Below are 115,821 nucleotides of genomic sequence, written 5' to 3'. Positions count from 1 at the left end.
ATCGATTTAGATTGACTAACATTATGTTTAGGAATTTTCATGATGCGACTTCGATAATTCAGTCTTGAACCAATAGCATGAAACCACATGTGTATTAAGTTGAAAAGAGGAGCTATCCGAGGCATGTACATTGTGTACATGTACATATTGTTCAACATTATCAGAGTATTCCCTTCCGACAAGCTAACAGAAAAGGTTTGCAAAGCATATACACATTTCCTTTTTATTAGTATTATTATATTCTTTATTCACCGTAAAACAGGTAAAGATACTCATAAGTGTCGACAATCACCGTAATATCTAGTGCACCACGACATTAATCAATTATGAATTGCCACCAATGCAAGTAGAGCGGTTACAGCTCAAAACGAGTTATTCTATGACTATATAAAGTAGCACACAACATTTTGGATCATCGTTTTTTTACTGCCGGATTGTCAGGGTTCTGAACGGACATGCATGACACATTGTTTTGACTGTAATTAGTGACTTTTTAGGCGAGATTTCGCACTCACCTCTTTTTAACAGAGATGTTCAAAGAAGTCAAGAAAGCTACCCAAGTACACTGTAAAAAAAACACCTCGATTTACCGCGAAATGTTTGGAAGCACGGTAGCCAGACATTTCGTGGTAATCTAACATTATCGTTAGTCAATGTAAATTTAACTTACACTCGTTCGGTAATCTCACTTTACACGCCAGACTGTAATGTTACAGTCACCTCCAGTATATCCAATCTACATTTTATCCTGTATATTTGCCACTCAGACTGTAATTTTACCGCCTACGTACATACATACTGCCTGTGTAAATCAGGATTACGTAGCCGCTTGTAAATTCACGTAAATCCCATACCTATCGCAAAGCAACCCGATGCTAAAATATCGCAAAAGCTTCTTAACACCCTCAAAACGACATTGGAACCAACTGTATAGGGGAAATGTGGTACCAGAGATGGAAGTCGGGCCGGGCTTTTCGGGTTCTGCTAATATTAATGACGAAATTCATTCGTGAAACTGAATAAATTTACGTGCGCAACCATAACCACTACCAGTACCGGTAGTACTATTCATTAACTGAGTAGGGGAGATGTGGTACCCATGGATCAAAAATTGCAAAATGATCTCTGGCCCTCAAATCTTCAGCCGAGAATAGCGGATCTTTTGCTAACTCAACACTTCGATACAAGCTCTACCTATCGCGGACATTTACATGAATATCCGCCTTTTCAAAAAATATTTATAAACGTTTAAAATTTGTTGCTCGAACGTGTCATCGGTCCCCACCCGGTGGGTCCAAAGGCACATGATCCTGGGACCTATGGGACATACGCTCAAAAACTCAAATTTGTTAACTTGTTTTGTTGTGTACTATAAGCTAAGCTACAGCAAGCCAATGAAGAATGTTTCGTCGCGACCTTCAAGAATAAAATAGATTACATCAATTCAAATGTTGGCATAAAATCATGTTTTGATTTTGCCTAAACTTACAAAATTAATGCCGGTTACATATTACCCGCAAATCGAAATTTTGACTTTCAAATACCTCGTAATAGCAATAAAACACCACATGTAACTATGATTTACAGCCTATATATATGTAGGCTAGTTTCTGTTATTAAGTGATTCGTTGGTCCATCTATTTTGCTTGATTTGGCTATGGTACCATAGGTCCCCCACCCCTTAATATTGTATTTGACTTGAATATATAGTCCACTCGAGGTTAGTATTGATTCAAAAAATATGTGTCATTATATACCCTGATGCAAGCCCTATACTTCACATCCAAAATTATTGCGGGTTTTTTAGTCTGAAATGTGATATAGAAAAATGAAAATGTCGATCCAAATTTACTTTACACCCCCTAAAACGTAAATCATTCGTCAGAGACCCAATAACTCACGCAGGTTCAGTTTTTTTGCATGCGAGGAAAGATTCTGTCAGCATGTAATTGTAGACAAATTCACGGAGTGCAATCATGGAATTTTTCAAGTATTTCCGGTCCCAGTGATCCATCGGTACCACATCTCCCCTATTCATTCATGATTCACGATGAGAAGATTATTGATGGAAAAGTATTGCTGCTGGAGGTCTAATTCTTCTTTAGGAGACATGCAGTAACACGAGTGGTCTCCCATCATCGGCCAAACTTCCAATTGTTTCTTCTTCTCGTCCTCATTCCTTCTCTGTAGCTATAGTATCTTGCAGTTCCACTAAAAAGAATTCAAGCATTATAAATACTACTAAAACAAATAGGGTAACAAAAATATAACAATTTTTGAAGTACCGGCACTGGTACATTGTGTGGTGACGGCTCCGCCTTTTACATGATATAGCAGAGATTCATGACTAACTTTATCAAATGCAGCGGGCAAGTTATAAATGATATTGCATCTTCGTGTGGGTCAATTATCATTAGTCATGCACTTTATTGCATGCTGTTATTTCTTGACCCCCGATCAGGATTGCCCGTCGTATCGGTAGTGGAAACATATTGAAATCGCTCAAATGTACCATAAAAAAATTTCCGTCGTGAGGAGCACACGATTCTGATTCCTGCTCAGATTTAGAAGGGCGCTACTATATTAGAATCGAAAAATTAGGTTATGTTGAATTGCGTGGAGCGCGAAGAAAATTTCAAGAATAATTAAAATCTCTAAAAAAATTGGGCGTGAATTAGTAATTTCAATTTGCATGTCGACGGATGCTAACACATACTAATTGAATTAGGTGTTGACGGCCGCACAAATTCCCAGCTACGGCAGCAGGTTGCCCATTCGTGATCTAATAGTATACATGTGGTATATCTTACGCCAAGTTTAAATACGTATTCCAGTCTTTAATATTTTTGACAAATTTTCCCAAACTTGTTTGAAAATAGCAAAAAAACATTGGACAGGACATCAATTTGTTTCAAGGTAGGTTCCACTGAGACTAATCCTAATGCTGGTAGTGACTACAGAGAACAAGGCGTCGTTCTGTGCTGCCATGCCCAATTTGATCAGTTTTGGAATCGAATTAAATTAAATTGTGTTGATATAGGGTAGCTTAATTGAGTGCGAAACCGAGCAACCTATATTGCATCTAAGTTTGTCTTACACAGTGCAGTTTGCCAGCTATTAACAACAGCTACCCAGCGCAACGAGCTTTAGGCTACTGCCAAAGCTATGAAGTAATGAATGACTTACACGTGGGAATTCCTCTAAATCAGTGGTTCTCAACCTTTTTTGACACGCGCCCCCCCTGGAGATGGTCAAAAAAATCGCGCTCCCCCCTGACCCCCCTTGCATTTATCGTCATGTAAAAAAGAGCACATCATCTAATACAGAGGTGGGCAACGTTTTTGATAATCATGGCCGCATGTCGATTGCTTAAGTAGCGAAAGGCCGCATTCCAGGGCATAGCCGCAATGAACGATCTGGACGCAAAATTCCTATGGTAAACTGTCCATATCCATTCCCGGTGAACTCCGGACTATTCTTCTTTTCACAATGGCCTATTGTGCGCACCGAAATAGCGAGTGGCAATGTTATGAATAGTTGCCGGGAGGTGCATATTGTCGCGCGGAGCGCGAAAATTTTTCAGGGCCGTGATCGAATTGTTATTTGTTGCCAATTCCCATTCCGGCTCAGATTAAGAAGGGCGCTACTGCATTAAAATCGAAAAATGAATTCTTGTTGAATTGCGCGGAGGGCGAAGAAAATTCAAGATTAATTAAAATCTCTCGAAAATGCGGGAGTGAATTCGTAATTGCAATTTGCATGTCTACGGCCGCCAACACATACTAATTGAATTAGGCGTCGACGGCCGCTCAAATTCCCTTCTACGGCCGCAGGCTGCCCACCCCTAATCTAATAGTATACATAAGGTATATCTTACGCCAATTTTGAATCTGCATTCAAGTTGTTGAGTCTTTTACATTGCTGACAAATTTCTCCAAACTTGTTTGAAAATAACAAAAAAAACATTGAACAAGACATCCATTAATTAATTTCAAGGTAGGTCGCCCTGAGACTAATCCTGATCCTGGTAGTGAGTACAGAGAGCAAGGCGTCGTTCTGTCCTGCCAGGCTAAATTTGATCAGTTTTGGAAATTAATTAAATTGTGTTGATTTATAGCCTATTTGAGGGCGAAACCGGGCAACCTATGTTGCATCTAAGTCTGTCTTAGGCAGTGCAGTTCGCAAGCTACTAACAACAGCTGCCCAGCGCGACAAGCTTTAGGCTACTGTCAAAGCTATGAAGCAATGAATGACTGGCACGTGGGAATTGCTCTCTATATCTCCAAAGAATTTCAAAAATTTGCTCAAATGAAGTTGAAATCAGACTATACTCCGTTGAGCGCGGTTGCTAGAGTTGCAAGCTTTCTTGAATATGGAATAAATTTCATCTTCAATAATCGTCTTCTCATAATGGATGTGAAACACATGTTTAGACACGTACAATTCATACTGATTTTGTCAATTTCTCGCGCCCCCCCTATATTGACTTCGTCAATTTATCGCGCTCCCCCCTAAGAGCCTCCCGCGCCCCCCAGGGGGGGCGCGCCCCCCAGGTTGAGAACCCCTGTTGCGTCCCCATGCCAATCTCCATAACAATGAAAAATTCGAGGCTGATTGTGGGAGTTCCAGGGCCACGAGCAGAATAAAATTTATATTTTCGTAATCAGTACAGAGTCAGCTTTCGATTGATACCCGTTTTACCAAATTTAATGCTCGGCAAGCCGGTCAAAAATGACTGTCAAATTGCCTGTAGCCAAATGGAAATTGTGACGTGATGCAATTTCACTGAGGCGTGAGGTTTGCCTGTGTCGACTCGACACTAGGGCTGGGCACAATGATTCGAGTACTCGAATCTGAATCGAGTATTGATTTTAATGATTCGAGTCGAGTAGTAAAAGTCGATTTTTTCGAGTACTGAAATTATACGTTTCTCGCCACTGAAAGTTAATTTATCAACGAGAATTATAGTTTCGATACTAATTTTTACTGTTGAAGCCTTGAAACTTTGATTGCCCGTATCGTACCATACGCAACATGTAGTACAAAGCTACCAACGTTACTGGGAATAGCATGTTTCCGAAGTCATGATCATCCCACAACATTGTCACCAAATGCAATGAAATCGGTACGGTCGAAAAATGCCAAAGTATCTTTAATGTGATGGATAACAGGCATTATATTCTTTGAGATCGCATAAAAGGTACATATTAGAGCTTTGACATATTACATCCTATTATGACGTCATAACGAGTGATACTCGATTACTCGACTCGACTCGAAGCATATTACGTGATTCAGAATCGAATCACTCAGGTACTCGATTTTGCCCAGCCCTACTCGACACCCTATAGGACACTATGCTCCAACGATTTCGAAATAAGTGGTATTCATCCAATGACATGTGACCAATAATTTTTACTGGCCACTGCGTTATAATGTTTGATTTATGTCGTTTTTTTCATACAGACACATTTATCATTACATTTAGTCCCTTTTTTCATCTAATTGCGTATAAATTGATATTTATTCCATGTGTTGTCACTACTTACCGTACATACTTAACCAGACGCTGCTTGTGATGTCACAGTTGTGCGATGGTTGTTTACTACGAATCTCAGAAAAAGCAGTAACGCGTATCGCGTAACGGTAACCTAATGTAACCTATTACAGCTCGCCTTGTTCGCCAATAAAAAAAGGTCAACTTAGCATGCGGTGCTGAACGATAGTATACATCCAAACTGATATTCTAACTCATCAGTCCTATCCGTGACAACGAATGTAACCAGCGAGACCGGCCGTATAGCCATAGCCTTATAGTATAATATAGAGGCTATCTACGATTGTCAGTTGTTTCTTTTACCCTACTATGTACTATACTGAAATTGCTACTAGGGCCAACAATTTCCGTATGACAGACCCCATCAGTCTCGCGAACGAGGTTGAATCAGGTCAAATCACCGCGAGAATGATATCAGTAACATTCAGTTCCACGTATACATTGGCTGCAGGGATTTTCAAGCTAATCAATTTTGCCAATAGCCTGGTAAACTTCAGTAACGAGTAACTGTCAGTAATTTTGCGAAGAAATTCTGGTAACTTGACTTTCGAGCTAAATTGAGGTAATATTACATATCAAAATGTAAAATTATAAGCTACGCACGGTTATTGGCAGCTACCGGTAATTCGTTGCAAAATTTACAGAGATTTCCCAGTAAATCTACCAGATTTTTTACAGTGTAGAAGTAAAAGTAGCGACGCGGAAACTCACTCAAGTATGAGTAGAATTACTTCTTCAAAAGCAACCAAAACTACTTCAAGTAGATATAGAATTAAATGGCTGGAAATCTACTTAGGTATGTAAGTAGTTATGAAAAGCATTCCTGAATACACTCCCGCGAACTATCAAAAGCTGGATGTGGAGCTATGCGGAACTGGCAGAGAGCTGGGTTTGTGCTGCTACGTTCTAGAAAGTATCAATTTTTCACTGCATTAGAATTAGACCGCATCATGCGATGCAAATATCGATGATTTCTCTATGGAACATTTTAAAATTTGTCAAATATAGCATCTGAGATTTTCTGTTTGTTTCTTAGTTAATTCTTGTGTTTTACATAATATCCCGGCGGGATCCCTTGCGGCTGTGTCACTCAATTTGACGGGCTTCGTAGAATGCAGTGAATTTCGCACATGGGCCTTCAATTCAGTCTTTCCTCGGAAGGGAGGATAGATACGTTCCAGTAGAAAACCACATTTTCAATATCTAAGGCCTGTACAATCTGTTTACAATTGCTCATCCCCGTTAATATCTACGTGCAATAGAGATATCTGTACTGATACATATCCACATCTTCACATTTCATATTTGCTGGATTTTCCTTATATGTATTACGTACTGATTTTAGCATATAAATACTAAGCTAAGATGACACTGAAAATTGGTAAAATACAATTCGGCTAAAATCTGCAGTTTCAAATTCACTTCCATGTCGAAATAGATATTTCATTCACATGACGACAATGTTTTCCTTACATTTCACAACATTCTACACTATATGGTTTAACGTTTGAAAGACGTAGCCTGCTTCATATTGGTCGGATGTCATCACTATTCAGTATATTGTTGTTGATGTCGGGTGCATTGAATCTTTGTCTGTATTTATATTGGGATAGTAGAAATGTTCGTATGCGGCACATTTGCTTTATGCCTTGGTGAAGTTATATGTAGTCGACTCCATCCTATAAAATCAAGCTGACACCACGATTTGTAACAGACGGTATACTTAATAGGTTTAAGGCAGGGAACCTATGACTCGCGAGACATATACGGCTCTTTGCGTATATGGTATGGCTCTTTGACAAGTTTTTAATTCTGTACCTAATTTATCAATATTGCAGAAACTTGTTAGTAAATTTTCATGACGGCCCGAATAATTATTTTCGTGGCAGCACAGATATATGTTTGAGAGGTCAAGACAGTGGGTAACCAGGATTATGGGTTCGTACGACACTTTTTAAAATCCCCATATCTAAGTTGCAGTCACGCCTGCGACTAACACCATTCTTGAATTCGATCTATCCGCCATCGCGCACCTCGAAATCTTGGATTGCGCGATACCTTGATTGATAACTCGACATAGCGACAATTGTAGGATAATGCAGTTTTCAAATACACATTGTACTTCTGAGCTACTGAAGTGTCATTAGAAATTACAAATTCAGAATAAAAATGACGCCATAGCTATCCAAGTTCTTGATTGGGAACGTAAGTAGCTTTCTATAGGTGTGTATAGCGCAGCTTGATGTTACGCCGAATACTTTAGAAGTCGATCAATATTTGGATTTAGATTTGGAATCATACACGACAATTTCAAGTGAATAATGTCAGTGATGATAAATTCTGAGGTATTTACGATGAGTTGCGCTATCCTAGGTGAGGTTTGGGCCGTCTGTGCCTCATCTGGGCCTTAAGTCTTCTTTTGCGCTATATTTTCGAACAATAAATATGAAAAGTCCGTGATTTCGGGAATAGGAATGTTTAAAATCTAATCATTCATGAACATCGATAGAAAATATGGCTCTTCAGTCGAGAAAGGTTCCCAACCCCTGGGTTAGGCCTGATGTTGGGATATTACACATTTTTATGAACGACTTCGACATAATCTTTGCAACGATGATTACTTGTTATTTTATTGAAATTAATTCATATTTTCCTATGCAAAATATCTCCTCGCTCCCACGCGACCATAAGGTATATAAATAGTGAAAAATTGATTGCTGGTAGTCTAACAGTCATTTTATGATGTGGGGACAGTATGTATCTGATTTGTATATTGTATAAGGTAGAGTCTCTATTCTCCAGCTAGGCTTGCCATATGTCCTCTTTAGGAGGATTTGTTCTCTATTATCAAGAAAAATGAATAGTCCTCCGGGGACGCTAAAAATGCTTCAATGTTCTTTTATCTTCGCATTTCGAGCTAGTTGCTTATACTTTCAACAAGAACTTTATGCGAGACGTTGTATCAATTTCAAAAAAAAATATGTGGCCATGAAGCATGCTGAATTTCTGGCTTGAAAAAAGGTTTTCCAGCAAATTGCAAATTTTGTTCGATGTTCTCTGTAACATCTGGACCTTTTTACATGCGAGGAATTTTCCTTGATATTTTTGCGGAAGTTTAAACTTCACATATGTACGGGCGTGATTAGTTTCGCGAATCTTCACGGTTGTATATAATTTCAATGATGTTTCCTGTGAACAATTTCACGAATGATGAATCCTTATTCGCAAAAGTCAAGCTGAATCTGGAAAATAAATTTGTTGTGTTGTTTTTTGTATCTGTTCGTGTAATGTTTGCTTACAACTACCAAGAAAGTGAAGACCAACATTATACTGAAACGTAAAAATTCTACTTCCATATTATTCGCCTGCTGAAATTATGTTACGCCTATTATTCTCAATGAAATATGTTTTAACAATCTAATCCCCTTTGATGCGCCAACTTCCGATCAGTGTAATGGTATGATCCATTACTACAACACCAATGGGTTACGGGTGTGAATCGATCGACTGGATAATCTATTTTTAGATATTGGAGGTTCATCTCTAGGCTAATATTTTGAGATAGCGGTACAGTGGTACGTTTCACAGCTGAACTACAGACGATTTGCAGGTACGAAGTCGATTTCAGAATTCCTAACTCTGATCCACCTCAGCTGTGTCCTCGTAAAAACCGTGGGCCTTGCTTAAGAGGTAGTTCAGGAATAATTATATGGATCACCGGCCTACTTGGCTTCACTCTGTCAAGTGTGTACTGTCCCCGAGCCAGTAGGCCATGCACTGTCGCATTGTAAAAAAATATGACTTGCACCGGACATTTTCTACCAATGCATGTATCACGCACAATACACCTCTTACTTTTACTAACCTACTGACTCAGCCGCAATTATTTACCACGGTCGCCAAGTTTATTGTTTCCTGTGACATGCATTTATAGGTAGAAATTTAATCATGTCCCATAGCATAGTGGTTCTCAAGCTTTTCAACCTCGCGACACCTTCTTAAAGGGAAAATGCTTCGCGGCACTATGGCATTTCGAGTACTCTGAGTAGTGTTTAGTGTATTGGTAAGTCGCACCATTGCGACACAAGTGGGTTGCGGGTACTCGTCCGACCAGGGTTTATTCTATATCTTCCTTTAAGCGTTTGATGTTCATCAAGGCTCAATGTGATCTGTGTAAGTGGTGTCTTACAAAAACTCTCGAGTCAAAGTGGGACATGCAATAAGCTGTCATCTCACAAATCGTAAAAAAGCAATATCACTCTGGTGTAAAATGAACATGTCGAAATACCATGAACACTAAAAATAATGAGTAGACTAGTTGGGGTGCAAGATTTTGCTGGGATGACTGAAGAAATCCCAAAAACATAAATCTCGATCACTGTTCCATCGTTTATTAGGCTGAGGGGATGGGTGCAAGATTGAGAGACCGTATTTGGTCGTTGATATATCATTCTATCTGATAATTACAGCGCTTTGCACATTGCAAGCTGGTAAAAAATGGTAGAATCACGAATAATGCCATAGTTATAATTTGAACTCCTTTACAGTTTGGGATTGACCTCTGTTATACGTCGACCTTGTTTACCACATTCTCTCGCGACACCCCTGAGCATTCAAATTGGTACATTAGTGTGCCGCGGTAGACCGGTTGAGCACCACTGCTGCAGCATAACAATCCGATTCTAGAAAAAGCATTATTGTCCTTGTCCGGAAGAGGCGACAGGTGCCACTTATAATTCCGGATTAATGATATTGCTAATGGTAATATTCAGCGGCTTGCTTTAAAATGACCAAAGTAGTCAAACACCACGAATGCTTATACAACAACTATAGACTGAACATTGCAATCCGATCCGCATAGGTCAGTGGTTCTCGAACTATGGTACTCGTACCACTAGTAAGTAATACGCGTAAAAAGTTAGAGGCACACTGTTGTGTAGTAATGCAGTCAATAAATAAAAATAGACTAACGGTACATTTAAGCAGAATAAGTCATTCAAAAACCTTGTGGTACCCAGTGCATTATAATAACAAATCAGTGGTACGTGAACGGAAAAAGTTTGAGAACACTAGCATTGGTTATAAGCGCTATAACCAAAATGGATGGTCCAGCAAGTCGCTATAGCTCAGGAATAGCAATATCTCCATGATGACGAAATCGACTATAGCCTAGACGTCGAAATAAGTGTTGGGATGACTCGATTCACAATGTGCAACGACTCGAGATGACTTTTAACATTATTCCCAACACTAATCGAAATAGAACGAATGCCAACCAACACCTGAGACTCGATGCTAACTGATCTATTGCTGAATCTTGCTGCAAAAAATATATAGGCGACTATATACATTTCATGCGATTATGAACCGGTCACGTTGCCTTGACCGCCCGAATAGTCATTGTTAATGTAATTTGTGATTCAACTTTGTTACAAATATACGACTTCCGTGTCATGATTATTTACAGATGCACCTATAGCGACATAAGCACTAATACTCTGTTCTGTCATACAAATGGAGGCTTATTACAGCAATGAACACATATATGTTGGTGACGATGAAATATCTTCCCGACGAGACGATGTACATCCAGAGAGGCAACGATCGAATTTCAAGAAAGTGTCGAATACAACTTCAACTCAGAATAGTGAAGGTAGTATGTTTATCTCTTTTTGAAATTTTCCTGAAAAAATGATCATCTGGTACTGCTATTAATGTCCGTGATTATCCAAGCCAGGGGTTCTCAACATTTTTTAGACACGCCTCCTTAATGATAGTAAAAAATTTCGCGCCCCCCTTATCGCCATATCACAAAATCCAACTGGGATGCTAGTAATCCCAACAGATTGTTTGATGGCATGGAAGGTTATGACTGTTGATGAGAGAATTCAAAAATATGAAATTCGGTCTATATAGAGAGAAACACGCGTGAATTGAAGGCAAAACGCGCAGAGCGCGATTTTTTTTCAGTTGACCACTTCTTCGCGCCCCCTTCAGATGCTTTCAGGCCCCCTAGATTGAGAACCACTGTGCTAAGCCGAGTCGTTGGAATATTATTGTTTTCGGATGTCATAATTACCACTCTAATACATTAATTTAATCCAGTGGTTCCCAGAGCTGGATCAATTGTAATTTGTAATGAGCTGAATGAAATTAATTACATTTTTTAATGTATTTGTAATTGTAATTGTAATTGTAATTGGAGCATTTCTATTTTGTGTAATTGTAATTGTAATTTTAATTTGATCAAAATTTTGCTCAATTACAATCTCAATTACATTTTCATGGAAACCTGACAATCACAACATAAATAATAATCTGATCAATCTTTTATTCGTCGCACCAGTGAAAATCCGGTACGAACCAGGATGACGACGAGGGGCCTTATAAGGCCTTAGTAAACAGTCACCAAATGTAATAATTAGCCTATTTACATCGGTGATCTATGCGTGCTGCGTTATAACTAGATAATTCAGTCACGCTAACCTGTTTCACATACTTTAGTAGCAACAGAAAACTTTGTGAATTACAATATAGGCTAAACCAGTGATTCTCACACTGGGGGCGTGCCCCCTCCCGTTTGGCGGCGTGAAAGCATCTGAACGAGACGCGACGCCCCAGTGAACTGAAATCTTTTCCGCGCTTCGCCCGATTCACCTACGTTATATGGTTATTGCTCGGTGTATATAGTCTGAATTTCGCACTGGAGAATTCTCTCATCAACAGGCATAACCTTCCATACCAGGGACGGGCAACTTCTCCAGTCGGCGGGCCGGATATAGGAAAATTAGGTACTTGGCGGGCCGGATTGCTGAATTCATTATCCACATATACAAGGAATAAATCGTATTTAATGTATGTATTTAAACGACAGCAATGTCACTTCAAAGCCTTTTCTCGTCGATAATGACGAAGACAATGTGGATTTGAGAACAGCATTGGCAAACAGGCGCCTCCATGTCTGCTTCTCTCTGATCAATTAACACAAGGTGCAATCCTTGATTAGGATTTCAAGATGTTCGATAAGCCCGCTACCTCAAATTTACCAAGATATCAATTCATTAGGGTTGAGTGCTCGCAAATGCCGATAATGCAAGTCTTATCGCTTCGACGATCTTACGTGTAAGCTCCACTCTCGTACGCCGCGCGCACACACATATATAATAGCATACAGTCGGGAACGTAACAGCACTTCGTCATCCCTTCCCCCCAAAACATTGATATTGCCACCCCCCCCAAACGCCAAACGAGCGAGGCACGCAAAAATTTTTATAATTCATGATATAATCGGTCAATATGATCGAGGATTGCATATATATTGCTATCATTTTTTATCCTCTCTCTGTTCACGTAACCATATTTACCGGTAATAGAGCTGAGTGAGGTGTCTTGGAAAATGTAGGGCCGCTAAATAATAATTAAAAATCTTCGGGCAAGCCCGTTGGTATAATGACTTCGTTACATGATGCTATTTCGTGGCCTCCTATCTGCTATGTAAAAAGATATTGAAATTTACTTTGGCCAGAAACTTTTCGCACACTAATGTTCATCGAATGCAATCTAACAGTTTCCGAGCAAGTGAAAATATAAATGCGAACCAAAATATTGTAATTCTTAGTTATCAGGAGGTTATCTCCTTTTGCATTTATTTTAATTTTACGCACCTTATCGGTATCAACCTTATCGCTGACGCCTTACCAGTTACATTTCATCATCCTTTCTCAGCTCTGAGTAGCCTAATCGTTTGATTACATTTCATTGACTGTCCTGTAGCCTATTCCTTGGGCTTACCATATTTTGGAAATGTAAAAAGAGGACACTTTTTCAGACATGCAAAACTGTAGAAGAATTCTCAAAAACCGGTAAATTTTCCCCACTCCGCGATCGGTTGACTGAAAGAAAAAAAAGGTCATCACTTCCGCTCAGAGCTCAAAATAACGTTTTTCTCTCCACATTGCCGGGTGGATGACTAAAAAAAAAAAAAAAAAAAGGTCTTCTTCTCGCTCAGAGCTAAAATCACCGCTTTTTCCTCCGAAATACCCGCCGGAGCTTCACTTCTGCGCTGGTTTGCGGCATATCACTCGCAATTTCCTCTAAATCTGACCTAAATTTTCAAAAAAGAGGACAAAATCTCAAAAAAGAGGACAAAAGGGCGTCCTCCGAGGACACTTTCAAAAAAGAGGACAAATCCTCTTAAAAGAGGACGTATGGTAAGCCTACTATTCCCTGTTAGTCGCTCAAACCTTTGGTTCTTAACAGTCGCTTGAAACATTTTTCTGTGCTTGTAGTTTTCAGTATTCATGATTAGGAATAGTTCGAATAAGTTCGAGTTATTTTCAATTAAAGGGTATTCTACATATCAGGAATGAAACATGAATAGCTTGAGATCGTTGCTAATTACGTCGCTACGGTTGTCAAAGAACACCTCTGTACTGAATCAATTACCTGTTTAAAAGTAATTGTAATTGTAATTATAATTGTAATCAATTACATATTTAACCGTAATTGTAATTGTAATTGTAATTTGATATTTTTAGAATTGAATAATTGTAATTGTAATTGTAATTGAATTAAAATATTGTAATTGATCCCACCACTGGTTCCAAACCAGGGTGGACGTCGATCCAAGACAAGCTACATATTTTAGAATCACAATGATGGTAATATAAAATAGATATTGTGTGATGATCAGGTGATCAACCTACCAAAAGGCAGAAAATTATTTCCAAGTTCAACAAATTGATATAAATATTCACGTAACTTTTAAATTCTCAGAATCTACGATTTTAAAACTCCCTCAGTAGTTTACGGAGTAGAAGTTACGATAAGCGAAATGCCAGTTGTAACGCCTTAGCGGTTAAATATCGTTCGTGTTTATGATCTTTAGATTTGATTTGATTTGATTTGAATATTCATTAATAAGATTATTTTTCTTCATATGCTGCGCGTAGCTCTACTTCGTTTTCTGCAAATATATGTCGATCATGGTGGGTGAGTGATAAATCGCAATTTGATACATGAACAATTGAACATATACAGTGAGCGATTTTCTGAGGTACGCAATCAATTTGTCAAATCGAAAGTAGGGTCATTGTCATGATTCCGGCAAAACTGCCAACGTATAGAAAAAGTATGGAAGTATGGAAAGAATATTCCATGCAATACTTGCAAATTTTCCATACCTTACCATACTTGCACTCTTCCTTATTCCATACCGAAAGTTCGTTCCATACTATACCATACTTCCATACCATTCCAAACCATACCATGCCCTGCTATTTTGTCTCCATATTGTATTCTTGCGGCCCGTGGACTGTACGAAATTCGAAATTGGCCCGTGACCCCTTTTGAGTAGGCGACCCATGCTTTTTTCAGTTTTATTGATATCGATCTAAGTTAAAATTTGTACGAATGTTACGCATAACTAAGTATAATTACGATTATATTGACGTGGGTTATGAACTTTACGTGCTGTTCATGGTAATTTTATACTATTCATTGAAGTGCTGAAAATAGATATAGGGTGACGCAAAATAACAAAAAATTGATGACCATTGATTTAATCAATAGCAACGATCTTTGCAGTCTAGCATTTTTTGCCTAATTTGAACTTTGGAGGATTTTCATAGCAAATCTGATGCATAAGGAATTCTTTACTTTCCAGCTTCCATCACAAAGATGGACGGCAAACTGCGAATTGTTTTCTCAGTAATGGTAGTTATTTTCATTGTAACATTGGCAGTATTCGGTGTACTAGCCTACTGGATATCAAGACTAAACATTCAGGATATTGGTAAGTGGGCAGTATTATGCTACTCGTGCACGCAGAATTATGGAATTTTCAATACACTCTGTTTAATTTCACGCTTTAAATATGCCAAAGAAATCAGCATGATTTTATTCGATACATATAAATAAATATTACTAATTTTTGAAGTGAAAATCGAGCTATCGATATTCTGGTTTGACCTCTCGTCTCAATCCTGGAAGGCGAACCGAAGATGAATACAAAGGGGCCACGCAAAACAGAGTATTAACAGTCATCATTCTGAAATCGGTTCATTATCTAAGAACATATGTAGGCCAACTTAAGTCAAATGTAGCTGTGCCATGAGAATTCCGCTCTGTGTATAGCAATGAATCAAATTTGTCATGACTTGAAAATGAGGAAGGAATTTTCCAGTCTTGAAAATTGGCAGAACCATCTCAAGCTCACCCATGTCACATCCATAACCACGCCCTACGACAATAGAAATTAGCTCACCGGCGCAATTTTATTGTATGACGTGATGACAAGCATAAAGGGCACACTGCAAGGTCAGGATAAACTCAGGTTGAGGGACAGAAAGTAAACACCGTTATCGCCGTATCCACGCGATACGACTACACTTGTGTTCTGGTTGTTAGGCAACTATGGTCTAAAATGTACGTATCTCGCGTCGTTACTTAGGAATACATTGCATGTTCCTTGATAATACGAATATATTTCTGGCAATTTATATTGTTTCGAAAAGAGCAAAATGATCAGCAGTCGACGAACTTGAAGCTTATAGAAGAATTGAAAAAGGAGACAAGAGTGTCGGAGGGGAAGCTTATAAACATTGTGGACGGTACGCATAGTGCATATATCATTGCTACATACTTTTACAAACTATTGGAATTTCAAAACTCGAAATCGGAACTAGAACTAACTACCTTTGAAAATCCATGACTAACTAACTGAAACACAACGAACTAAATTCATTTCCAAAGCAACTCAATAATTTCTGTTTTATCTGATCGGATTTCCGCATGATCATCAGTAGACCTTTTACTAAATTACTGAGAAATCAGAAGGACAGAATTACCAGAATGTTACACGAAAATCCGACGAATAAAGATAATCTCATGTTGATAGAGAAAAAGTGAAACACCGATGTAGCAAGATACACGCCAAACGACGACACTTGTTACCGAGGCTGTGGAGTCGGTCAATTTTTCAAACTACTACGACTTCGGACATATTAAATAGACCCACTGCATTCCCGACTCCAGAGTAAATAAACGTACCGACTGCGACTCCGGTTCCGACTCCGACTATTTTACTTACAGAACTTCGACTCCGACTCCAACTCCATCCGCACTACAAATTTATTTCGAAAATTATATGCCACAATGGCATGATTAAATGACTTTCACATAACCATAAAGCATATGCAAACATATTGTTGACGATGGCATGCAAAATTGTTTCATTGTGGCTCATCTTGAAATATTCACTGTGCAATTATCATGGAAGTATTCATTTAGAAATATTCTTCCTGTTTTCATATGTTATAGTTTTTATAACACAGACAAGCGACGGATACTCTAATGCAGGGCCGGCCAACCTTTTTGGCCAAAGGGCCACATTCGATTGACGAACTATTACGCGGGCCACTATCCGCGCAAAGCGCGAAAATGTTTCGAAGTTCATAGGTCAATAATATTGTCACTTGACTATATTGCGGGCCTGCTGTATATCGCTGGGCGTGGTTTGCAAGGACTGGACTATTCGTCGCCTGGTCATATCGATATCGCAAGCTTCGACCAACATGCATCAATCATTTTGTGCCTATATAGGTTTCATCGTCGACGGTCTTTCTGCTAGCGCAAACCCAAGGTCGTATATGTTGAACGACACTTTGTCTCGTAATCGCAAATGAAATTAGACTCAATCTGATACATTAGACGTTCTTTCATTTACACACAGGGGTTACAATAATTAAAGCAAGAAATCCAGTGACAACATGTTGCGCGAAACGTGATGAAAATCTTTACTTTTGATAAATCTATCTCAAATTATTTTGCATTATTGTAGTGTACGAAGATCTACCAAATTGTGACTGGCTCGTGGATCTGCCAATACGTCGGAACTGATTTTTTGGTCATCACATCTCAAGCGTTGCGGCAAGACTAATCAAATTTTTGATTGACCTTACAAGTTTACAATCTGTGCAATCCATTTTGTATTTTATTACTAATTTCGGAAATTACCTCGCGGGCCACTCAAAACTTTCTTGCGGTCCACATGTGGGCCGCGGGCCACGGGTTGGCCAACCCTGCTCTAATGTGTATGAATTATTCAGACATGATGCACAGGCTATATCCCGTCCTGTAAAATTAAAATTTAGACAATACAATAAAAGTGTAGCTCTAGTCAGCAATGAAACAGCACTTCGTCATCCACTAAAACCGTTGGTTTTAGCTCCCCCTGCATTGGACGATGAACCATACTTATGGTGGGCTTTTCTTCACAAATCCCCAATCCGGATATCCTTTCACCTATCACTTACGAGCGAGATTTGTTGTGCTGCTCAGTGCGACAGCCTCTATTCTCTAACCGCGCGAATGAATGCATCAATGAATCAAATAGGTCATAGCTGGTATATGAGGAAGGAATTCATCCAGTCTTGAAGATTGGCAGAACCATATCAAGCTCACTCATGTCACATCCATATCCACGCGCCCCGACAATATAAATTAACTCACCGGTGAAATTTTATTGTATGTCATGATCTCAAACATGACGGACATACTGCAAGGTCGGGATAAACTCATGTTGATGGACAGAAAGCAGAACACCGGTATAGCCATACGACGACACTAGTTGTTCTAGTTGTTAAGCAACAATGTTCCTAAATGCACAACTAGAATTAGAACTACCGAATTCTCAAGATCCGCAACTACTACGACTAAAAAAGCAATAACTATAGCTGATTGTCAACTAAATAGACTGGTGGTTTGCACACATCTGCAGTGGGCTACAACATTGTTCACAAACTGTGCAAATTCACAACGGAATATCAACGATGCATGATATACGATTGGGCTAGTCAGTGTTATATAATTACAATCTTGTAATACCGATATTTCCTCTTATCCAGTGGTTCTCAACCTTTTTGTCTCCGCGGACCCCCTGTGGACCCTCACTGACCCCCGCGGACCCCCACGTTTTTTTTTCAAACTTAGCCTTATTATCGTGCAACCGTCATCTTTCTTGTGCAAATACAACCATACAGGCTGTTTAAACAGCAACAAAATGACTTTTCTAGATAATAACATCATACTATTTATGTAGAAATTGGCCGGAGTTACAATATTTTAAAGGTCATTCTGCAGCTGCATTTCTTTAATACGTGGTCATGTCTTGAAATTCCACAATTCCACAAATATAGGTGGTGGCGAATGTAATAATAACGGGAAACGCTTTCAATGATACCCTTATAAGTATGGTCCCAACATATATGGCAGTAGCACCGAAATGGGGAAACAGATTTTTTAAAGAACATATAACGTTCAGTCTATAAGTTTTTTCTATCTAGCAGCTCACCTTGAAGTTATTATGGAATAGCGGTTTTGTATATCTAAGGTGATCATGGATTTTTAAAAACATTTCGAAGTCACCTGTCACCCTTCTCGACCTTACTACTCCAAATTTTATTTTTCCACAATCCCCAACCAACATCTCCAAAAATCAATATGTTTGTATCAGTAGGATATTGGCAATCAGTTTTCACAGTAGAATATTTCATCTAAGACGGCCATTCTGTTTATGCGGGTCATGAATTTTTAGCCGTAATGAATCACAAACTGCTTCGTGATTCCGCTAAAATAATAAAAAAAAATTAGGTTAATAATCATTTTGCAAATTTAGAGGCTTCGCGGACCCCCTGAATTTGCTTCACGGACCCCCAACTGAGAACCACTGCTCTTATCGATACCGCCATTTTCAAAAAACACGTATCCCGCTATGGTACTTGGGAATACATTGCATGTTCCTTCATATTGCGATTATATTTTTGGCAATTCAAATTGTTTCGGAAAGAGCAAAATGATCAGCAGTCGACGAACTTGAAGCTGATAGAAGAATTGAAAAATGAGACAAGAGTAACGGAGGCGAAGCTTATCAACATGTTGAACGGTACGTATAGTGCATATCATTGCTTCAGACTTGCACAAACTACTGGAATTTCAAAACTCAAAACCAGAATTAGAACTAACTATAACTTTAAAAATCCGTAACGAATTAACTAAAACACAAAGAACTAGATTAATTTCCAACGCAACTCATTAATTTCTGTTCTATCTGAACGGCTTTCCGCATGATCATCAGTACTACAGAATCACTGTGAAATCAGATGGACAGAATTACCAGAGAATACATAAAAATCTAAGGAATAAAGATAAACTCCATGTTGGTAGAGAAAAAGTAGACCACCGATGTAGCAGGATACACGCCAACCGACGACACTTGTTCGCAACTTGACTTGACTTGGCTCGACTCGAGTCACCTGCAAAAGTCGCTTAACTTGACTTCATTCGAGTCAAAACGTGCAATGACTCGGGATGACTCATGACTCGAAGAAAGGGACTTGATCCCGACATTGGAGTGTCGTGGCATAATTCATACTATATCAGAATAACCTGCGACGATACTGTGCATATACATTTCGAATACATCTATATTCAGCATTGAGACTCACCCATATTCCTATTCTATTGCAATATAACCCACAATTTATTACTTATAGACCAGGGGTTCTCAACCTGGAGGGCGCGCCCCCCTTGGGGGGCGCGGGGGCTCGCAGGGGGGCGCGAAAATTGACTAAGTCAGTATAAATTGTACGTGTCTGAACATGTGTTTCACGTCCATTATGAGAAGACGATTAATGAAGATGAAATATATTCCATATTCAAGAAAGCTTGCAAAATACAAACTCTAGCAACCGCGCTCAACGGAGTATAGTCTGATTTCAACTTGATTTGAGCAAATGTTTGAAATTCTTTGGAGATATAGAGAGCAATTCCCACGTGTAAGTCATTCATTGCTTCATAGCTTTGACAGTAGCCTAAGCTTGTCGCGCTGGGCAGCTCTTGTTAGCAGTGTTGGGATGACTCGAGTCATGACTTGACTCGAGTAAGACTCGAGTCACCTTTTTTGTATGACTTGACTTGACTCGAGTCACTTTGCTAGAATGACTTGACTTGACTTGACTCGGCGTATCATAAATGTGGATTGACTCGTGACTCGGAACAAAATTCACGAGTCAATTTCAAGTCATCAAGTAATCGGTGTCGATAAAAATCACTGTATCTTGCATATGGTCGAATTGTTCGCGAAACGCTGGCGTAACACGTGAGAGTGAGCAATCATTCAATAATTCAATGATTTAATGAGCCACCATTGTTCTCTCACAAATAAATTGACCGCAAACGAAGTGATCGAAGCTTACAGCTTACGTTGTCATAAAATCATGGTAAAATAATTTAACAGCAAAATGTCTAATTCTGTTCTTACCTTAACCAAGCCTCTTGTTTTATTTTTATTGAATGCGAATATATTTTATTTAGTTCTCAATCATTGGCGCAGGATCGAATTGTATCAAATCAATATGTAAGAGGGTATTGTATTGCATCTTATCAATTCGTTTCTCTATTCTCTGTTCTGCTACGAACTATACACTGAGGCTATGCAATTACCCACGTAGTTTAACAGTTCTACATATATGTGAGCGATACAGCGTGTATATTTAACTCTGCATTCGTTCATCGGTTCAGAATCAATGACTATACTCAATCTGCATTTCAGACAGCTAAAAAATGGTTTGATGTAATCATGTCACATACTTCGAAAAGGCAACTTGACTTGAATTGTGACTTGACTCGTGACTTGACTTGACTTGACTCGACTTGACTCGAGTCACCTCCAAAAATCGGGTGACTTGACTTGACTCGAGTCACTTTCGAAAATCGATTGACTTGACTTGACTCGAGTCAAAATGTGCAGTGACTCGAAATGACTCGTGACTCGAAGGTAGTGACTTGATCCCAACACTGCTTGTTAGTAGCTTGCGAACTGCACTGCCTAAGACAGACTTAGATGCAACATCGGTTACCCGGTTTCGCCCTCAATTAGGCTATAAATCAAAACAATTAGTTAATTTCCAAAACTGATCAAATTTAGCCTGGCAGGACAGAACGACGCCTTGCTCTCTGTACTCACTACCAGCATCAGGATTAGTCTCAGGGTGACCTACCTTAAAATTAATTAACGAATGTCTTGTTCAATGTTTTTTTTGTTATTTTCAAACAAGTTTGAAGAAATTTGTCATGTAAAAGACTCAACAACTGGAATGCAGATTCAAAATTGGCGTAAAATATACCTTATGTATACTATATTAGCTCAGGGGTGGGCAGCCTGCGGCCGTAGAAGGGAATTTGAGCGGCCGTCGACGCCTAATTCAATTAGAATGTGTTGGCGGACGTAGACATGCAAATTGCCATTACGAATTCACTCCCGCATTTTCGAGAGATTTTAATTAATCTTGAAATTTTCTTCGCCCTCCGCATAATTCAACAAGACTTCATTTTTCGATTTTAATGCAGTAGCGCCCTTCTTAATCTGAGCCGGAATGGGTATTGGCAGGAAATAACAATTCGTTCGCGGCCCTGAAAAATTTTCGCGCTCCGCGCGACAATATGCACCTCCCGGCAACTATTCATAACATTGCCACTCGCGATTTCGGTGCGTACAATAGGCCATTGTGAAAAGTAGAATAGTCCGGAGTTCATCGGCAATGGATATGGACAGTTTACCATGGGAAGTTTGCGTCCAGATCATTCATTGCGGCTATGCCCTGGAATGCGGCCTTACGCTACATAAGCAATCGAAATGCGGCCATGATTATCAAAAACGTTGCCCACCTCTGTATTAGATGATATGCTCTTTTTGACATGACGATATATGCAAGGGGGGTCAGGGGGCGCGATTTTTTTGACCATCTCCAAGGGGGGCGCGTGTCAAAAAAGGTTGAGAACCGTTGAGCAAGGCTAATACCAAAATCGCGGTATCTGTTTGGTTTTTGAGTGCAACTGTATGTCCCAGGGGTTCCTAATGTGGCTGATATATCCCCCAGTGGGTGAATTTGAAGAACAAGGTGGCGAAAATACCAAGGGAGGCCATGCGGCGCATAAACTTTACATCGTTAAGTGAGATTATTCAAGTAATACGCAAAAACTGCACTTGAAGATTGATTATTCTGTGTACGACGCGAAGGTCAACTCGACGGAAAGTAGACAAGGAAACCGATTATCCGAACACCTAGCACTTCTGAAAAATGTATTTTTTAGACAATTCACCAGCGATCGGAGTTAGGCGAATAAATTTCCCGATTATATGTATTCTCTTCCGTGTCCGTAAACATGGGGGCTAAAATTTGTCGAGATTGATAAAGTGGTAAAGAGTCGAAAAAGGTTGGGAGTCACTGGTCTAGCTTGTTATTACATTTTCCGGTCCCAGTAGGGCTCATAACTAGCTACACTTATCTATTCTCACGAAGCCTCCCACAAAAACAACTTGTATCAGGAAGTCACATTTGCATATCAAAATGGTGAAGCAATTATAACCAAACACTTTCGAGAGCCTTGCAACGCCAACTTTCTCATCGTCCCCTTTCTACTCCATCTGGTTAGGAGCCACCACTTTCCCAACTCAAAATGATCCTATTGGCCCCCATTGAACGGTTTAGACAAGAGGTCTCAAACACGCGGCCCCCAGGCCACATGCGGCCCGCAACGGCATTTTTGATTTTTAAGTACTCGACAATTTATTCAACCGCCACATATCTTTGATCGATTTGAGAACCTAGAGTTCACTCCATAACTACTTCAAAAACCGGAAATCTCATCAAACTTCAATATCACCATCACTCTCAAAAGCTTCATCGCCGACCTGACTGCTTGAGCGGTGTCGTACGAAAAGCCCAGACGGATAAAGTGAAGTCGAGCTTTCCATAATCGACAGCAACAGATACTGAAGTGGACGCATGGACGAGAGAGAATGAAAGATGGTGAATGCGTGCGAGACTGGAAGTCGTCCGCGAAGCGTACAAAAGTGAAAAAGACCAACGAACTTTACAACATTCATGTTCTGGGCACAAATGACCAAATAGGCGATAAGTGCCGAATACTGTTCAATAAACAAACTATCAAAAACTATTATGCGATAGAAGATCAGCTATTATGTCACATTTCTAGTTCGTGATGATAACACACGACCCGCTGATTATTCGTTACTGAAAACTAGGATTTGGACTTGGGCGCAACCGTTCGTAAAATTATTCGAATTCGGACTGACTGCATGGTTTACAAAATAAAAATGACTCGAGTTTAGTTAAACGTTATAATCAGAGGACTTGTGACTGGGAACGCCATGACTTATTGGGACGACCACGGATGCAACCAACTATTAAAGTGCCATGGGAAATAGTAACCTGATATATCAAAAGGTTGTTGCTTGCGTTGCGTAGCGTATATAGCTATCTAATCAAGTCAACATGGAATCCATTGCCATTCGGTTGCCCCGTTATGTGTAGTTAGTTATACATCCTGGGTGATCTTTTGTCTCTTCATCCATGTTTTTATCGCCGGTGACGGTCCACAGCCGTAACACCAATGGATTCTTCGGTGATTGGACATTTCTATTCTAGGTATTCTTAACGCGGGGTCTGTGGACACCTTCGGGGTACCAAGCACCACATCAGGGGGTGCGAGATGCATTGTGTTATTATAGGCCTATATGCTATCTAGAAATTGAAATTATTTTGCAAACCAACCAAAAGTGAAAAATTTTCAGGGCTAATTTATACAAGTGAAAATATTCTTCGCGCTACGCGCGATTTTATGATTATAGGCGTTTTGATTTTAATGTAGGTACCATCAGAAATTGTGTTGAAAATGGACATAGGGTACGAGAATTCTTTTCAAAAGCAAAAGTGGTACGATCGCTAAAAAGGTTAAGAAACATTGTTATTACTGTGACACAAGGGTTATTATATTCAAGTTGTTATTGATCAATGATCGGTTCCCGTTAAAAGCAAACCTAAAGCTGATTTAATTTGACTTTGGCATTGACATGAACAATAGCCCACTTATCAGGACGGACTATATTAGACATCCCGATCAGGCGCGCTATACTGCTCAAATGCTCTGATATCAGATCAATATTTGGTAAATTGTAGAATATTCTACATATAATTGTGGCACGTCAAATGTCCACTAGCTTCAATATTATAACGCGACATCGGTTTGGCATGTAATGATGGATTTTTCCTCTAGCATGGTGTCTATAACTCAATATTTTGACAAATTATGCCGGGCAAAAAAAAACAATTTTATTTAATTTTTTGAAAATGTGATTTTTTTACGTGCCAAGCGTGACTAATACAATAGTAAATTACATTTTCACGATGTTTGTGGAATGCCAGTCTGGAAGGTCCCGTGAAATTAAGCCTACTTGGTAATTATACATCGAATACACCTATTATTGGCGGTGCGGCCAGCGGCGTCATCGAAACTAGGGAATTGGCCCGCGAGCACATTTGAGTTTGAAACCTCTGGTTTAGACAAACTGCACTAGGCTACATATTACTTTGAAAATCTTTGTTTTACAGAATTCAAGGATACAGTACAACGATCTACAGGTTTGATCGCTATTGGAGTGGAGTAAAAAATAAAAAAGATTTGAATTTAAAAAAAGGTCTTGATATGTGGTGCCAAATAACAAATAATTTAATTCTAGCATAATTTTGGGTTCTTACACCCTCTAGTGGTCGCGCAATTGCACCGAACGACTCGTAAATAGCTAATTGTGCCATGTCTTGATAATCACTTACACTAGAAAGCTAGTTTTGGGGTTAAAAGCTGTAGAAGCTACATGTTTCTATCTGACTTCCATGGAACTTACTCTTAAAAATGAACAGAAAAGAAGTTACAAGCAAATTACTGTTTTTATAGGTAACATTAAGAACTGAATACCTGGGTAGGATGTCAAAAGCGTGTAGTGATTGATCTTATGACTGAGCAGCAAACCCTATCAGTTAGAACTACTTTTCAAAACTTGCTGAAACAAATTAAACCCCCTCCAAGTAATAATAGGGCTCGGGCATCAAATAGTGACTGCTAAAACTGTATTTAAAACGGTGTCCATCGGTAGTGCGGCCTCGCGATATCGGTAAGTTTATAACAGCGACCATCAAGAGATTTCTTACCAACATGCTGTGGTCGGGTTTGTATCATATTTATCACAAAGCTCCTGACTGAAAACACAAAATTGGAATTCCACATTCAAAACACAAATCTCAATTCTACACTGGAAACAGAAAAAATTTGTATCAGTATCACACGAGTATCACTGTGCACAAACATTAAAATCATGTTTAGTATTGAAAGATTTTATCTGCTTTCATGACTTCAGTTTTTTTTTCTAATGAGGCCATATCTACGTTTAAATCCTGAAACATTGAGCAGATGCTTATGTCACCACTTTCACATGTCTTTCCACTGCCTGGTTGTGGCAAGGATGACTGAGCCTTAATGCTGATTATGTTAGGTTTTCCAGCTCGTGATCAGACAAGGTCTTGATTGCGATGCACGTGGCTGTTTAATATTTTTAAGGGTTTAAGTTGACAATTTGATGGAAAGATTAGGCCTTGATGTTGATACCTGGAATTTGGAATAATCTGATGCTGGTGTTAATGTTGCTGCTTTTGTAATAGGTTTCATTTATGTATTCTCCTTCAAAGTCGTCTATAGCCAGATCTGCAATATTGAGAGGCTGGACAGATCGTTCATTAAATATGGTGGACTCTGGCATGCCAAATTTTTATGGTACTAGATGTGGGACAGTGTCATCCATCGAGAAATCTGAACTGTCTTGCTCAATTCTGCATGGAGGTCTAGTTGCCGTCATGGTTTGAAATGAAAATGCATAATTCCATTGTTTATGGTGCTTTAAATTTCCGCAATACAGTTTCCCGTGTCACAAAGCTGACTGATACATGAATTCACTCCCTTGCACTATCTTTGCTGCAAAAAAATGCCTATTTCGAACACCCGGAAAATGTTTTGCTTGGGATGCTTTAGTGACGAGGAGGAAAACGTCCGAAGAATTGCAGTTAACAAGATTACAGTTATGCACAGATCAACCACTTAACCACACCATACCAAATTCCAATTATGACCTTGAAGGAGGATATATAAATGACACCAAACCTAAAATACGGCAGCAGCATTGACATCAGCATCAGATTCTTCCAAATTCCAGTTATCAAGATCGAAGCTAATTTTTTCCACCAAATTGTCAACTTAAACCTAAAAGATATTGAACAGCCGCCTACCTTGTCAGATGTCGATGTGGAAAACCCAAGGGCATCACCATTAAGGCTCAGTCATCCTTGTCACAACCAGCCAGTGTAAAGACATTTGAAAGTGGTTACTGAAGCATCTGCCCATGTTTTAGAATTTGAACATAGAAATGGCCTCATCAGACAAAAACTGAAGTCTCGAAAGCATATGAAACCTTTTAATACTAAACATGATTTCAATGTTTCTACAGAGCGATACTCTGTGCTACCCCTACAAAAGTTTTCTGTTTTGAATATGGATTTCCAATTTTTGTCTTTTCATTCCGGAGCCTTGTGATGAATGTGATACAAACTCTACGACAGCATATTGATATGAAGTCTCTTGATGCTCACTGTTTTAAACTTATCGATATTGCGAGGTCACACTACCGATGGACACCGTTTTAAATGCAGTTTGAGAAGTCACTATTCGATGCCGGCGCCCTATTAATACTTGGAGGGGGCTTCATTTGTTTGAGCAAGTTTTGAAAAGTAGTTGTAATTGATGGGGTATGTTGCTCCGTTAAAAGATCAATCACTACGCGCTTTTGGCATCCTACCTACTGATTCCGTACTAAATTTTACCTATAAAGTCGGTAATTCTTAGATAATTTCCTTGTAACTTTTTCTGTTCATTTTTAAGAGTAAGTTCTATGGAAGTGAGATAGAAACATGTTGCTTCTGCATCTTTTAGGCCCAAAACTGGCTTTCTATTGAAAGCGATAATCAAGACATGGCGAAATTAGCTATTTTAGACTCGTTCGGTGAAATTGCACGACCACTAGAGGGTGTACGAACCTAAAATTTTGATAGAATTCATATGCTATTTGGCACCACATATCAAGACCCTTTTTTAAAATTCAAAAATTTTAATTTTTAACTCCACCCTAATCCATGTGAGTAGAAAGCGTTTTGAAGACACACCAAGAAAAAAGTGAGAGATGATTAAATCACACAATGACTAATAGGCATTGTTGCAATGGTTATGCCGTTGACTATAGATAACTTTGTTTTGCCTTTGTGGGTTAACCAAACTTCACAACGTGGATTGCAGGTATACGAAATGATAGGTCTGTTATTTCCTTCCGGTGAACAAGCCTCGATGAAGAAAAACGGTCTATATGAAACATTTATTGTAGGGCACACGAAGTTTTTAGCGTTATTGAACTGTAATAAAGTTTCTTATTGTAATTTGTTCTTATTTGAGACCATTCTGATTAGTGACTAACTCTCTATATCATGGCGACAATATGCAAACTGAAAAGTGTGGATGAAAACATCAACACGTCAAAATTACAAATTGCGTTTGTTCTCCCTTTGCTCAATCCTCATCAGAATATTATTATAATACCGATTAGGTCTTTTGCACCAAGTACGAGATGAATAGCGTAGATAATATTTCACAAATCCTCATCATATGGATGTTTTGGAACGCGTGGTCAGCAGTATATATTTTCTCTAACAGCGCTGTGCTACGTAGGACTTTCCACCGGTATGATCAGTACTTCACAGATATCCGCCTCTACCGTGCATGATTCCTGTCCCCTTTCGCAGGCGCCTCTCAACGCCGTAAAAGCTTGGTGCGCAAGCACGAGTGAGATAGAATCAATGTCGAACCGAAGCCACTTCGTACTACTCAGATGTCTGTCTAGATACCGAAAACGAGTGGATACAGGTAGACTACCTGGCTCCCATGAAAATTTCTGGAATTATAACCCGGGGAAGAGGAGATTTTAAAGGCTGGGTCACGAGTTATCGCGTATCGTATGGAAATGCCACTTCGGAGATGGAAAATTACATGGAATTGGAGAACGTTACAGTGGGTATCGTAGGCAATACATAATCGACTCCGTTCTTGTACTCCGCTATCCGGGTATTACTTACGACCATGTGCTTTGAGAAATGCATATGTAGCAGAAGGGATGGGCGCAATGATTCGAGCACACTATTCTGGATCGAGTAATAGTATTACTAATGGTTCCAGATAGGGTTGTATTTAAAACAAACGGTATTTAAAACACTTTGCTGAAAACATGTTTTAAACCATGGGTCACCAATACGCGGCCCTCGAGGTCATATTTTGCGGCGGCGACTTGATTTTAGATTTCGGAAGAAAGCTTAGAAAACCATTTTGAGATGCTGAAATGGACTACAGTTTCAACATTCTGTTGTTGCTTCACGATAAGCTATTCTCCTGTGCCCAACATCACTGTTCGTCACTAGCTAAAACGGCTTTGGCAATGGCAACAGCATTCCATGGATGGAGAATTATCAGCTGATATGAATGGGCTGGGCATATTCCCTTGTAGGAGTGTGAAAGCATCTGAAGGGGACGCGGAGCTGCGGTAAACTGAAATTTTTTTTCGGCGCGATTCGGATCGAATTCAAATTTCGTGTATAGTAAGGATTCATAATATGGAATTCCCTCATCAACAGTCAAAACCTTCCATGACATCACACTATCCGTTGGGATTACCGACATTCTGGTTGCCTTTTGAGATTTTTTAGACAATTTTTCAGTATCACAAAGGCGTCTAAAAAGTTTGAGAACTACTAACTATAGCTAAAGTCTTCCCCACAAGATCACGCTCTAGGTGGGGATGATCTTTCAGCTAGTAACGTATCTCGCTAGCGCCAATATCGATTCCTTTGTCGCTGAAAAGCGCCTCCAGCTTTCGTGCACAGCTCATAGTTCAAAATAATATAAAATTGACGATAATGATTTCTTGTATTTGTATTCCTATAATAAAATATTACATCTCTTGTGGTCACTATGCCCATCGCCTGAGTTAGGTATCAAGGCTTTGTACTGACGTACAGTTTCAAAACGTGGTTGCCTAGTTAACATTGATATCGAATTCAAGCGGCCAGTAGCCGCTACGAAATTTGGAAAGTGGCCCGCGACCAATGTTTCCTCTAATTTTCCACGAGTCTGCGCAAACACGCCAACTCACTGCGCAGGCCCTTGGACAACTGTGCGCAACCACCCTCCCTCGATCTGTAGGCTTTTCCGGTACTTATCATCTACATTGAGTGACCGTTTCAGTGGTTGCTGTCGCCTAAACGCGCGAAGCGCGAAAAAAATTTGTAATTCATCATTGCATAGGTCAATATGATCGGGAATTGCATTTTTTTATCCTCTCCCTGCTCACATAATTAGATTTACCGGAAAAGCTGATCGAGTGAGGTGTGTTGGAATAAATAGGCCCTCTAAATAATAATAAAACATCTTCGGGCGTACCCGTTGGTACAATGACTTCGTTACATGATGCTATTTCGTGACCTCCTATAAGCTATGTCAAAAGATATTGAAATCGCCCAAACGTGGTAGACTAAAAGACGTACATGATTTCAAATTGGTATTTCTTTACTGGAAAATAATGTTCCCTCGATATGGCATTTGCCCTATTGTGGGACTCGGATCGCCAGGACAGGAACATTCGGCGCCAGCCATTTAGGCGCCTATGGACAATTGAACATGGACAATTAAACATGCATGTATTATATCGAAGTTTTCGGTCAGCACAAGGGCAGTCTTTTTCGCCCAAGGTTTTCTCGCTGATGATCGTTCTGGTGCACTTCGAGGAGTCACATGTTACATAGCCTCTAACTTCATATGTCTTGGAGCGTCATGGTGCGGTAGGGGAGACCGGGGACAAATGTAACTAGGGGAAAATGTAACAATCGACCTCACCGCTAGTAGGATGGAGAAATCAGCTTGATATTTTAAGTGCGCATGCAGTAGTTATCTCTCCTATTATACCTGGAGTTACGTTGAGCTACGATGCGAAACCCCGGAATAATTTGCAAAAAACGAAATTTTTGACCCTTGAGTAAAGTTTTTCTGGTCTGGAATAATTTGTCTACACGAATAGTACCTCAAGTAGTTACAACGTAATATATGTAGCTGGAACAATGTTACTATAGTCTACCGTGATGACAGAAAGAATAGGACTTGCATCGCCGGGAAGGTACCATTCTGAGACACTAATCATGGTCGAGCGTGTCGGGGCAATCGTAACACTCTGTTACTTTTGCCCCGTTACAATATGTTATCAATTCTGAATGTCTTTGTTCATATGTTGATATTACCATTCATCTACTGCAGAATAATCTTGCAACAGCCAGAAGTTCACCAGAACAGATACTACCTTGCGATACCAATTCTAACATGATGATCTGTCGAAACGGCCATACAATAGTGGTGATGTGAATCTGATGGTTCGGTTATTTTCGTGATTCAACCACCCTTTCTCATGTTGATCGACTTTTAGTGTGTCGAACTTCAATGGTCATGACTGAATTCTCGTCCTCTAACGTTGATCATGGCCCACTTACATTTTGATATTTGATGTGAACAATTTATTTTAATTTTGTACAGCACAGAAGAATTTCATTATAGCTTTGACGCCACACAATGTTGCGTCCTCGTTTTGCTATACTATCATCGGCCCATTCAACCAAGATATGTTAGCCAGGTCGGTTTCGCAGGTGACCGAATGACCAACCCATTATGTACGCTGAACAACAGAACCTTGCTAGAAGAGGCCGAATATGTGTAAAGAGATGATGGAATGAATGTGTCTCTTGTACACATTAAGCTTGAACAAGACACGAAGGGTGATATTACATTCAGATGCCATAAATGCGATGGGGCGTAGCCTGGAAGCGTTCAAACGTCTCTTCCCTTAGTTTCATGCAATATTACAATTCGTGCTTCCGTTTTCGTTGTTCATTTTGTTTGTGTTTAGTTATAAATAACACTGTTACAATTGCCCCGCAAGGGTGGTGCAATTGCCCCTGGGTACGGAGCGATTGTAACATTTGAGCAGTGATTTTTGCGACCCGAAATTTCCATGATTGATTATTGATTGAGTTCCAATTTAGTTTTTATATCAACTATCAAGTTGTTGGCTTCTTTATATAAAACTTTGGAAGTGAAATTTCCACGAGAAAAACACGTAATGTTGGAAAATACAAAAAGTGTTACAATTGTCCCCGGTCTCCCCTAATGGCCGACGCCCCCGTGCTCATTCCAATAAATCATGCATATTTTTTGTTGAGAATGTTGAGAAATACTCAATAATCAAGATATGTGACAATATTAAATTGCGCGTAGCGCGAAAAAAATTCCTGAAAAATTTCAAAAAAATACAGCATGATTGATTTATGTTATTTAACGGAATAATTTTGGGCCCCCTTCGAGCTCGGCCCCTCCAATTGGTGCGTTTGGGGTGCGGCAGTTACGGTCCTGAGTAAATGTTACGCAATGTTCATGCTACCATGTTAAACCATGGTATTTCGCCATTCCCAGAAAATAATTCGCTATTGAAATGATATCAGTGTCGCTCAAGCGTACCAGACCATACTAAAAGAAATCTCTTCTGTGAGGTGCACGTTATTGTAAGTTCTCATTTCTTTACGGAGCGCAATATTTACCTTTGTGGGCCGCACTTGTACCTCGGTTTCAGACTTCAGTGATTACACTATTTCGCCCTGGCAATGTTCCATCGAATTTTTCACGAGTCTGCGCGCATGCGTGGTCCATTAGACAACAGTGCGCAACGACTAAAAAAAACAGCACTTCGGATTTTTTGTGCGCAGCTTAGATTTTCTATGCGCAGAGACCGTTTCAGCACTGCACATTTGCGCACGTGCGCAGCTTAGCCGGAACATTGCCCGCGACCCGTTTTCAGTTGAAGTCCCCTGCTTTCAACAGTGTTTTAAACAAAATTGTGTTTCTTAAGTTGTAAAATTATGCCATAATTTAGTAAATACTTTCCGAAAAGACATGTTGTATGAGCCTACGGTCAATTACCACCCGATATAGCCGACGTATATCGATATGGGATGCTTGGAACCCTCAAAATAGTCGGTTTAACAACAACAGTATACAGATATTTCGTCAAAGGAGCTATATTTATTGTATATATTCAATTATCAATGTCGATGCACTATGACGTCACAATTTAATTTCCGTGACATGATGGCTTAAAAAACATGTTTTAAGCAAGGACCTCGTTTTAAACATGTTTAAGTTAAATTTTTTTTCGTTTTAAATGTAACCCTAGTTCCAGTCGAGTAGTGAGAAAAGAAATATCCTAGTACTGGAACTATACGTGTCTTGTCAATACGAGTTGTTTATCAACATGAAATATAGTTTCGATTCGCTTTTTTACCACGCAAAGCTGTAAACTTCGATTGGTCGCATCGCAGCATACGAGACATGCAGTAAAGAATTACGCAAGTCATCGGAAAAAAAACTTTTGTGAAGTCGTGATTGACGTGATCAACCACAGCATTGTCGCAAAGCGCAATGGAATAGATGTGGTCGCAATATTAGCAAGTAATCCTCAATGTGATGATATATAACTGGAATTATATTCTTTGATGTCGCATGAAAGGTACATATTTGAACTTTACTCAAAATTATTATCTTCGAATAATCGATTCCACTCGAAGACTAATGCTCGATTCAGAATCGAATCACTCAGACACTAGAATTTGCCCAGCCCCGGTGAGGCAGTGCATGTGTAGCGTGGTTTCTTGGCTTGTTATTCTCTAAATACGATTTCAAATATTACATCATACCTCTCGATATCCCCTCAAAATTATGATAATATTCGTTATCCACAGTATTATTAAATTCTTTCTTCGCAGTGAAACTGATAAATACACACATACGCCGGAGCAGGATAAAGGCGAGATTGGAGTAAATTTTTAAAATTTCAGTAATACAGTCAAATTGTTATTCCTATGCAATATATGAAGAGGTCAGATTACAGAAATGCGGTAGATGAATAATTGGCAAGGGTTGCAGAGCAGAGGTAGAGATGATTGAAAATGAAGAGTAGAAATTACAGAAATTATTCTGTGATTCACGCGCACAAGTGTAATTTTAGTCCAGTGCTGCATTCAAGGCCTTCCGAAGAATATGCACAGTGCCCAATAACGTGATCTTTTGGTTCATGTGTAATCGAACGTTTTCCAGAATCCGTTGGTTATGTCCCATGAGTTTTCTACTTACAACTCCTGTAGCGCCAATGACGATCGGTACAATGTTTATTTATCATCGCCAAATTTTCTCACATTCCATTTAAAGGTCTGCGTATTTCGATTGTTTTTCTGATTCTTTTTGTAGTATGCTTTGATCAGCTGGGACGGCCAGTTCAATGAATAAGTATTGTCTTTTCTTTTTTAGTTTGATTATCATGCTCCTGATTTCCCCGTCAGGTATAACTGTTACATCCGACAGAATTTTTACTTGGTCGATTTCTGTCACTGGTGCTGGGCTGTAATCATTCCAATTTTTTGTCTAAGTGGTGATGTTAAAATGTTTGCATATTTCAAGATAAATGTAGTGACCAATCCTTTTGTGTCTCCATGTGTATTCGGTAGCTGCAAGTACACCACAGCTGGACATGAGATGTGTTACAGTTTCTTTTTGGTTGTGGCACAATCTGCATTTGCCGTCCGTGTTTTGCTTCAGAATTCTTTTGCGATAGTATTTTGTAGGAAGCGATAGGTCTTGTGCTGCGAAAATGAATCCTTCGCTTGTCGGTTTCAGGTCAGAGCGGGATAGCCAGGTCCATGAAAGCTAGTCTACATGGGGCTGTGAAGCTAACTTGTTGTGCTGTCCATGAAGAGGCATCAACTCCCATATCGCTTCTCTCATTTTGAGTGTTGCATTTTTGTATTGAACTGGTGCTGCTTCTGATAATGTTGTGGGTTTGGCAGCAGTGTTGTCAGTAGTATTTTCAGTAGTTTTCTGCAGCTTTAGAGACTAAATGCCAGTCTGGGTCCTTCTGATACTCTTTATCATTTTTCCTATCGAAGTTACAATATGGCATCATCTGTTGGGTGGCTGCCAGTAAAACTGCCCGTAAGCCGCTACAAAAACTACAACACCAGGTCATCCGTATTATAGCCAGGGCCCCAAAGGGACCAGGATGTGTGTCCAGCAAATCACTGCTCCAAAAATTCGGTGTCCTAAACATAAATGATATGCGGAAACTAGAAATTGCAAACTTTATGTATCAGTTCCACTGCGGCCACTGCCCCGAAAACTTCAATGACTTATTTACCTCGGTATCAAAAGTGCATAAGTAGGCTACGACACACGCGCGGCCACGTCGTCCAACTATCATATGGCTGACAAAAAAGATCATCGCTCTATCAAATATGCCGGACCTTAAGTGTGGAATAGTATCTCGCCGGCTCTCCGGCAGTCGTCGAGCATGTCCAAATTCAAGTCAAATTACAAGCAATTTCTGCTGAATGAATACTAGTCAGCCGGACTACGGCCTGACATATCGATCTCTCCTTCCGTCACTTGCCACCGGATTTAAAGACTTGCCACTATCATCTTCTTTTACTCTCATTCAGTGTGCAATGTGCATGCTTCCTCTTTACATAGCCTACGCACAAGTAGGTGTCTGATCTTAAGACTACTCCAAGTCGTTTCGGCATCTTCCTATCACTCATTGTATTGCAGTCTTGTGATGTTTTAAAGTCATGAAATTTTGATGAATAAACTTGAATTTGTGTACAGGTTAGTTGTTTTCATGTTGACTTCTCTGGCGTACTTGTATCGATAGCTCAGAGATTTTGTTTTGGGCAATTTGTCTTCGTGTGCAATGAGTTTGTAGTAAATGTTATCGCTGTTGTGGATGTAATGTGACGATGATTTCTGTTAAGAAAGTTTGTTCAATTTCTTGTAGTCATCGACCACCTTTTTTCTGTTGATGTGTACAGTCTTTGCGAAACAAATTTTAGGTGATGCCTGTGGTGTATTGTCAACAGTTTTTTCGTCTCTGTGTCCAATTTTCACAGTATCCAAGCCACAGTATTGTTAATGCAATTATGTATTCTGGATTCAGATATTCTCCGCAAATTCGGACCAAAACACCATCGTTGATAACGAACTGTCTTCACCCATCAACGCCAGATATGTACGTATTCACCCGGTGACATTTTACTATCACATAAGCATGAGAATAGAGATGAGACATTGTTGAGGGATCTACAGAATTAAGGATTCGATACATCATATATATTACGTAGAAGCTAATCACTACAGACTATAACTATATCGACCGACATGTTTGCTCTCTTTGTTCTAACTTATATATATTAATATACAATAATACAGTTCTTGGGCATTTCCTGACTTGTGTCTTCTGTATGCAGTTTTGTTAGTGATATTGAAGGCAAAGTCGAACGCTATACACTCTGTTCTATAGGGATGGAGTGAATCGAATCACATTCGATTGGAATCATATTCCGGGAATTTTGTTAGAATCTAATCATTATTTTCAATATTTTCTATCTACCAAAATTGGCATCGGGACACCGGACAGTAGTTGATAGAAACCAATTTAAAATCAAGTAAGATCGAATAGTAACAGGGTTACGACGATATAAAGTTGAGCTACATTCTAAGAGACCTGGTTGCGATTAAAATTGGAAAGGAACTTGATTATGAACTATGATTCAATTTGAGGAAGCCTGCAGTTACCGCGGAACTTAAAACAGTGTTTGCACCAAGCACACTGGTTGAATTGATCGCTATTATAAGCCAAAGTTGGTTTGTAATGATGAAACTCTATAGCAGCGATTATCAACCTTTTTTGACATGTGCTCCCCTTGGCGATGGTCAAAAAATTGAGCCCCCTGACCTATATTCCCTCTAATTTTGACGAGTCTGCGCACAATCACCAAGTCACTGCGCAGACACTTGGACAACAGTGCGTAACGACTGAAAAGAGTCATGACTTCGGATTTGTGCGCAACTTACATTTTCAGTGCGCAGAGACCCCGTCGGCACTGCGTATTTGCGCACGTGCGCAGCTTAGAGGGAACATTGCCGCTGACCCCCCTGCACTTATCGTCATGTCAAAAAGAGCAGATAGTATAGTAGTATAGTAGCATTGTAGCATAGTATACATATGGTATATCTTACGCTAAGTTTGAATCCGCATTCAAGTTGTGGAGTCTTTTACATTTCTGACAAATTTCCCGAAAAAACATTGAACAGGACATCAATTTATTTCAAGGTAAGTTGCACTGAGACTAATACTAATGATGAAGAGAGCACGGCGTCGTTCTGTCCTGCCATGCTAAATTTGATCAGTTTTAGAATTGAATTAAATTGTGTTAATTTAGGGTAGCCTAATTTAGGACGAAACTGGGAAACCTATATCGTCTTAGGCCAGGGGCGGGCAACTTGTATAAGTTGTCGAAGCAAGAAGACTTGCATCATCGGCATTTACCATGTACCCAACCCTAATGTATTTGTATTTTGGTTGTAAATTTGGGGTACCGCGCTTATCGAACGCCTTCTTATTAAAGATTGCACCTTGTGTTAGTTGATCAGAGAGAAGCAGGTATGGTGGCGCCTCTATGACAATGCTGTTCTCAAGTCCACATTGTGTTCGTCATTATCGGCGAGAAATGGCTTTGAAGTGATATTGCTTTCGTTAAAATACATTCATTTAGTACGATTCATTCCATGTATATGTGGATAAATGGGCAAATGATGTATCGATTTAGCAATCCGGCCCGCCAAATACCTAATTGTCCTATGTCCAGCCCCGACTGGAGAAGTCGTCCGCCCCTGACTTGGAAAGTGCAATGCGCTCTAACTCAGTGTCTCCCAAACTTTTTTGAGCTACCGCCCCCTTGGACCACGAATAAAGTGCCACCGCCCCCCAACACCCCCCTCACCACGCCTGATCATAAAAAGAAAGTTTTTCTACATCGAATACAGCTAATAATTAGACGAATGAAGTTGGTGTATCATTATAATCATTCTCGTCATATTGGGTTTGACTTTTGATAGGAATAATATCAGTCTAAAATCTCCAGTGTTTTCCTCATGTAGGCCTACTGGCAAGTCGGTTTCTGATGTGAGACAGCAACTTGGTCACGGCGCTGAGAGCACGTTCTATCAAATATGAGCGGGGAAGGGCAACGACGAAAAAGCCAACCCGACTCCTGTGAGAGTGTTTATTTTTTATTCAATTGTGTATCCAGAATAATCAATCAACCAAAAGTTCAATTCCTCCAATCAATCGAACTCAAAATTGTTCTACAGTACAATTAGGGTTACCATATTTTGGGAATCTGATAAGAGGAAGTTTTGTCAAAATTTTAAGATTGACAATGCTGGAGTAAAATCCGGAAAAAATGGTATATTTTTTCCGAGTTAGTGGCTGGTTGACTAAAAATAAGGTCATTTTTTTCTGGCTCAGGTCCCCCAAAAATCCGCCAGACCGCTACTCGAGCGCGGATTTCCTATATCTCAGTCCAATTTCCACGTACATTTAACCAAAATTTTCAAAAAATAGGAAAAATTCTCAAGAAAGAGGAAATTTAGGCGTCCTCCGGGGACACTTTCAAAAAAGTCAAAAAAGAGGACGAATCCTGTTAAAAGAGGACGTATGGTAACCCTAACTACAATGTAATCAGCTGCTCAAACATTTCATGCCTGCAAACTACACAGAATGGATTGATTATCCGGTGAGGAATTTCTAATTGGAATATATCCTGGAACTAAATCACCATCCTCGCATGTAATGTTATGAGATGATTGATTCATGTTTCTCCATCAAAATCAGGTATTCGAGCTGGACCGGTAGCTTAAAGCAAGCTTGAGAATTGGAACAGTTTTTGTGTCGCAAAATTCCGGTGAATTATCACTGACTTGTCACTGAATACGGACAGTGCCATGTTCACCTTTATCATTAAGCCTACTGAGAACGGATATATTCTACCCTTAAATTTTGAGAAATACGACCGTCAAGTAGAAGTGATGTCGTTTCTCGCAACCAGAACGCCGTGTCGAAGGCAACGGTGACAGCGCTGTGAAAAATCCACGATCGTTTGAAACAGATCATATAATTACGCAATGCAGTTTCTCTTAAAAAGCCATCACATCTTGCAGGGAGCAATACCTGCTCAAATAAACTACGTAGTTCTCACAGCAGCACACAATGAACCGAACCGCGCTTTTCGGGGATGCTGCTGACTGCTAAATTAGTCTATTGATGAGCAGGAATAACATTGTCCAGTAACAAGGGACTTTTCCGGTACAGCTGAATAAATAGACAGACGACCCTAAATTGCCCTTACTGAATCCATTATGCATTTTTACTGCGGATCTAGCTGCTTTAATAATCAATCGCTTCAACACTATACGCAACAGTTGCCTTCTAAACCTACACCGCCCGCATTTGCTCTCAACGCCCCCCCTACCACCCAATTATTTAGCCAGCGCCCCCCAATCACCAATTTCATGGCCAGCGCCCCCTTCACGCTCACGAATGCCCCCCCCCCCCCCGCCGACGTTGTGCATTGAATTTTACGCGAAATGGGGAGTGATTAACATCTTCCGCTGTGCGCTTACGTGCTAAGCACGTGTGGCATCCCAGGGTTTCCAGAATGTTCTGTATTTGCCGTTTAGAAATTACGTTGCACGTGGTATGGTTGGAGACTGCGTGCTGAGAGTTGGCTGAGAGCGTGGCTGGAGCTGGATGTGAGTGAGTATGTCTCTGTGTTTGGTAGCGTGAAGTATGAGTAGTCGGGAACAGCAGTAGGAAGTAGTTGTAGTATTAGACAGTTAGGGTGTGAAGTAGCAGGTAGTTGGCATTGTATTTGTAGGCTTGAGGTGGATGTATCCTGTCCGAATCTATGTTCAGATAGATTGACTGCGGCATGGAAAGATCACGGACGATGCTGTGCTAGCATCTGGGGAGTGATATTGTCCCGTAGTTAGTCCCTCGCCTGTAGATGGAACGCTGCTGCTGGTGTAGGTTTAGGCCTCTGTCGGAATACGGTTTGTGTGAACTTGTGTGCTGTGTAGGCCTGTGTCTCGTATTGTTAGGTCGCATGTTCCGTTATCAGTTTGTATGTATCGATGTGTATATTGTGTAATATGAGTCTAGTGTGAAACGCTGTTTTGAGTACTGTGTCGTGGAATATAATCTTATTATAACCGTATGGACTGGTGTACTGTGTTAGGCGTTTCGTGTAGCGAGCGCGCAGCAGGCGGCGATCGCAGAGAGACGAGGTCCGGAGCCCAGGAACACACCGGCTTCCCTGTTAGGTATGTGACGCCGTATCAGGGTCGCTACAAAAGGCGAGGTCCCGAGCCCACGAACACGACGAAGTTCCTGTTAGGTTGTGACGCGCCGTATCAGGGACGCTACACACGCATAGCATCTCACCAGGCTGGCTGGTAGATCGGAATTGCCAATTGCCCGATAACATGTTTCACTCCCGGCTCATATCGTATCGTACGGAACGGAAACTTATACCGGCATATATAAATATTGATCACAAGGAGGCAAGCGGATCAATAACCTTGCGGTGCGGGCAAAGTGTAATCCATAAATCTCCAAAATTTTCACCGCGGAATCTAAAGTGCAACACGCGCGTACCCTCGAAGAACAACTACCATATCATCAGGACGGCTTACAAGAAAACGCAAGGCTTTATCAACTTGAACCTATATGCCGGACCTGTATATGGACCTGTATGGACATCAACCATGTCCATATTTAAATCGAAATACAAGCTACTGAATCAATACTAGTCAGCCTGCGAGATTGCCGGATCACAATTTGACTTATCGACCTCGCCTACCGATACATGACATGCAACATTCACTTCTGCCGCTTCCTTTTATGTTACCTTTCTTAAATCGAGTGTGCATGCGTTTTATTTAGGCTACTTTAGTGGTTCTTAAGCTTGCCTCCAGCGCCACCAAGGGACGCTGTCGATTTTGAAGGGGGAGGAAACGCTCAAGAGGCGATCAGGGGGGGGGCGCTGCGATCAGGGGAGCGATATGGGGGCGTTGAAGAAAAATGGCTTCGCAGCAGATGATGTGGTAGTAGGACATATCCTTAATGAGTATTCAGAGCAAATTAACATTCCACAAAACATGTGAAATCACGAAATTTTTGGTCGCGCTCCGCGACGATGTTTGTTAGATGTTTTTATATCTGTAGTGGGTTACTATAATTCATATAAAACAAATTGCGCGTACTTTTAGATCGCCAATTCCTCGTTAAAACAATGCCGTCACGCTTGCTAGGGTTATTTTCAACAAAATGTTTCGAATTAGAGAGAGAGAGAGAGAGAGAGAGAGAGAGCGAGAGAGAGAGAGGGAGAAAGAGAGAGAGAGGGAGAGGGAGAGGGAGAGGGAGAGGGAGAGGGAGAGAGAGAGAGAGAGAGAGACACAGAGAGAGAGGGAGAGAGAGAATACTAAATTTCAATGTGAGCAGATATATGCATCCCATTCTCAGATGACTTCTTTATAGTTACACATAGCAGTAAGACAAAATCCAATACCGTTTTGTTCCCCGTTTTGCCAATCACAGATGTGAATTCGGGATGGTTCGAACCACAGGGTAGGACACGGTAACCGACTGTTGTTATAACAACTTTGATTTGACCCTGAAGATAACACACACAATTATGGTCCTCGAGCGCGATTAAAGCGCGAAATATTTCCAATAGCAAAGTCCCGAAAAAACCGACTAGACATTGACCTCTTACCAGGACTGAAACTGCTGCAACCCAGGACCCCAAATCTGTGATCTCGAAGGGTGCTCTAAATTATTTCGGTGAATGAACATAAATTACACATCATGTTTTGACGACTCCCCCACGGAAGAATAAGCATAATTATAGAATATAGAAATAGGCATTTCGGCGTAGGCCATTACCACGCCACGATGAACGACGACATATGACGTTCCGGTCAATATGGGACTCCGAGAAGTGTGTCAAAAAATCGTCACCAAGAAAACCTTAGCCGAAGAGGATTGCGCTTATGTTGACCGTAAACTTCGATGTATATAAGTCTAATTGTCCATAACACTGGTCAACACAATTTTTTTTTATTTTGATCAGACAATTGATCCAGACTAACTTTTGGGCGCTGAATTCAAAAATGACTTCCGTTTTTCTCTATCACGTCAAGTTTTTGGGTAAGGCACCCACCACATTGTCTCATAACCCACATAAAGTACAACTTTTGACATTTTGTATTTAATGTATAGAACCTTTCAAAAACCACAAGCAGTCGAAAGTAAATCAATAGACTCCAATTAAACATTTGTACTGCTTTATTTGGTTGATATTGCCGATATTGCTTCTGCAGGACAAATAAAGTGCGAGTTTTAGGGTCCAAATTTACGCTCACGAATGCCCCCCCCCCCCCCCCCCGCCGACGTTGTGCATTGAATTTTACGCGAAATGGGGAGTGATTAACATCTTCCGCTGTGCGCTTACGTGCTAAGCACGTGTGGCATCCCAGGGTTTCCAGAATGTTCTGTATTTGCCGTTTAGAAATTACGTTGCACGTGGTATGGTTGGAGACTGCGTGCTGAGAGTTGGCTGAGAGCGTGGCTGGAGCTGGATGTGAGTGAGTATGTCTCTGTGTTTGGTAGCGTGAAGTATGAGTAGTCGGGAACAGCAGTAGGAAGTAGTTGTAGTATTAGACAGTTAGGGTGTGAAGTAGCAGGTAGTTGGCATTGTATTTGTAGGCTTGAGGTGGATGTATCCTGTCCGAATCTATGTTCAGATAGATTGACTGCGGCATGGAAAGATCACGGACGATGCTGTGCTAGCATCTGGGGAGTGATATTGTCCCGTAGTTAGTCCCTCGCCTGTAGATGGAACGCTGCTGCTGGTGTAGGTTTAGGCCTCTGTCGGAATACGGTTTGTGTGAACTTGTGTGCTGTGTAGGCCTGTGTCTCGTATTGTTAGGTCGCATGTTCCGTTATCAGTTTGTATGTATCGATGTGTATATTGTGTAATATGAGTCTAGTGTGAAACGCTGTTTTGAGTACTGTGTCGTGGAATATAATCTTATTATAACCGTATGGACTGGTGTACTGTGTTAGGCGTTTCGTGTAGCGAGCGCGCAGCAGGCGGCGATCGCAGAGAGACGAGGTCCGGAGCCCAGGAACACACCGGCTTCCCTGTTAGGTATGTGACGCCGTATCAGGGTCGCTACAAAAGGCGAGGTCCCGAGCCCACGAACACGACGAAGTTCCTGTTAGGTTGTGACGCGCCGTATCAGGGACGCTACACACGCATAGCATCTCACCAGGCTGGCTGGTAGATCGGAATTGCCAATTGCCCGATAACATGTTTCACTCCCGGCTCATATCGTATCGTACGGAACGGAAACTTATACCGGCATATATAAATATTGATCACAAGGAGGCAAGCGGATCAATAACCTTGCGGTGCGGGCAAAGTGTAATCCATAAATCTCCAAAATTTTCACCGCGGAATCTAAAGTGCAACACGCGCGTACCCTCGAAGAACAACTACCATATCATCAGGACGGCTTACAAGAAAACGCAAGGCTTTATCAACTTGAACCTATATGCCGGACCTGTATATGGACCTGTATGGACATCAACCATGTCCATATTTAAATCGAAATACAAGCTACTGAATCAATACTAGTCAGCCTGCGAGATTGCCGGATCACAATTTGACTTATCGACCTCGCCTACCGATACATGACATGCAACATTCACTTCTGCCGCTTCCTTTTATGTTACCTTTCTTAAATCGAGTGTGCATGCGTTTTATTTAGGCTACTTTAGTGGTTCTTAAGCTTGCCTCCAGCGCCACCAAGGGACGCTGTCGATTTTGAAGGGGGAGGAAACGCTCAAGAGGCGATCAGGGGGGGGGCGCTGCGATCAGGGGAGCGATATGGGGGCGTTGAAGAAAAATGGCTTCGCAGCAGATGATGTGGTAGTAGGACATATCCTTAATGAGTATTCAGAGCAAATTAACATTCCACAAAACATGTGAAATCACGAAATTTTTGGTCGCGCTCCGCGACGATGTTTGTTAGATGTTTTTATATCTGTAGTGGGTTACTATAATTCATATAAAACAAATTGCGCGTACTTTTAGATCGCCAATTCCTCGTTAAAACAATGCCGTCACGCTTGCTAGGGTTATTTTCAACAAAATGTTTCGAATTAGAGAGAGAGAGAGAGAGAGAGAGAGAGAGCGAGAGAGAGAGAGGGAGAAAGAGAGAGAGAGGGAGACGGAGAGGGAGAGGGAGAGGGAGAGGGAGAGGGAGAGGGAGAGAGAGAGAGAGAGAGAGACACAGAGAGAGAGGGAGAGAGAGAATACTAAATTTCAATGTGAGCAGATATATGCATCCCATTCTCAGATGACTTCTTTATAGTTACACATAGCAGTAAGACAAAATCCAATACCGTTTTGTTCCCCGTTTTGCCAATCACAGATGTGAATTCGGGATGGTTCGAACCACAGGGTAGGACACGGTAACCGACTGTTGTTATAACAACTTTGATTTGACCCTGAAGATAACACACACAATTATGGTCCTCGAGCGCGATTAAAGCGCGAAATATTTCCAATAGCAAAGTCCCGAAAAAACCGACTAGACATTGACCTCTTACCAGGACTGAAACTGCTGCAACCCAGGACCCCAAATCTGTGATCTCGAAGGGTGCTCTAAATTATTTCGGTGAATGAACATAAATTACACATCATGTTTTGACGACTCCCCCACGGAAGAATAAGCATAATTATAGAATATAGAAATAGGCATTTCGGCGTAGGCCATTACCACGCCACGATGAACGACGACATATGACGTTCCGGTCAATATGGGACTCCGAGAAGTGTGTCAAAAAATCGTCACCAAGAAAACCTTAGCCGAAGAGGATTGCGCTTATGTTGACCGTAAACTTCGATGTATATAAGTCTAATTGTCCATAACACTGGTCAACACAATTTTTTTTTATTTTGATCAGACAATTGATCCAGACTAACTTTTGGGCGCTGAATTCAAAAATGACTTCCGTTTTTCTCTATCACGTCAAGTTTTTGGGTAAGGCACCCACCACATTGTCTCATAACCCACATAAAGTACAACTTTTGACATTTTGTATTTAATGTATAGAACCTTTCAAAAACCACAAGCAGTCGAAAGTAAATCAATAGACTCCAATTAAACATTTGTACTGCTTTATTTGGTTGATATTGCCGATATTGCTTCTGCAGGACAAATAAAGTGCGAGTTTTAGGGTCCAAATTTACGCTAATAACTCATAATTCTCGTTTGATACTCGGGCAATAGTTAGCTAACATATGTAACCTCCAATCTACTCTGGTCACTTACTATCACTTACTATACCAAGGTTTTCCGGGAAATTATTTAGATATTTTAGCTTTTTTACTGTCTGCTATCCGACATAACCATATGCAGTGGCACATATGTATCAGGGTTACATGTGCATCCTTATTGTCTGACCGTTAAGAAAACACATTATTTCAAAGCTGACACATATGATCCAATCGTGCTTGTGATATTGCAACAATTCAATGTTTCTTTATTATTCTCAATGTTTCTGTATTGTTCACGAAGATGAACTGAGTGTGCAATTGTTACTGCACCTAAGACGTTGCCATTTTGGAGAATGCCACACTTCAGAATCCTTTTTGAGCTACTAATAGACATTTGCCATTCACGAGTTGTAAAACAGGATTCCTAACTCCTCCAGCAACCCATGGTAAAATTATCATGCCAATGCCAGTATTACGACAATACACAAAGCTACCGTTAGTAGTTACGTTCAAAAGGCCGATTCTAATGATCGAAAGTGAGATATCTTCTTTCTCTTGCCAAGTAATCTTTTCCCAATTCGCAAGGATGCTAAAATTCCTGAATATTTCTCTTTCAAGTCCCAAATGCTATGTCTGATCATTCAACTTGTGTTTATGGACTACTCTACGTTCTGAATCATCTTCGATTTGAAAATCGTTTTCATTAGGCCTGCTATCCCTATTATCTTCATCTTGATCCAAATTATCGAGCTTGTAGGAGTTTCAAATCCCACTGGATAAGTTGAATGGGGCATTGAACCTATAGCATATAATAAATGTAGTGTTTCTTTTTCTTGCCATATCCTGCAGTTTGCATCAAATATGTGTCTGAAATATCATCGGATTATTGCATCCTTTAGCCTAAAATGGGTGAAAGCATCGGCCTATATCGATACCAGTACCTTGTTTCCTAATAATTCAATTGACCCCTTAGCTATATAACTTATTATATGACAAAAGTGTGGATTTCTATAGGGTATGGCAAAGTACTATGGCCAGGCCGTGTTATTTTTGGCATTTCAGAAGCCAGATGCCAAAACTGCCAAAAATAAAAATTTGAAAATGCCCAAAATAAGCAATTTTTGGCATATGCCAAAAATAACACGGCCTGCCAAATAGTGTATTTCGTTCATGGTGTTGTGTTAACAGGACCGCGTTACAAGCGAGAAGAGAGTTTGTGAAAGGCAGGTTTCGTAATCTGGGTCCAGCCCACCCATTAGGAGTGAAAGCATGGTGTTCTAAATAGTGTGGGCACAGCGAGATTGAACGGCTGACTGCATTTGGTTTACGTCACACTTTCCATTTGCCCAAAGGCAATTTTACGACCATTTTTGACCGGCTTGTCCAGCGTTAAATTTAATAAATCGGGTATCAATGAGAATCTGCCGCAGTACTGATTATTAAAATATAAATTATATTCTGCTCATGGAACTGGAACCCCCAAAATCAACCACGATTTTTGCGTTGTGATCGAGTTGAACATTGTGACGCAACAAACTGTCTGGCTATTTCTGAGCTAGTCTCGTTTTGCCAGACAGTCTTGTTGCGTCAAAGTTCTTAAACAAGCTAACCCAGGACTCTTCCATGCGAGTTGGTATTATTAAAGCCACCTGAAGTGACAGAAGTCCTCCGAAAATATATCGGTAGACTGTGGGAGAAATGATAGTCGGGCTACTAAATAGAATGTGTTGAGAGACAACACAGGAAACTCCCGGAAAAGGATCGGGAAGAAAAATCTTTCCGCGATGAGATCGATGGCACTGGCGAAGTGATCTCTTTTCATGTTGCACGGAAGCCGGTTCGGTCCTCCAAAGATTTTGAAGCTCTGAAAACCTTTTGTGGATGACTGGCAACATTCTTTCCCTCAACGGCTACTGTTGAAGCCGATATTTCCCAGATTCGCTGGGCGAGAAATGAATTTAGGAGAAACTTAGCTGACCTGAGTTTGGAAGCATTGTTGCAGTCCAAACGATTAAGTCTATTCCACAGCTGTAACAATCAGCTGTTGAGCGTGTTTGTTAGGCTTTTCTTTCTTTTTTTTTTTGGTCATTGGCACCGATTCCGATGGATACTGTACATTTTGTGGTTTCGTTTGATATTATTAACCTATGAAATCGTTAGGTTTTTTCTTCTTCTTATTGTTTGTTGGCACTGATTATACGTGGATGCTGCACATTTTGTGATGTCTTTTGACAAACTAGCCCAAATACAGCGTTTTTGTGACTAATTCGAGGCTGAAACTATCTATTTGGAGGACGATGCCAAAACTGCCAAAAATAAAAATCGAAAAATGCCAAAAATAAGTTATTTTTGGCAGTTTTGGCACATGCCAAAAATAACACGGCCTGACTATGGCTAAATTCGTGAAAATTTGCCTATTTTGAGCATATGCCGTAGAGCAAAAACTTGACGTGATAGAAGAAAACCAGCGGCATTTTTGAAATCAGCACACCAAAGTTAGCCTGAAACAAGTGCAAAATCAAAGTCAACAAATTTTTCGTTAGAAATTGTTGCCCAGTGAATAGGTGCCTAAATCGCTCGTGCCGAATTATAAAGCAAGTGTAAATGTAAATGCGAACCAAAATTTTGTAATTCGTATAGTTATCCGGAGCTTTTTTCCTTTTGCATTTATTTTAATTTTACACACCTTATCGCTGTCATCCTTATCGCTGACGCCTTACCAATGACATTTCATTTGCTTTACTCAGCTTTGTGTATTCGTTTGATTACATTTCACTTCCTGCCGGTCGCTCAAAATTTTGGTTTAGACGATATACAATGTGATATGAGTTGGTCGTTGGTTCAGCAGCTACAACACGCAGGTTATATATCACTTGAACCGGATGCATGCTCTGATTATGACCGCAGATTATAAAACGTTGTGTCTATCCGGTCAATGATACTCTTCGGTCCGCGATTCCGTGAAAGACAAAGATCAGGAAGCTTTATCGTAAAAGAGTCACATTAAACCTAGATTTACAATTGTAATTCCCAAGTAGTCATTTAACAATGTCAATGAACCGTAACGTCGTAATTTACGATTGGAGGCGTCAGCATATCACAAAGTACAATGAAGCAAAGGGAATTCGTGTACCACCTAAAAATAGTACATCGAACGCTCTCTCATTCGAAATTTCATACTGGAGACCTCGTATTTTGTGGTGCGATTGTCGATATGCAACGTTCTTCCCAATAATCTACTAATTGCTGACGATTACCCCTGACGAGTGTCCGCCGAAAATATTCGTGTTTATTTTAATATGAATATACTATTCAATTGTATATTGAAGTTCTGTACATCCAAGAAGCTCTTCAAATGAAGCAGAACCGCTACATGCCGCGACCTGACGATCACGTATGAAATTTGTCATATTCATCAAATAGTTACAAATTCGATTCTTGTTCTCCAGTAGCGCTGATTTTGCTATCATAATTCGTGATTTGAGTAATGCTTTATATCAATGTTTCCCCATCTTTTTGGTGTCGGAGCCTCATTTAGTATTTCGGAGTACGTTTGGAGCCGCACGAATACAGTCAGTGTCAAAAATAACAAAACTTAAAAAGCATGAAAACACGTACCAACGAATAGTAACACTAAAAAGAAAAAAATACACAAATCAATTTAATGTCCAACTAGGCACTGGCATTGAGCGCCAACAAGTGTGTTAAAGTAAGGCGTGCAGAGAATGCAGTAGCCTACGTCGTATCTGTTTTTGGTCGTCATCGTCATCGGGCAATCGATTGCGATATTGATTTTTGATTCTGATCATTTTGCTAAAAAGTGCTTCACATGCATAAGTTGATCACAATATACAATTATTTTTCTGGGCATTGATTATCAAGTTGGGATACTTTCCCTCTGGAATGCGACTCCAAAATTAATGTAAGTGTAACTTTTAAATAATTGCTTGAGCTCTAGATCTGACTGCATGTCTAGCAACTCATGTTAAAATTACTAGGTGCAGTGGCCACATTAACCGCTCAAACGTCAATGAGAGCCTCAAGAAGGCAAGCTGGGAGCCGCCATGAAGAATCACGGATTTATATCGTTATATCGAACGTACTGATTTTCACTTAATAAATTCGTAATGCGTGTAACGTGCGCATAGTCGTTGCCTTGTCAACGACCGTATACGTTATATTTGGATTTGATATTTGGCTGTGTACAAAGTTTGGCTAGTTGAGAAACTTATCAACTCGGAGGCAACCCTACCTTGCTTGTAATTATTTCCTACCTGTCAAGATCTACCAGTGAGACCCTGTCAATTTACAGAAAAGAAATAATTAAATGGCTAGCTAAAGTTAATGCCAATTTAAGGTACAGTCGCAACAGATTAACAACAGTCAACTCCCTAGGCTAATCCTTATCTAAGTATAATAATGCAATCAAGTGAATCAACAGAACAATGCCAAATTCAACTCACTCTCCCTAATGACTAGCTCAAATACGATCAAAATCATTCAATGAATCACACAAATAACCAACCGCCTGGAACAGTGGTGTCAAACATACGGCCAACGGGCCGCATCCGACGATTTCATCCAGCCCGCGAAGCAATTCTGGGTATGTGGTATATTGCTTGTATCATCAAGCAAATTTCGAACATAAGTTGCGATTTTGAGTATGAGATACTTCCACGTAAAATACATCTTATTAAACAGCAAATGTCGGAGAGAGAGAGAGACATGGTATTCTTTTTCGCCTGCACCATAGAGATGCTTTTGACGACGAAGATGCGATACGGTCTTCTTAGTAAGGTCATCTAGTCTGCACCCCCGTTTTTTTCTCCTCCATGATATCCGTGATAGCTGAGCGCCTAGCAGGAGAGCCGCGGATAGCAGTTTTCGAGTCTTTGGTCTGACCCGGCCGGGGATCGAGCCCACGATCTACCGATCAAGAAGTCCGGACGCATTACCATAACACTATCTATCCCGGACATGGTTAATTGTTCATAGGCCATATCACAACCATCCGATGGCAGTTCTGGATTGTCACTCTAGTCATCATTAGGTATAAGTCGATTACAGTGACAGGAAATTCCGTAAAGCTAAAAGGTCTGCACACACTAAGTTCATAGTTTTCTGTAACAATACGAAGGAAAATGGCTATTGACAGAGGCGAAAACGCCATATGGAGAATATAATCGCTTCAGAAAGTAAAATTTCAATTGTATTTATCTGTGGTCGCACTGTTGTATAGCATCTTACTCAAATTCCAACGTCCGCGTTTACAGTTAATGGGGTTAGTGTGTGGTTTTCCAGCCCCAATATCAACGTATCTTTGGAAATTCCGGTGTTTGTGAAAAAAGGGGTTGCTAGAGTTGCGCCCCTATAATGTGCAATATTATGCTTTATAGCACTAATATGTAAAGGCGTGATAATATAACATTCCAGTAACATTGTTGATATTTGACTGCTGCATCCATCCCGCGACCCGAGTTGAGTTTGACACCTTTGCCCTATATTTTAAAGTGTCAATGTGAATCCACAATTGGATATTCATGACGTCATGGCTTGAAAAAACGAACAAAACAAAAACAATAAAAAACATGTTTCAAACAAGGGCTTTGTTTTAAACATGTTCGTTTTAAAATGATTTTTGTATAAAATCTAACCCTACTTCTATAACCTGACATTCGAACACGGGGTGGCGACATCATTTGAGCAATATTGAAGCAACTTCACATTATCAGCGACGCATAACCTAAATTGTTTCAGTGGTAGCGAAGAGATTTGGTGTTGCAATTACACTCACGCTCGCTGTCACACGATATACTTACCAGCTTGCTGATATCAGCTTTCAGACTCTTGAATATTTGCTAGAACGCGGACGCCTTGTGATGAGGTCGACATCATTATAAGGGAAAATCATTCTAGGCAGATGGTAGTACTTGAACAGCAACACCGTGACGCCAAGGCGTCTTTCTATATGATATGATATTAACATCACATCGGTGCTTCAACACTAAGTGTGTCGTTACGCTTTGCTTATTTTTGGCCATAAAGCCACACCATACTTGTGCCCACGTGCATCTTTATCGCGATATCATATAATTTGACAGTATCAACTTGCAACATCACCACTTATTTTTCATTGCGCTGCCTGATTGATGACAATGCACTGCGAGTTGAGTGACGATGGTCATGATCGCGAAATCGCGCTTTACCATATCCTACACACGGCCACACGCACGCACACTCTGCTATATCGTTTTCAATATACTCTTAGATTTCGCGGATGCATTTAATCACTAAATATCTGATTCTCGTTTGACCTAAATTAAAAAAGCAGGGTGTTTAATATTTCATGCTTTTGGTGATTGTGCGACCTGCGAACAGATTCAAATCGCGAATGTGGACAGCAATTTGACAAATCTGGCAACTGCTCTGCTGCAGCGCTCAGAAATTAATGGATCATTGTCACGAAACCACGTTCAAAACACACACTCGCTTCTATATCGTTATGGAATCAGTTTTGTCTGCGGAAAATATTTATGACATCTATTACATCTGGCGTACGAACTACCACGGGACATTCAGTTGCATATTTTGTTCGTCTAACTCAGAGGTGGGCAATTATTTTCCTCCGCGGGCCAAATGAGAAGTAAAAAATACGTTGGCGGGCCGAGCGAAAAATTTTGGCCATATTTCACAGCGTATTTTAATATATTTCTAAATTGCATCGGTAATAAATGATGCTCAGTGAATGTGTTGATGTTAGGTAATGAGAAAGTGGCGGTAAATTTTAAAAAATATCTATTTGCCGTCATGCCGTTCGATGTTCGTTCAATGTTAAACATGATACATTTTTAACTCTATTTCAACCCATATCCACGTTCTTCTATTAAGACACTAAAACAGTGGTTCTCAAACTTTTTTTTAGACACGCCCCTCTTTATGAGAGTGTAAACTTTCGCGACACAACACATTAAAAAGAGAAACCAGCATGTCAGCAATCCCGACGGATAATTTGATCGCATGGAAGGTTATGGTTGTTGATGAGAGAATTCTGTAATATCAAAGTCGGACAATACACAGAGCTATAAACTAAAAGCTGGGGTTGAATCGCGCCTAGCGCGCAAATTTTTTTCATTTAACTTCAGCTTCGCGCCTCCCTTCAGATTCATTCCCGCCCCCTGGTTCGAGAACCACTGCACTGAAATGTATATGGAACAGTACAAATCTTGTCTTGGTTGCTGCATTCCGAGCAGTGTGCAGCTCATATAGCCTTGATGTTGAGAGAAGTTTGCAGATTTTCTGAAATTCGCCCATCCTTGACCGAGTGTTCCGTGTTTTTGTCATAATTATAATCCTTAACAAATAAATAAACACAAAAAAATATTAACTAATCTCTGCACCATGCTTGGCAAAACCTAAAAGGACGGGTTTACCCCTAACTCCAGTATACAAATATTTAGTGACCTAAACCTTCTTTGAATTTCAGGTTTCGACTTTCTCTTTTTGACATGCCCGTTCATTCTTAATGGGTGATAGATATGTAATGGGTGATAGATATGATGAGTCAGATAGTCATCGCGAGCACTGATTGATTAATTTTTCGAATTAAGGATTTGGAAACGCCTCACGTAACAATTTGAAACACGTACCCGTATAATGCGTAATGTGACAATGGCAACAAAGAAGGTTTGAACTAAACTATATGGAAACAGTGATTTCTTGTGAATTTATTTGTTACTCATACTTTGCCCCATTGCCTTTATTTTGAATCTGGATTACTCATGCGAGGTACGTATGCAGCGTAATCGTGGCATATTAATGAACAGGATTCAAAGTGAACGGATTTCCTGTTTAGTTGATACAGTCTAAAGTTTTAGTCCACGCATCAACATTCAAAAAGCAGGTTTAATATTATGAATTCCAAGCAACCTTACGCGGGCCGCACAGAATGGCTTCGTGGGCCGGTTTTGGCTCGCAGGCCGCACTTTGCCCAGGCCTGGTCTAACTCCTAACCTTCTTGCCACGGATCGGCACCGTGTGTACGTGAAGCATAATACTGATATAGCGTACGCTACAATCAATAAGATGTAACCCATAGTACAGGTTTAGTGAATCACTGATGGTACAAAATACGGATGCTATCAATGGGCAATGGGCATCATTGTGGCTTTAAAGATAATTTCTGGAAGTTGTCTGATAGTAGAAAGTATATATCGTTTATTTCGAACTTCATTTTGGTGAATAAATGTTAATAATAACTATAGAACTGGCTACTTTTTAAATCTCGCGACTAGGACTAAAATTAGAACTACTCACTTTTCGAAACCTGCATTCAAAACTACAACTAGAACTATCGACCGTTAAAAATCTGCTACTTACTAAAGGATAACGAACTAGATCAGTGGTTCTTGACCGTTATTCCCGGGCGCACAATGTAAGTACTGTATTAAATGTGCAGTTAGATGGGTAATGTGGTCCATATTTTTGTTTTTGTGCCTCACTGATAATTGAGGGATCTTGAAATACTTGCAGATTAGCGTAGGGCACATCTGGGTATTTTACGACACGCGAGCCAGTCAAAATTCGGACCGTGAAAAGTTGCTAGGAATTTTGAACTATACTTTTGAAAGTGCACTAGAGCCGGGAACTGTATAAATTGAACCTGAAATGCGTTTACTTTGAATAGTGTTTGGTATTTAGTGTATATTTTGCACCGAGGTTTTGTGGCCTATGGTCGTCGTACGCGTAATCTAGTTTCGAAATAAAGTCGATAAAACATGGATTAATGCAAGTCCGAATTATGTGATAAACACGCAGTCATTCGGCTGAGGCTGCGAGAAGGCGAATTTCGGAAAACCTGCTTGCGAAACTACCAACTCAACAAGGCTATTTCACCAAGTCACACACCATTCATGATGTAGTGGCCAAGCTGTAATATCCAATATATTTTGGTTTCCTATTAGGAGGACGTGTCTGGAGGCCAGACTTGTACACTACCCATGTAGTTACTTGATGGTCAACTAACTAACGGTTTTTGAGTATAGTTTTAGTTCTAGTTGCTGATTTGTAAAATTCAGTAGTTCTAGTTGCACATTCGAAACAAATATCTACCGCATGTGTGCATACCATATGTGTTTTAATCTGTAGGACTTCCAATAAAGCTACTCAGGCAGACTTTTACAAAGTACCCATTTAGTCAGTTAACGGGCAACTAACTAACGATTTTTATAGTTCTAGTTGCGCTTATTTAGCACATTGTACAAGTGGTTGGTGTGATTAAAAAGAGTTCAAAATCTTTCTTGTTTACCAATGTTTTGAGTAATGACGCGGGATAAATATATTCACTCTAACTTGCGAATGACCTAATTACGACCAAATAGTAGGGTTACCATATTTTGGGATCGGGAAATGAGGACACTTTTACCACATCAGAAAAGTTGAGTGGACAAAAAAAGTCGTCACTTTCATTCGACTACCGTATGTCCCGCTCGAACGTCCCTATTACCTGTTTCCGTAATTTATGCCGAATTGCAGTTGGACTGATGGTCAATTAGCCTAGCTGTAAAAGCTCTAAAATAGGACGTATTGCCAAAAAGGACATTTAGTCGTCCTTGGAGAACATTTTCAAAATCCGGAAAAGGGACAACAAATCCTCCAAAATCCTACTATCTAAAAGTAATACATCAACTCAGAAGCTTGTATTAACAACGTAATTCAGTGCTTTCAATTTAGAGATGATTGAAAATTAATACACCGCAGAATACCGGTAAAGTGCGAACTTTTGACTGCTTCTCATTTTCAGAAACATAATTATCCACCTCTAGCGTTGGCCTTCCTAAGTCATGGAATGTTAAGAACCGTACCTACCTGGATGTCACTGTCCAGGGCAGTGGTTCCCAAAGTGGGCACCCCCCCCCCTATTTCCGTTGTGTACGACATATTTCCTTCATAACAGCGGCTGACAAATATATAAAATTTGATCACTGCGTGACTGCTGGAGCGTGATGTGTTTGCGTAAATTTCAATACATTGCAGCTCCATTACGGTCGCGTTCTGAAGAAAACGGCTGCGGCCAAGAAATTTTTCGTTTCGTCCTTCAATTTGAGACCACATCACTTTTAGAGTGCAGTGCTCCGTTCATTGCCTACCGCTCTTTGCTCTTTTCGAGTAGCTGAACTATACCGGTGCCGATGACGAATTATATTATGTCTGGTTTTTATAAAATACACATGAATGTCCAATAATAAGCACATTCACGCATCCCGTCGGAAAATTTGAAATCAAAAATCAATAAAATCAAAATGTTGAAATTGAAATCAACAATCAACAGAAAAACTTGATTTAAATCACACTGATTTAAATCAGTCTGATTTAAACCAGAACCCTAATGACAACATCAGCAAGTCAAAAATAAAAATAGCATTTGTTCTCAATTTACTCAATCCTGATCGTATGGATGCTTGGAAACGCATGATCCACAGTGTACGTTTTCTCTGACAGATGGATGCTACGTAGGAATGTCTAACGGCCAGATCAAGCCTCCACAGATATCCACCAGTTCCATACATTTTTCCTGTACCTTTTCAAACGCAGTTCTCACCGCCAAAGAGGCTTGGTGCACAGCCGAGAGTGAGATAAAATCAATGTCGTATCGAAGCAAATTCGTTCTACTCCAATGTCTGTTTAGATGACGGAAGCCAGTGGATACGGATCGACTACCGTAATCACAAGACAATCACCAACATCTTAACCCAGAGAATAGGAAATTATGCACAATGGGTCACGAGTTATCACTTATCGTATGGAAATGCCATTTCGCAAAGCAATATTACCCAGAGGTGGTCAAAGTAGCCAAGAAAGCTACTCAAGTAGAAGTAGAAGTAGCGACGAAAAAATCTACTCAAGTACGAGTAGAAGTACTTCTTCCATAAGCAACCTGAAACTACTTGAAGTAGAAGTAGAATTGACTGACTTTAAATCTACTCAAATAAGTAAGTAGTTTTGAAAACAGTCCTAATTCGTTTGCATAATGGGCTGTCAAAAGCTGCAATGAGCTATTTGAATAGTGCGGAGAGCATGATTGGTATTGTTGCAGCCCAGGAGGTATCAAATTTCGACAGAATAAGCATTCGTTCGCATCATGGAATACAAATTCAGGTAGTGATATGAAAATGCGATACTAACTCTTTGTTTACAAGAAGACCCAGTTTTAGAGAATATCATGGCATGGCGCCCTACCCCATATTATGAGGCCTTAAGTTTAGGCGAAGAGCAATACGGAGAAGTTGTATCGGATGCGGTTTCAACACTTTGCGCGATTAGTATGCGTTAATAACAAATATTGGGGATCATAAAATCAGGGTTGTAACCAAGTCACATTGTTCCGAGTCACGAGTCAATCTTGCTTTTCTGGTTTTGACTCGAGTCAAGTCGAGTCATTTTCAATTCATCACCGACTCGAGTCCGAGTCCAAGTCACCGTTTAAAGGCTCAAGTCCGAGTCATAGTGTTATGACTCGAGTCGAGTCCAAGTCACAGTATTGAAGTCATGTTCAACTCATGTTTTCAATCCTGAAGTAGCTTATAGGTTATAGAGAATCAACGAATTCATTCATGCTATCTGATATAGAACCAACGAATTCACGTCTAGATTCCAGCTGATAGAGAATCAACAGATGCATGTTTATGTAGATGTACATTTTTTTTCTTCACATTATCAGGTCGTTGACTAAAAAAGGTCAGCTTTCCTGCTCAGCTCCCGAAATAGCCGCTGGAGCGTTACTAATATGAGAGGAAATTTTGGATTAACTACAAATAGAGATTTTAGAATTTTACCGGCCACCTCATGATATTGTTATATTGTGTAAAAATATGATTCATAGCAAATTTGGCTCAATTCCAACTAGAAAAGGCGAATTTATTAGAGTGGAATATTAGTCGACTTACTGCTAGCATTTAATTATATTATGTGAAATCATTTCTCACCAAAAACTCTCCCTTTATTTTCAAATATAAAATGTTCTCCTCTCATATCATTGATTCTACTTTTTAAAATAAGCCAGATTCAGTGTTCTTGTTATGCAACATAACAATTTTACCGAGTAGCCACCCAGTAAAATAAATAAGAAGTTGTTTTTGAACAACCCTATTGTACAAACATCACACAACATTAGCCATTCATTATTATTACTCACGTGCACAATGCACATACCTAACAAAACGTCAAATGGATAGAGTGTATTGTGTGTTTTCACTGACAGCAGATCAAATCAATAATGAGTTACAATTCAAAAATACCAAAGTGGAAAGGAGATCCTCATAGGCTAAATGTTATAGCGGCATGGCCTTAGAATAAATCCACATCTACTGAAACACATTCCACTGGTGCACTATACAGGAATTGAGAATCATTTTTGAACCACATTGAAGAGCATTGGATACTTATTATTTCTGGTCGCCCAATAATGCAAAGAATCAACGCCTTCAAATCTACAAATGAGCTTATCAGTCTCTTCCAAGTACTTGACCATCTGAGTCATTTCATTGCCTCTAATTGAACTTTGCTTCGATTGTTTGCTTGTATAATTGAAAAGTCTCGAGTACTTTGATTGCCGAGGATCTATTACCTCTTCATCACAGGATGATTTTGTACAATGCATTGCTACTATATGTGCCATTGTCTGTTGTTTTTACCTCAGCATATCTGATATCAGACGAGTGCAACGAAAGCAGTGGCGACAAATAGCGATATCAGCAGAATTCGTCATAAGCGTGAATCTAGCCAGTACGATTCGCGAATTTCTTTATCTTCAAGTCATATAAAATATGCCGAGTCAATGACTTGGGTCGAGTCATGTGTAATGACTCGAGTACAAGTCGAGTCAATCCAAATATTGACTCGAGCCGAGTCGAGTCATTTTCCCTTTTCAAGAAAATGACTCGAGTCAAGTCGAGTCACCAAAAAACCGTGACTCGAGTCTGACTCGAGTCGAGTCATGACTCGAGTCATTACAACCCTGCATAAAATCTCTATTTGATATATCTTTATTTTCGGAAAATAGCGGCATTACTACACTTTCTTTTATGCTTCAACATGTATGTTCTGCGGACAAAAAACTGAAAGTAATTAGAATTCAAAGTATGATACTCGGAATTGAACGTGAAATACAAATACCACTTCTAAAAAGCGGAAAATATATTTCATGTCTTTTGTCCAAAAAGCTTCAAAAGTGATCTGCTAAAACAGGTGTAACGTTGAAAAAAGCCGGATATTTCGGATTAGCAAGACACGTCATGGGCTGCTAGATTACGATATGATATGTAATTGCTAGAATGCGAAACGGTAGTTTCAAACGTTTTGGTGGGTCAGCATATTCACTGTGATGAAATATTTGATATGGGCGGCAATGCGGTGTGAGCGGAACCAAGCAATCCGGTATCTAAATAATATTCACTGATACCATATTTGTCACTCCATTACTAGTGTGCGCAAGGCGCAACAAAATTTCTGGGCTTTACTTGACTTTTATGAATATTAAATGTTGGTACCCCGTGAAAACAGCCAGCCCCGAAATTCCTCAGGCTATCTTTCGTATTGGGGGATTAAACTACTTTTACTTGACAAACTGTAAATAGCGAAAAGTAAGTAAGTAGATCAGAAAATGTTACGAAGTAGAAGTAGAAGTACAGAAAATCATATCTACTTGAGTAAGTACCAGAAGTAGAGGAAAACTACTTGAGTACTTCCAAAAAGTAGAAGTACTTCGTTACTGACCACCTCTGATATTACCAAGAATCGGACGAAGTGAAAGTGAGCATTTATGACAAGATATAATCGACTCTATTCTTGTACTCCGTTACCTGTGTTTTACTTTCGGCCTTGTACTTTAAGAAGTGCAGCTGTAGCAAAAGGGACGATCATAATGATTCGAGCACTCGAATCTGAATCGAGTATGTAGTAGCCTACTTTTAATGATTCGGGTGGAGTAGTGACGAGAGAAGAAATTTCCGATTACTGAAATTATACGTGTCTTGACAATACGAGTTGTTTATCAGCATGAAATATAGTTTCGATACTATTTTCCACTACGGAAGGTTATAAACAGCGACTGGTCGCATCGCACCATATGAAGTATGCTGTAAAAAGCTGCGCAAGTTGGCGGGAAAAAATTTGAGAAGTCGCGGTCAACCCACAGCACTGTCGCAAAATGCAGTGGAATAGATATATTGTCGCAAATATACCATATAATCATTAATGTGATGTAAAACCGGCATTATATTCTTAGTCCTCGCATGAAAGGTACATGTTTGAACATTTATCCAAATTTGTGATCCTTGAACAATAAACGACTCCACTCGAAGCCTAATACTGGATTTAGAATGGAAGCACTCAAATACTCGATTTTGCCAAGACCTGCGTTGAAGTGAAGATATATCTTAATTCCTTGTTATTCTTTAAATCAGATTTTAAATATCATAGCGATATTTTCGATATACCCTAAATATTGTTATAATAATTATTTTCACAGTTATTCTCCACAAATTTTGACCAAAACACCATCGTTTTACTCGGTGACCGACGTTTCACAGTTCCATGACCACGAGAATTAAGATGAAGCATTAATTTGCAATATTTACTACCAACCCAGAACTATCATCGGGACGCCGCACAGTATAGCTGATGGAAACCAATTTTAAATCAATGGGATCGAATAGTAAACAGGGTTACGACGATCTGAAAATAGACTTGGATTCCAGGAGACCTGATTGCGATTTAATTTGGGAAAGCATGCCGCATTTAACGCGGATTTTATCACATCGTTTGCATCACACTTACTGGTTTCATATAACTTCCTACACCATTCAGCCGATGAGCTTAGAACTGTGGTTTTGAACGTTTGGTCACTTGGAGAACCTTACTCTAATATACAAGCATAAGGGGAGCTTTGGATTTGTGGAGTCAGTGATACAAAATCTACCACATACACATCTAACAATAGACATCTAATTCATTACCATAGATCGGGGTGGGCAATTATTTTCCTCCGTGGGCCAAATGAGGAGTAGAAAAAACGTTGACGGGCCAGGTGAAATATTTTATCTACATTCTCCAGCGTATTTTATTTTTATTTCCTAATTACATTATAAGTAAATGCTACTCAGTGAATGTGTTGATATTAGGTAATGAGTAATTGACGGTTAAATAAATATATATATATATATATATTGCCGTCATCATTGGAAACAATTTGAAGCATGATACATTTTTAACTCTCTTAAACCCCTATGCACGTTCTTCTATTAAGACTTTAAAACAGTGATTCTCAAGCTTTTTTAGGCACGCCTCACTTCATGATAGTGGAAAATTTCGCGCCCTCTTATCATATATTACGAAATATCAAAAATTGCAGCCAGAATGATAGCAATTCCAACGGATAGTTTGATGGCACGGAAGGTTCTGGCTCTAGATTAGCGAATTCTGAAATATGAAAGTCTGACAATATACAGAGCAAAACGCTAGGGTGGATGTAAGTCGCGCTGTGTGAAGCTTAAATAGCCTGTATGTTGAGCGAAGCTTGCAGTTTTTATGAACTTCACCCTCCCTCAACTGAGTGTTCCGTGTTTTTGTCATAAGACCGACTTTAAACTTCTTTGAATTTCAGTTTTCGACTTCCTTCTTTGGCATGACCGTTAATCCGTTATGGGTGATAGATAGGATGAGTCATGAGTGATATAGTAATCGCGAGCATTGATAGACTTTATATGGAATTAGGGATTTGGAAACGTATCACGTATCAATTAGATTCAGGTACCGTATAATGCGTAATGTTACAATGACAACAGAGAAAGTATGAACTAGACTATATGGAAAGAGTGATTTGTTGGGGCATAATCGGGGCATATTAATGAACAGGCTTCGAAGTAAAATATTTTCCTGTTCATTTGATACAGCCCATGGTTCTAGTCAATCAGAAAAGCAAGTTTTATGTTTTGAATTCCAAGCAACTTTTCGCGAGCCGCACACAATAGCTTCATGGGCCGCATTTGGCCCGCGAGCCGCACTTTGCCCAGGTCTGTCATAGATGCAGCAGGGCCCACAAAATTGACTCTGCAGTGTGCATTAACAAAGTGCTAAATGAACGAAACCATGAATAATATGATTTTTACATTATATTTGTTGCAGATCAGAGTTTGTTTGTTTTTTATATTCATGATCTTTCGACTATATTGGTCATTTTACACCAGGCCGATATACTTTATTTTTGCTTCCGTATTTACCGACTTGTAGTACGGCCAACTTCTAGGCAAGTGGTTCCCAACCTTTTACGTCTGGTGCCCCTCTTGGCCGATATTTGAGCTAAAATTACCCCCCTATGAAAAAGTTGCCTGTGACTAAAAAATGTGCTTTTCAACGCGCAACCATTTGTTGACTGAGCAATTAATGGCCAAACATATTCAGATATGTCCGAACTATGGCGAATGCAGACCGCACTAAACTTTGGTAAAGTACAGTAAAATTTGACCTGTTTTTGACCGGTAGGGTAGCCGCTGACGAAAAATAAATCACCAAGTCCGTTTGCTATGGACTTGAGTTGAATCGATGAGTTTCGTACGGTATGTTTTTCACGTTAGCTCTTATGTTGGCTTAAAACGTCGAACAATTTCACTAGCGGCCTTGTTCTGATTTCGGCTTGACGTTTTCCTGCTTAACAGCAATTTGGTCGAGAGGCTGCCGTGGACCCATCGAAATCATCTCGTGAGCCTCACCTGATCAGTGGGTGTAATATATAGGGAAGGCATTTAAACATACACCTAGCATGAAATCCGCCAAAGAAACATACAATTGTAAAGAACTAATTTCTACTTAACAGTTCTATACCATAAAAATCTAAAAACCTTGTGAACCCAGTGTATCTTCCGATACAATGTCAAAGCCAGATTTCCCCTAAAAAATTTAGGCCAGAATCCCCCCTAAAAATTTCAAAATTCCCCCCAAGGGGGGAATTCCCCTCCGGTTGGGAACCACTGTTCTAGGCTTTTTATAAGACCTCGCTTATGCGGATCACGTGGCGAGGAGGAGCCTAGATAAACCTACAACACTTGGACAGGAATTCTGGAGTCGACCTCGGTCAGATTCAAACCTGCAAACCATTGGTGTTATAGCTGTGGATTATATCACTACGCTATCTCGCCATCTGCTGTTCCCTTCCAAACATCAAGTGTTGGTGGTTTAGATCTAGGCTCCTCTTCACCATCTGATCTTTGAAAGCAGTGTCATACAAAAGCATAAAAGTGGGCTGCTCTACGAGTCGACAGATACGTAATTAATATCAAGAATATCGGCCTGGTGTAAACGAACATTGCAGTGGAGAAACTTCATGACTATTAGGAACAACAATCAGTTTGGAAAACGAGGATTTACCTAAGAAAGTGCCTTCGTATTGTTTGGTTGAAATGCAACAGTGTAATACCCTTTGATCAATTCCATAATGAGGCGTTAAATATTGGACAGCGATTCAAGATTTCAGAATGGTGCGACTGTGACTTCGAACCGCAAATTCTCCTGGGCACGCCACTGCACACGACGACGTACGTCCACAACAATCACTATGTGATCACTAGGGCAAGTTTTTGAAACTTGTGCAACTTTTTTACAACTTCCGGCAGCTTCCTACATAATCAGAAGTTATGCAGTTTTGGCGTTTTAAGCTGTTTGGAGGAATCTTGTATTGCAACTTTTTGCAACTTTATTCATTTTTTTATGTAACCTTTGCAACTCTTTTCGATTTTTCATGCCTCTTTCGCAAGTTTTTCCGAATTGGTAGGCAATTAACTTTTTACTGTAAATGTTCGGCACTATATGGAAATAAATCGCTTGATTATTTCCCTGTTGTTTAAATTTGAGGTCGTATATTATGGAACGTACATTCAGGCTAGGCCACCTAAAATGATATTTTCTCGGGTCTTTTTCAGGCTATTGATTTTGCTGAAGTCGCCAACACTGAGTTTTGCTAAAGTGCCTTGGATACGTAACAATTCGAGTATTTTCTATCTCATACCCTAATATTTTGAAGGAACTTGTCCACGAATGGAACTTTTAGGTGCAACTTTTGTGAAAATGCAATGAAACTATTTACTGCAACTTTTCTTCAAAATAAGTGCTAATTTCCACGGATTTGACTGCAACAAAACTTGCTCAAGTGATCACTGACCGCGTTCAATTAGCTGCAGAAAATGAAAAACATGTTGGAGTTTGGTGTGTGTCTTCGAGGTACAGCGGCATCCCTGAGACAGGTTCAGTGAACCGCTTGGTTTTCCGGGAACACCGGTTGAAGACCACTGGCTTCCCTTTCACATATTCTTTTCTGCTACTAGAAATACACTCACTAACCAAACTGCCATAGTAGTGGTTCGAAAAGGCCAAAGGGATGGCGGGCCGAGCCGGGTAGGCAGTAAATACCAAGTTAAAAGGGTACATGAAAAGCAACACAGACTGATGGCGGAAGATCGCGTGCATGGAAGTCGTCCGTAATATGACGAAAGACCGAAAAGACACTGCTGATGTTACTGCAATTGCTGTAGGCTACTGTGCGTAAATGGCCTTATAGGCTATTTGGAATGAAACAAACAAAACAAACTCGGAATAAACGTTGTCGCGACCCATATCATGAGAATCAACTGACCAAGACAGTCATCAACTTCTTACAGTCGCATAATCGTTGGAATACTGGCTATACCAGTGGTTCCCAACCTTTTTCGACTCATCACCCCCTTTTCAAGCTCCACACCGATCATCGGCCCCCAAATTTTGTGAACCGAATAATGAGCATACAAACTGTAATCACCGGCTGGTTCACTAAAAAAAGGTCAACTATGTCGAACTTTTACACTTTTGCAGCTAAATTTCCTTGGGTTGACTAAAAAAAAGGTCATTTCTCCGACTGGGCTTTAATTTAGCCGTTTCAACGCGCCATCGCCCCCTTCGCTATTTTCGTCCGTTGTCGCTCCCTTTGTCCATTTTCGCCCCCCTATCGCCCCCTTCGACATTTTCGCCAACCTAGACCGCCAAATCGCCCCAAGGGGGGCGAAATCGGCCACGTTGGGAACCACTGGGCTAGACACTTCTAGACACCTCCAGGTCTGCTACATGTAGTAGAGTGAGTTTCCTACTTCTGTACCACTTATACCCAAGTGACTACCTAGCCAGGTCGTTTTGTTTTAGACTACTTCTACTTCTACTTAACAGTCATTTGGGGAATAACCTTACTCTCTCATACAACTGAATATATTTTCTAATCTTCGATCTAGTTGTTGTGTTATCGTCATTTTGTGTTGTGAGATACCTTTCGCACAGCCTAGCATGTCCGCGAGTGTTTAAATGAGAAAAAGTATTTATAAAAAATAAACATATACTGGTGATAAACACTAAAAGCACTGCGTCGCTCCAGCATCTCCTTCATAGCTCGCATTCAAGTAACCTATTCGTTTGTACACAATCGCTGACTCCCGCACTATTATTATTGTGTCGTGACTCCACTTATACCGACACATAACATCTGAGCCTACGGGTTAGCGCAGCAGGGAATCCAGGGTTCTATATATCAGAATCGCTGTGGTCGTAATTTACTGAAAAGCGAAATTCACAAATACGCTAACTTGCTATGTAGACTCAGGAAAGTGTCTATTAGTCCAGCGGGGGTTGACATGGAATGGATCCGTACACAGAGACAATGCGTCAAAATCCAGAATGTTGCCAATTGCAGATCTTGATTACATTGCAGCAGACTAATTCACGAATGTGATGATGATTTGAAAACTATCACCCGGGTAGGAAGCTTTATTGATGTCACGCTGAATGGATAAAAACATTGGTGGGGGAGCGAGTAACTTTCGCCCCATTTGAACTGGATTCGCACGCGGTTCTACAATCGACTTGACTGTAAATGATGGTTTCCTGAAATTTTACGCCATGTGGCTCCGAGTTCCTTCATGTGCCGCATCCAACAAGGTGATATCTACAAATCCCTGACTTTATAAACGAAATATTGTATTTTCAAACAGCATCTGTCTAACTATCGCAATGCTCTCATTAAACCTGTACAAAGTTTGGATGCATTTAAAAGATGATGATGTAGAACTCTGTTTATATAATACACTGGAAGTGACAGATATTTGCGTAACGTTATAATGTTTGATCTTCTCGGAGGCCTACACTGCATTTATAAATTAATAAAACCTCACACTGCAAATCCGCGCAATCATGTATCGAATGGTTGCTTAACATTGTAATGACAAGCATTACGAACTTCAATGTTCGCGATATACTGGGTATTTATTTCATTCGTGCACAAATATATATGTCGTATCGTAATAAAAATAATTATTCCTGTAGTTTAGCATGCTCGTGGACCTCCTGCTACTATTGTTATATATGCGGCCAGTGCTACGGGCGCGGTTATGTATCTTGCATTGCTGAATTATTATGATGATCCATGGGTGAGGACTTCGCCATTCAATCGACAATAAACCGCCCTGTAAATAATTTCAGAGTTAGCTAACCACATGCAACAGATATTCCAGCGGTATTTATATCAGATTATCAGATTATTTATAAATCTATCTTTAAATGCATGATCGCATCAAGTCAGACATACTAGATATTTCTATACCAACCAAAGCAGGGGCGGGAAACTTCTCCGGTCGGCAGGCCGGATATGGGAAAATGATGTAGGCCCTACTTGACGGGTCGGATTACAAAATCTATACATTAATCGCGTAGGTATTTATCCATCTATACAAGGAATGAATCGTGTTTAATGTAAAATTTAAGATTAGAGCATAGAGACCAAATATAGTATTTATTGAATTTATAAACAGTATAGCTGTTGAAATCAATCAGACATCTGTGTTCGGTTAAAGTTGTCAACAAGATCTTTGAACTCTGTCCGCATGTCCTATGTAGAAATCCTTAGTGAAGACTGCACGTGAACATCAGCTATATTGGAAAGCACTCCTGTCTCATCGTTAATGTTCATTGTGCAAAACAGAGAAACTAGTTTCATGTCCATCTATCTCAGGTTGGCAAACTTGGATTCATTCTGTGACGCATAAAATTTGTCAATACTTTCTGAATGAAATTTCACTTTCAGGGTAGAAACTCCCTGCGGGCCGGTCAAAATCCCTTCTAGACCGGGATCACCAATGCAGGGCCCACGGGCCCCTGGTAGCCCACAAGGACCAGATCAGTCACCCGCGGTCCCATTCTAAAAATAGATAGAGTAACAGCCCTTATCAGTGAGCTTTACTTGATGAGATTGATTTATTTAGCTGTTCTTGTGTAAATCACACTAACATGCAACTTCTTTACTCCCGCCATTCACCCGCTTCAAAATTTTATTCTTTTTGGCTGTAAGTCGTTTTGTGTTCAGAATCAGTGACGTGCGGTCCAATGAGGCAGGTGAGGCAGTGCCTCACCTGTCGTCTGGGTGAGTAAGTGAAAATCGTGAAAACCCTGGATGAGTCGATGATTTATTGACGTTTTACATCGATGTTCATAAATAACTAAATTTGAACATTTTTATCACCCAACATCATCAATCTGCATAATTATTATTCAAAAATACAGCGCCAAACGTATGGTGAGGCACAGGTGAAGCACGGGCGGGTCGTGCCGCACCTGCGACAATGCAATTCGTCACAAATAGCCCGGAATTCGTAATAATGGGTATCAATCAAAGGCTATCGTCACACTGATTCCGGAAATCTAAATATCAACAGTGTCAGAGCACCAGAACCCCCTCAAAATCGCCAGTGAAGGTGACATTCGGCTTTATTACAGACAATGCCATCGCAGAGAAACAATGGCCAGGTGAGGCACAAACGAATCTGATTCATGCACTAGTCGCTAACAATTGGACACTTGGACAGTCGAAGCGCAGTGAAACGCGCTATGTATGCCGGAATCCAACAGTCTTGTAACTAGGAATTATATAGTAGCGGCGGCCAACACGCAATAATGTGGAGCCAATACTTTCCTTTACTTGTGTAGCTGTTATATATTGTACATCCATAGCTACGTTATATTGGATATTTTACATCCATAGCTACGTTAAATTGTGGTATGTGATAGCTCCTTGCATAAGCTAAATTGTCGTTGTTTGTGTCCTTTATGCTGTGTTCGACTGCAATACCCATAACCCCTAATTGTGGTATGTGATAGCTACACTTACATAGCCTGCGTTGTCGTTGTTTGGTCAGTGGTGCCACTCCTTGTGTTTTACACTAGATTTAGTGTATTTCAGTGGCGGCTCGTGACAATATCGGGTAGTGGGGCAAGGGCTGCAAGCGACTTTTTATCAACATGACGTCACAATGGCGTTTTCCAACGTAAACAAATGACTTGGTGGCACCAAAGAATGTAGAAGGACAAGAAGTGCGAGGTCATTGTTGCGTCACGCCACTGTTACGCAGCGGCATCCATTTTGGTCTCAAAAGACCACAAAATCAGCCTGAACCTATGCGTGCCGCTGTAGTTTTCGGTCATATTGGCAGTGATATTTATGGGATTACGCTCGCAACTGGGATATTGGACATAGAAACCAAGGTGAATTTTTGTATTTTCGTTGTCTGCTGATCGTTTTTATTTCAGATCACCCCGGACTACCACAGCAAAATTCCTTTCTGGGCTGCACCAAATTGTAGGCCTACATATGGCGATATATTTAGAATCTCAACCTAAAGGCTTCTTGTGCGAATTGTATCCTGTTGAAGCAGGAAATGGAGCAAGTAAGATTCAATATTGCCGATAGTAACTTTCCGCATAGATACTGTAACAGCATAGACCACCCACTACGATATAAAGTCACCCATCTTACAATTTGCAGCTACAAGGCCGGTGTCAGGAGAAAGATGAAGAAATTGCGCGTTATTATTTTTATTAAAAGTTTAGAGTCACACTTTTCACCTGTTTAGGTCTTGTGTTCCGCGGAATACAGTGCGAACAAATTCAGGGAGAAAGATGAAGAAATTGCGCGGTTGAAATCGCTGGTAATGCGAAATCCTTGTGAAATTAATTGTAGCATTTTGACGATACAAATACACGCTGAAAACCATACAAGATACCCAGATGTGATTAATAGCGGAATTGTACAATTTATGATAGTTTTGGTACTTGCATGTAAGCTCGGATGACAAGGAACAGGTGGAGGAGTGTAGGAAGGTTTTATTCAACAAGGATCACATTCAGGCTTTGAAAAGAGAACGGCAGGCCTCTGGATGCAGATGGGCCGGTGATACAATTATGTCAGCACTGAAAATCAAGTTTTCATTGTTGCTGACGATTACCCCTGACGAGTGTCAGCCGAAAATATTCGGGTTCATTTCAATATGAATATACTATTTAATTGTATATTGAAGTTCTGTACCTCCAAGAAGCTCTTCAAGTTTTCATTTGGAAAGCATGGGTAGTTTTTGAGCTCCAACAGTGTTTCTATATCAAATGTAAACATTTGATAGTGTAGATATCTGAGTAAATCCTCTGATACCACGAACACTTTTCTTAATTTTTTATTATATTCTCGGGTTGAGGCTCGTTCCAGTCTCTGAAGTAATAATTAATTGGAGTATAAATTAATCACTCATAGTCGGACTTTATAAATAAAGGGTGAAATTATCCAAAAAATAAATTTTAATAGAACCGGCGAGCGCGTCTGTAGGCAAACCGAAGGCAGATCGCTGCAGCTTTTGAGACCAAAATGGCGGACGCCATACGTAACAATTAAATGACGACACAATGACCTCGCACTTCTTGTCCTTCTACCTTCTACATATAGTACTCTATAGTGGCACGGTAACACGAACTTCACGACAACAGTGATTTTTACGTATGTGCCGCGAGAGGTCTGCCGGTGAGCTGTGACTTGAAGTGTGGTAACTGCGTAAACGGCGTACGGAACAAAGATTCGACACGGTTCATGTTCGCACTATACCTGACTAATTATCTGCAGAAATGGAAATGACTATAACTCGAGAGATTGCGTGAGCCTAACTGGAAAGGTCATCGAGTTCGGACACATACGCAATTGTTATCTCATAGATTGGACATGTCACATTGAATCCAAAACATCATTCTGAAGAACTACGGATAGCAGCCTCGGAAATTCGGTCGGTACAGCTTGGGAGATTTTGGCCTTGAGGCTGGAGACTGTCACACGACACATACGGCTTACGGTCTATAGTGTCTATATGTCTGCTGCAAAATCGCCTTCGGAAAATATCTTACCGAATAAATACGTGGATGAAAGCCGAAAACTATAGGTACACTGTTACATGAAATCATCGAGAAGCAGCCTCATCATGACCGTTTTCGGTATGGCACACTGTCAAAATTAATACGAACAGACCAACACCGAATTTTGCCTAAAATTTACTGAGGAATAGGCTGATCAAGCGATCAGCTGCTGTTAGCCGCCATCGAAAACGAAACAACTATCGCGCTTGACAGGGGTGGTAATTGTGAGCAAATGGCCTGAAGGCCGCAATATCACGGTGAAATTGACATTGGAGAATATAAAATAAAACTAAATATTTGAATGCGAACCGAGGATGTTAGTAAACTGTTTCATGATATCATCATCTCATCACCTATCTCAGTATGGAACACACTTAGCGTTAACACAGATACACCGGCTTTTGCGTGAAATCCGCAATACGTTAGGTAGGCTAAGTGTCAGATCAGCGCAAATCTCTACCATACTCGACCTTGATAACGAAATTGCTGCCCTAATCATTGAGTGACAACCTTCAGACTTGGCACAGCGTTCGATACTAAAATCAAGACATACCATGACGGATCTAGCTAAGGAGCATCGTTAAAATCAATGGAGACCAATACCGTCTTTGCCCAAAATATGTTTGCAAAAAATGACGAGTCAGCTCTCACTCGACTTAGGAAACGAAATTACCACTAACATAGTTCAGTGTCAAACTTGAAACTTGGTACAGCGTTGGATACTAACGTTAAGACTTACCGTACCAAATGTCATGACCGATCTCGGTATTGAACATCGTCAAAATCAATGGATACCAATACCGGCTTTTTAGTAAAATCTGTTGGCGATACATGACGGATCAGCACACACCCAACTTTGGAAACGGAATTACTACCCTAAACTTTCAGTAGAAACCCTGAAACTTAGGACAGTGTTAAATACCACCATCACGACATGACATACCAAGTTTCAAGAATTATCATGGTATGAAACACCATCAAAATCGGCCTGTACCAGCAAAGGTCGACTAAACGCATATGACGGTAACCGAGTTCAGATATAGATACGATTGTTACATCACACCTTAGGGGCAACCATGCTATGTTGCCCTACCTGCTCGGTAATTTTATGAATAGGAGAGAGTAAATCACTGTTTCTTTATTGTGCGCGGCTTTGAGAGAATAGGCAGTGAAAGCTTGTTATGAGCGCTACCGGGGCATGCCCCCGCTAGGCATTCGAAAAGCGAAAAAACGGAAGAGAATTCGATTTTCGCAGAGACTTCGCTATACATGGGCATTTACAAGCGAAAGGACAAGAAGTATACGATTTTCGATGGGATTTCAGTACATATAAATTGTTGTGCGTCTATAAATGGTAAAGAATTGTTATTGAACAGAATTTTAGGTGGGGCAATGCCCCAGTTGCCCTATAGGACGAGCCGCCACTGCAGTGGTGTATTTTGACTTGACCTAGTACATTTTCCTTCGAAATTCGGCAAATAGTGTTTTTTTTACTGAACAAATTTGTAACTGAGGATGCTATTTTAATGCACTTCGAATAATTTATACCGGTACTTGAAGAGATAGTAATTGCTATCCGTCTAAACTTGCCCATTTAGCAAAATAGCGACCAGTCCTACATGTATTGTAAAATATGAAATTGCAACGGCTATTGGTGTGCACAGAAAATGCTATCTATGCCCGCTTCCATTGTTACGTGCGTACGTGTTTGTTTGTATGTTGGAGGGGGGCCGTGCCTCACCAGTCATGAACCTCACCACACGTCACTGTTCAGAATAGAGTAAACTTTCTTGTTCGGACGGATATAAACATGATGTTCTGGCAGCTGTTGAGCTATATATCATGACTCTGAGACCAGTGATCGTCGAGACGCGCAGAAATTGGGGGATTGCCGGCTGGAAAATGTGGCAATCCGCTAAAATCTATTTTTATTGAAGTTTTAGGCCATTTGTCGGGATTTATGAACCCACTTTTTTCGATATATATAAAAAAGGTATTTTCACTCCACCCTGCTGCCTATAGTGCTCTGATTTTCAAGGTAAAGAAATCCAACCGAACACGAATAAACGGCGGGAGTGAATGGTAGTCCGTCGCATTGATCAGTACCCAAAAAGTAGCTCTTGGTGTCACAAAGGTTGGTGACTAGGGATGGTGTGGACGCGCGGTTCACGTTCGCGTTCTGTGAGTGAACCTTTGATATTTAAAGGTTTACGTTCACAAACGAGCCATGGTAGGTTCTGGACTGTGAACTTTTTCATATATTACAAGTTTAACTTCGGTATAACATCTTTGGTTAAAATTTATTTCATTTCAACTGCGGGCCACTCTATATATGCATGACGCTGGCAACATAAAAATTCAACACTAAACCAGCATGCACCTTGACCATCTCAAAAATGTTACTTGCTTTGTTACAAACGTTTGCTCCAAATATCCAGCTTTCCGTTTGTGACTATGTAGTGACTCTCTGCTGTAAACTTGACCCGCAATCACACAGCATCAAGAGCGAAATACACTACATGTAGTTGTGGATAGTCAGCGAATGAAGCTTATTTAACCAACCAACGAAATTGATGTCTTTGTCTGATGTACAAATATCTAGCAGGCGTCCGGGTTCAATCTTGATTTCATATGTGTATTCAGTGGTGGCCCTACGATTTGGGGGCTCTGGGCGAGACTTCCTGGGGGCCCCCTATAAAAAGGCTATGTGATCGCAACTTCTGGGAGCCCAGTCCCCACACACCCGTTTCGCATCTATTATTACCAACTTTATTTTGCGCCATATGGAAAGGACGTGATGTGTGTATGACAGTATACACGTGGCTTAAATGCGAAATTGCTCTAGCTCCAGAGCCTTCTTCTATCATACATTGCCAAATTGTAAAAGAAGAGAATCAGTTAACTATAGGTGTTATGTCTTCATGTTGAAGATGTGTGGCATATGTAGCGTGAAATAATACGACTGCCGCATACCAAATAGACCACACTAAATTGTAAAGCTATCGGCTGACATTAGTAATTAGCCAGCACAACATGTCAAGGTTTGAGCCAGGCGCTGGGATTAGGCCATATCTATTATTGCATGTGTGCAAAGATAGACTACATCAAAACTAAGTAACTCTACCGCATGTAGAGATGTGATGATTATCGGGATATGGTACTTTTCTAACAAATGCAGAGATTTGATGATGATTGACCCATCTGTACAGAATCACAGGGTTGTAATTACTCGAGTCACGATTTTTTGATGACTCGACTTGACTCGAGTCATTTTCTGGAAATGCGGAAATGACTCGACTCGACCCGAGTCAATCTGTCTATTGACTCGACTTGGACTCGCGTCATTGCGCATGACTCGAACCAGGTCATTTGACTCGAGACTCAGATGACGAAGACCGACATTTCATTGTCATTTCAAAGAATAGTAAAGTAACCACGCATATGGGATTTCGTCTTTGGTACTGCTACTTGGAAATGCGACCAGAAACTGCTAAATGTGAAGATAATTAGTGCATTATGAATGCGAACTATTCGATATCACCAAACTGAGTTATAAAAAGTTGGTTTAAAAAGACTTCAACAGGAAACTAAGCAGTCAACACAATGACTTGGACTCGGACTCGAGTCATGATACCACGACGTGGACTCGACCCTCTCTCTGATCGCTGACTTGGACACGAACTCGGTGGTGCATTGAAAATGACTCCAGTCAAAACCATAAAAGTGAGAATGACTTGCGAGTCGGAGCTTGGTTGGCCGAATGCATTGTCAGGTCTGGCCTAGACTGTTGAAGCGTAAGCTTATATTCCCTTGCAAGTCCTTGTCGAAATTGTTGGCTACCCGAAGGAAGATAGTCATTTTGTGGGATGATTATACCAATTGATTGCCCCAGTTGATACAACGGGAGACGTTTAAAACGTCAATATGTACTTCAGCCTATCGTGTACATTAATATAGGCTATCACTTCACTGAAATGTAGGGTTGGAATTCGCAATATAACGGCACGTGACGTCATGAAGGTCACGTTTGCGTTCACACAGAACCTTTCAAAAAGGTTCGCTTTCACACGAACCTGAACCTTTCAGACGTTAACACCATCCCTATTGGTGACTCCTGATCTATACCTTTTGCGTGGTAGGCGTATAGTTTCGCCGCGACAGCAAATTTATCTTAAGTAGTTATGATAACATAGTTCTAGTGGCGAGTATTTGAAATTGAGCTGTTCCAGTTATAGTTCTTGCTAGATGCTCATGTGCAGTTTGAAAACCCATAAACTTATACATGTTTGATCGAGTTATTTACGACAACCAATGTTATCATAATTGCGACGTTAACTACATACTACACAACAATACATATAAGTATACTTGAGGTATAGATGGTCGCGTGGGCAACTGCGTAGCCTCTCTTTTCTTTGACGTGTTGACAGCTAATCCAGTCTGGCCTTCTCGATTTTTGGCCGATAAAAGAGAAGGAATCACGGTGCACTGTAAATAAAGCACGAATTCCCATGGTTACAAAGGTAAAAGACGATTTGCTGTCGTTAGATAACGTAATAGTGCAAGCATCGGCATGAAATGCGAACAGATGGAGCTTATAATTTAATCCCATGCCATCATTGTATTGATAACTTTGTGCATTGATGGCCCGAATGAGTTGACTGTAATCGATGTCAGCAACTTTGCCTCTGCGTATTAACTACTGCACATTTTGCTAATGAATATACCCTTCTTGCTTATGTTGATGATCAACTCATCATCACTGACAGAAAAGGAGCATCGATCGGTTTGATGAACTGTGGTAATTCGACTCTGTAGCATAACAGAATAAGAGAGATTTCAGACTATCAACAACTGCATCAGTGGCACAATACCATCATAAGATGACCCTGTCAAATTAGTGGTGCGTTTCTCCGTTGCAACATCAGTGGACACGCCGATGCAACATCCAGTGGCGGCTCGTGACAATATCGGGTGGTGGGGCAAGGGCTGCGAGCGACTTTTATCAACATGACGTCACAATGACGTTTTCCAACGTAAAAAAGTAACTTTAATATGATGGTCACATGAATTTCCCGACAACAGTGATTTTAACGTAGGTGCCGCGAGAGGTTTGCCGGTGAGCCGTGACTTGAAGTGTGGTAACAAATGTTTTATTCATTTTTTTTTTAATTAAAGGATTATTTTACATAATGTACGTGAACTAAGAATCGTCCCTATGCCACGAATCAATTATCAGGTCATCCTTAGTAGCATGCGTTATGATTTCATGGTAGAGTTAGAGATTACGCAAATCGATAGGCCGTCCGAAAGTGTTTCGTACATGATCCTGGTGTGTTACGACCACTGAGCTGGTGGTTACGAGTTACGACCAGGTGATAGGCAACCAAAGCGGAGGTACCCGGCGTACGATTGGATCAATGGACTGGACAATTTCTATCATCATCATCATTGGTTTATTAGCAATTTTATCAGTTCAATACACCACAAAAATGCGATACAATGAAAAGACAGGAATATGTCGAAGCGACAAGGAGTAGTCTTCTAGACCTTTAATTTTCGCTCTAAAGGCAACTGCGTAAACTAGCCTACGTACGGAGCAAAGATTCAATACGATTCATGTTCGCACTTGACTTGACCAGACTAATTCCAATGATTAGAACTCGAGAGATTGCGTAAGCCTAACTGCAAAGGTCAACGACTTCGGACACATACGCAATTGTTATCTCATAGATTGGGCCTGTCATATTGAATCCAGAACATCAATTTGAATGGTCTTTGAAGAACTAAGGACAGCAGCCTCGGAACTTCGGTCTCGGAACAACATAGTACATTTTGGCCTTGAAACTGGAGATTGTGACGCAACACATACGGCTTACTGTCTGCTGCCAAATCGCCGTTGGAAAATATATTAATCAATAAATACATGAATGAAAGCCGTAAACTTAGCATACTGTTACATGAAATCATCGAGAAGTAGCATTCGCAATCTCATAACCCATTCCGGCATGGTACACTGTCAAAATCAATACAAACAGACGAACACCGAACTTTGAGTAAAATAGATCGAGGAATAGGCTGATCGAATGATCAGCTGTTAGCCGACATCGAAAATGAAATAGCTATCGCATTTGACAGGGGATTGTAAGCAAATGGTTTGAAGGCCACAATTTCACAGTGAAATGCACATTGGCGAACATAAAATTATGTGAATATTTGAATGCAAACCGAGAATCTTAGTTAGCTGTTTCATGCGATCATCGAGATATACCATTCGAAATATCATCACCGATCTCGTTATGGAACGCAGACTAGATTAGCACAGACAGACACCGGCTTTTCCGTGAGATCCGCAATGATGTAGGTAGGCTAAGTATCAGATCAGCGCGCATCTCTACCATACTCGACCTCGAAAACGAAATAACTGCCTCAATCATTGAGCGTCAACTTTAAGACTTGGCACCGCGTTCGATACTAAAATCAAGACATACCGTGCAAAAGCTCATGACAGATCTAGGTATGGAACATCGTTAAAATCAATAGAGACCAATAACGGCTTTTGCGTAAATCTGTTAGCGATAAATGAAGAGTCAGCTCTCACTCGACTTTGGAAACGAAATTACCACCCACATAGTTCAGTGACAAACTTAAAACTTATTACAGCGGTCGATACTAACATTAAGACTTACTGTGCCAAATATCATGACCGATCTCGGTATGAAACATCGTCAAAATCAATGGAGACCAATACCGGCTTTTGAGTAAAATCTGTTTGCTGTACAATGTACATGATAGATCAGCACACACTGAACTTCGGAAACGAAATTACCACCCTTATCTTTGAGTAGCAAGCCTGAAACTTGGAGCAGTGCTAAATACTACCTTCACGACATATCGTACCAAGTTTCAAGAATTATCATGGTGCGAAACACCGTCAAAATCGACATATACCAGCAAAGGTCGAGTCAACGCATATCACGGTAACCGAGTTCAGATATAGATACGATTGTTACATCACACCTTAAGGGCGACAGGCATAGTTACCCCACTTGCTCGGCCATTTTACGAATAGGAGAGAGTAAATCACCGTTTCTTTATTGTGCGCGGCTTTGAGAGAATAGATAGTGAAAGCTTGTTATGAGCGCTACCGGGGCAAGCCCCGGCTAGGCATTCACAAAGCGAAAACACAGAAGAGAATTCGATTTTCGCAGAGACTTCGCTATTGATGGGCATTTGTTAGCGAAAGCACAAGAATAATGCGGGTTTCGCCGTGATCTCGGTATATACTGATTGCTGTGCGTCTATAAATGGTTAAATTGTTATTGAACAGAATTTTAGGTGGGGCAATGCCCAAGTTGCCCTATAGGACGAGCCGCCACTGGCAACATCATGATCTCATTGAATTTTGCCGGACATCGCGAATTCGTTGATATGAATTAACCCATTTTGTGCTTCCCACCCTGTCGACCTAAATTGAGGAATTAGTGATAGTAACAGTTTTCTAATTTTTGAAGAAACGTGAAACAATTTATATTGTTTGTGGTGTTCAGGGCGTTTTTTGACATCGATGGTCAGTTACGCTAATGTGATTCGGTATAGCTGCCTACTTGTAGCACGGGTCACTTCTAAATTTTCAAATAAACCGCAATGGTTAAACCTCCAACCACCAACAATTCATATAAAGTGGTGAAAAAAAAACAGCACGGGAGGATGTAAGTATAATTCCTTGTGCTTTGAAGATGGAGATGTGAAGGAAGCGTTGGCGCTATAATTTGGGTTCTCGACTCGATCCCAGATTTCGTGTTGCACAGAAAGTAATGAGTGTCAATGTAACATGGACGGCTTCGGTCAGACCCGGCTTGGGTTCTCACATCTGACCCGCGGCTCTGCCGCTATACGTCATCTCGACGATGCCGATAAGAGTAAGCTAAATACAAAATATTTACATCCTCACCGAGACGATGCGGGTCGCACGATATACCAACAGCTCCTAATCCTTTCATGGGTGAAATAACATTCGATTGCAATGTCGTGTCAACGTTGCGACTAACAGCGTCATTGGCTGCAATTGCTACGACGGAATATGCCGGCAGACTGCCCAGGAACGATGACATTTGCGCCGACTGCTCATCCAATGCATTTCGAGTTTTTGTGAAATTGAGATCATTAAAAAATCGATCAGACGATGAGGTAGGTATAATTTATAAATATGTATGAATACTTGTCCAGTTGGATCCGAATATGTATTGAAATTATCGGCTTTGAATGTGAGAGAATGCAGATCGAATCCCACAACGCAAAATCCCATCCGATTCGGAACCTTCTCGATCCCATTCACTTTTATACTGCAGGAATCTCCGTCCAAATACCCACGAGATATTACTTCGAATTGAAAACGTGCGGGAGCTGCAATTTACAATCATTCAAACTACGAGGTGGCCAGTAACGAAATACTTCTACTTTTCTGAAATACTCAAGTAATTTTCCACTACTTGGGTTCGGATTAAAGTAGATCTAATTTCCCGCTAATTTTACTTCTATTTCGTAATATTTTGTAATCTACTTCCTTGCTTTTCGCTATTTTCATTTTGAAGGCGGTCAATTCTACCTCTACTTCAAGTAGTTTTCAGCCGCTTTCAAAAGAAGTACTTCTACTCGTACTTGGGTAGATATTTGCGTTGCTGCTTCTACTTCTACTTGAGTAGCTTTCTTGACTACTTTGACCACCTTTGGTCGAACTGTAGAAACGTACATTCGACGATGTAGCTGCATCACATCGAAAGGATTGGAACAGGGGTTGCAGACTTGTACAAACTAAATATTTAGTTAGTTGATGGTCAACTGACTAACGATTTTTTGAGTACTTCAAGTTCTAGATCTAGTTGTTGATTTTGAAAATTGAGTAGATCTAGTTGTAGTTGTGGATTTTGAAAATTGACTAGTTCTAGCTCCAGTTGTAGTAGCAGATTTTGAAAATTCAGTAGTTCCAGTTCTAGTTCTAGTTGCACATTTCAAAAAAATATTAGTTGTCGAATAACTAGAAAACACGTGTCGTGATTTTGGGAGAATCGAGATGCAGGTGTTCTGTTGAATAATGTTCTTGCAGCCATTGCAAGCTCAAAGCCATCACTACTAACAGCTAGCCGGTAACTTTTTGAGGTAGGAATCTCTCTCATTTCAAGCTCGAAACCGCAATGTCCGATATTTCCGATGAAATAAAAATTAATTTGTTGACTAGGAGAATGAAATCTAGTTCTGCACGGTTCTAAACCTTTAATGAGTTAGGAACGCCTACGTCACAGATTAGCAACTATTTTCTGAGAATGACATGCAGGAAATACTCTGGCTATAGCCAAGTCAAAAGTTTGCATCATACACGGCGGTGTATGTATTTCTAATAAATCATAAATTGTAAGTAATGAAATATTTGGTTAACACACGCTTCTGGGTGGATGTGTTACTATTTGTAACAACTTCGCACTAGGTTTCAGGATTGTCACTCAATGATTAGCATAGTAATTCCGTTATCGAAGTCGGCAATACATCGGTGCGCGCCGATCTACCAGATACTCGACAGATACTCGCTAATCATCGAGTCACAGTCTTGAAACGTGGTGCATTGCTAGATAACAGCATCAAAATATACTATACTAAATCTTGTCACTCAACTCGATATGAAACATAGTCAATATCGACAAAGACCAATAGCGACTTGCCTTCAATTATTGTGGCAGACGGATCGACAATAACAATGTCGTGAAAAGCATCTGGGCGGAGTATCCACTAGAGTTGTTCAGATTTGGAAATTTTTATGGAAACTGTCTTGAATAATTCCAAATGATAGTTAAGTACGTAAAAAAACTTTTAAAAACGATTTTGGTCACCTTCATCCTGATCTTCCTTCCCCTCAAAGCCCCCAATGATCCATGGGGCGATAATCCTTACTATTGGATGTGTAGTGTTGACCATGTCACCGTTTTATAGCTGGCGTGGCGTTATCAGTTGAGCTGTCCAAATCTGAACAACCCTAGTGGTAACACCACCTTTGAGAACACACTGGTTTAACGATCGGTCAAACCAAAAGCGACTGGACTTGAACCAAATTACAATTATTCTTAATCAATCAATCAATCAATCAAGTTCGATTGGAATTTTATCTTACCATAACAACCTTCATGTATTAGGTCTATCCGCAAGCAAGGATCAGAATGCCATGTCTTTGGTATGATACGAATTGAGCGACAAAAGAGTGTCTCCGAAAATATGTTGAAAACTTTACTATTCCTGTTCGAATTTCCGGTGAATGTCTGTAACAACCATTTAGTATTTGTGGTCAATCTCGAACAGGGTTGGCAAACATCAGGACCGCGAAGCAATTCTTAGTAGACGATAAATGCGTGTACAATTCAGCACATTTCTAACCAATGTTGGGATACCTCCATTATAGTACCACCCCCGATGGCATATGTAGTGTATTTCATAAGCCACATTATAACCATCCGATAGCGGTATTGTGGTTTTACCATTATGATCAAGTTGCGAACATTGATACCCAATTTAAAGGCAAAAGTGGCAATTCCAAGGCAAAACAGTGCATACGGTGATCAGAGATCTATATTCGCAGAAGTGAAAACGCCTACGCAAAACCGGTATATGCAGGTAAAATGAAAGCATTACTCAAATATCTGAGTAGCACTGCTGCATCACTTCTAACTTGAAAGGTCCAAGGCCGCGACAGAAACCGGAATCACGATAAATAATAATGAAGCAAACTCCAACGTCAGCGTTTAAACTTGAATCTCTGGTATTCCTCACAACGCATACGCAGGGTTACCACTAAATCGAAGGGAATAGCCCCTGTTTAGTGGTTTATAACAAGGAGTGAGCACAATGATTCGGGTGCTCGAATCTGAATCGAATAATAACTCTAATGATTCGAGCCGAGTAGTAAAAGAAGACTTTATAGAGTATTGAAATTAAAATTAAGTTAAATAGTAGTTATAGAAGTAAATTATAGGTTTAGGACTGTTCCCAGCGTGTACAATATGAAACGTCACTTTGTAGTCTAACATAATACAAACATGTAGCGCAAGGCTATGCACGGTATTTCTGTGGAATAATTTAACTGGTTGGACTCGATTGACTCAAACAGAGTGTGCCAACATGAAGTTCGTTTTTTTCTCAATCTTTCTGTCGCTTTTTAGATTGATAGACACTCACAAGTGTGTCACTTGAAGAAATGACAATTCCTTAACTCAAATGAACTTTCACGCGGTTGATTGATATGAAACCACGCTCTACCTACACTCTATCGCAGTGGCTTTCAACCGGGGGTCCGCGGACCCCTGGGGGTGCGTGAAGCATTTTCAGGGGGTCCGCGAAGCCTATAAATTTGTGAAATGATTGACAACCTAATTTGTATTTGTATTTTTATTAGGAAAAGCATGCGCCAGTTTCGCTTCATAATAGCTAAAACGTTAGGACTCAGTTCATTGAAATGGTCGTCTGGGATGAAATATTCGACTGTGCAAACTCATTTTAATTTTCAAATTGCCAATAGCCTACTGATCCAAACATATTTCTGTTTAGAGATGTTTTGTTGGGTTATGTGGAAAAATGAAATGTTGGAGGTGGTCGAACCGGGTGACTTCGAAATGTTTCCAAAACATTTTGGATTTGTAGTTGGCAGTCTCAACAAATTAGTAAACAGTCGTTTGAAATAAGAAATTCGTGATGAGAGAGAAATGAATATAGGCTGGACGTGATATGTTCATTAAAAACGCACACCCAAACCTGTCGTCGGAAACGTTACGCGTTAATATTATATTCGCCACCAATATATATTTGTGCAAATGGATTTTCGCCACTCCTTCATATCAAATCGAAGACGCTGATTTTCAAGACTATAAATATAGCTGGAAAATTTCCTTCGAAATGAAAAAAGTCTTCCCAATTTTTGTATATAATGTGCTGTTATTTTCAAGAAAAGTCATTTTGTGGCCGTTTATGACTAGTCTACATTTACTAGTCAATTGACCGTTGCACTAAAATCGAGTTAATTTTGAACGAAAACTTGTGGGGGTCCGCGGGGTCCATGACGGTCCAAAATTGGGTCCGCGAAGACAAAAAGGTTGAGAACCACTGCTCTATCGCTACTTGCTATCTCGTCCGTAGAGTGGGCAACATTCATTTAATTATTATTGCATGCGTTGACTTGCTCCGAAAATATTTTATTGAGATTCTACTTACCTTGGTCCTTCCATTTTCGGTGTACTCTTTGTACGACCCTTGTTCACTAAGGCATGATATGCGGTATGTCTTGGTCCAATGGTCACTCGAAGGACTTCCTTGAGTAACAATACCAGCTACCATTCTTGGTCCTTTAAATGTTATTTCTATCCAATCGTTATGTCCTGAATTTGGATTAACATTATATTCAATTACAACAATGTAAGAAAATAGTGTGCATGTAGTATAGAGTGCACCAACTACTTGAACCTAAGGCGTATCGAGCCGATAGTAAATCAACCAATGTAACAATGCAACATCTTGTCAGAATGAAATCAAGTCGGCCGCCATTGTGGATTTATCAAACGCCGCCATTTTTCATCCACACATTAACAACCACTTACAACGAATAAAATGTTCAATGGCAGTCAATTTCTGACAACCACTGGCTCATACCGTGGCGCGAACCCAGACATATATCCTAATCCTTGTCAAAGTGTGCTAATTTCCGAATAGCTGCTCATATTGAGGATAGCCAAGCCAGTCCGACTCGAGACTAGTTGAGAATAGAGCCCGACCAATACCGACAACGATAGCGATAACGAGAACTTTCATCGATAAGGCCGACATATTCACCGATATCGGAAATATATGGCATTCAGCTAAATTGAATTTCCAAAACTCCAGAGTATTTATTAGATCAGTTTTGCAGTTATTGCCGTATGCTTGGACATGAAATAAGCTAAAAAGATTGTAACGTCACGACAAAAGTACCGATTTTGTCACCCCAAATGATCGATATCGATATTTCTGGCAAATTGTGATATCAACTTGATATAATCGGCGCATCGATATATAATCGGTTGGGTTGGAATCTAGTTAAGAAGCCGTGAAGCGAGACTGAGAGGAAACAAGACTTCATGGAGATCGGACTCGTGCATAGTTTAAAAATACTTCAGCTGCAGTTCGAATGCGGTGGCTTTTTCAGTATTTTTTTTTTCAATTTTTTTCCTAACCTTATCTTTAATTTGAGACCACATCATATTCAGAGCGAACTGACCCTTTCAAGTTAACATCGCTTTCTTACCAGCCCGGCCACACCATGATTCAGTTGAAGCGATTGTCGACCGTCCGTCAAGATCCGCCAATGTTCTTTTATTCTCGGAACCAAACGCTACAGACGAGGAAAATGAAACACCGTCCATATTGGGCCTCAGGTTCATCGAGCATCCACGTCCTGGCACTATAAAAGCGAGTTAGATATATATTGATCCTGTATGTAGAATTTCATTATATGTTCTCATTTATAAGGAATATAACTGTTGTAAGCGAAGTGGAGCTACATCAAACAATATGTTCACGTGGTCAAATTTATACTACTTTCGAAGTTTTTCGACTGGTTATCATCAGAAGCGAACGTCCATTTCTGTTTAGAGGGATTTATTAAATGCATGAAGCCAATTCCAAAACTATTTCTATCAAAAATACCTGCATTGGACTGTGAGAAACTCGCAGTGTAATGCGAATGCTTTGTAAACCATGGTCAGACGAATTATATAAATTATCAACGATGTTACAAAATATTAATTTCACTCGAGAAAACACGTGGAGCTTTCGCTCATAAGCAACGTGGCTGTATCCATCATTAGATTCCGATGTTTTGTATTTAGTTCTATTTTGGATTTTTCAAAAATGTGTTTTTGTGGAAGTGTGGGTTCTGTTCGTTGGTTCTAAAACACGAAATCGATATTAGCTTGAATTGGATATTCGATATTCTCAAAGAATATCATATTATTGAACAGTATATTCATATTGAAATGAGCCCAAATATTTTCGGCGGTCACTCGTCACGGGTTCTATATTTTGAGATACGATTGTTGATATAAAATGTTCTTTCCAATTCTCTACTAGTTGCTGACGATTACCTCTGACGAGTGTCAGCCAAAAATATTTGGGTTCATTTCAATATGAGTATACTATTCAATTGTATATTGAAGTTCTGTACCTCCAAGAAGCTCGTCGAATATCATATTGGCCTCTGGGGGTTGTGTTATCGAAATGTATCATGACAATGAGCACTTAACATATCTTGATCAACGAATTCGACCCAAAGTACAATGCAACTTCTGTTGCTGGGGATCTCAAATCGGGGTACGCGTACCCCCAGGCGACTTGGGCAGCTTAAGTTATCAGGCATTGGGACGATTTTCTGAAACAGCGAGTTTAGGAATTACGTGAAAATCGATTTTAAGTGTATGATCATTTAACTCGGCGTTTGTTAAGGTTTAATGGCTCATAATAATTTTGTATTTTCATGTAACGTTACTCGCCTCCTGTACGATATCCGCACTCCGTAGTACGCCATACGTGCATTTGTAAGAGGAACACAGTGGGAAAAGGTTTAAGAATCCCTGCTATACTGCAGGAAGGTTTTGGCAGGGTTCATAGTTCAGGTGATAAAATACAAGAATATCTCTAATATATATAATATTACCCTGAAAATGATTTGATGAGGATTGGCGAAGAGCTCGAATCTCTGGCTCTGTCTGGTTCCGTACACCCCATTCCGCCTCGTACGTTTTTGTCCGTAAATATTGGGTGAAATCGGGGATGTTCTGATTAGAGTCAAATTCGTCATTAAGCTCCATTTCAATTGCGGTCTCTTGTATCGGTTTCGAGAAACAACACTGTGCGAAACACAGTACCACGCTCAGAAGACTAGAAACTCTTAGAAATATCATCATTCAACAAAGATGATTTCGATTATACGTAGAATCAATTCAAAGGAACCTTCCTATAAGATTATCGCTGTGATAGATACCGTCAAATGGTTTCTGTTGCCATGTCTCATCGTTATATATTGCTATGAGGATGATAATTTTTTTTCGCCAATAACTATATGTATAGTTGGTGTACTCTTGGTTTATTAATCATTTACATCCGATACGTAGCCATGACATACGAGCAAATAACATGCGGATACTGTTGACGTGGGCTGCTGGCAGTTCCCGGCAACACTTTAGTTGCATTCTGGCGTGCAGCATGTCACGATTAAATTTCAGGTCACCATATTATAATATTGAATAATCAAATTTCTATTGAAAATCGCCTTACTACTACTCCTTGACTGATCTGTAAGGAATTCATTGCACGTGAAATATTTATCTTCAAAAATCTAAATATACCATATAGATATATGTATTATCAGTGTACCATACCCGTTAAAGATTATTTATTATTAATTATTAATACTTATTAAGGGAAAATGGGGCTTAGCAATAAATTGTAAGTCCCAGTCATTTAGTAACTGGCCTTAGTGTTTCCTATGTACTCATGTTTTATCCATGTCACTATACATATCGCCGTGCCATATAATGCAGTGGATTCGTTGTTTGTTCTTAAATATGCTGGTCGATAAATAATAATCCGGGTGGTTGTGGTCCAATATTCTACTCGACGATTTCAACAAGATTTGCCTGGAATACTCGTTCGTCTTCGGCGTGGTTTCAGACAAATCTATAGACCTATATGTATAAAGGCAGATAATTGACAGTAATATCACGAATAACATAATTCAGTAAAAAGTATTTTGACATTATCTCACGCAGGCAGAAGTTCGAAAATCATAAAGGGTATAATATTGGATTATAGGTCCTGTGGACAGCGAACAATTAAACAGGTTATCATGTTACAGAGAGTTTTAAATTGGTAATCAATTATTCGGCTATACTTCCAGTCATATATGAGTTATCATTTTATATTATTATATATCTTGAAAAAGGACTACATGGACTCCTCCTCGACGATAGTAGTGTTGACAGCAAACATATAAACATCACGTCTGTGACGATTAGTTTACCAGTACTTGTCCGAAGCTTTACAATGTGGGATATTGAAGTTGAGGTCAAGTAGAAATATATTGACTTAAGTCAATCCAGGAGGCAAGATTTCACTTTCAATCAAATATTTCTACTTACCAATGCGAATAAAAACAGTCATAAAACTTGAAGTCGAGAGATCGGTCCTGTTCAGACTTGCTAGATAAAGTAATTTCGCACTGTGTGGTAATTTAGTCATGTGTAATAATGTGACACGATTTATTAGTCACACAATCCTTACGTCCTCAGAGTGATGCCCTCTTTCTTGGATTCTCAACTTGGTGTGTAACAGTCCATAATGTAATCTTGCAATTTACTGAAAAACGATAACAAACAATCAACATCTAATCAGCTCAAATGAAATATAATACAGCAAACCAGAAATTCAAAGTCAAAACCATACAAAGTACAAGACTAAGGAATCATAACAAAAGCCAACTTTGCTATTACTGCAGAATCAATTAGAAATCGTATAATTGGGGCAACATAATCACCCATAAACTTCACACGTATAACGTAATCAAGTATTTCTGTGGAAATTATATTATCGGTATTTGCACAAAAGGATCAAGTTTGCTTCTCAAACTTTGGGCGCTTCCTCCTTGGAGAGGCGTGAAAGTATTTGAAGGGGGCGTGAAATTGCAGTGAACTGAAAATGATTTTCGCCCTCCGAAATTATCCTTGAATAGGCGCAGAAATTCATTTTATGCGTTTGCATAAATATGTTAAGAGTGAAAAAATGTGTATATTATGAATGCAATCATGATATCATATATCATGACAATGAGTTGAGACCGTCTTAAAGTCAATATTGAATAGGGAACTCTATTATTTGGAGTCGGACTCAAGTCTCAATATGACTCGGAATCGACCCGTTATTCCCTGACTTGGACTTGACTCGGTGGTGAAGTGAAAATCAATCTACTTGACTCGGGTCAAAACCAGGTCAAGTCATACTTTCGAGTAACAAGTCATCTACAGTCATTGCAGTTTTAGACTCGAGTCATGTCAGGTCACTTGATTTTAAAGGTAACTCGAGTCAAGTCAAGTGACTCGATATTCGGAGGTAGCTCTAATCAAGTCAAGTCAATTCAAGTCACAAGTCAAGTCACTAGTCAAGACAAGTTGAATTTTCAAAGTACGAGACATCATTCAAAGCGATTGCATTTTGCTGTTTCAAATATATATTGAGTGCCTATTTATTCATAGTTGAAGAACAAATAAAACGTTGATTATAACCACAAAAGGCGCTGCACTGCTAAACTAGGCAATTAGCAGTATAGTCCAAGTCAGCCAAAATACAAGATAAAATACGGAATCACAGGAACTTATGATATCGTGCAATACCCTACCCACCTACATATCCATGATATACAATTACAGGCATATGAGCGATATTCATTCGATTTAAAACATACAAGAGACTTGGTTAAGGTGGACACTGGACATTATGCACTGTAAGCAATTTATAGAACAGAGATAAATTGATAGCATATTACGTTACTACTAGTTCACGACAACATAATCTGTAAGCTCCGATCACTGCTTTTGTGATCACTTTATTTGTGATACAACAATTGAGGCTCCGTAAAACCCACAATCATTGAGTGATTGGTTGCTTTCACAGGTCGCACCAGCGTATCGTTAACAATCCTAACTTTTGCAAGATACAGCGATTTGGTCGACATCGATCACTTCATGACTTGAAACTGACTCGTCAATTTTGCTTATAGTCACGAGTCAATACTCATGTCATACGAATAAAAAGTTGACTCGAGTCTGACATCCCAACACTGGTCAAAACTATATAAGTAATATTGAATTGTGGCTCGGGACATTGTGACTTGGTTGCAACCCTGCCAATATGTGGCGAGATAGTGTAGTGGTACAATCCGCAGCTACAACAGCAATGGGTTGCGTGTTCGAGTCCGAGCGAGGTCGACTCCAGAACTCCTGCCTAAGTGTTGGAGGTTTATTTAGGCTCCTCCTCGCCATCTCATCCGTGTAAGCGGTGACTTATAAGAGCCTAGAAGTAGGTTGTGCTACAATACAAGTCGGCCGCTACGGAATACAAATGATGAAAATTGGCCTGGTGTAAATGATCATAGTAGTCGACTAGCACCACCAGTACTACAAACAACAACAACAACAACAACAACAACCCTGCCAATATTATTACAGCCCCTTGTAACTCATTCTATCCCATTCCCACATAGTAGACTACTGACTACATTTATCACGGTGTATTGCACTAGATTTTCGAAACGAAATAAATCACCATCATCGGTACCATTGAGGTACTTGGATGATGGAGTCGCAAGAGTCCGACCAAGATTATCGAGTCAGAGACTGCCACCTTATTGCTTTCCACGCAATCCCATTCATTACGCCATCGGCTTTCCCTACACAGACTATGTAAGTGAGCATAGCAGTTGGGCGCTATTAGCGCGGGCGGATCGACATATTCTCCAGTCCGAATCCGATCCTGTTTCTTCAAACTGGAACCCGCTTACAATCCGGCTCCTGACATTACTAAAAAGTCTTGCCAATATATATCCTGTCCTAGCTAAATCTTGGACACAAATCCCTATAGTACTCCTGCTGCATCTGACAAAGTGTGAATCCGACGCCATTCCTATCAGATGAAGTAGCCTATGAATCCGGCTTTGATACGGCTCCGGCCCAAAATAAATAAAAATCCCTCGGATATAGAGCCCACGGACTATGCATGACCGGCACTATATAGTCGCTGTAAGTGGAAAGAGCATTCGCGAAGTCGACATCGTCGTTGAAGTTCAAAGACCGTCCCGTTTCAACTCGAAGCTCCGTATAGCAAAACGAACCAAGGTTGGTCTACAAACATTTGCCGTTCTCATGTTCACGAGAAAGAACTGAACTTGAATAGTTTGTATTTCTTTCTAATTCCGAAATTAATTCAATTTCCAGGTTTTTGCGAATTCAGTAATTCTATACTTTTGAAATGGTGATTCTACTTCAATAATACCTAGCTCAGTGGTTCACAACCGGAGGTCTGGGGTCCATTTTCAGGGAGTCCGCAAAGCCTTAAAATAGTTTATTACCCAATTCATATTTTGTAAATTAGGAAAATCACGAAACAGTTTCGCTTCATTACTAGTAAAGCTCCAAAGCTCACGTCAACAGAAGGGCAATCTGAGATGAAATACCCTACTGTGCAGAATCACTGTAATTGCGAAATTGCCACTGATACAAACATGTTGCTGTTTCGGAATGTTTTCTTTGGGGATTGTGGAAAAAACGTTGGATGAGTAAGGTCAATCACGTTGACTTTGAAATGTTCACAAAAGTCCATTTTCTTGATATAGATTTCAATTTAAAGATAAGTTGCTAGATAGAAATGACCAGGCTTGACGTCATATGTTCATTAAAACAATTATTTTTCAATTTTGGTGCAATATTTGTTTCGATCATACCCAAATGCAACGTAGGAAACGTTACGCGTTATTATTACATTCGCCACCGCCTATATTTGTGGAAATGGATTTTCGGCACTCGTTCATATCACATCGAAGGCCCGGATTTCAAGACACGGCCACGTATTTCAAGAAATGCAGTTGCAGAATTGGCTTTGAAATAATAGAAGTCAATCGTAGTTCCACATTAATAGTATGATCTTATTTTCAAGAACGGTAATCTTGTTGCTGGTAATCACTAAGCTTAGCGCCCTACAGTAATCATTTGCACAAGGCAGAGATAACGATTGCACGCTAATTGAGCTAAATTCGAAGTAAATCTTCGTGGGGGTCCGTTGGGGTCCAAAACTGTCCGTAAAAAGTCTGCGAAGACAGAAAAGTTGAGAACCACTGACCTAGCTCATATGCAATGCACTAATTCTTGTTATCAATGCTACTACTATTTATTACTACCACCATTTACAATCGACAGTTGCAAGTGGCAAATCCACGAATGTGTTAAAAATTTGAAAACCATCAAACGGTAGCACGCTGTATTGACGTCACAACGAACGAAAAAAAACTTGAATTGGGAACAGGCACGTTTGGCCACGCTTGTCTACGCCAGCACACGCAACTTAACAATTAAATTGACTGCCAGTGCCAGTGGTCCACTGTTGAATATTATCTACGATATCTGTGATTCTGGTTTTCCACGTATGCTACTTCCAATATCATTATACATGAGAATCCCCGTATAAAGTCATAGACAAAATGAATGTGTTGTATTTACAGACCATATTAAGCCAAATTTGCTGTGCATCATCTCTACTGACAGCCTAACAATTATATGGGGTCGGCAGAATAATTTTGAAATTTCAATTTTATTGTTTTTAACGATGAATTCAAAACTTTGTACTGCACGAATCTCGCTTCTACTGGTTGGAATGGAGCCAAAGTTGGTGTGCAGCGTTTTTTTTAGCTAACCCAACAATTTTATCAAGTAGCCAGTGAAATCTGAAGGAGCAGTTTTTTTTTAACAGCCCTAATGGATATGCACCAAGATACAGGGTTGTAATGACTCGAGTCATGACTCGTCTCCAGTCGGACTCAAGTCGCAATTTGTCGTTGAATCAACTTGACGCTAGTCATTCTCTACCTATCAGCCAATCACGTTGCTCAAAATAAACCTATAAACAAGAGGATGCCTCATAAATATAATGGACATGTGCGGTTTGATGTATATAGTTTCATTGAAGCGGTAAATATTTGCGAAAAGTCATAAGGCGTGATCTTCTGAATTGCCTACTGCCTTTCTTGCGTTAAAAAGTATAAAACCTCCCACTTTAATTCCGCGTTATGATCTAACGCCGGATCTAAAAACATTTTGATAACAAACATTTCAAAATTCAATCTTGAGGATTCATGGTGTATTGATATCCCTCGTGAACAAATGCACGCTACTTTTACAAGTTGAGGCTGACGCTAGTGAAGCGTTCATCCTGCAATGTTGAATTGAAGTCGATTATCCATCTCATGAGGACTCCGCCATTTAGTGGACAATAAACCGTCCTGTAAATAAATTCAGAGTTAGCATATGCAGCAGATTTTAAAGCGGCATTTATGTCAGCTTGTCTATAAATCTATCTATAACATTTTAATGGCGGAAATAAAGTCATATTAGGCTACATGTTTTCACATACTTTTTGTGTCATAGCCGTATGGTATAACTTAAATGTAACTTACATAAATCGGGGATCGCTCAATATCATTGCGCTATGTAACTTCGATAATCACCTAAAATAAGTGCTTCTATCGCCCATTCTACATCGTGTTTTATCGCTTATTTATAGCCTCCTCAAATAACCTAGACGTAGGTGTTGCATTAGCCAATGGAATTGTGAGAAACTTGGAACAAGTAAAATCAACCAGCACAGGGTAGTGGTGCTGAGCGGAACCTTTGTCGAGTGATGGGTATGTCATCATGGCTACCATCTGGAATACGATAACTTAGTAACATATAATGACATTTTCCATGGTTGCTCACTGCTCCGTTGCTCACGCACCCCTTGGTGGTACTGGCTTCTACAATGAAAAAGTCACAAAGGTCGATTCCTGGTGTGATACGGAGCAATTATACACTCATGAAATTATTCAGTATTCTGTGTGTTGTTTAATAACCATGTTCTTCACTGAAGTCATGTCAAGTATTACGTACGATTATTGCCACTGGTGGTCAGTAACCAAATATTTCTACTTTTTCGGAATACCTAAATAGTTTTTGTCTACGTTCGCTGCTTACTCAAGTTTTAGACTACGTGCATTTCTACTTAACAGTTACATGCACCGTCTAACGCCAACAGCTACACACAGGGTCCGAAGTATTTATTGTATCGATATCTAGAGGTGGTCAGTAACGAAGCACACCGACTCTTTCGGAGTAGACAATAAGATTTTGCGTTAGTTAATCGAGTGGAGCCCCTACTTCTGTTCCTACATATTTAGAAGAAATCACTTACTCTTTACACTTTGTATTTTTTAAACTAGAATGTAGCTTAAGATATATTTGCATCACGTTTATGATTGAAACCGTCATAGTTGCACATTGAAATATAACATGTATTCCGATAACTAAAAATAAAATCTCGATTGTTCCATCTGTGGATTGGCATACGTGGCTTGCGTTAGTTACGAAAATACGTATTGTAATTTCGAGAGTAGCCCCTTCCTGATGCTAAGCGAATCCGACCCTCGACTAAATCTCTTTTTTAAAATGACACTCTGGAGCACTTTCAGTTCTATATAATCTAATTCCACTTCAGATAGTGAAAATCGTTATTTTTACTTGTAATTTACTAGAAAGTGACTTCTACTTCTACTTGATCATCAACGTGGACAACTTTGACCACCTCTGATTACTGTATCAGAAATACCACGTTCCGTACAGCTGGAATTCGATTCGCGGCGTTGTTGACGTTTGCGAATATCGGAAGAGTCGGTTGTGATAACATTAATTTATCGCTTGATGTCAGTCTAAATTTATCAACGCTGAATGAAGTTTTTAATTGATGATTTCTAACAAAATATCGTTCCTACTTCATAATACTCGCCCGGGATCACCAAATGATTCGATACATGTCTATAAATATTTTTCGAAAACCTGTTTGTGCAGGTACACTGTCAATTCGACAGTGGACAGGTATCAGCGTTGCAATCAACAACTCTGTTTCATTACCATCATGAGACATGGCCGTTTATTTTAAATCGGATATTACTGGTCTCCGAAAGCAGTAGTTAATACATACTTATACAAAACATAGGATATGATGGTCGTGCACGGCTACATTAACTTCCTAGTTCCAGTCGAACTCGGAATATATGCCGTATACCGCCAAATTACACACGTCAAGTTAGGATTTCATGCTGCAGAAGTCTACTGCATGTTATACGTATAAGTATACTTGATGTGGAGATGGTCGCGTGGACTACTGCGTAACCTCTGTGTCGTTGGACGTGTTGACAGCTGATCCAGGCTGGTCTCGTCGATTTCTGGCCGATGAAAGAGAAGGAATCACGGTAGCCTGTAAATAATGCACGAATTCGTACTTGTATATATTTGAAGGCCGAAGTGTGGTCGTTAGATAACCAAAAAGTAGGAATAACAACTTGAAAAAAGTATATACGGAGCAAATTATTTTCCACATCGTCGATGTGTTGACAATTATATTGATCGTCCTCGTCTCTAATCAGGGATCTACAATATATGTCTGAAAATTATTGAGTCGGCTTCAGCTGTGCTTTTGGTAATTACCTGCAGTACGCTATACTAATAAATATCTGCTGTTTGATTGCGTTGATGATCACCCAGTCGTCATTGACGTAAATTCGCTTCGGTCTGTTTCATGAATTGCGCTCATCTGATTCTAGAGCAGTGGTTCTCAATATATTGTCTTCGCCGACCGATTTTGGATCGCCAGGAGCTCCCGCGGACACCAAAATAGTTTTAGTCCAAAGTTAGCTAGATAATCGTGCAGCCATCATTTGTATTATGCAACTGTTAATTGCAGGCTTGTCCACTTGTGATAAATAGTAACACATTCACTTTTCTTCAAAATACAACCATACTATATGAAAAAATGGTTGGGAATTAAATCAGTTCGAAGATAATTATGTAGTTACGTTTCTAGAAATACGTGATCGTCTCTCGCAAATCCGCACCTTGGATTTGACATGAACGAGAGCCGAAAATCCATATCCACAAAGATGAGTGGAGGGGAGGGAAATAGAATTATATCGCATACTGCTTCTGAAGATACCTTTTGTTTTGACCATAATATATAGGGCACCAATATTTAAAAAAAATATTGAAAATATTTGATACAAAATAATGAACATATCACGACCACCCTAGTCATTTTCAAACAGCAGCTCATCTTGATGTTTTTCTGGAATAGTAGACTTGTATATATACCGGGAGAAAACGGATTCCGGAGCAAGGGTTCAGTCCTGGATTTCAATTCCAATTTATGAATAAACTTCAGGAAATTCTTCTTTAAACGACTGCGAAGTTACCCTGATGGACGTTTCTATTGTATTTTCTTTATTTTTTCCACGAACTTCAACAAAACATCTTCATAGGGCAATATGTTTTTATCAGTGAGTCACATATCAGGACAATACCATATTAGGCCTAAGTACCATGTTACCTCTTGGTACTTGGTACCATGTAATTCACCGAGTCAATTCCAAAACACACCGATGCGGCACACTACATCTTTTTCAGTGTCAGAAATTTGACTTTTATCGCATCGCGAGTCCTTTCACATTCATTAGAATATTTATGTTTCCCTATCCGTCGCCAAAAAAAATTTTTTTTCAAAATTCTGAAGATGAGGTTCTCAAACTGAGTTCCAGCGACTACTTTTAAGGGTGATGAGGAAGGTTAATATTGAAACCTCAACTATAAACTACAAAACCACGTTTTCGCTTATTTATACCAGTGGCTCTTAACTTTTCTTTCCTGCAGCGCGCCTTATCGAAAATTGCATAGGTCGTGCGCCTCGCTACCATATTTAAGGACGGTAAGAAAACAAGGGGTACGAATTTGAAGTCAGGTCGGTCCTTTCAGGTTGGGACTTGGAAATAGCTGGAATCGCGACCAGTGACAAGTCGAATAATTACGCTATAATAATTGTATGTGTTATATTCGGGATCAAATCAAGTTCGTTTTGACAATCGGGTACAAACTCATACCATCTGGCTCGAGCCTGATGAACACATCCCGAACTCAGCTCTGCGACTGCAAATTCGGGGAGTTGATAGAATTGGATTTTGTTTTATTGCTTTCTGTGACTAGTAAATCAACTGAGATAGTAGTAGATATCTTTGCTCACATTCAGTTTGGTACTGCACCCAGTTAATAACTTAAACATGAATTTATTCCAAACAAAGCAACCCATATTATATAACGTTCTTGTGAGGTTGCGCTCTACAGCGCTAAAGAGTATCAGCATCCTTGATGATACGGCAAAGAAATATTCTGAAGATATATTTTTGTAGCTCTCAATTACAAATATATTTAGGTAATAATTTGACCAAAAAGCTTCAAAGTATCTTTAATGTACAAAGAGCTCACTCACTAAAGGTGTACAGTGTCTCTTTCTTTGATTGCAGCACGCTGTTCGCTGCGGGATAAAATACAGCTCGAAACATTATGTGGAAAATATCTTGAGCTAGCATGACGAGAGAATTGTAGCGGGAAATTTGCGATCGAGCAGTACACGCAATTCATTTTGCATGAATTACATTGGTGAACACATATTTTTAAGCAGACAAAGTAAGAGTGGTTTTGGGGGTTCTGAATGGCATTGATTCCGAATAGGACCTTCGTATTTTTCAAAGTAGCTATTGTTTTGGAGATATCCCATGGGGCTATTTTTACTAAAATCTCATATTTTCGCTGTATGGGCCAGGTCAGTGGTTCCCAACGTAGGCGATTTGGCGGTCTAGGGGGGCGAAAATAACGAAGGGGGCGATAGGGGGGCGAAAACGGACGAAGGGGGCGATAGGGGGCGAAAACAACGAAGGGGGCGATAGGGGGGCGATGTCGAGTTAAAACGGCTATATTGGAGTCGGGAACGTAACTACCGCCCCCCAACACCCCAATTGGGGGTGGGGTCCCGAAATCGAAGGAAGCCTAAAATTATTTCGTGAATTTGCATGAATAATAGAGTCATTTTTTTAAAAATTCATGCGACTTTTTCAAAAAAATTTTGTGCCGTGCGCAATTTAATTATTTCATGTATCTTGTTGTTAGGGTCCCCGTCTCCCAACAAAAATACGCATGATTTATGGAAATGTGAGACTTCGGCGTCAGCCGTTACTGCGCCACGACGCACCAAGACACATGAAGTTAGAGCCCATGTAACATGCGACTCCGAGAAGTGTGCCAGAACGATCAGCAGCGAGAAGAAATTGGCCGAAAAGGGATGCCCTTGCGCTGACCGAAAACTTCGATATAAATCCATATATGTTTAATTGTCCATAGGCGCCTCAATGGCTGGCGTCGAATGTTCCTGTCTTGGCGACCTTAACCCTACAAGACAAATGCCATCCCGGAAGGAAAAATTATTAGCCAGTAAAGAAATACCAATATGAAATCATGTGCGTCTTTTAGTTTGGTACGTTTTGACGATTTCCATATCTTCTGACATAGCAGATATAGGAGGTCACGAAATAGCATCATGTACAGAAGTCAATATAGCAACGATTCCGTCCGAAGATGTTTAATAATTATTTAGGGGTCCTACCTTTTTCAACATACCACATCGACCATTTTGACCGATTCAAACATAAATTATATAAATTTGTCGCGCTTCGCGCGTGAAGGCGAAATACGGTGACTCACCAAACAGTACATGAAATAGGGTATAGCTGATATGTAGCGACAAAAAGCCCACTGGCTGAGGGGGACTGGGGTTTGGTTTATCTCCCTATGGGGCCAAAGACCAATGTTTATTTCGAGGGGGGGCGTCACGAAGTGCTGTTTTTCGGTTCCCAATATTTGGGGGGCGATGATCGGCGTGGAGCTTCAAAAGGGGGCGATGAGTCGAAAAAGGTTGGGAATCACTGGGCTAGATGAAAAAAATCGGCTCAGTCGTGCTATAAAGTTCAGAAATTCAATCTACTAGTTATTTTTACAGGCTGAGTACTGTTTTAAATCAAAATATATCAACAGAATTATGTTTCGTTATATTAGATTTATCATGGCTGGAGACTTTCACTGATCATGTACAATATACATTGTACATAAATAAACTCCAATTATGTATATAAGTATTTATCTAAATACTGAAATAACGTTACATTATTTCAATCAATGTTATATCAACCACTAATTTTAAATTCAAAATAATCAGTTGGAATATAGTATTATCAACTTATCTTAAAGCAAAATTGTTTCCTGTACTATTTTCGCTTGTAAGCAATTTAGTGCAGTTTCTCGAAAGGTTCCAGCAATAGTTTGCCATGATATGTTCGTTGCATCTTCACTGATATCTTTCTTTTGTTGTTTTGATACCTTGGTGGCATCTTTGCTCTTACTGTTTCCTCTCATCAACAATATTATCAAAACATATATCAAGATGAGTAAAGAGCAAGTGATATGTAATGCTCATGTTTTCTTCAAGGTTTCCATATGCAGATACCAATTCTAGGACAAACTGTTTATAGTTGAGTGCTGTGTGATCTTCCAAAAACTACACCCTAGAATTGATTCCATGGAGTGATGGTCATAATCAGCAACCTTGAAAACCCCTGAAACGACTCCCAGATGTTCTGTCAAAATTTGTTCGTTTCATTTTGTTGACAAATTTTATAATAAGCCGCTGCATACATGGAACATGTTGCAAATATTGTTGGCATATATTTCGTGCCGAGCGCGACAAAAAAATTCGAGTTTGGACCAGAAGGGGCAATGAAGAAAAATTTAACCCGATTCCGGGAATGTGCTTCTATGTGATTCAATTGTGTATCCAGAACGATTGATAGTAAAAGACATTGAACTTTGGCGTGAGTGCAATATTGTTCTGCAATGTAGACGGCTCTTAAATCGTTTCATGCTTTGTGCAGTTTTGTGCAGTTTTTTGAGATGATTGCTGTATGCTTCTACGTCAAAGGTAGATAGGCCTATGCGAGCAGGACCGTTACCAAGCCCGGACGAGCTTGAGAATTGTAAAAGTTCACATCTTTGTAAATCTCCATGATCTACCACGGGCTTATTACTGAATTCAGACAGCGCCATTTCCGCCTTGATCAGATTTCATCATTACCAAAGAAGGATAAATTCGACTTATAAAACTTTATGAATGGCCTATGCCCGTCAATTATAAGCGATATCTTTTCTCGCGACCAGAACTCGCGACATGGTCGTATCAGTGTGAAAATTTCACGACCGTTTGAAACAGAGAGTAAAATCGCGAAATGCAGTTTTTTTAAGCCATCGCACCTAACTGTGCATCAATATAAGTGTTCAAATACATTGCAGATCTCACCACATATTCAGGATATGTATTGTTAAGTAACAATCGACTTTTTCTTTCCTGACGCCTGGATCGACCATAAAATGCCGTAACGTAACCGATTTTGCTGTTTTATTCATCAATCGTTTCAACACTACGCAGCAGTCGCCCTCTAAACCTCCACCGCCCCATTTGATCTCAGCGCCTCCCTACCCCCCAATTTGCAGTCAGAGCACCCAATCGCCCATTTCGTGGCCAGCGCCCAGTCAACGTTTGCCAACGCCCCCCTTTGGGAACCACCGAGGTCATCACAAGTTCATATGCAAATCTTTCCAACCATCAACTTCCTAAAATTTTACTAGGAATTTTGTTTAGGTACAATGATTTAATGGGGTCCACGTAACCACTAAAATACTCGCTACAGAAAGAACACATGCTCGAAAGTAAATTGCGTTCAGAGAGCAAGCTTAGTTTTGTATACACTCTACACCGCCGATGTATACAATGTGCTTTGACGATGAAGGTGAGTTTATATCCCCAACACCATCGCTGCTCTCCATTCAATCCCGCTATATGGAAGATATAGCAGGAACCTCATGCATACTAGCAAGTGTATGAGCTGATCTGGTCCAGTCTGTGATCCATGAGATACCGACCCCTCGAAGCCAACGTTCTTCTACTTACCGTAATGAGTGAGGTCGCAAGGAATACCAACTGCTCCTAGTGCTTCCGCGTGTGAACGAATATTCGAATGCACTGTTGAGCCGCTCGATACAACAGCAGTGTCTTTAACAGCAATTGCTACGACAGAATATGCTGGCAGGCTGGCCAGGAATGATGACATTTGCGTTGACTTTACTCATCGAATGGATATCGAGTTTGCATGAAAATGGAATAGGTAAGATAGATCAAACGATGAGTGCGATAAATATGTTTATTGTGTATGATTACTTGTCCAGCATGATCGCCGTATGTATCGTAAGTAGAGGCTTTGAATGTGAGAGAATGCGGATCGAAGCTCACGACGCAAAATCCTCTCCGATTTAGCGCTTTCTCGATCCCATTTACTCGTATACTGCAGAACCATCCGTCATCTGCCCCTTTTGATGTCACTTCAAATTGATGACGGACGGGAGCTGAAAATTACCAAGCCTTTCAAAAGCATAAATATAAATCCTAATTTCAATGTTGCAAGGATATTAGTAAATTATGGTAGAAATTGCGGGTGCAGTTATTGTCGGCGACTATGGTATCAGTGAGAAAATACTATTTTAAAATACGTGATCACCATGATTTTTATTTGAATTGATGAATACCTAATTCAAAATCCCAAATTTGAAAATCTGTAATATCCATAAATATGGAAGTTATGCAATATTTTATATAATCTATAAAGCAGGGGTGGGTAAATTGCGGCTCTTGATTGCACATGCATTTCCCCATTTTGCTGGAGAAGTTTACCCTGATCATAGATTTACGCATTCCATTGCGTATTATGCGTATTGTTTTCTTGTTTTTTTCCTTATGGTTTACGCAAGATTTGTAAAACTTAGGGGACGAGACCACGACTGGGTCAAAACTTGAATTGAACTCTCGAATCGATTTCACATGAATTTATGTGTTGTGGCCCTTTTTAATCCAAGTTTTTTGACATGCGACTCACGCACGAAGCAGGTCTGTCCACCCTGCCATAGAGGAACTGGGCTTTTTATCCCATGTTCAGCAGGTGCAATTATTTCAAAGTAAGTAACACATGAGGTAGAGCGACATTCAACTATGGGTCTAACTGTCGTATTGTTTGATCAATCCCCACAGACGCATGTTATTCACAATTCACATAGCTACTTAGGTTAATTGAAGGTTTATCACATTCAAAATCTAATCAAAATTATTTAAATCACGGTATACTACAGGCGTACTCTGCTTGGAGAACATGATACATCGGCTTGAATGAAAATTATCACGGGTCGTTGTTATTGTTTTTTGTGGTATTCATCGTGTAATTCGTGTTTGTCGACTAGTATGGTCATTGGTCATTTACACCAGGCAGATATTCCTCATATGTGATTCCGTATATGCAGACTCGTAGCACGGCCCGCTGCTGAGTTTTTTTGTAAGACACCGCTTACGCGGGTGAGGTGGCGAGGAGAAGCGGGTTTGTTTGTTTGTTTGTTTGAGGTATTCATGGTGTTTGTTGACTACTATGGCCATTTACACCAGGCCAAATTCTTAGTTTTTATTCCGCAACTGCTGACTTGTAGCACGGCCCACTTCTAGGCTTTTATAAGACACCGTTTACACATGGGGCGCGCAAACAACATTTTGTGCGGCCCGCGAAGGCACCGAGAAACGTCATACAAATATTGATAAAAATTTGCAGGAAAGAATCAAATTACTAGGCAAATTGATTAAACTTTTTCCTGATATATTTTATCATGATATTGAGTAAGTCATAATCTTACTATTGCACTTTCTGATTTTGTTGTTAGTACAACAGCCCGACGTCGGAACCTACTCATTTTGATTGTGATTGTGGCTATACGTGGGAAGAACGTCAAAGCGCTGCAGAACGCATAAATCAACATGTCCCTAGATTCATTAGAGCACGCTCGATGTAAAGCTCACCCTTAACTCATCTGCTCAAGATTGATGCGGAACAATCAAAGGCCATAAATTCTACAATTGGCAGACACTTGTTAGATAATCTCGCATGTGCGAAAAATTATCGAGACGACAGATTTCGCATAGTCGGAAAGGGTCCTTCACACATTCATTTGCGTGCCTTGGAGTCGACTTTTATCAAAATACACCAGCCAAGGCTGTGTAAACAAAAAAGAGTACGTGTATCATTTAAAAATAGTACATTGAACGCTCTCGTATTCGACATTTCATGCTGGTGACGTCATATTTTTTGCTACGATTGTTGATATACGCCAGTGGTTCTTAACCTTGCCACCAGCGCCCCCCAAGGGGCGCTGGCGATTTTGAAGGGGGCGGTAACGCTCAGGGGGCGCTGGGCTCAGGGGGGCGATATGGGGGGCGCTGAAGAAAAATGGCTTCGCAGTATATGATTTGGTAGTAGGACATACCCTTAATGAGTATTCAGAGCAAATTAATATTCACCAGAACATGTCAAATCCCGAAATTTTTGGTCGCACTACGCGACGAGGTTTGCTACGTATGTTTTCATAAATGTAGTGGGTTATTATCATTCATGTAAAACGAATTGCGCGTACTTTAGATCGCCAACTTCCCGTTAAAACACTGCCGTCACGCTTTCTAGGGTTATTTTCAACAAAATGTTTCGAATTAGGTAGGCTATTATATCCCGCAGCGCACAGCGTGTGAAAATCGAAGAAGGAGGCACTGTATAAAAGTTTTGAGAGTGGGAGCCCCCTTGTACATAAAATAAGTTTTGAAGGTTTGTGCACGAAATGAATGACTAAATACATAGGTATTTGAGGGATACAAAATTAAATCGTATCATAAAGGATGACACTATCTAGTGTTGTGGTTCACAACCTCACATGAACGATATAATATATAATATGAGTGCTTTGTTTGGAATACATTCACGTTAAAATTATTAACTGGGTACAGTACTAAATTCAATTTGAGCAGAATATGCATCCTGTTCTCAGTTGCCCTACTTGTAGTTACACAAAGCACTAAGACAAAATCAAATACCATTAATTTTCCCGTATTGCCAATCGCAAATGTTAATTCGGGATGGTTCGAACCACAGGGTATGAGATCGTGCCCGATTGTTGTTATAACAACCTAGATTTGACTCTGAATATACCACAAACAATTATGATACGGTTTATTGTAGTCGAATGGTCATCGATCACGACTAAAGCGCGAAATATTTCCAATACCCAAGTCCCGAAAAGACCCACTGGACTTTGACCTCTTACCAAGACCGAAACTAATGCAACCCAAACCCCCAATCGGTGAACTCGACGGGTGCCCTAAATTATTTCGCTGAGTAAACATAAATTACATATCATGTTTTGACGACTCCCCCACGGAATAATACGCATAATTATGGTAAATAGAAAGAAGAATTTCGGCGTCGGCCATTACCACGCCACGAAGACATATGAAGTTTCGTTCAATATGGGACGAGAAAATCTTAGCCAAAGAGGATTGCCCTTATGTTGACCGTAAACTTCGATGCATATAAGTCTAATTGTCCATAGATGCTTAAATCGCTGGTGCCGAATTATCATGCCGTTGCAATCTGCACCCCACAGGACAAATAACATACATCGTAGAAAATTATTTGCCAGTGAAGAAATACCAATTTTGAATCGTGTACTTACTTTACTTTGTTACGTTAATGCCCTTCAATATCTTTTGACTATATAACGGACAAGAGGTAACAAAATAACAACATGTAACGAATTGATTGTACCAACGGGCACGCCCGAATATGTTCAATTATTAATTAAATAGCCTTCATTTTCCAACACAACAGCTCACTCAGCGCGACTGGTAAATCTGATTACAGTGATTACGTGGGCGGAGCGGATAAAAATTTATAGCGACATATATATGCAATCACCACCTATTCCTTCGTGTATTATAAAAAATTGTGGCGCCTAGGGCGACCAGGCCACACAAACTTTGCTGACAGTCGAAATAACGCAACGGGGGTATTGGGGGCGAAGCCCGCAAAAGTTTGGTTTATAACACTATGGGTGCGCAAGACGATCGTTTTTAGGGGGCCTTACAATATGAGGTGGGGGGCGCTGGAGCACGATAATTTTCGAAAGGGGGCGCTGGAGGAAAAAAGGTTAAGAACCACTGATATACGCCGTTCTTTGCAATTCTCTACTAGTTGCTGACGATTACCCCTGACGAGTGTCAGCCGAAAATATTCGGGTTCATTTCAATATGAATATACTATTCAAGTGTATATTGAAGTTATGTACCTCCAAGAAGCTGTTTAATCATTTTGAAATGCGTAGGTTGCTAAGTATCCGAGACAATCGAAAAGGAAATGAGTTAGTTTCGCATCATACTTGTGTTTTTAGATTGCAACTGTCATAGTTGTTTTGGGAAAAACCGATTGGTGCGGGCTTAGGTAGACTTGTCCTTAATATGCGAAGTTAGTGGCAAATCATTTAAAATGTCAGTCTTCACTCATTCATAATGGGTTGTCCGAAGTACTACAAAATGCGAAAAGTTGAATCTGAATGCTATGAATGCTGCAATCAATAAAGAATCAACGGATAGGTAGGCCTACTTCTGTTCTTGGCGTCGATGGCTAGGCAATATGTATTATACTGGCATAGTATGCCATTATTGTATTCATTTTGGTTTTGCAATCCAAATCACCTTTCAAATTTAAACATACTAATTATAGGCACAATTTATCAAATTATGAGGTACAAAATAAATCAACCCAATCGTTAAAATATTTGAGACTATAGTAAATTATGTTGATGTAGTCCCACAAAAGAACGTGAAATATGCAACTTTAATACATGAAGCCCTTTGCTGAAACGCATTTAAAGGTAACATACTCATGTCAGCATTCTGTGTTCTGAAGCTTGACCAAACGCGGAATCAACATATCTATACGCCGATCTTTGCTTACATATTCAAATTGCCATCCTATCCTAAGAATCGCCACAACCTACTTCCATTCCTTATTTTAGCGAATTGATTCAGGATGGCCAATTTACAAAATCTTGGTAACATTTTTGATTAATGTGCGTTATCAGCATCAAATCAGCATTGAGATTGTTTTATTATACATAGGTATTATCTCTAAGTCTTTGGTTACTTATATCACGGGTTCTGAAAGTATGGGACGCGGAGGTTATAATTTTTGGTCGCGATGGCATCACAGCGAAGAATTCATTGGTTTTACAGCTGTAAAGTGTAGTACTACCTTACTCGCCACTGATAATAACACTGATAAAGAGAACAAACAACACCCAGCACGTAACCAACTATACGTCACGGATGTCATAGAATACCAATGGTTGCCATACTGACCTGATTAGATAGCTATATACACTACGCAACGCAAGCTACGACCTTTTGATATCTATTCCCCATGAGAGTTTCATAGATTGTTGCATCCGTAAGATTACCAAGTCACCGTTCCGAGTCGGAAGTCCTTCTCTGATTTTAACGTTTGACCCGAACCAACTCGATTCATTTTTATTTAATCACCCAGACAATCCGAAATCGAGTAATTTTACGAGAAGCTCGCACCAAACCAAATCACAATTTTCAGTCACGAATCATCAACGGGTCATGTTTCATCATAATGAAATAGAAATGTGACGTAAGAGCTGATCTTCTACCGCATGGTAGCTTTTAAAAGTGATATTATAGTGAACTTTGTTGAGATTTCAGTGATTTTTATCGTAGTTTTAGCTGAACTTTAAATTCTTATATCTAAAAAGATATATATATGGCACTTGAATATAATGTTGAATACTTGAAATTCCGAAATGCCGTAGCGGGCCGCGAGTTAGAGACCTCTGGAGTAGACAGTAGTACAAATGCGACCTGTATGATGAAATAATACACTATAATTTCGAATCCGGTGACATAGACATGTTCCATGGCGCCGCATTGCGTACGACTGCTGTCTGCGCGTTGTCCATATAGTATACGTGCCGGTAAAATGTAGCATTGATGTGTGAGGCTTGGGTCGCGAGATGCCACTAAAACTAGGATTTGGGTCGCAGTCAAAATAGAACCACTGCTTTATATAATCGAATAAAAGCTTGCGTTTTGTTTAATAAATACGATTTTACCCTAGTGCGGTCTGCGAATGTAATCCGATATTGAATGCGGCCCGCGAGCGGAAAAGTTTGCCCACCTCTGGCTTACACGGATGATATGGCGGAGAGGAGCCTGGATAAACCTCCAGCACTTAGGTAGGAATTCAGGAGTCGACCTCGATCGGACTCGAATCCACAACCCATTGGTGTGGTAGCTGTGGATTATACCACCACGCTATCTTGCCACACAGAAGGAGCGGGTATGCAGGTATGACGTCCGTTCTACCACCCTACACTCACTATTTGCAGCGTGCGTTTTGCTGATAATCTACAAATATTTATTCCAATCAATGTTAAAATATGACATTATTTGCTGGGGTGCCGCCAGTGAGAATGCACTTGATCCATTGCAATAAATACTGCAATATCGGGTGCTTCGTTTTATTGCTATAAAGACCTGAATTTCGTGTGGATTTATGAATGTATGGAGACTAGAAATTGCCAGATTTATGTGTAACTTCCATTACTGCCCAACTTAATGACTTTTTCAGTTCGGAATCAAAAGTGCATAAGTACGAAAAACGAACCTTCTTATCGCCCGATTACCATATGTTCAAAGCCAAGTTGCGGGACCGAATTTTATACTGCTACAAGTCGTTTCGACACCTACGTATCCTTCCATTGTATAACAATCATGTGGTGTTTCGAAATGACGACATTATGATAAAACGAGCCAGAACCGGAATTGCCTTGGTAACATTTCCGGAGTGGCGATTGGAATTTTAGCAGCACGATTTTTTTCTGATAATGAGTTGACATCAAAGATGCATTGTAAAGTTGAAATACTCGTGACGTCATAACTAAATAACAAACAAAACAAAAACAATAAAGAACATGATATAAACAAGGGCCAAGTTCTAAACATATTTGTTTTAAATTGATTTTTGTTTTAAATGCAACACTAGGTACAACTTACAAGTCGAAAACTTGGAGTTGGAGCATGCGTCTTCCACCCCTTTTATATGACAGAACATATTCCTATTTATGTCCACAGTTGTTGCTAAAGGGGAAATTAGTCGCGTCTGTGCCGCGATAGGTGTTGAATGATGACATGGTTGCAGGATCCCTCAACAGAATGTGGATGAGAGATCATTACTGACGAAAGTAATGAAAGCGACACGAAGCAAATTACACTCAATCCTGATAAATCAATAAAATAAAACCGATTTATTAGAATTTCATCTTACCGTAGCAACCTTCATGCAGTAGGTCGATCCGTAAGCAAGGTTTCGAATGCCACGTCTTTGGTATGATACGAATTGAAAGACACGAGAGTGTCTCAGAAAATATATTGAATACTTTACTATTTCGGTTCGAGTTTCCGGTGAATGTCTAAAACAATTATTTGGTATTTGTTGTACGCCTGTTGTCAGATTTCCAGCAAGTATGCAGAAAAGTCTCTGCTACATTCAGTTTTTCAATATCATGTTGACTAAACACCACAGCTCCGGCTAATTGTAGTCAGAACACCGTTTCTGATCACAGGTGGACTTTGAAAGTTTTTATAATAAAGCATTATTAATATTAATAATTATAAAAATAAACATATGATACTTAGCACCTTATCATCCCTGCAAGCTATGCCAGGATTTCCGCAGCATAGCAGTTCGTAACGCAATATAATTAGATATTATTGCTACCGCATGCAACACATCTGCATTATATTGCAAATAGAAATTTGCAAATAGGGCCTACATAGCAAGAAGTACGAAAAGTACGATACCTAAAAGATCGTGATTTATTATCGCACGATACTTGGCGATAAACGTCACAAAAATATCAGCGCAAATCTACCAAATACCATACCGTACCTTACTACCAATTTCTTGGCTATGAGCTACACTCATAAAAAATTATTTTATCGAAATCTGGACCTACGAAGAATTCCAGTAGTTACATGACGCATTATGGTTAAACTATTTAAATTTCTTGTAGTACAGCGACAGATACTTTAATACACTCTCGGGTAGAATGCCCCTGTCCATACTAAGTAGCTTACTACGAATGAAGAAAGAACGTGTAGTGGCAGCAGTAGTTGGTTGCCAACGATGAAGTTGTGCGTGCACTGCTGGTGACACATCGTGCTGCTTCATTCTGACAATGTCTACGTCACAATTTTTGATCATACGCTTCTCGATATATTATCCAATGCCCACGCAGTCTTGCTTCAGATATTATGTTGCGGTACGTTGAGCATAACACCATGTCAACCCGTTTCTTTCATTTGACCGTTTATGATTCAACGTGAGAAGACACTGGGCCGTCTACAACAGTGGGTTACAAGATCTCAAATTTCAAATGAAAAGATCACCGACAGTGCAAACATCTACGGTACAAATGAAATGCATGTTGCAAAAAAATTGACTTTGCAAACAATGTTGATAATCATTTCCACCAAAGCTACAATTTCGTCAAAAATTTAGGCATTTTTACTATCTCAAAAATCACCCTTGACACAACACAAAGTTTGTTTGTGTTAAATTCCTCCATGAACATACTGTACTATATGAATATTTGATACAGACCGACACCAAATTATAAAGATATATAAACTTAACGTACCTTAGCTCTTCCATTTTCGATATACTCCTTGTACGATCCTTGCTCACTGAGACATAACAAACGATATGTCCTGGTCCAATGGTCACTAGAAGGACTTCCTTGAGTAGCAATGCCAGCAACCAACCGCGGTGCTTCAAATTTTATTTCTATCCAGTCACTGTGTCCTGGATTTGGATTAAATTTAAACAAAATTTGAAATAATGTTAAATTAAACTGTTTTAATCGATGAGGTACAGAGCTTAAATTAAACATTTGAATAATGTATCCATATTGAAATCAACCAGAATATGTTCGGTTCACATTCGTCAGGAGTAATCGTCAGCAATTAGTAGACAATTAGGAAAAACATTGTATATCAACAATCGTATCACACAATATGAGGTATATTCGGCATGTAATTTCAAAGACATCTACTACCAGTAGTAGTTGACGTACTCATATACGTGCTCACTACGACGAGGAAAATATTAAAAAAAAAAGTTTTCTATCGTCGTGTGATTTGTGATCAGCCCTGTTGAACATTTCGCAGCTATATTGATTATATATAATTATAGACCTGTCGGCAGTTAAACTTAAGGTCTGTTAATGAAACAATCGGATACGCACCGGGCTGGCCACACCATGATTCAGTTAAAGCAATTGTCAAACGTCCGTCAAGTTCCGCAAATATTCCTTCAATCTGGTAATCAGACGCTAAGGACGAATATACTGCAACCCCGTCCATATTTGACCTCAGATTCATTGAGCATCCACTTTCTGGCACTGTAGAAGCGAGTTATATATAACTTGATAGAGGTTTTAGTATTTCAACACTCTTTTTATGATGAAAATAATTGTTGGAACCGGTAATGGAGCTACGGAAACTCGTTCTCTGCAGTGCAACAAACCTGACATGCTAATATGACGAACGTCTAACTCTATGGTTCTCAAAGTTGGCGCCAGTACCTCATGGAGGCGTCAAGGTGTCTGAGAATTCGAAGAGGGCGCCAGCTATGAACCGATTGTGGCACTGAGTGTAAATCGGGGCGGTATACATAAACTACAAACATATCTATGAAAAATCAGTTAAGTAGTTGCCATATTTGTGTACTAAGAGGAAATATGTGAAGATGTGGTGACAACATTTGCAGGCGCATGTATTCTGCAATCGTTACCAACTGTGATGATGCGTATACAAGCATTAATTACTTTCATCAGATATTATTTCTTTACATAACCCACTGTTTCATTATCGTTACCGTGACATTCCTTTGTCTTCTGTTCTGACAACGCAGTCCATGGATGCTTACTTGATGGTTATACAAATATGAATTTTCTATCCAATCAATCGACGAACAGAATTAATAGCGAAAGAATCAAATTTAGTGTAAGTCCTGAGCAAATTGAAAAGCCAACCGCCTGTGCATTTTGTGCAATCAGAATAATAAATGTAATTGCTCAATGCACCACAATGAAGTACGATGACATTCAAAGGGGAATTGCCTTTCAAGATTTTATAGTTTGAGAGTCTCTGTCCTGAATTTTCTACAGAGTTAAGACTCCAAAACAGCGTTGATCATGCTGGCCATTGGATTGAATCAACCTGATAAGGATAAGAGCGCTATCGTAGTTTGTATGTTGATTACACAATACCACATTTTGTCAATGAAAGAGGGTAGGGGAATTCGGTATCGGGTTCGTTGGTCATCAGGGCGTTGTGTCAAAATGTTTGGGAACAATGGTCCAAATCATTAGGTTGACTACCGGTTTATGTTCGCATATAAGGACTAAAAAGTGGTGAATTATTCACAGCATTTATATCTTTTTAAGATGACTTTATGAGACCCCTCACTATAGTTTGGAATAAGCGGACCCACATACCACGACAAGATTTACGCTGCAGCTTCAGTTAAATGCGAATCTTCTAGACCAGCGGTTCTCAACCGGGGTCCGCGGACCCCTAGGGGTCCGCGAAGCAATTTCAGGGGGTCCGCGAGACCTCTAAATTTTTAAAATGACTTATAACCTAATTTGTATTCTATTTTTTTAATTTGAGAAAGCATGAGGCAGTTTCGCACCACAACTGCTAAAACCTCATGACTCATATCATCATAATAATCGTCTGACATGGACTATCGTAGTGTGGAAACTCATTTTCATTGCCAATTTTCCAATAACATGCTGATACAAACATAGTGCTGTTTAGAGAAGTTTTGTGGGGGGTTTGTGGAAAAAATAAAAATATGGATACAGTAACGTCAATCAGGGTGACTTCGTAATGTCTGCGAAACCTTTTCGATTTGAAGTTGTCACTCTCATCAAATTAGTGAACAGTAGTTTTAAATAAAAATTTCCGAAGTATTTCCATAATTTGTCCCAATGCAGGGAACAGCTTCTTGGATGTAGAGAACTTTAATATACAATTGAATATTCATATTGAAATGGACCCGAATATTTTCGGCTGACACTCGTCATAAATCGGACAATGATATACCTGCTCTTAAAGCTCGGCTATCAGATTTTGCGCATTCTTATTGCGGATGCCCTATCGACAAGGCTGATTTTTTGATGAACAAGGAGTGTTTCGTTGCTATCAAAGCATTACGCTCCAACGCTGAAATTCATATCACCAGTTATATTGGTATGCAGCTCTGTCTTGTTAATGTTCAATTGTTCATGGTCGAAAATGTTTGCTCGTAAATAGTAAACCCGAAGAGAACTAGTCGTTTCATGACAGTCTTTCTCTGGTTAGAAAACTTGGATCGCATCCTTTGGAGCATAAAAATTGTCTATACTTTTAGATTAGGATTTCACTTTGACGGTAGAAACTTTCTGCGGGCCGAACAAAATGCCGTCACGGGCCGAATCCGGCCAGCGGTCCGTATGTTGCCCGTCCCTGCGCTAGATGCTGGACGTGATATGTTCATAAAATATGTTTTTCCTCATTTTGGTGCCGTGAATGTTGCGATCACACCAAAAGTATCGTCGGAAGCGTTATGCGTTAATATTGCATCAGCCTCCATCTATCTTTGCGGAAATGGTTTTCGGCACTCCTCGTTCATATCAAAACGAAGACGCGGATTTTCAAGACACGACCACGTACTTCAAGAAATACAGCAGCAAAATTAGCATTGAAATAATAAAAGTCCACCAATTTCTACATAAATAGTATGATGTTATCTTCAAGAAACATCATTATTTTGCTGTTTATCACAAGCCTACAGTTCACATTTGCACGAGGCAGATGAAGGTTGCTCCATAATAGAGCTAAAATTGAACTAAAACTTCAGGGGGTCCGCGAGGGTCTGTGACGGTCAAAAGGGGTCCGCGAAGCCAAAAAGGTTGAGAACCACTGTTTTAGACTGAGGGCTATTGTAACTGCGACAATCGCAAGACTTTCACTAACACGACGCGATCACACCCATAAAGGTGGGTCGTGCTACCAGTTGGCGGATGAGGAATTATAATAAAGAATATCAACTTGGCGTAAATGACCATTGCAGTCGAAAAACATCATGAATACTACTGAATACCAACAGGATTTCACGGCTCGCCGATCGAGAACCACCGAACTAAACGAAAAGCATCCGACCGTAATAACACCAACAAAACAGGAACAAAGTTATTAAAAACAATTGTAATAATCCTCGAAAGTCCGTTCCTTCTTAACCAAACCAAGCCATTCGGCCCCTCACACTTGTGAAACTCGTATGAAAATACCAATGTTCGCCAGTGAATCTAAAGCACGAAATCGACATGAGTTTTACCAAAGTTTATCATATTGACTACGGCAAATACAACGTGAGCACCCAATTATATCTCTATTGACGAATTCGCTCAAAAGTGCGATATGTCAGTAACTTGCTGATTTCCCTTACAAGTCGATTTATTAGTGTACGAGGTTTCAATACTGAATCCATTGCGCGTGTGATTCTAGAAGAGTCAAAACAATAATATTACTACCTTGAAAATGATTTGATGATGATTGGCGAGGAGCTCGACTATATGACTCAGCAGTCTCATTTCGAACGCCCGCTTTTACTTCATAACCCTTTTCCTGTAGATGCTGATCAATATCAAAAAGCTGTTCAGGAGAATCAAATTCGTCAGCGTCGTAAAGCTGTGTTCCAATCGCTGTCTCTTCCATCGGTTTCGAGAAACATTTTGGTACTAAGCAAAGCACCAGGACCAGAAGAATCGAAACTTTTAAGAATATCATACTTCAATGAAGACGATTTCGAGTACATGGGCTATCAGTCCAATAAACCTTCCTTATAAGCTTTCCGCGGTAATTAATTCCGTCATAGGTGGCCGTTTCGGCCTATCTATTCAGCGATGATATTGCTGAGCAGATAACTGTTTCAGCTGTATAAACTTCACCAAATACGCTCTAAAGTGAAACAATGTAACAGCGCAAACAAAAATATATAGAAATTGTATGTCTATTCGAAAGTTGTTCTTTGTACTGTTGCTTGGTTACGCTTTTAGACGTATTTAATAAAGTTGATAAAGCAAGTAGACTAACGGTTTTATTTCATTTTATAAGCCCCCGTATAATTCATAGGCCCCGGTCGAATCGCTTCATATATTTGTTCATAAGAATAATGTAGTTGTCTCAGATAACACACTTTCTTTATTGCATTTAGCTATCCGATTGGAAGGGGCTGATCAGGTTAATGATCCATACTAAAGAGCATTAGGATGATTCGACTGTTAACCTTCATATATATATATATATAGCTGTTTCGCAATATCTTGCATAGTATATTCATATTGAAATGAACCCGAATATTTTCAACTTACACTCGTCAGGGGTAATCGTCAGCAACTAATCGAGAATTGGAAAGAACATTGTCTATCAACTATCGTATCACAAAATATGACGTCACCAGCGTGAAATGAGATCTCAAATAAGAGAGCGTTCAATGTACGATTGTAAGATGGTTCACGAACTCCTTTTGTTGATAAAGCTTGAGCTGATGTGTGTTGATAAAGGTCGACTCCAAGGCACACAAATGGAAGTGTGAGCGGCCCCTCCGGATGACGCAAAATGCGTTGCGGCAAACGCTTCGACGTTCTACCTACGTAACCACAATCACATAGTAGGCTACTTATATTCGTATAACATAATACTTTATTGAAGTGCAGGATGCACGTATGTACTTGTACGTGTTGAAGGGAGGAGCAGTTGCGTTGTAGTAAAAATCAAGCAACCGCTCTCTTCGACGCTAAATCCAGATAGATATTTCATATTGTCGGTTTCATAGCATGTATTGTTTTCATAATCATTTAAACAACGCTTGATCGAATCAACACAGCGTAGTATGACCGACTGTCAAGCTTTGAAACCACCCATGCGCGTTATTCGGTATTACGCGAAATTATACCTCTAAATTTAAATTTCGCAAGTATCAATGGTAATCGCAGCATCGCTGTCCACTAGCAAAATATTTTATTGGCCGAGCTGGGAAATTATGGTGGAACTCGACCGGAAAGCTATAGGGATGTCTTCAACATCCATTATGTTTTTTGTTGCTATATATAAATTGCAGCTTACAAATTTCCGAATAAATAGGCTACTAATGTAAAGTAAAAACATTATAGGCTTATAATAAGCGCTTATGAACATCAATTTTAAAAAGTGTTTTTGCGAAGCGCTTTTACTTGCTTTTAAGCACTGATCCCTGATGGATCACTCAGAAATCTGCAATACCAATACAATTTGCCGTCGGAGTCGTATTGGATAGTTCATTCGCCTGTGTAGGTCATTATAACCGATTTAATCAGATTAGAACTATTAACGATTTTGGTGTGATTCACAGGACAATACCTGTTTTACAGAATGAACGGCACTTCATTCGGCGCCGAGCTGATGAACCATACCGTGTCAGCCCCCAATCTTAATGTCATCGAGTGTACAGTAGCTTTGATCGTGTTTGCACTCCTGGCGATTTTAGGCACACTCGGAAGTAGGCTACAATGATGATTGCCATTTTGCTGAGCATGGAACGAACCGCCTTCCACATCATATTGATCGGGATGTGCGTGTCGGATGTACTGTCGGCTTGCAACAGCCCTCTGTATGTTTTAGGGCAAATTCATTCTGCGAACGTTACATTTCCAGCTTTCTGTGTCCAGCGACCATCACACTTGACTATTTCACCACTTTCGGAACTCTCAGCCACGTGCTTTTGCTAAGTTAGATGAGATGTCGAGCTGTAGTCGTCAATCGCGTAATTCCGAATCGGAATAATGAGAATATCGCTAATCAGTACATCGTACGTGTGGTTCTTTTGTGGCTTCTCACTGCGGTCATTTCAATACCTTTCCCGTTCGCAATTACCTCTGCAGTAACTCCAGAAGGAGTCGTGTGTGGAGGTAAAAGAGACGCTCACGTAGCAATCAAGGTCATGACGGCTTTGTCGATAACTGTCGGAATTAGAGTACCAATCGTGATGATAGTTGGATACTGTTCTCGCATGATCGTGTTTTTCAAAAATAGAAAATCTCCGTCGAGTAATCGAGCTTCCTTCAAACGCAAGCAGAGAAATGCAGTAAATCAACTCCTGGACATCGCCTTCACTGTTTTATTCGGATATTGCTGCGACTATGGAAACAAATTTTATTTCATGTCTCGCTGGAAAAAGGCTGCGGACAGGCAAAAAATACTGGCGGCTCTAGCAGGATGCGCAAACCCCTTGATCTACTATTTGGGCTCAAACGAGTTACAAGAGGCCGTATCATGTTGGTGCAGATGCGTGAAGAAGCGGGCGGCAGTTCACCCTGACTGCAATTCTGCGAAATCCATCAAAGTCGACGTTATTACTGAGAAATGGAAAAACGATGTCGACGGTCAAACAAAAACCATAAGGATCTCCGAAATCCACAGTTAAGGAGGACAGAGTAGTTTCATAACGGTTATTACTATTTTCTGGTTCAGGTGACATCACTGTTTTACGTTCATATGTTTATTAATTCAGTTATTTTTCAAAATGATCATAAAGTTTCATGACGATCATTACTAGTTTCCTCGTGCAAAATGTGGATAAGTGGACCATGTGGATTTTGGCAGACTTGAATCTTTCTTGCAGTACAAACCGGATCAAAGTTGCGATACCCATCTGTCATGCAACAAGATTTGAATGAATATCATATACATCATAATGTAGTTTCACACGACAACCACGATCCTATTGCAGTGCTATACAAATGTTTGCTGATTGCACCATATTCATTATTTCGCTAATTGTATTTTCACTTCGTAAGATTAACAACGATATCCGAAATGTACGATAGTGCCTTCTTATAACAAAAATGATTCAGAAAATTCGGACTAGAAGTGGATCACGTGAACTTGAAATTTAGGATCACTTTCCAAGCTACTCTTCTATGTTTCAATATAATGCCACGGCATGGCAATAAAATATATGGAATGCTGCTAAATGCAATCCTGAATGCATTTGTAATTTCGTTCGTAATATGCGTTCTAATAATGACACCAGTAGCGAATAAGAGTTGAGTAATCGATACATACCTGATTTAAATTTTACCAAGCTTAATAGCTGGGGAATTATCAGGCTTGCATGGATTTTATACCTAGTCGGACTGTTTTAGAATTTTCAAATTGCTTCCAATGTAGGACTTGAGCAAAAATGACTGGTAGAGCAGGATTTTATATATTAGAACATGTCAATCATCCGGTCGACGATACGATTTCATACGACCAACAATGCCATGGTGAGTCGGATTACCATGTATGTACTCTGCCCTCTTGCTAGAAAAAGCCAGAAATGATCTGTAATACGGACGTACGAGCGGTTCATTCGGAAGTAGGACTGGAAAAATCACCTTCTTTTAGTCGACAACACCAGTCAGTCAGTATGTTTTATTCATATCACCAACAAACACAACATGCAATTTGTAATGGATTGTGAAACGACGGAGGACCGGAAGGTCTTAGTTTCAGTCGCCACCCAGCGGAGTTATATACGAGTAAATATGGTAAGATGTAGAGATATCAAGACTAATGAATATGACAGTTAACAAATGCACATAAAATTACAAAAGGTAAAGACATGAATAATCCACAGTAAACATCCAAGCAGAGTATACACACACAGTGTACACAGCGTGCACAGCGTAAAATATGCATCAAAGCAAAAACAACAACCTAGCTAGAGGAAAAGTGATACATCACAGTCATTGCAAATCATAACCATTTTTAAACAAGTAAATTATACGGTATTTCATCTTAACTCATTGTGCTGCATCGATCTATATCAGGGGTCACCAACCCGGTGCCCGCGGGCACCAGGTAGCCCGCGAGGACTAGATGAGTAGCCCGCGAGCCCATTCTAAAAATATGTGAAATAGCAGCATTTACCAATATTCGTCAGATTATTACCAGCTTCTAAATATATAGATTGATTGATTCAGCTACTCTTGTTTAAAACACACTAACATGTAACTTAAATATATAAACACTTGAAAATATCTTCATTTACAATTAGTAATATATAGATGTATGTGATAGAATCACCAGAAATTCAAGATATGGCGCATTGCCTATAAAGGCGACATGACGGAATGCCGTTCACGGTCATCTTGAAATGGTAGTGCGTTCCGTTACGATAGCTCGACGACCAGGACAATGCCAAAGTAGTAAACAATATTACTATTCGGAGTCAGATAGCCGTGAAGTACTAGCAGATTGTCAATATCTGTATACCGAATACGTATTGCATCTTTTGGCACAGCTTGTTTCTGTTACACTCAACGCAATTTAATATACCATATGTTTCTAACTTTCTGTATTCGTTGTTGGTATCCGGTATATTGAAATCTTGGTCATTTCTGGATGCTGAACAGTTGGAGATTGAAATTGTAACACTGCAAAATGAACCCCACCTCAGTCTGCAGCAAACGTTTGTGCATTGTTGATACGGAAAAGTACAGTGGTGTATGCGCAGCAGCTATGAAGGTTGCAAGCGTCTATGATTCAACTTATCGTTGTGAATCAGCCTTTTCGGACATGAGCTTCATCAAAAACAAACACACAACACGCTTATTTAAAGCACATCTGGAACACTCACTAAGAATTGCAGTGTCAAGTTGAATACCAGAGTACAGCGCACTAGTTGATATCATACAATGCCCGGCTTCCCACTGACTGCTATAGAAACAGATAACATGATGTCCAGTCCTGCCCAGTGCTATGAATATCAAAGCGGAAATTCAG

At 39.9% G+C, this 115,821-nt stretch overlaps 3 protein-coding genes and 2 long non-coding RNA genes across 7 annotated transcripts; 3 read left to right on the top strand and 2 right to left on the bottom strand.

The window, feature by feature from the left end:
* The first annotated feature begins 10,985 nt into the window (after window positions 1-10,985).
* LOC145440939 (EGF-like repeat and discoidin I-like domain-containing protein 3) lies at window positions 10,986-35,913 on the top strand. Of its 3 annotated transcripts, none has more exons than XM_080318723.1 (8): window positions 10,986-11,213; window positions 15,222-15,350; window positions 16,072-16,167; window positions 19,404-19,499; window positions 25,030-25,059; window positions 28,226-28,354; window positions 28,413-28,579; window positions 35,640-35,913. In XM_080318723.1, exons 1-8 carry the CDS (start codon window positions 11,072-11,074, stop codon window positions 35,775-35,777), a joined length of 927 nt encoding a protein of 308 aa, XP_080174849.1. In that variant the 5' UTR covers window positions 10,986-11,071; the 3' UTR covers window positions 35,778-35,913. The 3 variants fall into 3 exon arrangements, with proteins under 3 accessions (XP_080174849.1, XP_080174851.1, XP_080174850.1); XM_080318724.1 differs by having other exon boundaries at window positions 10,987-11,210; XM_080318725.1 differs by lacking the exon at window positions 16,072-16,167.
* A 3,271-nt stretch (window positions 35,914-39,184) lies between these two features.
* Window positions 39,185-42,650, top strand: LOC145441087 (uncharacterized). The gene is made up of 2 exons (XR_013915726.1): window positions 39,185-39,427; window positions 42,157-42,650. It is a non-coding gene; the product is annotated as an uncharacterized LOC145441087 (long non-coding RNA).
* Window positions 42,651-65,201: 22,551 nt separating this feature from the next.
* On the bottom strand, window positions 65,202-84,229 carry LOC145440933 (uncharacterized). The gene is made up of 8 exons (XM_080318711.1): window positions 83,900-84,229; window positions 82,493-82,648; window positions 81,427-81,590; window positions 79,340-79,484; window positions 77,399-77,583; window positions 77,132-77,300; window positions 73,546-73,665; window positions 65,202-65,420 (listed from the first exon to the last, which is right to left on the bottom strand). Exons 1-8 carry the CDS (start codon window positions 84,147-84,149, stop codon window positions 65,401-65,403), a joined length of 1,209 nt encoding a protein of 402 aa, XP_080174837.1. The 5' UTR covers window positions 84,150-84,229; the 3' UTR covers window positions 65,202-65,400.
* On the top strand, window positions 67,193-68,008 carry LOC145440967 (uncharacterized). Its single transcript, XR_013915664.1, has 2 exons — window positions 67,193-67,491; window positions 67,772-68,008. It is a non-coding gene; the product is annotated as an uncharacterized LOC145440967 (long non-coding RNA).
* A 5,900-nt stretch (window positions 84,230-90,129) lies between the features above and the next one.
* On the bottom strand, window positions 90,130-110,946 carry LOC145440932 (uncharacterized). Its single transcript, XM_080318710.1, has 8 exons — window positions 110,547-110,946; window positions 107,211-107,366; window positions 106,605-106,768; window positions 105,230-105,374; window positions 98,185-98,369; window positions 97,918-98,086; window positions 92,176-92,295; window positions 90,130-90,286 (listed from the first exon to the last, which is right to left on the bottom strand). The coding sequence occupies exons 1-8, from the start codon at window positions 110,800-110,802 to the stop codon at window positions 90,267-90,269; spliced, it is 1,215 nt and encodes a 404-aa protein (XP_080174836.1). The 5' UTR covers window positions 110,803-110,946; the 3' UTR covers window positions 90,130-90,266.
* Window positions 110,947-115,821: the final 4,875 nt, after the last annotated feature.

Source organism: Botryllus schlosseri, chromosome 6, assembly GCF_051294905.1.
Source record: "Botryllus schlosseri isolate E-star chromosome 6, Bs_hap1, whole genome shotgun sequence".
Lineage (NCBI taxonomy): Eukaryota > Metazoa > Chordata > Ascidiacea > Stolidobranchia > Styelidae > Botryllus > Botryllus schlosseri.
The sequence above is the reverse complement of the archived record's forward strand: the minus strand, read 5'-3'. Positions and strand labels throughout refer to the sequence as shown.

Bases quoted from the DNA above. Each gene is read 5' to 3' on its own strand.
- LOC145440939 (XM_080318723.1), top strand. From the start codon at position 11,072: ATGGAGGCTTATTACAGCAATGAACACATATATGTTGGTGACGATGAA. The intron at 11,214-15,221 runs GTATGTTTATCT...TTTACTTTCCAG, and splicing joins AACTCAGAATAGTGAAGGTA to CTTCCATCACAAAGATGGAC. The intron at 28,580-35,639 runs GTGGGTATCGTA...TTCTGGATTCAG, and splicing joins TGGAATTGGAGAACGTTACA to ATATTCTCCGCAAATTCGGA.
- LOC145440933 (XM_080318711.1), bottom strand. From the start codon at position 84,149: ATGATGATATTTCTAAGAGTTTCTAGTCTTCTGAGCGTGGTACTGTGT. The intron at 81,591-82,492 runs GTAAGAAAGCGA...ATCCAAATTCAG, and splicing joins ATCATGGTGTGGCCGGGCTG to GACATAACGATTGGATAGAA. The intron at 77,301-77,398 runs GTATTCATACAT...TTGGATGAGCAG, and splicing joins ATTCGGATCCAACTGGACAA to TCGGCGCAAATGTCATCGTT.
- LOC145440932 (XM_080318710.1), bottom strand. From the start codon at position 110,802: ATGATATTCTTAAAAGTTTCGATTCTTCTGGTCCTGGTGCTTTGCTTA. The intron at 107,367-110,546 runs GTAGTAATATTA...TCGCTTCTACAG, and splicing joins ATCATCAAATCATTTTCAAG to TGCCAGAAAGTGGATGCTCA. The intron at 98,370-105,229 runs GTAAGATGAAAT...GGTAATTTTCAG, and splicing joins ACTGCATGAAGGTTGCTACG to CTCCCGTCCGTCATCAATTT.